This window comes from Pinus tabuliformis, chromosome 5_1 (genome assembly GCF_031772625.1).
Source record: "Pinus tabuliformis cultivar Carrire ecotype Pingquan chromosome 5_1, CPIR1, whole genome shotgun sequence".
NCBI lineage: Eukaryota > Viridiplantae > Streptophyta > Pinopsida > Pinales > Pinaceae > Pinus > Pinus tabuliformis.
This window is the reverse complement of record NC_142305.1, coordinates 87,308,348-87,452,526: the sequence shown is the minus strand read 5'-3', so window position 1 is coordinate 87,452,526 and position 144,179 is coordinate 87,308,348. Positions and strand designations below refer to the sequence as shown.

Below are 144,179 nucleotides of genomic sequence, written 5' to 3'. Positions count from 1 at the left end.
TATACACATAAAATTCAAAGCATGAAATAACCAAGATTAAATAGTCTGATTACCATGGATTGTGTCATGAATAAAAAGCTACACACAATCATTCTTATGCATAAAAGTAAATAGTAGTGGCATTTAGACTTGCACACTTTCATGGTCTCTTTTTGTTTTTGGGGTTTCTATATTTTCATTTTTTGACCTTCTCTTATTCTTTTTGTCCTTTGATATTTCTTTTAGGACATACCCTCTTTACATTTTTAAATTTTTTAATATGGAAAAAAATTGCATAAAGCAAAGGTATGTACAATATTACAAGGATTAGCCTTGGTCATTCAAAATTATGACTCCTATTGGTATAGGAACCTAACAGTGGCTCCACATGGTGATGGCATCTTCTAAAAATATGTCAAGAACTAATGAAGATCAGTAGCCTTTGAATTGTTGCTGATGTTATGTTGCAAAGTGTCCTTCTGTGAATCTGCATTATTGATACTTATGATAGTAAATTTTTTAAAGCTTAAGGCCTTCTCTTCGAGCTTCAAATTCAAAAATCGCCATCCAATCCAAACTAGACTTTGAAAATAAACTATGTACAAATGAGAAATGAAAATTAGTAACTTGGTTCAAAGTAATGTTTTAGCATTCGACCATTCACTGGCCCACCTTTTGCTTTTGTACCATTAATTTCTCTTAAGAAGAAGGCATTATTTCCTCTTTAAGCATAAATGACATAGGGACCTTTCCATAGGAAATCAAATTTCCCATGTTTGCCTTTGTCTTACCTCCTTGAATCCCACTTGTACACTTTGTTACCAATGTAGAAATCTTCAGCCTTGGTTCTCTTATCAAAAATATTTTTAATCTTTTCTTGCACAACTTGAGACCTGACATAGACCTCTTCTTTGGTTTGTTGTAGATGAATAGTTTGGTTGATTCTTCTTTGGATGCTATTTGGTTGAACCTGCAATTATTGAAGTATCTTCATTATTAGTATTCCCAAAAAGGATGGAAAGACAACTTCCATCCCATAAATTAGTTGATAGGGAGAAGTACCAATTGATTTCTTAGTAGTCAATATGTCTACCCATAAGGCATTGACTAGCTTTTTATTCCAAGTTTTCTTATTGTCCTCTAGTAACTTCTTGATGATGTTTACTAGGCTTTTGTTTGAAGATTCTGTCAATCCATTACCTTGAGGGTAATAGGCTATGGAATGGCCAAGGGTGATATGGTATTTGTTGCAGAAATATATCATTCTTTTGGATTTAAAGGTTTTTGCATTATCAATAATGAGCTTAGTTGGACATCCAAATCTTGATATAATATTGATTTCAAGGAAGGTTATGATAATAGCATCTGTGGCTTGCCTTGAAGGTATGGCCTCTATCCATTTTGTGAAGTAATATGTGGTTGTGAGGATCCATTTGTGCTGGGCAGAGGAGGGTGGGTGAATTTCACCAATGAAGTCTAAACCCCATTGTTGAAAAGGTATTTCTGCAGAGATTAGCTTCAGGGGTAAAGGTAAGATCTTTTTCTTCCCCTCAAAAATTTGGCATTTGTGATAGGAGGTCACATATTTTTTGACATCAGCAAACAAGGTAGGCTAGTAGAAACCAACTCTAAGGATTTTATCTGTAGTGGTATTCCAGTAAAGGTGTCCTCCACAATCACCAGCATGAAACCCTTGCAAAACCTTGTCAGATTCTTCTTTTAATAAGAAATTGAGAAGAATACCTTCATGATCTCTCCAAAATAGAGCATTGTCTAATATACAAAATTTCAAGGATTTCATCTTCAAAAACTTGCTTTTAGTCCTAGATAATTCTGGAGGAGCTTGTAAATTTAGTAAAACATAAATAATATCAGCGTACCAAGGTGATTCAATAAAGGCCTGGATGATTAGTGGAGTCGCCATCTCCTCTTCATTATTTATCGCTGCAATAAAGTTTATATCCAAGGCCTAACAGTTTGATTCAGCCATGAGTTTGGCTAAACCTTCACCCTTGATTAACTTAGTAGCTTTGATTTCTATATCATACTCTAAAATAGTAGCAATCCACTTTCCCCTAGTTCCATCAGGACCATCTTGAGTTAGGATGTCTTTAACTACTAAATTAGGAACGTAGGCTACTATATGAGAATATAAGATGTATACCCTAAAGTCCTTAATGGCTTCGGCTAAAGCCAAGGCTTGGTTTTCAATTATATTATATTTCAAGGGGGCATCTCTCATGGCTTTGTTGAAGAAAGCAATGGGTTGTTCATAGCCCTGGTCATTTTTCTTCAATAGAACTGCAGCAATTGTGTGCTCAGAGGCAAAGGAAAACAAGATGAAATCTCTGTCAAATTTAGGATTGATTAACACCGGTGTTTTAGTCAAGGCTAGCTTGATGTCTTCAAAGGATTTTTTAGCCTCAACGGTCCATTTTATGGTGGTGTCCTTTTTCAGTATGTTGTTTAGTGATCTAATTAACTCTACCAGATTAGATATAAATCTTCTAAGAAAATTAATTTTTCCTAAGAAAGCTTGTAACTCTTTAAGGTTCATAGGGTGTTTTATTTGCAGGATGGCTTCTATTCTAGCAGGGTCTATTCTTATACCATCTTTTGAAATTATGTGACCTAGCAACTTTCCTTCTTCTACCCAAACAAGGACATTTTGGGATTTAAGGAGTTTCCAAATTTCCTGCATTTAATAAAAACTTGCCTCGGATGATCTAAATGTTGATTGTTAAATTTTGAAAATACAGTAATATCATATAGATATATCACAAGGAAAACATGAATATCTTTTGCATATGCTATATCCATAACCCTCTGGAAAGTGGCTCCTGCATTCATTAGCCCAAAAGGCATTTTTACATACATAAATGTGCCCCAAGGAGTAGTAAAGGCAGTTTTGGGATAGTCATCTGGACGAACCAAGATTTTATTGTAACAAAAAAACCCATCCAACAATGAGATTTTGGTTGATCCAACTACTCTCTGTAAAATGTGGTCCATTTTGGGGAGAGGGTAATTGTCTTTTAGTGACACTTTATTGAGGTTTTTGAGATCCACACAGAGTCTGATCTCACCAGTTTTTTTTCTAGTTGGCACCAAGTTTGAGACCCAATCAGAAAATCTAATTGGTGCAATTATTTTTGCATCATACATCCTTTGAATTTCTTTTTCAATTGCAGGTAATAAGACAGGATTAATCCTTCGAATCTTTTGTTAGAAAGGATTTTGATTTTCTTTAATAAGAGTTGTGTGCTGGATGATGTTGGTGTCATAGGATTTGAGGTCCTCATAAATCCAAGCAAAGACATCCTAAAATTCTTTCAATAACTCAAAGTATTTCAATTTTCTAGTTGGGGGTAATGATTTTGAAAGTTTGATCAGTTTAGGATTTTCATCAGTGCCTATATTATATTCCTCTATATTAGACCTTGAAGGTTCCATTTTAGGTTTCCTAGGAACATCATTTGAATCAAATAAATCTTCTAGAGGGATTAATCCCTTTGGTACGAAATTATCCTTGAGATTAATTACTTCGTTTTCTTCACTGATTATTTCATCAATCTCAATTTGCTCTAAATTATCTACATCTAATTTGGTAAATTTAGTTGGGTTGAGTCTATCTATTTCATCACCATCTATCTCACTTATTTCCATTTCACCCTTAGTGTCAGGATCTATTGATGTATCAATATCTATATTGTTATTGGTAAACCCTTTTTCTAAAATTAAAAGTTATTTATCGGTTTATCATCAGAAAATATTTGCCAATTCTTCAAATTATCTAGAATTGCAGGTCTATGCCTAACTTCAGCAGTGTACTGATGGTTGTGCTGGAAGGGTAATTTTCAGGTGCTGGAAAACATTGCTAAACTATGGGCTTGCATGTTATGTTTTCTGGGAATTATTGCAAGCTTTGTTTCTAGGAAAGTGTTAAGTATTTCTACGATAGCTCCCCTATAACAACTTAATCTAGGGTCCTTTGTCATATATACACCATCAATATGCTTTACAATTAATTCAGAGTCTCCCATGAAAAAAACTCTTTTAGCTCCTAGATTCCTAACTAACCTAAGACCTAAAATTAATGCTTCATAATCGGCCATATAATTGGTACATTTAAAATTCAATCTATATGCATGGCCTTCTGAGTAATTATTTTCCAAATTATATATCCACACTTCTGCTCCTACTCCTAACCTATTGACTGATCCATCAAATTATAAATGCCATAATATCTCATGATCTATATTTACACTATATGGTGCAACAAACATTTCATCATTTATAGCAACTTGATCGTCTTGTTCATTGAACAGTTCTGTAGTCTGGTTAGTTTCATTTTCTATACAAATTGCAATTTCTTTCGGTTCTGTATTAGTTCTGTCTGAAATTTGGTCGTGTTTGATCAACATTATACAGGATAAAAGAATCGATATCTGAGTGTATGGAGTATATTGGAAAGTTTTGAGACTGATCTTGGCTACTTACCATATATTTCATTAAGGTTTCTCAGTATAGTTTCTTAGGTTGTCCAAAAACAGATATTGTTGCATATGACATATCTATTTGTAAGGATCCCTGAAGTTTGGCTCCCCATGATCTGGATAACATCATGCCATACTTTGGTGGGATGTCAGCAACTACAATATCCATAAGGATGCTTTTGGCAAGATACTGGACTAAAGTGACACAAAGGTCTTTAATCAATCCTAGACACTTTACCTAACTGGAGTCAAATGAGAATAAGTCTTTATAAGGCCTTGTAATGTCTAGGTTTAATTTCTACATAACTGATTTGGGCATTAAGTTGTGAGAGGCCCTAGAATCCAACATTACATTGTGTAGAATTTTTTCATGGATACTAAGGCTAATGTAAAAAGGTGGAACTCCTCCTTCTAATGGTTTTCCATTAACCTCTGGACCAAATATGTGTTCTGGTTGGTCATCAAACAAGTTGACTGAATCCTCATTTTCAGCAATGTTTAAGGTCTGGGTTATTTTGATTTATAATTTTCATTATTGATTAGTTCTGTTAAAGGAACTAAAACCTTAAGCTTTTCTATCTATGTTACCAAACTGAATGGCAAAAGGACCTTTTCTGTTTGAAATATTTGAATTTTTACAACAGGAATTTGTGTAGGCTTGTCTTCTTTTCCTTTATTGGGGACCTCCTTATGCGGATTTTCAAATCTGATGTTTTGAGCTTTTTCCATTGGATCCTTAGATGGAATTGAAGCAGATGGTTGATCAGCAGAAGGTTGATAAGAGGTTATGTCTACAATTGTGGGATTAGAAGGTTTTGGGTTTTCCCTAGGGAGAATTTGGAGGATTTTTGAAACAGGGGCTTATTTTATTTTCTTGGGTTGATTTTGTATTGTTTTCTTGTTTTGGTCAGGGACATCAACATTCTTTTTGCTTCTTAGATTATACTGTTTATTACCTCAAAGATGGTAGAATCATATCCTTGTTTATAATCAAATGATTCCCTAGACTGTATTTGTAATTGCTGCAGCATATACAATTCCTGCTCATCTTGGGTTAGAAAAATAGTGTCCTCATCATTATTCCCATTAGGTTAATTTGTGTATCTTGTTCTAGATCTTCCAGATGGGATGTCTCTACATATTTTTCTTAAAAAGGAGCCCTAATGTTCTGGTCTGGTCCATTTTTCCCAATGTTTTGAATTTTTCTAAAATTTGGGTTTCTAACTGGAGGTGTTTGTTGGTTATCCCATTGGGGTTTCCTTTCCATTTTCTCTATTATATCCTTTATTCTTTCCATAATTTGGGTTAAACTCTCTATTTTAATGTCAGATGGTGAGGTTTCATCCTTTGCAGTTCCTCTCCTTCTATTTCTAACCTAGCCCATTTAGCTAACAAATTAGCTTCTACACTAACAGATACACTTTGCATTTCTTCTCATGTTGGGAGTTTTATTTCCCTAAGTTGGTATCTCATATCAATGTTAAAACCATCAGGGAACTTTATTAATGCTAATTCAGGTGGGGGTCTAAGGTTAACTGGGATTGCATTATATATATTATTGAATCTAGTGCAGTAATGTTGAACAGTTTCATTAAGTCCTCTTCTAATATTCTCATATTCTGAAAGGATTTGTAAGGGAATATTTTTCTTTTCCCACCTATCAATGAACAACCTTTGGAAATTTTCTAGGTCTGCAATGTGGTTGGAAGGAAAGGCTTTAAACCACTTCTTGACATCACTAGTCAAAGTTTGGGCAAAGAGTCCCATCTGGACGTCTGCTTCATCTATTTCATGTAGTTCAAAAAATTCAGACATCTTGTTTACATGTTGTTGGGCAGTGTAATGACCAGTAGCATCAAATAGGAAAATCCTACTCTGATAATCTGCAGGCATAGCATAAATTTGGGCAGGTAAAACAATTGGAACATATTTGTTTGTCATTGCTATAAGTTGGGAGGGGATGTGATGTGGGGTTGAAGTACTTGGAGATGATGCAGTAGTGGATGAAGAATCAGGGCTAGTAGATGATGAATGAGTAACGATAGGTTGGTGAGGGAGTGTAGGTATAAATGGTGGTGAAGAATAGACTTCAGAAGGTATTATTGTTGAAGTTGAAGGGAACAATGGTGAACTCAAAGTAGTGGACAATTGTTCAGAAATCTGAGGGGTAGTGGCAGTATTAATGGATGATTGTGGAGATTTCATAATGTATTCATCAATTGATTTATTGGCCTGTTGAATTTCAAGGTCTGCAATAAAATTAGGATCTAGAATTGTTTCATCAATTTCATTTTCAAATTTTGTTCTAAATAATGAAAGATCCAATGGCAGACTCCTGATCATGCTCCTAACCTATTGACTGATCCATCAAATTATAAATGCCATAATATCTCATGATCTATATTTACACTATCTGGTGCAACACACATTTCATCATTTATAGCAATTTGACCATCTTGTTCATTGAACAGTTCTGTAGTCTGGTTAGCTTCATTTTGTGTAGAAACTGCAATTTCTTTCGGTTCTGTATTAGTACAGTCTGAAATTTGGTCTTGTGTTTGATCAGCGTTATACAAGATAAAAGGATCAATATCTGAGTGTATGGAGTAGATTGGAAAGTTTTGAGGCTGATCTTGGCTACTTACCATATATTTCATTAAGGTTTCTCAGTATAGTTTCTTAGGTTGTCCAAAAACAGAGATTGTTGCATATGACATATCTATTTGTAAGGATCCGTGAAGTTTGGCTCCCCGTGATTTGGATAACATCATGCCATACTTTGGTGGGATGTCAGCAACTACAACATCCATAAGGATGTTTTTGGCAGGATACTGGACTAAAGTGACACATAGGTCTTTAATCAATCTGTTAGCCTCCTGTTGCAACAGGGTTTCATTTTTCATGATTGACATTTTTACATGCCAAATATGTCATACTTTGCAGGCTGCAGTTTTCCATATTTCCACAACAGCCATGAAGTGTGCTAGTTCAAAGGCACTGTTGTATTCCAATTTTGATGAGTTGTTCCAGTTTTGAAGAGTTTTCATTTAAGGGAAGTCCAAACAGTCTAATCTTGGCCTCCCTAGGTTTCAATTTCCTGTTTTAGAATGTAGAGAATGATATCTGTCCAAACAGTTTAATCTTGGCAGATTTGTAGATAGGTAGAGAATCAAAGGGACCCAACTGCTTAATCTGGGCCCTGGCAGAAATAAGTGTAGATTTAGATAGGAAATCATTCAAAAGAAAAATTGTAAAGCTGGGTCTGCAAGTCTAAGTGCACCCAAATCAAAAGAAGAAAAAATGTTAGGTGAGTAGGCTGGGTAGGTAGCTGTGAGGTTGCAGAATGATGATTTATGATCAATTTTGTGTTACAAAGTGTTTTATCTCTTCAGAAAATAGTTACAGACAGTTTTTCATCTGGAGGAGCTCGAGCTAGACATAACTAACTTCCCCTTCTTCTCATTCCCCAAAACACTTACTAATTTCCCAAAGAGGTCAAGATCTTCTTGGTTCCTCTTAGTTCATCATTTTCCATGTCATTTGCCTTAGTGGAGATCTGCTTCGCTCAAGGATTTCATTTCTTTACAAATTCTTTTCCCCAAAATTAGCCTAAGGTCCCTTACCTTAGCGCTTTCTTATCATTTCCATATTAACTACTAACTCTAGTATATAACTCCCTATCAGTTTTCCCCCTTCCCCTACTAAAAGAATGTATATAAAACTCCCCTATGTAAATATCCCCTCCCTGGCAATATAGCCATATTTTTCCTAAGTTAGGGAAAGAACAGTCCATCAGGGGATGTTTTTAGCCCATCCGTGTCATAGCAGGAGTTAGATGACACCTGGTCATGCTAACAACCTCTCCCCTAGCCCTAAAACCCTCCAAAAAACCCACATTTTCGCCCTTATCTTAAGTTTTTGTGCATAAATCGTTAAAACCCCGCTCATAAACCCTCAAAGAACCCATGTTTTACCCCTTATGCCAAATTCCCAAGCACAAATACACTAACCAGCCCGTTTTTAACCCCCATAACCCACATAAACCAAAGTTTTACCCCCCCGCCGCACCATATTAAAATTGGAATATTTCTTGAATATTCCCGCCCCTTATCCCTCCGTTGCCTCGTCCCAGCCGCCAACCGTTAGATCGCCCGCCCCACAGATCTACGGTGGGTGGGCCTTCCTGTACCCCAACGTGCTCGAAGGTTAGCGTCCGGGAGATGGGCGGTATTGCCACCGTACTCCCGCCACGCGTCACCTTCTGGGCTGTGGCAGGGCCCCTCCCCCCAAAACCGCCTGGGCGCTAAGGCGGTGTGCCCAAAACCATTTACCACTCCTGCGCAATGACATCCCTGCCTGCCTCACCCCCCCTGCTCAGTCACCTGCCGCATCATCCGCCTGCGTGGCCCTCCTGCCACTGTACCGCCGAGTCACCTGCCACGTGTCCTGCCACATCATCAGACCTGCTGTACTGCCACGTCACCTCCGTACGTGATGATGTCATCATGCTGACGTCATCCCGCCACGTCATCATGCTGACGCCACTGCTGATTTCACCCGCCATACGAGGTCCCACCTGCTGACGTCATGCTGATGTCATCATCAGTTTTTGGCGCAAAAGGCAAAAATCACACTTCGGAGCCCCGGAATCAGTTTCTGAGGCAGTTTTTGATGAGCGATTTGCGCCTAGCTGGATAAAATAGGCCTGAATGGGGAACCTTTAGGGAATATTTTCGTTACGCAGCCCCCAGCAAGCCAGAAAGGTGCCGAATGACCCGTTTTCCTCTGCGAAGCATTCAGGAAGGAGCCGAAGACAGTTTTAAGGAAGACAGAGCCGAACAGCGGCCATTAAATGTTGATTTAACGCATAACACATCAGAACAACATCCCAATTTATTGTCAAAGAGTATCAGAGGAAGAAGAAGAGCCAAAGAGTATCAGTCAAGATTTTTTAGGGGCTTGAAGCACCTGAACATTGATGAGCCCCCCAGAAAGTCAAATCAAGAGGCGTAAGCCCATCCTTGCCCTCAAATCACAGTTAAAGCTTTAAATGCAGACGGACAACAAAAAAGCAGAAACCCATACACATTTATTTCAGAAAGCACTACACCAAGCCACCGAGGACAACACAATTTATTCGGTTTTGATACGGCCACCCTCAGCGCAGCCCGAGATATTTTCTGTTGGCATTATGGTTCTGGTATGGCTATATGTTACAGATGTTGTACTTGATGGAAACTCCTGTGGCAAGGCACTCAATATGTTGAAAATTAAGAAGTACGCAGGAGATCAGTTCAGAAAGTGCGTACCCGCAGGTACACCGTGAAGGTACCGCGACCTGATACGCAGATAAGCCATCCAGGAGGTGCGTACCCCAGTGCACACATTTCAAGGCAAAGAAAAGCACACGTGGGGTTTCTTATGTTTAACTAGCCGACGGTATTTGTGTTTCTATGGTTTTGGCTCGTGGTATTGATCCATGATTTTAGGAGGAGCTTGCCTATATAAAGCAAAGGAGATCACTTGGCTATGTATCTTTTGCAATTGAATATCTTAAGATCTGGAATATTGGGTTATGGTCTTAAAAGCTTGATCTATATGAAGTTGAAAGTGAATCTGTGAAGGGTGATCTCTCGAGCGCATGATCAAATCTGGGCATCTGAGCATCTGTGCCACTTTGGTGGATTGCCTATTTAGCCCTAATCAGAAGTACGCAGGTGTTTAACAGGAGAGCGGAATGGGTACGCAGAGCAGAAACAGAAGATCTGTGTGGGTACGCAGAGCAGAAACAGAAGATCTGCGTGGGTATGCAGAGAAGAAACAGGAGATCTGCGTGGGTACATAGAGCAGAAACAGGAGACCTGCGTGGGTGCGCAGAGCGACGAAGGTTCAGGTGCATATGTACAGTAACTGTACGCAGCGCGACAGTATCTTTGGGTGTGTACCTGTAGCAATAGCACGCGGTGTAATAGTGTCTCTGGGTGCGTACCTGCAGTAACAGTAAGCAGCGCGGTTGAAGAAACAGTGCGTAGATACGCAGTGCGGCAGAAGGGTTTCTGCGGGTATACGCAGGAGAGCAGAGGGTGAAGTGCATACACACATAGACCAGAGAAAGAAGAACTGCGTATCTGTCTTGAGACATTTTGTTTGGTTGTATTTTTCTGTTGATAAGGTGTTCTGGGTTTGGTTCTATTATTGTTGTTGATCTGGTTACTACAGTTGATTGGGTGATTTTCTTATACTTGATGATCATTTGATGCTTATGGATCCAGTTTGAAAATTTATGAAAAGTGGTCCTTGTAAGAAAAGAAGTAGGGGGTTGTAGCTCCCTTCCAGGAGATACTGGAAAACGAGAGAGAGAGTTGTAGCTCTCTGCAGGTTGCAGCCTGCGTACTGGTAAAGGACTGCACCAGTACAAAACCATTGTAAAAGGAGTTTCTAATTTGAAAGAAGATAGAGACATATTGCAGCAGGTGGTTTTCACCCACATTGGGTTTCCACCTTACATCTTGTGTTCTTTGGTGTGACTATCTGTTTTCTTTGTTCATGCTTATTATTTTATGGTACTGACATGCAAAAATAATTCAAAGAACAAATAAGGAAGATTTATTAAAAGAATTAGATAATACTGATTCACCCCCCCTCTCAGTATTATTTCCAACAATTGGTATCAGAGCAGGTCCTTCAGAGAAGCTTGATCGCTTGAAGGTAGATCGTTCATCATGAGCAACTACGAGAGAGAAGCATCAATCAGGCCACCAGTTTTTGATGGGACAAACTTCAATTATTGGAAGGTAAGAGTTACTACCTATCTTCAATCTCTTGGTACAGAAGTTTGGGACATCATAGAGACAGGCTACGCTTTTCCTTCAGCTACTCCTACAGATGCAGCCGAGAAAAAGAAGTATGAAACAAATGCGAAAGCAGTCAGTACCCTATTAGGATGTATATGCCAATCAGAATTCATGAAGGTAATGCACTATAAATCTGCAAAAGAGATATGGGACAAAATTGTCACGAGCTATGAGGGAGATGAACAGGTAAAGCGTGCTAAACTTCAAACTCTCAGGATTCAGTATGAGACTCTCAAGATGTATAATGATGAAAGTGTGGCTAACTATTTTCTTCGGGTAGATGAGATTGTTAATTGTATGAAAAATTTGGGTGAAGAAATAAAAGAGGCTATTGTGGTTGAAAAGGTTCTAAGATCATTGTCCCCCAAGTTCGAATCTAAAGTATCTGCAATAGAAGAAAAGGAAAATCTACGAATTCTTACTATGTCTCAGCTACATGGAATTCTAACTGCTTATGAAATGAGAAAGGGAGGTCCATCAGACAGAAGAGAAGCTGCTTTCAAGGCATCAGGCAAAGGAGATTATTATGAAGCAAGCCACGTCCCAGAAGAAGAGGAAGAAGAATCAAATTTTGTCAGAAATCTTCAAAGGGGTTCTGGAAGGTTCAGAGGTAAGTTACCTTTTAAATGCTTTGCTTGTGGAAGAGTAGGTCATTATGCTGCAAAATGTCCTTATAAGGATAAAGGAAAGGAACCTGCTAGATGGAACAAGAAATAGAGTGCAAATAAGAAAAGCTACTACACTCATGAAGATAGTGATGGTCTATCAAACAGTGATGAAGATGAACGAGGTAATGAATATAAATTGTTAATGGCATTTGAAGATGATGATTATATGGATGCTATAGATGTGGATAACCTTTATGACAAAATTACTAGACTCAAGAGATGTATAGAAGAAAAGAATATGATCATTGATACTCTACAATTTCAAATTGATGAAAAGGAAAAACATCTTGAAAAATTAGAAGGTGAAATTGTTGGTCTTAGAAAAGAGATTGTGAAAACAAAAGCTATTAATCTTAAGTTTGTCAAAGGATCTGAAACTTTGGATAAGATTATCAATGTGAAGCGGTCTCCACTAAACAAGACAGGTCTGGGCTATAATGGAGAAACTTCTCAAGTATCCACCTCAAAAAGTTATCTTGATGGAGCAAGAAGAAATGAGCAAAAGCACAATGAAGACCATTAGGTAAAGCAGGGACGAATTGCAAACATAAACTATCAAGGGCAATCCATCCTAAAGGTGAACAAAAGCTACAACCAGCCACAGGTAAAATCTTCTCAATTTGGTTCAAGAATAGATGACAATAGAAATTACAATCAATTGGCTAGTAGATTCGATAACCGCAGAAGTTTCTTCAATGGACAATGCTTTTCTTGCCATAACTTTGGTCACAAAGCAGCTCAATGTGTTGCATATAAAACGATCATGACTAGGGAAGCAAAAACAAAGAAGTATGACCGGAATTACAAAAAGGACCTATAACAACTTTTTGGTTCTTGAAAACGAAGTTGAATGTTCTATTTGCAATAACTTTGGTCATGAAGACTCTGAATGCAGGAGCAGGTTTCAGCAGAAAAAGGAACAAGCCTCAAGCACCAAAACATGGAGAATAAAGGAACCACAAACAGAAAGATGTGGGATAGCATTTTATGCAGAGGGACAGGAAAATCTATGGTACATTGACAGTGGATGTTCAAAGCATTTGACAGGTGATAAAGAAAAACTTGAGTCATATTCTGCTCTGGAAAAAGGAAAGAAAGTCTCTTTTGGAAATGATACTCCTGCAACTATAAAAGGAAAAGGCATTGCTCAGTTAAAAGAAAAGGTCAAGGCTGGAAACGTTTTGTATGTTGATGGATTGAAGCATAATCTTCTAAGTGTCAGTCAGATGTGTGATCAAAGAACCGAGGTTATATTCAGATCAAATGGATGTCTTGTTCGTGATCTTGATACAGGTAAAACAGTGATCAAAGGCAAAAGAACTCCAAATAATCTGTACATATTTGAAGAAGGAAAACAACAATGCTATCTGAGCAAGGATGATGAGCACTGGTTATGGCATCGGAGGTTGGGACATCTAAGCTTTTCACAAATAAGGAAAGCATGCAAATATCAGGCAGTTCGCGATCTTCCAGATATCAAAGTTCCTGACAACACCATATGCAAATCATGTCAGTTTGGAAAACAAACCAGAACTAACTTTCCAGAGAAAGAAGGATCAACTAGCATGCCTCTTGAGCTAGTACATACAGATACATGCGGTCCTTTCAGGAAAAGAACACCTCAAGGAGAAGAATACTTGATATTATTCGTTGACTATTTCTCCAGGTTTGTCTGGTTAGGACTTATGTAGCACAAAGATGAAGCATTCGAAAAATTCAAATCCTTCAAAGCCTTGGTTGAAAATGAATCAGGTCACAAAATTAAGTGCCTCAGATCCGACAGAGGTGGGGAATTTACTTCAAATGAATTTTTCGATTTCTGTGAAGAACATGGGATAAGAAGAGAATTCTCTACAGCAAGAACTCCTCAGCAAAATGGAGTTGTGGAAAGAATGAACAGAATAGTCCAACAAATGGCTCGTGCTATGCTTGATGAGTCAGGAACTCCCGCAACTTTCTGGGGTGAAGCTGCGCATGCTGCGGTTGTTATTCTCAACAAAACAAATGTCTGGGTGAACAGCACTCAAACTCCTCATGAGCTCTGGAGTGGTAGGACTCCTTCGGTAAAGCACTTCAAAATCTTTGGGAGCAAATGCTATATCAAGAATACTGATGAGCAGCTTGGCAAACTTGAACCTAGAGTAGATGAAGGCATTCTTCTTGGTTACTCTCCACATAGCAAAGCATACAAATGCTACAATAAAAGACTCGGCAGAATTGTTGACAGCATTGATGTAGTGGTTGATGAGAAGGGATACATTCCTAGGCAAGTACATCATGAAGACATCGAAGAAGATGAAGGCTACCCTCAATGACAGAATGATGAAGAAGAAGAACCTCAAGAAGAACCAGAGGAGCAAACAAGAATAGAAGAAAAGACTCCATCCAGATATGTTCAGAAGAATCATCCAGAATCTCAGATTATGGGGCAGAAAGAAGCAGGTGTACAAACAAGAAGAACAGTTGCAGAAGCTTCAAGCTATTTGGCATTACTCTCTTCTACTGAACCACAAAATGTGAAAGAGGCATGCAAAGATGAATGTTGGGTGAAAGCAATGGATGAAGAACTTGAGCAGATCGAAAAGAACAACACTTGGGAGCTGGTTCCTAGACCAAAGGATAAGAATGTTATCGGAACAAAATGGGTCTTCAAAAATAAATTGAATGAAAATGGAAAAGTAATTAGAAACAAGGCCAGAATTGTTTGTAAAGGGTATGCGCAGCAAGAAGGAATAGACTTTGAAGAGACCTTTGCTCCTGTTGCAAGACTTGAGGCCATCCGAATGTTCATTGCTCTCTCAAGTTTTCAAAACTTCAAATTATTTCAAATGGACGTGAAATCAGCCTTTCTGAATGGAGACTTGGAAGAAGAAGTATACATTGAACAGCCAGATGGGTTCATTCTTGGAAATGATCCAAATCTTGTATGCAGATTGAAAAGGCTCTCTATGGTCTCAAGCAAGCTCCAAGGGCTTGGTACTACCGTTTGGACAAATATCTTCATCAACAAGGCTTTTCAAAAGGATCAGCAGATAGCAATCTTTATATAAAAGTTGAAAATGACAAATTGCTAACACTTGTTGTGTATGTAGATGACATTATTTTTGGCAGCAATGAAGAAGTTATGAGTCAAAGCTTTGCCTTGGTCATGCAAAAGAATTTGAAATGCCCTTGCTAGGAGAACTGACATATTTCCTTGGTTTGCAAATCCAACAAAAAGAAGGAGGAATCTTCTTATCTCAAACCAAGTATCTCAAACAGATTTTGAAGAAATATGGCATGGAAGATGCAAAACCAGTATGTACACCCATGGTCACAGGATGTAGCCTCAGTACAAATGATGAATATGCAGCAGTACATCAACCAACCTACAGATCTATGATTGGAAGTTTACTTTATTTGACAGGTACCCGACCGGACATCATGCATGCAGTTGGAATAGTTGGAAGATTTCAGGCAAATCCGAAGGAGACTCATCTTCAGGCGGTGAAGAGAATTTTCAAATATCTTCAAGGGACTCAAAATTATGGCTTATGGTATCCTAGAGATACAGATCTTACACTTCATGCTTATACAAATGCAGATTGGGCTGGAAGCGTGGATGACAGGAAAAGCACAAGTGGTGGTGCGTTCTTTATGGGTTCCAGACTGGTATCTTGGTTCAGCAAGAAACAGAGTTCGATTGCCTTGTCTACAGCTGAAGCGGAATATGTTGCTGCTGCATCTTGTTGCACCCAACTCCTTTGGATGATGCAGACTTTGCAGGATTTTCAAATCACTTGTACTCCACCTATCCCCATCTTATGTGATAACACAAGTGCAATCATCATCTCAAAGAATCCCGTTATGCATTCAAAAACCAAGCACATACCAATCAAGTATCATTTTCTCCGGGAACAAGTTCTTGAACAGAAGGTCAAGTTGGAGTATGTTCCTTCTAAGGAACAAGTTGCTGATATACTCACCAAACCATTGCCCCAGGACACTTTTGAATACCTCAGGCAAAAGCTAGGGGTTGTTGATGAATCATCTTATTGTTGAACCTCTTCTGATTGATGGTTGTATATGCATACATGAGCTGGGTGGCTGATTGGTTGACGATTGATGGTACAGGTTCAGGGGGAGCATATAATGCATTGTTGGCATTATGGAGGATGTGCAGAAGGAGATCATGGAAGTAGCTGCAATATGTCTCTATCTCTTTCATGGTGGATTATGGTTTTTCGCTGCAGATCTGGTTCATATTCAGGGGGAACATGTTCTTAGGGGGAGCATAACCCTTTGCCCGTGATGTCAAAGGGGGAGAATGAAGCTGAAGTTTGTGAGGTTGCCATCAAGTCCAAAGGGGGAGATTGTTGGCATTATGGTTCTGGTATGGCTATATGTTACAGATGTTGTACTTGATGGCAACTTCCGTGGCAAGGCTCTCAATATGTTGAAAATTAAGAAGTACGCAGGAGATCAATTCAGAAAGTGCGTACCCGCAGGTACACCGTGAAGCGACCGCGGCCTGATACGCAGATAAGCCATCCAGGAGGTGCGTACCCTAGTGCACACATTTCAAGGCAAAGAAAAGCACACGTGGGGTTTCTTATGTTTAACTAGCCGACGGTATTTGTGTTTCTATGGTTTTGGCTCGTGGTATTGATCCATGATTTTAGGAGGAGCTTGCCTATATAAAGCAAAGGAGATCACTTGGCTATGTATCTTTTGCAATTGAATATCTTAAGATCTGGAATATTGGGTTTTGGTCTTAAAAGCTTGATCTATATGAAGTTGAAAGTGAATCTGTGAAGGGTGATCTCTCGAGCGCATGATCAGATCTGGGCATCTGAGCATCTGTGCCACTCTGGTGGACTGCCTATTCAGCCCTAATCAGAAGTACGCAGGTGTTTAACAGGAGAGCAGCGTGGGTACGCAGAGCAGAAACAGAAGATCTGCGTGGGTACGCAGAGCAGAAACAGAAGATTTGCGTGTGTACGCGGAGAAGAAACAGAAGATCTACGTGGGTACGCAGAGCAGAAATAGGAGACCTGCGTGGGTGCGCAGAGCGACGAAGGTTCAGGTGCATACGTACAGTAACTGTACGCAGCGCGACAGTATCTTTGGGTGCGTGCCTGCAGCAATAGCACGCGGCGTAATAGTGTCTCTGGGTGCGTACTTGCAGTAACAGTAAGCAACGCGGTTGAAGAAACAGTGCGTAGACACGCAGTGCGGCAGAAGGGTTTCTGCGGGTATACGCAGGAGAGCAAAGGGTGAAGTGCGTACGCACGCAGACCAGAGAAAGAAGAACTGCGTATCTGTCTTGAGACATTTTGTTTGGTTATATTTTTCTGTTGATAAGGTGTTCTGGGTTTGCTTCTATTATTGTTGTTGATCTGGTTACTACAGTTGACTGGGTGATTTTCTTATACTTGATGATCATTTGATGCTTATGGATCCAGTTTGAAAATTTATGAAAAGTGGTCCTTGTAAGAAAAGAAGTAGGGGGTTGTAGCTCCCTTCCAGGAGAGACTGGAAAACGAGAGAGAGAGTTGTAGCTCTCTGCAGGTTGCAGCCTGCGTACTGGTAAAGGACTGCACTAGTACAAAACCATTGTAAAAGGAGTTTCTAATTTGAAAGAAGATAGAGACATATTGCAGCAGGTGGTTTTCACCCACATTGGGTTTCCACCTTACATCTTGTGTTCTTTGGTGTGACTATCTGTTTTCTTTGTTCATGCTTATTATTTTATGGTACTGACATGCAAAAATAATTCAAAGAACAAATAAGGAAGATTTATTAAAAGAATTAGATCATACTGATTCACCCCCCCTCTCAGTATTATTTCCAACATTTTCATGCATTTATTTTCGATAGAGTTAGATCAATTAATTATTCTTTAGGACCTGATTAGGTCAAGTTGTAATAAAAGCAGTTGTAGAGAGTTTTTCCCTATATATACTGCCCTCTACATTGTTACAAGGGTTGGTCAATTGAGAATTTTCACTAGAGACTCGCATTGTATACCTGAGTTTTTTCTATAATCAAAGATTGTTGAAAGCTTGGAGAGCAAACTGCCTGTTGTAAATGAATGTTTTGATGATATGAAGATGGAATTATTGTGCTACAGCCCGAAACAATAAGTGCATCTTACCTCTGTTTTATTTTTTACCACTATCTAGATAGCAGAAAGAAAGCATAGCTTAAAATTTGTTTAAATACACTCTATGCTCAATTTCTGCTATTTTTTATGTTTTCCTCTGAATGAATTGGTTATGAATATGAATTCCTCCTGGCTCATATTTACCCCGATTCACCTGTGTTTGCCAATTATCTAGGGATTCTTCACTGCCCCTAGGTAGAGCTCTGTACCTCTATCTGTTAAGCTGATTGAGAGATTCTTAATTGCCTCTCATTACTTAGCATTCTTTCCATCATTTAAACCTGAAACATTGTTTCATGCACATCTACCTTGCTCCATTTCCCCTATGGTGACCAAGAAAACACACCAGCAGTCTCCCTCCTCGACTCCACGCCCAATGGTTTGAAACACTCAGACTGTGCTCTGCCTCTCTACCTGAAACATCAATTTTCCCGCCAAAACAAAACACAAAACCCCCTGAACTCAATAGCTAGCCTAAGATCATTTCAACAAAGCTAAATCCCAAAGAGAGAGCCCTCTCTGATTGCAGGTGGGCTAGAACCTGCAATCCAAAGTTGGTTTTTGGTTACCTGGGCCATATCCCTTACTCCAACTTGGGACAACCTGAGTGATAACATAATGGCGACTCCACTGGGGAGCATCCTCAGTTAAATTCATGAAGAAGGTTGGAAAGATCCCCTAAAAGGTCGATTTTCTAATTGCTGTATATTTCTTAAAACTACAGATGAAGCTTGAATGTCAGCCAGGAAGCCTTTGAAACTGTTTCTGTTCTACATTAGCAGAAGTAAATAAAAGCTGCTTCAATCGATCTTCATGCTAGTTTTAAGATATACACAGCCATTCCAAAATCTGATCTGTCCCTTGTTAATTACATAAATATTCCCATAAAAATACCCAAAAAAAACAATTCGGAAGCTATCGCCCAAGAAGAATCTGCAACACACAAGGTCAAATCCAGACCCGAATCCACCAGCTGTTTTTGAGAACCCTAACATAATCCCGAAGATCCTTAAGAAGCAAGAAAGACAGGAAAATTTTGCTGATTTGAGCCCTGAAACAGCTTACCCTAGCTGTATTCCAACTCCTGTCAAGGTTTTGTTTCGTTCAAACCCTATTTCCCCTAGTTCATCATCCACACCTCGAACTCCTCCTTCCACACCTTCATTCACTGCACATACTACCACTACTGTTGTTTCCACCATTCCAGTTATCCCTGTTATTCGAGTTGTTCCATTTATCCCCGTTGTTCCACCTATCCTTGCCAATATGGCTAATAGATATGCACCCCTGCAATTACCTGCTAATGCTGGGGCTTTACCTCAGGAGTACCAATCTAAGATCACATATTTTGATAGCACGGGTCCTTTTACTGCCATTCAACATACCAAAAAGATGCAAGACTATTTTGAAAACTACGAAATAGATGATGATAGCGTGAGAATGAGAATTTTTGTTCAGAGTCTGATAGGTGATGTAAGAACTTGGTTCAGATCACTTGCTTCAAATTCAATAACCACCCCAGATGAGCTTTACCAATCCTTTACCAATAGATGGGAGAAAAAGAAAGACCCCTTGCACATACTAGCAGAATATGATACGATTAAACGAGGTCCTCAAGAGACTGTTTTGGAGTACTGTGCAAGATTCAATAATGTTTACAATGTAATACCACAGAACCTAAGGCCTCCCCCTGATCTGGCCTTGTACAAATTTCCGGATTGTTTTGACCCTGATATGGCATATTAGTTAAAAGAAAGAGCTCCTCAGACCCTTGTAGACATGCAGAATGTTGCTGTCAGTGTTGAGGCTAACTTAATTACCAAGAGAAATAGAGCTAGAATGGAAAGAAGAACCACCTTTAAGGAAGAACCCTCAGCCTTTGATCAAAAGCTTGATGCTATTATCAATGGCCTACAGAGGCTAGGAGAAAGAGTAGAAAATGTTGAAAGAAAAGCATCATGGGAAGGACAACAGTCTAATACCATAAGGAACCCAAATTTTAGGAAAACACAGAACACAAATGCTGGTAGGTCTAACCAAGACCATGACATAAGACCCCCTTTTCAAGATAACTATGTTGAAGGATATACTTCTAGTGAACCCATAGAGGACACTCACATGAACCTGATGGATCTAAAGGGTGAGCACCAAACTGTCCTGTCCCAAGAAGACCAAAATGAACTCGATTACAATCAGTTTCAAACTAAATCTAGTGAGTCTTTTGATTTTAAACAAGGATATGATACTGCTGTGTATGAAGTACACAAACAATATAAGCTGAGAACTAGGACCATTGACATTTCGGAACCTAGTAAAACAAAGGATGGCAAACAGCCCAACAAGACCAAAGGCAAGGCTGTCATAACAGAACCCGCTGATATAAATGTTCCAAACCCGCATCAAGTGACCGTAGAAGACATAACATAAATACAGCCTTCCAAAGATCAGCCTTTGCCACCTTCTCCCTCGAAACAAAGCTTGAAAAGTGTTCCAAAAAACTTTCCTGAAACTAAAAAACCGCAAGCCATCAGTCCTCATAACGCTGATAAACAAGAGCAAATCGCAGATAATTTAAATGAAAAGGAAAAAACTGCCTTTATCAACAACAAGACTCCATTGGAAAAACCATTTAATTTAGAGGTAGAAATAGCTAAGTTGAAAATATCCATCCCCCTCTCAGAACTTGCCAAACATGATGTATATAGGAAACAAATTCAAAGGTCACTTCAAATTCCAGAAAACAAGGACGATGTAAATGTCTTGGATGATTCCCCTGAACTGCTGTTTGGACCAGAAGTCAATGGAAAGTCAACACATGGACCTGTCCCACCCTTTTATGTCAGTTTGCATATACATGACAAAGTTTTACACAATGCTATGTTTGAATCAGGGGCATCGCACAATCTTATGCCCAAAGCAGTTATGGATAAACTAAATCTTGATGTTACAAGACCCTACAAAGATTTATACTCATTTGACTCAAGTCAAGTGAAATGTCTAGGCCTCATCAAAGACTTGTGTGTCTCCTTAGTTCAATATCCAAATAAGACCATCCTCATGGATGTAGTGGTTGCTGGCATTCCACCAAAATACGGTATGCTCCTATCAAGATCATGGGGAGCAAAGCTTTAAGGATCCCTTCAATTAGACCTTTCCTATGCCACCATTTCAGTCTTTGGGCAACCAAAGAGACTGTATAGAGAAACGCTGATGAAATATGTGGTAATTAGTGAGAGCAAGCCTGAAAATTTTCCCATTTATTCAATCCATTCTGATATCGATTCCTTTATTTTGTTTAATGATGATACAAATTCTCCAACTGATAATGAGCCCTTGGCTCTGGAACAACAAGCACACATCAATGAAGAATCAGTTACACACACTAGTGAAACTGTCGCAACAATTATTGCGACCAGCATGCAAGAACAACATCCCCAAACAGAAATCGCAAATCTGCCCAATCCTAAGTTGACCGACACTTTAGGCATCAACCACAAGCAGGAAATCACATGGTATTTAGAATTTGATGGCTTTGTTAACAAGTTAGGAGCAGGGGCAGGTGTCTGGATTCACAATACATATAACAACCATGCATAAGGTCATGCCTACAGACTGAACTTTAAATGCACAAATAACATGGCAGAGTATGAGGCTCTGCTGTTAGGCCTTAAATTGCTCAAAGCTCTAGGAGCCGCAAAAGTGTCTATTTTAGGTGACTCTGATTTAATCATACAACAAATGAAAGGTAATTTTGTTACCAATGACAACAGAATGAGAGCCTATAGGACTGCTGCCACTAATATACTCAATGCATTCACTGAATTCAAGCTTGACAAGATTTCCAGAAATCATAACATTCATGCACACATCCTAGCCACCTTTTCTAGAACATGAAAGCTTCCTTTTGACCCAAACCATCACTTCACAGCTGAAATAAAACATAGGCCCGCTGTCCCAAATAACATCATAGATTGGCAAGTGTTCGAAAATGATGTCCAGATTAATAATTTCCTTACCCTTGAGCATGAATTTTCAAGTATCAACATTGACATGGACGCTATGAACGACTCCCAACAGCAAACAAATGAAAATCAGCAAGATGTAACAGCTGCAACAGCCAAACAGATCCTGAAACCAACTACTTTTGACAAAGAAAATATAGGACAGCTGAAACAAATGCATTTGGAAGAAATTGACAAAGCAGAGGCAGAGATCATTGACTTAAAGGATAACTTTCTGCCTGCTGGCCTAACCCCATTAGAAGACATGTTTGACGCCAATGATGTGCCCAGAAAGCCAAAATTGCAACCCATTAACACTGATATAGAAGAACACAACATTGGAACAAAAGAGAATCCAAAAATGATCAAACTGTCCAAAAATTTACCACCTGATCAAAAGCCCAAATATATTGACTTGTTCAAAGAGTTCCAAGATGTCTTTGCTTGGAGCTATGAGGATTTGAAATCCTATGACACCTTGGTGATCCAACACACAATCCCCTTAAAACCGAACCAGAAACCCTTCAAACATAAACTTAGAAGAATCAACCCTATTTTTCTTCCCCCAATTGAAAAAGAAGTAAAGAGGATGTTTGAAGCAGGCATCATAGCACCCATCAGATTTTATGAATGGGTATCCAATCTTGTTCCTATGAGAAAAAAGACAGGTGAAATCAGACTTTGTGTAGATCTCAGAAATTTAAATCAATTCTCCCTAAAAGACCATTACCCTTTGCCTAAAATGGACCACATCTTGCAGAGAGTAGTGGGGTCATCTAGAATTTCTTTGCTAGATGGTTTTTCAGGTTTCAACCAAATACTTGTTCACCCAGATGACCAAGACAAGACAGACTTTACCACACCGTGGGGAACATTTAAGTATGTAAAGATGCCATTCGGACTTAAAAACGCTGGTGCAACTTTTCAGAGAGCAATGGATATTGCTTTTGCCGAAGAAATACACGACTTTCTAGCTGTTTATCTTGATGACTTGACCCCATTTTCCAAATCTGATGAAGAACACCTCAAGCACCTCAGGCAAATATTCATGACATGTAGGAAATATGGCATTTCCTTGAACCCCAAAAAGTCTTTCTTTGGTCTAGAAGAAGGCAAGTTACTTGGCCATATCATATCAAAAGATGGGATCAGAATTGACCCTGAAAGAATCCAAGCCATCCTCCAAATTCCATATCCAAGAAACATAAAAGAGCTGCAAGCATTCCTTGGGAAAATCAACTTCTTAAGAAGGTTTATCCCAAATCTAGCTGAATTAATAAGACTGTTAAGAAACATGTTAAAAAAGGATGCCAAGGTAAGATGGTCCCTGGAAACCAAGCAAGCATTTGAAAGTATCAAAGCTGCATTAACCCAAACCCCTGTACTCACCAGCCCGCAGTTTGAGAAAGATTTTATCATATTTTCGTTTGCATCTGATCACACAATAGCCGTTGTCCTTTTGCAAAAGGATGAACAAGGAGCTGAAAAACCAATTGCTTTCTTCAGCCGAGCCTTAAGAGACGCCCCTTTGAAATACCCAATCATGGAAAAGCAGGCCTATGCACTTGTTAAGGCCATCAAGGATTTCAGAGTGTACATTTTATATTCACACGTGATTGCCTATGTACCACACGCTGCTGTAAAAGACATATTGACCCAAGAGGGATTAGAAGGCAAAAGAGGCAAGTGGATTGCAAGCATCCTTGAATATGACATAGAAATAAAACCAACCAAGCTAATAAAGGGACAAGGTTTAGCCAAACTGATGTCCGAAACAAATTTTCAAGCCTTAGACATAAACCAGCTGGACAATGAACCGGAGCTGGCGGCTCCATAGATCAGTGAAATATTTCTGCAATGCCCTTAGTACAATGATATTTGCTTTGTATTGTTAAACCTGTGTGCTCCCCCAGGATTGTCCAGGACCAAGAAAAGATTTTTAAAAATGAAGGCTTTGAAGTTTTGTGTTATAGATGGTGCATTATTTTGGAAAAATCATGAAGGTATATTGCTTAATTGTTTAACCATGAATGAAACTAACAATGTCATGAAAGAATTCCATGCAGGTGATTGTGGAGGACATCTATATTGGAAGTCCACTGCTGATAAAATTCTAAGGGCTGGTTTCTATTGGCCCTCTCTTTTTACAGATGTAAAGAAGTTTTCCATGTCATGTCACAAATGCCAAATCTTTGAGGGCAAGAGAAAGTTGCTACCCCTACCCCTTAAACCTATCTCAACAGAAAAACATTTTCAACAATGGGGTCTTCACTTGATTGGAGAAATCCATCCCTCTTCCTCAGGCCAACACAAATGGATCCTAACAGCCACTGACTATTTCACCAAGTGGGTTGAAGCCATTCCCTGCAGACAAGCCAATGACACCATCATTATCCAATTCCTTGAGTGCAATATCCTTTCTAGATTTGGCTGCCCTGAGAAAATCATCACTGGCAATGCCGCTGCCTTTAAGTCCAAAAAGATGATCAATTTTTTCCACAGATTTAATATTACTTTGGGCCACTCTACACCTTATTACCCTCAAGGTAATGGTTTGGCCGAATCATCTAACAAAAGCCTCATCAACATCATAAAGAAAGTGCTGGAAGAGAACAAGAAGAACTGGCACAAAAAGCTGGTGAATGCCCTATGGGCAGACAGACTCTCGAGCAAGAAATCCATTGGGATGAGCCCTTATGAGCTAGTATATGGCATGGAGGCAAGATTTCCTTCATCCCTGGGCATTCCTGCTATCAAATTGTTACAAGAAATTCAGGCTGAACCAAATGACATTCAAAGAAGAATCAATCAGACCATTCATCTTCAGCAAACCAGAGAACAAGTTTATGACAGAGCTCAAATTTTGCAAGAAAAGCTCAAAAAGATGTTTGATAAGAGAGCTAAGGCTGAGGATTTCAATGTTGGTGACAAAGTTCTAAGATGGGACTCAAGAAGAGAAGACAAGGGTAAACATGCAAAGTTTGATTTTTTATGGAAAGGTCCATTTGTTGTTTCTGTTGTTCAAGGAAATAACACATATTTTCTCAGATCTATAGAGGACAGTACTGCTGAAGAAGGCCCTATCAATGGCCGTATGCTGAAGCATTACCATGACCTCTTTTAAGGGACACAATGTAGTATTGTATATATCTTTGTACAGTCTTATTTGTATATATCAGCACTTTGTATTCATTTTTATAAGCAGTCCGATCGTCTAAGGAAAAGCAGTAAATTTGTGAAAGACACAATTTTTAAAAGCTCTGTTTCTACACCAGTTTTCAGCAAAGTATCAAGATAAAAAACTGTCACACTAAAAGCTATTCACGGTAGAAGAGAACTATTTGCAGTCATGGTGCATAATTATCAAGCATGCAGAAGAAAGCAGGCGATGCGGCACAGTTCACAGTAATTCAGTTGAGGGGGAGGTTGTGCATAGTTCAAAGTTTTACATTTTTAGCAGCTAGAACGAAGAAGTGTTTCCAGTCTACAGCAACCATAGAAGATCAAGGCAGTCTAACCTGTTATTCTTGACTTTTCACAAGGAAAAGCCATCCCCAAGTGGAGCCACTGTTAGCCTCCTGTTGCAACAGGGTTTCATTTTTCATGATTGACATTTTTACATGCCAAATATGTCATACTTTGCAGGCTGCAGTTTTCCATATTTCCACAAAAGCCATGAAGTGTGCTAGTTCAAAGGCACTGTTGTATTCCAATTTTGATGAGTTGTTCCAGTTTTGAAGAGTTTTCATTTAAGGGAAGTCCAAACAATCTAATCTTGGCCTCCCTAGGTTTCAATTTCCTGTTTTAGAATGTAGAGAATGATATCTGTCCAAACAGTTTAATCTTGGCAAATTTGTAGATAGGTAGAGAATCAAAGGGACCCAACTGCTTAATCTGGGCCCTGGCAGAAATAAGTGTAGATTTAGATAGGAAATCATTCAAAAGAAAAATTGTAAAGCTGGGTCTACAAGTCTAAGTGCACCCAAATCAAAAGAAGAAAAAATGTTAGGTGAGTAGGCTGGGTAGGTAGCTGTGAGGTTGCAGAATGATGATTTATGATCAATTTTGTGTTACAAAGTGTTTTATCTCTTCAGATCACAGTTACAGGCAATTTTTCATCTGGAGGAGCTCGAGCTAGACATAACTAACTTCCCCTTCTTCTCATTCCCCAAAACACTTACTAATTTCCCAAAGAGGTCAAGATCTTCTTGGTTCCTCTTAATTCATCATTTTCCATGTCATTTGCCTTAGTGGAGATCTGCTTCGCTCAAGGATTTCATTTCCTTACAAATTATTTTCCCCAAAATTAGACTAAGGTCCCTTACCTTAGCGCTTGCTTATCATTTCCATATTAACTACTAACTCTAGTATATAACTCCCTATAAGTTTTCCCCCTTCCCCTACTAAAAGAATGTATATAAAACTCCCCTATGTAAATATCCCCTCCCTGGCAATATAGCCATATTTTTCCCAAGTCAGGGAAAGAACAGTCCATCAGGGGCTGTTTTTAGCCCATCCGTGTCATAGCAGGAGTTAGATGACACCTGGTCATGCTAACAACCTCTCCCCTAGCCCTAAAACCATCCAAAAAACCCACATTTTCTCCCTTATCCTAAGTTTTTGTGCATAAATCATTAAAACCCCGCTCATAAACCCTCAAAGAACCCATGTTCTACCCCTTATGCCAAAGTCCCAAGCGCAAATACACTAACCCGCCCATTTTTAACCCTCATAACCCACATAAACCAAAGTTTTACCCCCCCCCCCGCCGCGCCATATTAAAATTGGAATATTCCTTGAATATTCCTGCCCCTTATCCCTCTATTGCCTCGTCCCAGCCGCCAACCGTTAGATCGCCCGCCCCACAGATCTACGGTGGGCGGGCCTTCCTGTCCCCCGATGCACACGAAGGTTAGCGTCCGGGAGATGGGCGGTATTGCCGCCGTACTCCCGCCATGCGTCACCTTCTAGGCTGTGGCAGAGCCCCTCCCCCCAAAACTGCCCAGGCGCTAAGGCGGTGCGCCCAAAACCATTTACCACTCCTGCGCAATGACATCACCTGCCTGCGTCACCCCCTTGCTCAGTCACCTGCCGCGTCATCCGCCTGCGTGGCCCTCCTGCCACTGTATCGCTGAGTCACCTGCCACGTGTCCTGCCACATCATCAGACCTGCTGTACTGCCACATCACCTCTGTACGTGATGACATCATCATGATGACGTCATCCCACCACGTCATCATGTTGACGTCACCCACCGTACGAGGTCCCACCTGCTGACGTCATCATCAGTTTTTGGCACAAAAGGCGAAAATTGCACTTCGGAGCCCCGGAATCAGTTTCTGAGGCAGTTTTTGATGAGCGATTTGCGCTAGGCACAAATCGCTCATCGCTGGATAAAATAGGCCTGAATGGGGAATTTTTAGGGAATATTTTTGTTACGCAGCCCCCAGCAAGCCAGAAAGAAGCCGAATGACCTGTTTTCCTCCGCGAAGCATTCAAGGAGCCGAAGATATTTTTAAGGAAGACAGAGCCAGAACAGCAGCCATTAAATGTTGATTTAATGCATAGCACATCAGAACAGCATCCCAATTGATTGTCAAAGAGTATCAGAGGAAGAAGAAGAGCCAAAGAGTATCAGTCAAGATTTTTTAGGGGCTCGAAGCACCTGCACATTGATGAGCCCCCCAGAAAGTCAAATCAAGAGGCGTAAGCCCATCCTTGCCCTCAAATCACAGTTAAAGCTTTAAATGTAGACGGACAGCAAAAAAGAAGAAACCCATACACATTTATTTCAGAAAGCACTGCACCAAACCATCGAGGACAACACAATTTATTTAGTTTTGATACGGCTGCCCTCAGCGCAGCCCGAGATATTTTCATGCATTTATTTCTGATATAGTTAGGTCAATTAATTATTCTTTAGGACCTGATTAGGTCAAGTTGTAATAAAAGCAGTTGTAGATATTTTTTCCCTATATATACCGCCCTCTACATTGTTACAAGGGTTGGTCAATTGAGAATTTTCACTAGAGACTCGCATTGTATACCTGAGTTTTTTCTATAATCAAAGATTGCTGAAAGCTTGGAGAGCAAACTGCCTGTTGTAAATGAATGTTTTGATGATATGAAGATGGAATTCTTGTGCTGCAGCCCGAAACAATAAGTGCATCTTACCTCTGTTTTATTGTTTACCACTATCTAGATAGCAGAAAGAAAGAATAGCTTAGAATTTGTTTAAATACACTCTATGCTCAATTTCTGCTATTTTTTATGTTTTCCTCTGAATGAATTGGTTATGAATATGAATTCCTCCTGGCTCATATTTACCCCGATTCACCTGTGTTTGCCAATTATCTAGGGATTCTTCACTGCCCCTAGGTAGAGCTCTGTTACCTCTATCTGTTAAGCTGATTGAGAGATTCTTAATTGCCTCTCATTACTTAGCATTCTTTCCATCATTTAAACCTGAAACATTGTTTCATGCGCAGCTACCTTGCTCCATTTTCCCTATGGTGACCAAGAAAACACACCAGCAGTCCTCCTCCTCGACTCCACGCCCAATGGTTTGAAACACTCAGACTGTGCTCTGCCTCTCTACCTGAAACATCAATTTTCCCGCCAAAACAAAACAAAAAACCCCCTGAACTCAATAGCTAGCCTAAGATCATTTCAACAAAGCTAAATCCCAAAGAGAGAGCCCTCTCTGATTGCAGGTGGGCTAGAACCTTCAATCCAAAGTTGGTTTGTGGTTACCTCGGCCGTATCCCTTACTCCAACTTGGGGACAACCTGAGTGATAACACAATCCTAGACACTTTACCTGACTGGAGTCAAATGAGAATAAGTATTTATAAGGCCTTGTAATGTCTAGGCTTAATTTCTCCATCACTGATTTGGGCATTAAGTTGTGAGAGGCCCCAGAATCCAACATTGCATTGTGTAGAATTTTGTCATGGATACTAAGGCTAATGTAAAAAGGTGGAACTCCTCCTGTAGGAATTTATAGGGTAAGTTCCTCAGAAAGAACACCAAAAGGACACCGCTCACAACCATATCACAGATCAATACACCAATATTTTTGACGTGGTTAAAACCCTCAAAGAGGGAAACAGTCCACGGCCTGAGCCAACGCGGCCACTTCAGGCAATTTATTAATCAAAGAATGAAAATTTACATAAGCTTCTCTCATGCACGGATTACCCTACAAATGACCCTCCATGCGCTTTAAATAGAATTCATGGACCAATCGGGTGTCAAGCCACGGATCAAGTGTTGGTAATACCGAGGAGAGAATCAACCGTCGGATCACTAGATATCGTGACCGTCGGATTGTAAGTTACAAAATGTACAGCAGTAAAGAAACACACTTTACCTAACTCTACACTAGACCAAGTTGAACTTAACTATATCCTATGTGTCGGAATATCCTAACATCCTCCCTTAAGAAAAACTTGGGATAGGATTGAAGGATTTACAAATATGACACAATAGGAGAAGGAAGGAGGCACTAGAGCCTATCCCCCCTTAGTGAAAACTTCCTGAATGCCAACCATAAATCGAAGTTTAGTGAACTTCGCCTCTGTGAGAGCCTTTGTGAAGATGTCTGCAACTTGATCATCTGTTGAACAATATTGCACTTCAAGAACATGGTCGTGAATGAGCTTTCTGATGAAGTGCATGTGCAGTTCAATGTGTTTGCTGCGCTAATGTTGAACTGGATCTTTGCATAGCTGAATGGCACTTTGATTATCACACCAAAGTGTAGTCGGATGTTGCTGCTGAAAGCCAAATTCTGACAGGATCTGACGAAGCCACAAGGCTTCCTTACTAGCTTCTACGGCACCACGATACTCTGCTTCTGCTGATGAAAGAGAAATGGCAGCTTGTTTCTTACAAGCCCATGTAATAGGTCCTGAACCAAGAGTGAACACATAACCGGCAGTAGACTTCCGATCATCAGGGTCACCAGCCCAATCAGAATTAGTGAAACCAACCAATAGAGGAGTTGCTTCGGCACTGTAATGAATCCCAAACTGAACTGTACCTCGAACATAACGAAGTATTCTTTTAGCTGCTTTCCAATGACTTTCATGGGGGTTTTGCATGAACCGAGCAACAAGGCCAACAGCAAAGGAAAGGTCAGCACGAGTATGGGTTAAATACAAGAGTTTTCCTACAAGTTGACGGTATAATGTAGCATCAACTTCAGGAGAAGTACAAGTGACTGAAAGTTTGACTCCAGACTGAAAGGGAGAAGGGGCTGGCTTACAGTCTTCCATGTGAAAATGACGTAGAATATCACAAGCATACTTGGACTGGGAAAGGGAAATACCCTCCTTGGATTGCAAGACTTGAAGACCGAGAAAATAGTGTAAGTGTCCTAAGTCTTTCATTTCAAATTTCCTTTTGAGGCTAGACTTCACATGGTTTATAAGGTTGGGACCAATACCAGTAAGGATAAGATCATCAACATAAAGAACAAGGATGATAAGAGAGTTTCCCACTTTCTTGGTGTAGACAGTATTGTCAGAATGACACCTAGAAAAGCCAGACTCTAAAAGAAAGCTATCCATTTTGGCATACCAAGCCCGAGGAGCTTGCTTGAGACCATAAAGGGATTTCTTAAGTCGACAAACAAGGCTGGAGTCTGTTTGTATGAAGCCAATGGGTTGTTCCATATAGATTTCTTCATGCAAGAAGGCAGATTTAACATCCATCTGATGGACTTCCCATTTGAAAGAGGCAGCAAGGGAAAGAACAAGGCGGATAGAGTTCATTTTGGCAACAGGGGAGAAGGTTTCAGTGTAGTCAATGCCTTCAACCTGTGAAAAGCCCTTAGCAACAAGATGAGCTTTATGTTTATCAACTTTCCAATCTGGTCCATACTTGGTTCTGTAAACCCATTTGCATCTAACAAGTTTTCGTCCCTTTGGTAAAGGAACAAGATCCCATGTATCATTTGCCAATAATGAATGATATTCTTCATTCATAGCTGCTTCCTAATCTGGATGGCCTGAAGCTTCTGCAAAGGTGTCAGGATCATAATTTACTGGAGCTTGAGCCAGTAAATAAGAGGCTCTCTCGAACTGAGAACGTGTGCGTCGCTGATCTGTAGGATCACCGACAAGATCACCTGCTGCATCTCGGGTAGCACGAACCCATTTTGGAAGCTCAGGAGCTGAAGGAGGATCCTGAGATGGAGGGGGAGGATTGTCATCCTCACTTTCATCATCTGAAGAAGAAATGTTTTCGAAGGTAGAAGAGATAGGGAGAGGTGGCACATCCGCCGGACTAGGCTCGCAGGCCGATATATTTTCATCAAATTTTACATCTCTTCTAATGATAACATTTTTGGACTTAAATGGAATAAGTCTATAGCCTTTGACATCTTCAGAATATCCAACAAAAGTACATTTTTCACTCTTAGGTTCTAAAGCTTTATGCTTTTCATCTAGAATATGGGCCCATGCTTCACTTCCAAAAACATGAAAGTGACTTACATCTGGTTTGATTGAGCTCCATGCTTCTTCTGGAGTGATATTCTTTAAAGCCTTAGTAGGAGTGCGATTTATTATGTAATTTCCACAGTTAATTGCTTCTGCCCAAAAACTAAGACCAAGTCCTTTAGATTGTAGCATACAATTAGCCATTTCCTTTAAGGTGCGATTCTTCCTTTCAGCTACACCATTTTGTTGTGGAGTATATGGAACAGTATGTTGCATTTGAATTCCATTCTCAGTGCAATAGTTGATGAATGTTTTTTTAACATATTCTCTGCCATTATCAGATCTTAACTTAAGAATTTGATGTCCAGATTGTTTTCCAACAAAGGCCTTGAAGGCCAAAAAAGTGTTAAATACTTCACTCTTGAGTTTTAAGAAGTATACCCAAGTGCGTCTGGAGAAATCATCAATGAAGGTTAAGAAATACTTGCAACCAGAGAATGACACAACTGGAAGTGGACCACATAAATCACTATGCACAAGCTGTAAAGGGGCTGAGGCGTGCCAAGAGGCACGTTTTTCAAAATTGTCCCGATGATGTTTTCCTAGTACACATCCGGAACAAACACCATCTCTGCAAGATACCATAGGAAGACCTGTCACCATATTTTCTTTACATAGATGCTGAAGGGAGCGATAGCTTAAGTGACTAAATTGCTCATGCCAAAGTTTGCTCACTTCATCGTTATGAGCAACAAATACTGAGGGAAGATTTGATGACCCAAAGTTGTGAAACTTATACAACCTTGTAGAGTCATCAGCAATGCCAGTAGCCAAAATCTGTTTAGGATCTTTTAAGTCCTTGATTACAACATCATGAGGTGAAAATTCAACGATTTTACCTTCACCTGAATGAGTTATCTGATATACAGATAGAAGGTTGCAGGATAAGGTTGGAACACATAATACATCATTAAACTGACCATTGTCTAGATGAACAGTTCCAGTCCCTACAACATTAAGAGATCTATCATCACCAACATAGATATTTTTGGTGTTACAATCATTTAAAGAAGAAAACATGGCTTTGTTTTTGGCCATGTGATAAGAAGCTCCAGAATCAATGAGCCACTCATGAGAATGAGAAGAAGAAGATACATTTAATGCATAGCCAGACCGAGATGCTTGACAACCACATGCAGAAAGTGCCATTCCTGAAGATGAAGTTGAAGTTGAAGATTGTCCCAAATGGATGTTATGCTTCTTCATTGCTGCTTCCAAGGCTTCCATCTTTTTAAAGCATTTTGATTCTAAGTGGCCATCTCGATTACAAAAGTTGCAATGTCTATCAGTCTTCTTCCCTTTGTTTTTATTTGTCTTATCATATTGTTGAAATGATTTTTCATTTTGGGGCTAAAATTGCTTAGGACCCTTGTTTGGTTTAGGACCATTCTTTTTAGGATATGACTTCTTAGGATTCTTTAAATTTGGTTGCTGCTGGGCGGCTAACGCTTTCTTGGAAGAGTTTCCAAGATTAAGAAGACCAAGGTGTAAGAGTTTTTCTTGTTCTCTTATTAAAGAATCACAAAAAGAGTCAAAGGAAGGGGGCTTGTAGTCTTTTCCTTGAGAAATGAAGGCTTCTCTTGTAGAATGGAAGGTGGAAACAAATACAGAGTAGGTTGGTCCCAACTTAGTAAGGATGGAATAAATAAGGTTACTATCTTCTTTCTTAACCTTAACACCTTCCAAAAGATATCTAAGGGTCTTGAACTTAGACAAGAAATCTTCAATGCAAGAAAAATTATTAGGGTCCAATGTAAGCAACTCATTTTCAAGTTGATGGGCTCTAATTTCATTTTTAATCCCAAAAACTTTATTGATTTGTTCCATTGCTTCATGAGGAGTTTCAAGTTCTGCAATATGGAATCTAAGATCTGGAGAAATAGACATCCCTATCAAACCACGTGCTTGATCTTGTCTATTTTCCCATTTAGCAGCCTTTTCTTCATCTTTCAGTTTATTTTCTTGGCCTGTGGCTATTCGGTAAAGACCTTTACTTCTAAGTAAATCCTCCATGTAGGACAACCATTGGAAGTAGTTGGTGCTGTCAAGGGTAACTTGGTATTGACTTTCCATTTCAACAGAAACTGAAGATGAAGATGCTGAAAATAAGTGTTCCAATGGATAGATCTCGAAAAATTAGGCTGGTTTAAAAAAAACGGCTCTGAAAAAGGCTTCCGGATGAAGAAGTTATGGCTTTTTAAAAAAAAGTTGTTGAAGTTGTCAACGAAGTGCGGGAATGTGCAGAAATGAAAAAGTCCGCCCCCACAAAATGGAGACTTGAACCCAAGACCTCTACTCTCTTAAAATAGCTTTGAATCAATTGATCTATACAAAAAATTTGAGAGAGAGAGAGAGAGAGAGGGGGGGGGGGCTTTGGGTTGCGTGCTTGCTTTGAGAGAGCTCTTTTCCCCTACAAAACAAAAAACACAAAACCCAACACGGACATGCAAAGAAAACGAACCTTTCAGCTTGAAGTTAGCTTTACCCAAAAAACTAAATATTTTCAAAAATTTAACCTTGCGGCTCAAAGTTAGCTTTAGCCGAAAAACTAAATATTTTTCTCAATGTTTCTGATTTTCCGAGATCACACTAAGGTGCAGGGAAAAGAGCATACGCATGAGAAAAATCCTTCCTTTCTGTTTCTGATTTGCCCAGATCGCACAAAGTCGCAGGGAAAAGAGCATATGTAGAAATGAAAGGTATAGATCCAGTTAAAAAAAGGTAAATAAACCGAAACCGAGATAAGCAGAGAGAAAATAACAGTAAACTGCAAATAAAGACTGTATACCTCCAGATCTTAAAAATGACGCAGCTAGGGCTACCGGAAACCTTTTTGCGTGAAATGAAAGGGGTTCCTCACTGGAACAGATGCTCCGAACACAACAGAGCACTCCTCTCGGCCCGAAAGCAGTCAGAAACAGCAGATCTAAGAAACGGCAGTCGGATGCAGTTCTACCGGCTTCAGATTTGGATCACCAACGGACGCGGCCCTCAAATAGCTCTGATACCATGTAGGAATTTGCAGGGTAAGTTCCTCAGAAAGAACACCAAAAGGACACCGCTCACAACCAGATCACAGATCAATACACCAGTATTTTTGACGTGGTTAAAACCCTCAAAGAGGGAAACGTCCACGGCCTGAGCCAACGCGGCCACTTCAGGCAATTTATTAATCAAAGAATGAAAATTTACATAAGCTTCTCTCATGCACGGATTACCCTACAAATGACCCTCCATGCGCTTTAAATAGAATTCATGGACCAATCGGGTGTCAAGCCACGGATCAAGTGTCGGTAATACCGAGGAGAGAATGAACCGTCGGATCACTACATATCGTGACTGTCGGATTGTAAGTTACAAAATGCACAACGGTAAAGAAACACACTTTACCTAACTCTACACTAGACCAAGTTGAACTTAACTATATCCTATGTGTCGGAATATCCTAACACCTCCTTCTAATGGTTTTCCATTAACATTTGGACCAAATATGAGTTCTAGTTGGTCATCAAACAAGTTGACTGAATCCTCAATTTCAGCAATGTTTAAGGTCTGGATTATTTTTTATTATAATTTTCATTCTTGATTAGTTCTGTTAAAGGAACTAAAACCTTAAGCTTTTCTATCTCTGTTCCCAAATTGAATGGCAAAGAAACCTTTTCTATTTGAAAGATTTAAATTTTTGCAGCAGGGATTTGTGTAGGCTTGTCTTCTTTTCCTTTATTGGGGACCTCCTTATGCAGATTTTCAAATCTGATGTTTTGAGCTTTGTCCACTGGTTCCTTAGATGGAATTGAGGCGGATGGTTGATCAACAAAAGGTTGATCAGAGGTTATGTCTACAATTGTGGGACTAGAAGGTTTTGGGTTTTCCCTAGGGAGAATTTGGAGGATTTCTGAAACAAGGGCTTATTTTATTTTCTTGGGTTGATTTTGTAATGTTTTCTTGGTTTCGTCAGGGACATCAACATTCTTTTTGCTTCGTAGATTATACTGTTTATGAACTTCAAAGATGGCATAATCATATCCTTGTTTATAATCAAATGATTCCCCGAACTGTATTTGTAATTGCTACAGCATATACAGTTCCTGCTCATCTTGGGTTAGAAAAATAGTGTCCTCATCATTTACTCCCAATAGGTTAATTTGTGTATCTTGTTCTGGATCTTCCAGATGGGATGTCTCTACATAATTTCCTTAAAAAGGAGGCCTAATGTTATGATCTAGTCCATTTTTCCCAATGTTTTGGTTTTTTCTAAAATTTGGGTTTCTAACTGGAGGTGCTTGTTGGTTATCCCATTTGGGTTTCCTTTCCATGTTCTCTATTCTATCCATTATTCTTTCCATAATTTTGGTTAAAATTTATATTTTAATGTCAGATGGTGAGGTTTCATCCTTTTCAGTTCCTCTCCTTCCATTTCTAACCCTAGCCCATTTAGCTAACAAATTAGCTTCTACACTAACATCTACACTTTGCATTTCTTCTCATGTTGAGGGGTTTATTTCCCTAAGTTGGTATGTCATATCTGTGTCAAAACCATCAGGGAACTTTATTAATGCTAAGTCAGGTGTGGGTCTAAGGTTAACTGGGCTTGCGTTATATATATTATTGAATCTAGTGCAGTAATGTTGAACAATTTCACTAGGTCCTCTTCTAATATTCTCATATTCTAAAAGGATTTGTAAGGGATTATTTTTCTTTTCCCACCTATCAATAAACAACCTTTGGAAATTTTATAGGTTTGCAATGTGGTTGGAAGGAAAGGCTTTAAACCGCTTCTTGACATCACTAGTCAAAGTTTGGGAAAAGAGTCTCATCTGGACGTCTACTTCATCTATTTCATGTAGTTCAAAAAATTCAGACATCTTGTTTACATGTTGCTGGGCAGTGTAACGACTAGTAGCATCAAACAGGAAAATCTTACTCTGATAATCTGTAGGCATAGCATGAAGTTGGGCAGGTAAAACAAGAGGAACATATCTGTTCGCCATTGCTGTAAGTTGGGAGGGGATGAGATGTGGGGTTGAATTACTTGGAGATGATGCAACACTGGATGAAGAATCAAGGCTAGTATATGATGAATGAGTAACGATAGGTTGGTGAGGGAGTGTAGGTATAAATGGTGGTGAAGAATAGACTTCAGAAGGTATTATTTTTGAAGTTGAAGGGAACAATGGTGAACTCAAAGTAGTGGACAATTGTTCAGAAATCTCAGGGATAGTGGCAGTATTAATGGATGATTGTGGAGATTTCAGAATGTATTCATCAATTGATTTGTTGGCCTGTTGAATTTCAAGGTCTGCATTAGGATCTAGAACTATTTCATCAATTGCATTTTCAAATTTTGTTCTAAATACTGAAAGATCCAATGGAACATCAAAGGGAAGTTCTTCTAAAAATAACCACTCATCAGGACATGAATTAGCTTTAACTAATGGTATTTGGCTAGCCGAACTTTCTTATTTTTTAGATTTTCTTGAAATTAGGTTGGGATTATCAACTACTCGGCCAGGGTTTGGATCTAGATTAGCCCTAGTAAAATGAGACTTCCTAGAAGCCAGAATTTCAAATTTCTAAATTATTTTTGTGATATTTTTTCAAAATAACTTCTAACAAATGACTTTAAGAGGCTCAAAATGTAGATTTAGGACTTTCTTAAAGCTTTATTAGTACTAAGGATTCGCTGGTCCCCAGTATGGTTGCCACTATGTTATCACTTAGAAATTTATCTAAAAGTTATTAGAAGAAAGAAAATGACCGACGTAACCACAAACCAACTTTGGAGCATAGGCTCTGGCCAACCTAGGCTCAAAGAGGGCTCTCTCTATATGATTTAGCTCTGTTTGTTGGGATTTCAAGCTAGTTGTGAATGTTCAAGGGGATTTTGATTTGTATTCAAGATTGGATGGTGGGATCGTTGAAAAAGATGGATAGAATGATGTCTTTAGACCACTGGGCTATGGAGTCAACAGAAGGGCAGCAGAACTAGATCAACCCACTAAACGGAATGTTCAAAGGGCAAGCTAGCAGAGTAAAGTGCAGGTCTTTGGGACAGCGGGGTGGACTGGTTTTAATCAGGGTGAGAGAGAAATTAAGGGTTCTCAAACCGGGATATAAATGAGGAATAAAGGGTAATCGAAAGCAAAGGGAAATTAAGAATCCTTTGCTTTGGATTAGCAAGAAACAACCTAAACAAAGGAGAAATTAAGAATTCCTTAACTTAGATATCAGTAGAAAACATTTATATGAATAACTGTTAAAACAGAGTGTAATTAAACAAATTCTGAGATATTGTTCTAGTTATAGCATTCAGGTTCAGAAATACATTAAAGATTGTGGAAAAACATTAAGAAAGATAATGATAACATAAGAAAATACTTGTCTGCACTCCGCTCAACACATGAATGCTGTGAAATATCTTGTCTTTATTCATCAATCTGGCTTGTTGGCTCAGTCAGTGATACAATAGCTTTATAGTTTTTTTATCGAGAAGTCTATATAAATGTCTAAGAATCCACCCTACATACTTCCAATTGTGAATTATTTATACAAAAATTATTAAAAATATCTCAAACTAACTTGAGATTTAATCTAGGAAATAAAAATATCTTCTTGCAAGAAGATAGAGACAGCCATTGAACTACTTTCATGCTGTCTCATTTATTTTGATACTGCTAGTCTCTATGGCTTGGTTTTAGCCCTTTATGCTCTTTGTTGTTTGAACTTTCATGCTGGAGGCTTTAGCCACTTTAGGCTTTCATCTGATACACTTTGACACTGATACTCTTTGACCCTACTGATCTATCTTCGTCTTTTTACCTGACTATTTTACTTTTACCCTTTTACTGCATTTTTCTGACATTAAATCAATCAATTTTTCCCACATTTCAGCATCAGCTAATTGGATTTTCAGCATCCTTCTGTATATCTCATCTGCCTCAGTGCACTTGGAAAAAGTAGGCTTATTGATGAACAAGTGTTTTACCTCATGCTGGAGGTAAAACAAATTTTCAGATGTTTGGTATAGTACTTTACATGTTGGCAATGCTTTAATTGAGGATGTACTAGCCTGTTCTTTTGCTAGCTCTCTGAGTTTGTTGTTGTAATCTTTTTGTGTCTTGAGCTTTTCATTTATGACTAAGGGACTCAGTAACCCTTTTTCTCTCAAAATATAAAACTTAGCCATAAATCTATCAATGGCTACCTGCATATTTTGGCACTTGTCCTCCAAGTTTAACATCAAGTTTATCTTGGAAAGGACCTTCCTTACCTCCAAAATTGTTTCTGTTCTATCCTCTATATCCAATTCCTGAAGCTCATACCTATTTTTAGTGTTAAGGAATTGGATGATTCTAGTGGCATCTTCGGGCATCTCTCCCAATTCCTCTTTTACCTTTTGGATGGCTTCTATAGCCATATTTATTAGATCTATCTGCACAAAAATTACCTAAATAGATGGCCAAATATCATTGACAGAGTCAATGATATTGGCCCATAATAGTTCCTTAGCTTGCCCAAGAGGTTCTTTGAGTGTTAGGTCCTTTTAAATGGATTTTATTCTCTCATTCATTCTGGCAGCTTTTTGCACTTCTTCCTTGTGCATGATTTTGGCAAGCTTGTAATCAATTTCCAAGCTTGACACCTTTTCTTTTAGCTTATTCATTTATGTAGCTTATATGGACATTTCCTTCATAGCTCTAACCAATTTCGTTCCTTCATCTGATGTACATGCTGCTGATGTAGACTGTGTTGAAACCTGTTCTGTTGTGGCCATAGGAGCTATTGGAGCTAATGAGGCTGCCATTGTAGAAGGAATGGTTGTTGAGACTGTTGAGATGGCACTCACTGAGGTAGTGGGAATATCAGTCTACATCAATTGGATTAAAGTTTCCAATTCCTTCTCTGTTTCCGCTAATTAGTCATTGAGTTTCAGGACTAGGTCCATCAATTCTTCATCTCTAGTATGGCTTCCCAAGACTTCCAGTGCCTGGGGATGTTATAGCTGAGGTATCTTCAATTGTTTTTTAAGTGCTGCAATGTCATCAATCTTCTTCTTAATTAGTTGTTCAGCAGCTTTAATGTCTTTGGGATCATGTCCCAATTCAATCACTAAGTCTTCCAAAGACTTAATTCTAGTATCCTTGGCCTGTCAGGAGGCCTTCTCCAACTAATATTGAGCTAAGATATTGGTCAATGAATTTTCCAATTGATGGGTGGCTATGGTTTTTCCAGTCAAGGTGGAGTAAATTATTTCTCCAGCCTATTTATGAAATTCAATTTGGTCAATGGGATGAATATCCCTTGCCAACACCTCAAAATCAATCTTTTTATATTCGGTTGATGTCCTTGGTGGTTACACAGTTGGCTTTATGAAAGACATTTGCATCTTTCCCTCCTTGATTTCAAAAGCCGACATCAACCTGGCTTGATTGGTAGGTGTAATATTTAAATACTTTGCATAAGATTGGGCCTTTAGTTTTTCATTTCTCATCTTGATTTCTTTAAACCTGTCCTTTATTTCCTTATCTTTGTCAGCAATCCTGCTAAAGGATGAAACTTCTACACTGAGTTTTCTTTCCAACATCTGAGTCTGAGATGTGGATGGCTCCTGTGTTTCCTCAGATGGAGTTGTGCCTTTACTTATGTCTAGCTCAGTATCAGTTACTTGTACTGAGTCCTCTGTGTCTTCCTATTTTGAAACAGGATTGAGCCTTGGTCTCGTACTCTGATTGGCTTCATACTGCACATTTGAAGTGTCCATACGTGAAGTAGAGGCTTCCTCTCTGCTCCTTTTAGGATTCTTTTCCTCATTTTGAGGATTTTTTATAATAGGAGGGGTGCTCATGGTTCTTTCTTGTTGTTTAGGTACCTATAGAAACGAGCTTTCATCAAGTTATCTTTCTAGATCAATCAAGGCATTCTCAACATCTACCTTTGTGCTATCCCTGTCTACAAGAGTGTTCTCCAATCACTCAAATTGATTTGCATATCTTTTAGTCTCTGGTATGGGATGATGAATATAAGGCCCTAATTTGACCTTTTGTCTAAGTCTAGTCATAAACCCTTGAGGGTCATATCTCCACATGAAACTCTTTGGAAATTTCATTTGTTGCAGAATCAGAACTGCCTACTGCCCTGCTTCTCTAGAGTTGCAAATGAAGGGGCCTAACTGGTTTTTGACTTTGAATTGAGCTATTTTCTTGGCTGAGACAAAATTGATCTCATCAGAGTTCATTATCTGTCTATAGTATTCTAGAGAAAATAACCTCAGAGGGAGGTATTTGGGGAGCTTACATGGGGCAAGTTAGCACCCATAGATTCTTATTTCTGTGTGGTTTTGGTAAAGGTACCAATCTCCCACCTTACTTTTCTTAGACAATTGAAGGAACCTTTTGATATCTTGGCTTATTCTAGGTGGAGGGCCTGCCAACATGGTCATGACTGGATGGAAAAAAGAGTTAATGAAATCTGTATAAGTATATGGTGTGGAATACTTGTGGAAAAGTGGTGTTCAAAATATGGCAGACCTGGGCTGGCCTCTGGTATCAAGCTTTTGGAGGGTGAAAGGGAACCTGTCTGACTGATAATATAGAAAGATATGGTAAAGTAAATATGAGTACTTGAACAGTCTCTCATTATGCATTCTAGTAAATTGTCATCCATCTTCTCAGCTATGAACTGGGCATAATTGTATATAGTATAAGGAGGCTTTCCTGGGGTAAAAATGGACATGAAGGCCACGATAAGTTCATTGACAAGTTCATCAGTGGTGCAACCCAAAATACATGATATCATAGTCACAATGTGCTTTCCCCTTTCAGAGAAAATGGCAGAAACATATGGAGGGGCATCCTTGGGAATGCGTTTATCTTCAACAATGAAATTTGAAACAATTGGGCTAGTTTTGATGGACTCAACTTGGTATACTGGTTTAGAAAATCTCCAACTGAGAGTGGGGTTAGGTTTGGACCTGGTTGGAGCTATAACATCTCATTGATTGATTCAGCTATGATGGTAAACAGGATTTTCTGGTGATGGGTCATTATTGCTCTTTGGCTGGGAATGTAACAGGCATGGGACATATGGACAATTTCAGGGAAAACATGTACTTGGGGAAATTTGTATTTAGGAAATTTGGATTCCCAAAGACCAATGTCATAAGAATGGTTCAAATATATGCTCGTACTCAAACAATGAAGTTTGAGGAGGACCTCATATGCACTGGTATCTCTGATTTGGAAATCCCTGTTTGACAGGGGAAGGTGGTCTAGATCCAAATGGGGGGATATGATAGCTCAGACATCCATGGCGGTAGGGGCAGCCATAATTTAGTCCTTTTGGATTTGAATTTGGCAATTTAGGGTTGTATCAAAGTTTTTCACAGAAACTGGTAGTTTTGAGAAGGGTTTGGGCATCAAACTTTCAAATTTGAAGAAATTTTAATTACTTTTACTTAATTAAAATGCTTTACAGGCTGAACATTTTCCAATTTTAAAGGGTGAGTGGTAATTGATGGTAAAATACTTGGAAATGAGTGAATTACCTTCAAATTTGGAGTTCACGGTAGCTTCAGAAGTTCGAATGGCTCTGGTACGGACTGAGAGGTTGATTGGGGTCTCTACAGGTTCTTCAGGAGTGAATTTGGAGTTCAATTGGTGAATTTAGTGTTTGTACGTGTCGCACTAGTTTGTATAGATTCACATAGAAAACGAGTGAAAAGGGTGAAAAAGGGCTTCTTGGCCTTTTTATGGAGCAACGGTCATTTTTTGATGGGTAATTTCTAAATGAACAGTGGGTGGTTTATCGAGTTGAGCGGGGAGGCGGTTTTCTAGGCCATCGCACCACTTATGGGGATCGGGCCGTATTTTGGAGGGGTCACCCGATCTACCTCTGTGCTTGACACATAGCATTCAGAGGGTCAGGGAAAACCACTTTATCGGGTTGGTAAATGTCGGTCGTCGGGTGCAACTGATATGGCTGTGGACTGGTGGATGAGGGGGATGGTGATCAGACGGTAGTCGGGCGAGGGAAGTGCGCGGGTGATAATAGCATGGGTATCAAGGGGGGTAATGCTTTAAACTTTGGCGTTTTCAGGTTAATTATAGGTCAATGACGAGTTAAAACGATCGGGTGGGGCTTAATGATGGGATTAATTGGTTTTCTCGGATATGGGATAATTTATAGTTTATATATAAAACTAAGGGTTGGGATATTTATTTAGGGGATTTAATTAATATATGGGAAAAGGTATATGGGGATTTATATAATAAAGTTAAAATTAATATGAAATGAGTGGAGTGAGCATACCCTTAGCATAATGTAAAATTTTTGCATTTTATTCCCACACATTTCACACGTAGGATAAAGCAATTTTGTGGGTTGTTTGAATGAAATTCAACATGGGGGTTTTTTTACTTTTCCTAGGAAAATGATGTTTAACCTTAGGAAAAGGGGTTTTATTAGGGTAATGAGGGGGAAATGAGTTTTATGAATGGAATTCTAACACTTGATGTCCATAAGTCATTAAGCTGAGGGTTCGGTCCCACTAAAAGTTAGAGAAATTCTTTGAGCCTCTTTGACTTGAAGGATTTAAAGTGCTAGAACATACTTGTGAATAGGAAATTAGTAAGGGGAAAAATGAATGAGGGGGTAGTTAATCATATTAACTTGAAAAACTTTGTTTTTGCTTCCATAATTTGATCATACATATAGAAATATGTGTCTAAGCATAATGCATGTGTTTGATCCAATCACCTTTATACTTCAGCAACCTTTCTTCTACTTACCCATCACTTACCCTACCATTTTTTCTTCATTTTATTTGGGTGCATTTAGACTAGAAAACCCTTATCATCCATTTTTCTTTTGAAAGTAATCTATCTAATTCTAACCTTATATCATCCAAGGGCTCAGATTAAACTGATGAGCTCCTTTATCTTCTCTACCTATCTAATGATCTGCCAAGATTAAACTATTTGGTCAGATTTTTTTCTATAACTATACACATAAAATTCAAAGCGTGAAATAACCAATATTAAATAGTTTGATTACCATGGGTTGTGGCATGAATAACAAGTTGCACACAATCATTATTATGCATAAAATTAAATAACAGTGGCATTTAGACTTGTACACTGTCATGGTCTCTTTTTTTGTGGGGGTTCATATATTTTCTTTTTTTGACCTTCTCTTATTCTTTTTGTCATTTGATATTTCTTTTAGGACATACCTTCTTTACATTTTTTAATCTTTTAATATGGAAAACATTTACAGAAAGAAAACGTATGTACAATATTACAAGGCTTAACCTTAGTCATTCAAAACTATGACTCCTATTGGCATAGGAACCTAACACTTCCAATCAAAGGAGATTGAGACCTTACAGATCCAACTTAAAGCTATGAAAGTCCAGAAGGCCAAAGATGAAGCTACTCGAGCTATTGAACTAGACAAAAATCAGAGACTTCTGGAAAAGCTGCGCCAGGTAGAGAGAGACACTTCTATTGGCCAGTTCTTTGCCCAAGCCAAGGAAACAATCTAGATCAACATACATGACTCAATAAATGAGATTTGGCCTTCTATTCAAATTATATTTGGATAGAAAGAGTTAATAGAGAAGGCCACTGAGACCATTGTACAAGGAAGGCAAAATATGGGAGAAATGCCAACTGAAGCTGCAAATATTATCAGGTTCTTAAATTCAAAATCCAGAATGGAGGAAGTAGGAGTCAGTGACAGAACTGCCACCATTTTGCAGGTCAAGAAGGTCTTGACTAAGAGAAATATTATTGACCGATTGGAGGAAAGATGTGAGACCTTGGAGTTGTAAGTAAACATATTCACAAATAGGATTGAGGCCTTAATGCATATGGGACTACCCAACATCTATGTCATCAATGATAAGTCGATCACTCAGGAGGACTACATCCGGAAAATGAAAGAGGTAGCCAAAAGTTGCATCATGTTCAGTGGAATCAAAGGGAGTATGGTAGCAAAAGCTTTTCTGGAGATCATGTCAAATTAATTCCATGTGTAAAATGAAGTAAAACACATTTTTACTCTGAAGCCACCTTTTGCTAAGTATACAAAGGTGGATGAAATCTATCGTAGGGTGACAAATTTAACAGTGCCAGATGAAAAGAGATGGGAAGAGTTACTTGGTTTACTGGACTAAGTAGTAACTCAGGAGTAGCAAAATTTTTCACCAGCACAGCAACCAATGCAATTTTTAGTTCAACATCGCATTCTATTTTGAATGACTTAGAAACAAAAACCACCCAAATAGGGCCACAGGTTTCCTCAATAGCCTACATGGCCTATTCTTTTGCCAAGATTAGATGATATTAGTTTGTAATTAGGCTAATAATACACTGTCGATCTGACAACTATTTTTGTAAAGCATTATTGTAATTTTTATTATAAATACTTCATCGTTCGAAGTATTAATGTTGATTTCCAAATGTAATTTCTACTACATATTGTAATCTTGAAGTACTGGAGCATCAATAATATAGGGACTTTTTACCGGATTCATGTGGTGTCCTAAATGGTGCTGTGTTTCCTGTCTTTATCTATTTAAACGTTGTTATCTCTTTCCTCTGTTTTTCTAAATTTGAATTAATCAATAGAAATTGTGATAAATAGGATTCATTTTCAAGAGCGCCCCATTTTGGATTTTGTTAATTTTAATGTTTTCTACTGAATTCAGGATAAATAATTCTTGATTTCTATTTGTTCTCTATTGAATCTTACATTTCTACTTTTCCACCACCCATTTAAACTCTGAAAAGATCCATTTACTGTAACCTAGCTTTCTCTGTGAGAACTCCTTTAAAAAATGATGAACAAACTCCAATTTTAGTTTATAGACTCCATAGCCCAATGGAATTATAACACTCAAATCAGCCAAACCAATCAATCAAAACAACAAGCACAATCATAGCTAGCCTAAAATTCACATTAAAAACAAAGATAAATTTTATAGAGAGATCCCTCTCTGAAGCTGGCAAAGCTAGATTCCAGCTTCCAAAGTGGTTTTGATGTTGTCCTATGCGTTTACTCTCTCAACCTTAAAAATATAGAATGAAAACATAGTGGCGACCATACTAGTGACGAATGCATTTTAATCCAAAACATTATTATTCCCTCATTTTAACTCAATGTTTTTATAAGCAATTGTTGTATCAGTATGAAATACATGATCTGAGGTTGTTATTTTGTATACATTTACTGTATCATTGATTCTAATTTTAATTTTGATTTTTGTGTGATGATTTTTCATAACCCTAGCTCCCAAAATAATTTACACTAGATATCACCCTGATCCTAACCCCGCTGAAATTGTAGATAACCCTAAGAAACTAGTGAGAGAGAAAATATTTACTGAGAGTCAAGGTAGTAATAGTCCTCTATCTAGATTCAATTCTCTCCCTGAGAATATTCCTTTGTCAAGTTCTAATTCTCTCCGAGAGAAATTTGAAACTTTACAAGATATATAATTTGATATACCTTTCCAACAAAGTTTGTTTAGATCAAAGTATGAGACGTTTGTAGATCAAACTATATTAAATAAATCCATAATGCAACCATATATACCCCAATCCCAACTCCTTGAAATCGATCCTGATTTTGAATCTTTACAACAATTTGACAAACTTCAAGGCCTAGTTTCTGTGTTGTACCAAGCTATTGAAGAAGCCTTTATTCAACAATCTGTTGAATTTTCTGCTCTAAAAGTTGCAGCAGCCTCTTTATCTAGTTAATCCTCCAAGTCAGTTTATCTACAACCTCCCAACCCTACTCACTCCATAATATCAACTGGTGGGCTCTAGTATTGTAGCAATAATGCTACAACTCCTGGAGCTTCCTATCTCTAATTTTATCAACCCGGTAGTTCGTACAAACTTGGAAGCGACGGTGCTGTATGCACAAGTACTAGCTCTTGTCGCAGCTGTCACTTGGTCAGCTGGCACAAGTCCGCTAGGGCTCAACCCAACTTCTATAGGCTCACAGAAGAAGCTTTATGAGTGATGGACGAAAGCTATCTTAAAGGAAGCTAACCTACTTTGCAAAAAGGAAATGGAAAGCTAACAAAGCATAGAAACCCTAATAAACCCTAATTTAACTAGCTTGACCCTTACAATGCAAAAACGTGAATGAACCTTCTACCAATGATGCTATTACATGCAGTGAGTTGAAATACATGAATCTAAGCTACTTGCACTTGAAAAGACATGTTTTTGTATTTTGTCATTAAGTGGTTGGATTTATTGTGATGATGCTTTTGATTAGGGTTTGGTGGTGCAGGAGCGGTTGGAATGGAAGGAGAGCATGGGCAAGGTCAGGATGGCTAGGGGAGGTCCCAAGGGATCCTTAGCATCAGTCCACAGAGGTTCCTCACGTTCAGATGCTCAGCAACCGAGTGTGTGGGCTCCTACAGGATGTCTGCAGGGGATCCTACAGGAAACTCAGGAATTTCTACAGGAAGGTCTGCAATTCTTCTACAGGATGTTCTGAAATGGGATGTTTGAGGATGGATGGTTGATGGAAGATGCATGGATGGTTATGGAGGTAGGATGGGGGTCTGAAGTGACCCAGGAACTGATGGATGGAGTGGTGAGGTGATGTGGAAAGCTGACTTGGCTTGAAGGTGGTTGAGACAACAATGGGGAAGAAGGTAAGGTTACTTGGCAAAAGAGAAGATGGGAGATGAGGGAACAGACTTGCTGATGGAGGAGCTGATCTGAACGAGGCTCAAATGAACGAGGAGGTGATGAAGATGCCCTGCATAGTGGTTATTTGATCAAACCAACTACATCTTGCATGCAATCGAAATATCATGTGATCTATCTAACAAGTTAATGAAATTGGTGGACAGCAACCTTATTCATGAAAATAATCACGTACAACCTGTGAACAAAACATTATCAAAGAGATATAAATGCATGAATAACTCCTACCAATCTATCTTAAACATAAGAAACTACTTTAACCATCAAAAGCAACCTAAGTAACACAGCATGAATTAAATCTAAAGAGCAGATTTTTTTCTCAAGAACGCAGCAAACACACATAAAGAGAAACAAGGGAGGTACTGGGCGCTTGAGATGGGCCCAACCCCAAGAGCTACAGCCTCCCATGAAAGATTTAGAGCTGGTGCAAAGCTGGATCCATCTTTATTAATCAAGAAATGAAAAGTACATCAAAACTGTCCACAAGGAGAACTTGAACATGAGCTGAAAGCAAAGCTAATCTATTGCATAAAAATCGAACTACAAACTAGCTAACTAATGGCTAAAACAAAATGACTAACTAGCTACAAAATGACTACCCACTAGCTAACCAAAATGAGGCCCTAAGCCTTCTTATTTATACAATTTGAGGACCCAACAGTCCTCCTAAAATTTAGGGACTTGGCTGCCCAAGACTTGTAGTTAACAGCAGTCCTACTTGACTTGCTTGGCTGCCCTTGTGCTCATTGATTTGGTGGCCTTTGAACTCTGAGCTGATGGTGGAGAATTCAAGGTAAGGGCCCATAAATGAGGGGGACGCCTTCCTACAAATCCTCTAGCTTGTTCTCCCACGAATTTGGCTGCCAAGTGCTCATTAAGACCTTCAATTTTGTCTCCAAGTTGACCAAAAAGGCTACACAAAGCACCCATTAGACTTGTTGGCATAATGACTAACCAAATTCACTCTATTAACATAAAAATAATCAAAAACATGCAATAAACAAATGAGAATGGTGGACTAAGCCAAATTAGGAGGTTGAATGAGCCCAAATAATTGTACATTTTTGGGGCTCATCATCACCCCCCTACTGAAAGTGTTGCTCATCCTCTGAGCAACCAAATCTCTCCCCTTGTCTTTGATGGCCTTGGTGACTTCCTTGGCTAGCATCTCGGCCGATTTCTCCTTTGGCTTCCCGCTTTTCAGACTTTCCTGTAGAAACTGTTCGCTGGCTTCCTGTAGAAACAGTCTTTGTCTTCCTGTAGAAGTAGTCTGCTAACTTCCTGTAGAACCAATTTCACTGATTTTACTTGCTTGGCCGGGGGTTCCTTCTCCTTGAACTGTGCTGCTTGAAAGCTGACGAATCCAACATGAATGGCAAGTCTAATGTATTATAAAAGCACACAAGTACAATGAGCTGCCCGAGAATAGATAGTGCATGCCAAATCTGGATGGGAAAGAGTGTTCCCAGGCCTTTAACTGAATCGAATGGCATTCTTATTGAACTCTACTAAGAATTGATAACAGAAGCAGAACAGAACATAAGATAGGTCAAGTTGTCCTTGCCTCAACAGCTACTGGTACACAACAAATGGCATGGAATGCTCGAACAATGCTTCCATGTATTGAAGGTGGTGTCCAATTTATTAAAGATAATAGCTGGTATATGATCTCATCAGATCCCAATAATGCAGCTGCTGTGTCATTTGTTCTTTGGGGCAATGCTGTAGACATAGCAAGGTTTGCATAGGTATTAGCAGCTTTTTCTCTCAAAGTAAATATAGTTGACAGTGGTGTGCATAGAAGGTCCAAGATGGGTCAGACCACCCCATCTTTGATCATTTGTAACGCATTCTCAGGTAAACTTGAAAGATTTTGAAGTGCCCCAATGGCTGCTAACTTTGACTTCAAATTAACATTTGAAATCATTTCAAGAAGTGGAAATACAACTCCCTCTTTGAGCAATGCAGCGTTGTTTTCATCTGTTGAACCTATCTCTCACAACTTACTTGCTATAACAATCTTCATTGTGTCAGACCCTTCTCTCAGGTTCTGTATCAGGGGCTTGAAATAGTTCACCTGTGCCATTTGCACTACATTATGCTCACTGTATGGGAGATTCTCCAGAACTCTGTTTGCATCCTTAGCAGCTTTAGGATTGTCGCTATTTGACATTGTTACAAGGAGGGGGATACAACCTTGTACCTTGCCAATCTGTTCACACACAGCCATATCCTTTGAAAGCTCTAAAAGCAATTCCACGGCTTTCATACCCTCTGCAATATCACGTGCAAGTGAACGAACAATAAAATAGCATGATCCACCTCAGCTATTTTCACCTTTCTTCAAGCTCCAAACTTGATGAAGAGAAACTCAGGCTTCGCTGCTTTGCTGCACTTTCCTGTAGAAGACCCCACCCGTTTCCTGTAGAACGTGATTCTGCCTTTGAGTGAGCCCGATGCACGAGTGAAATTTGAACCAGGTAGGAAACTCAGTGGAGGACGATAGGTTAAGTCGACTGTGGAGGCAGAGGATGTATACTCCGAGTTAACCATGATGCAAGTGCAAGTTGGCAACCATCTGTGAGTTTCAGCTGAGCGTTGATTAATGTTTGCGTGATTTGTGGTGAAGGAGTGCAGTGGCCAAGCGTGCGTGGCTTTTTAGAACTGCAGTAATGTCATGAACTGCTATTGTTATTTATTTGTTCTCTACTTGTATTCAATTCCATTAGTTGCACTTAGAGTTTAGAATATCCCCAACTGACTGTGTTTTGCTTTTGAACTTCACGTGAATGGCTGATCCATGCATGCGTGATTTTTGCCTTGCTGAGTGCAATTGAACGTGGCTCCCTTCTTGGTTGAATCCACTTATCTCATTCATTCATGCATTGCTTTAGATTAGATCTATGCAAATAGATGAACAAGGTTAAGTCACGTACCTGCAAGTTAAACGGCTGATTGTGAAGCGTGTTGCTGCATGCATGTGTTGATCTTCATTTGCTGCATGTATGGTGGCTTGACTGATGATTTATGGCTGTTTTTTCTTGTGCAGGTGCCCTCTGGACGGATCTAAGCTGCACGAGTTCATTTCCATGTTCAACTCTGCCCGTTCAAGCTGCTGCTGCTGCATGGTCACAACCAGAACTTCTTTTTGCCATTTCTCCCAAACGGTAGATCGGTTTGATCTAAAACTCGGTGAGCATGTTCCTACCATCCTTATGCATCTCCCATAGCAAATTCGTGATCAATGGATGCACGGATTTCGAGATAAATGGAAAATGGCTGAAGATTTCAGAGCTCAATTTCTCGGAAACCGTGCATCGGAATCGGCTGAAACTGCTTGGGTAGGCTACTATCACCCATGTGCATCTCCCCATGAAACAGGTTTTAATATGGATACACGAATATGGAGAAAACGCAAAAATGGCTGATGGTGATGGAGGCTGATTTCTTGGAAACCGTGCACCGGAATTGCATGAAACTGCTCAGGCATGTTGTCATCGACCTTGTACAATTCCCCACAAAACGGTTTGTCAAATGGATGCATGGTTTTCAAGTTATGGCAAAAACAAATTTCGTTCTATGTCTTTTTGCTTCAAGGCTTCTTGCAAATTTTTGCATGGGATGACAAAATGAATTTTGGCTGTGATGCAGGTATGGAGATGATGGAGGAGGAGTTGGAAGATTGCATGAGGGCTTCTGAACCCTTGAGGAAGCTACCATGCTCGCCAAACCACTTTTTGAAATGCATGCCTAGTTTCCCACAATTTCTACAGGAAGTTCCTGTAGAAGCACAATGAGAAGCACAAGGAGGTGGAAAAAATGATGGATGAAGGCAAGGGATGGACACACAAGTGCTTGTAGGCCTAGTCAACAGATTCCCACCATTAGATTCACTTTTGAAATTGGATTTGGCTCGTCCAAAGGTTCTACAGGATGTTTCCTATAGAAATACAGAGCTTCCTGTAGAAGGCACAAGAAATTCCTTTGACCTTGATTTGAGTGCTCCTCCTGTCATGAAACGTCCTTCTTGCAACCTGCAATGTCATTGCTGCAACATGAACTTATTCAATGGAGATTAGCTTTATTTTTCTTTTTCTTTTTTCTCTTTTTTTTTTTTGAGAAAACAACTAGGGCGCCTCATGGAGGTTTTCACCCTAATTGCCTGCCTTGGGCGCCTCCAAGGGAGGTTTTCACCCAAAGATCTTGTTCTCTTTTCTCTTTTTTTTCCAACCCATTGACCGCCTCATGGAGGTTTTCAATCAATGAGCCAATCTAAGGCGCCTCCAAGGAGGTTTTCACCTCAGATTTCTATTTTCCTCTCTTTTCATTTTTTCTTTTTCTTTTTTCTCTTTTTTTTTCTTTTTTTTTTCTTTTTTCCTACCCTACCCTACTTGAAAGACAAAATCATTTTCAAGTATAAGAATACTTCCAATGGAGCCATGTGCACATCGATATTAGAGAAAAAATGATGTGAAGGCTCGAAATGCATGCTTTGACAACTATCCAACTTTCAGAGACAACATGATCTGACTTTGAAAGTACAAAACATAGCTGAGGAGGAGAGTACTGCTGCAAATTAGTGACCTTCTGAAACCATATCTCAATATAGCTTTGATATCCTTGGTCATCTTGCTGATTTGGATCATTCTTCATGTCACCTTCTATCATGACCTTCTAATCTTCCTCTTTTTGTTGATCTTTCTCTTGAGTACATGGAGGATTTGATGATAACCATGGGGGAACTCTCTCGATCTCTGATTTAGATCTCTTCTCTTCATCAAGTGCAGCCCATGGTTCTTTGATTTCTTCTTTGGAACCTTCTTTTTCCTTTGGTCCTTCAATGTTGTCAATATATTCTCTCTTTTGCAACACTCTTCCTGAGCTCTGGTGAAGATCATTGAGCTCAAGAGGAGTCATTTGGATATGTTGTGCCTCAGATTTGCAATGGGGTTGAGCTGCTCCATTGTGTGGATTTGGAAATGGTACGGGTAGTTGAGTGGAGGTGTGAAATTGATATGGAGATGGATGGCATTGTGGTTGGGTAGGCATTTGGGGTTGCCTTGGTGGAGGAGGAGGCGATGGTTGTGGATGAGCAGGTGGTGGAGGAAACGAAGTGGGATGGGAGTTGTACTGGGGCCTCCACTCCTCATAAGGTGCATTCCACTGAGGCTGTGGTTGAGCATAAGAGTGAAATGAATGAGCAACTGGTTGGGCATAATATGGATCTGTGAAGGAACAAGGAGAATATGACCAAGGAGGAGGTGTAGACCAGGAAGGATGAGCAGGGGGATCCCAAGAAGGCATGAAAGTGGCTTGATAAGGGTCATAATAGGTCTCAGGTATCCCTTGCAGTTCCTGCTGGTAAGATCTAGGTCCATGTGGCCTCCTTTGGTTCATATAATAGAGTGATTCAGTGGCTCCCTTGGCTCTTTGATATGCAGCTTTGATTCTGGGCAAGGAAGGGCACTAATCTGTAGGATGGTATTCTTCACATACAAAACACACTTCTAGGGAGTGCATTGGACATTCGTTCCTAGGATGCTTTTTAAGGCACCTAGGACAAAAGATGACCAAAGCCCTCTTGGCTTCCTCTTGCTTCTTTTGGATCCGCAAGGTATCCAGTTGTATGGCAAGAAACTGCCTCATATCACTCTTGAAATCTTTGATCTGATTTTCAAATTCATCTTTGGACAAGATGTTGCTCCCAACATCTCTACTTGTAGCCATTTGCTTCAGAGGAATGTTTCTTCTTCTTCTCCCCTAGAGGTTCTTCAGATATGTCTTGATGTCCACCCAGGGGTTCTTTCATCACAGCCATCGAAGAAGAACGTTGGCTGTGTGAAGCAGTGGGGGTGTTCTGCAATCATTTTTCTAACTTATCTCTACTACTACAAAGCATTAAATGAAATCTTTTTGGTTGATTTTTTTTGGTTTTTTCTATTTCTACCTGCAAAACTGAAATAAATTGAATTGCAACTAACTATCTTGCTAAAATGAACATGCGGAATTGAAATGAAAGCAGGAAAGGACTAATCTATTTTGCTCAAATGAAATTGCAGGAATGAAATGCTAGGCTACGCTTGCAGAAACGAAATTGCGAAATTGAAATGCTAATCTATGAAAGCAAGAAATGCTAATCTACTTTTGCATAAATGAAATTGCATAATGGAAATGAAATAAACTACTTAGCAGAAGGTTGTAGTAGAAAATAGAAGAATAGCAACAATCACCAATACTCTGCCGCTTCCCCGGCAACGGCGCCAAAAAGATGGTGGGTTCCAGTATTGTAGAAATAATGCTACAACTCCTGGAGCTTCCTATCTCTAATTTTATCAACCCGGTAGTTCGTACAAACTTGGAAGCGACGGTGTTGTATGCACAAGTACTAGCTCTTGTCGCAGCTGTCACTTGGTCAACTGGCACAAGTCCGCTAGGGCTCAAGCCAACTTCTATAGGCTCACAGAAGAAGCTTTATGAGTGATGGACGAAAGCTATCTTAAAGGAAGCTAACCTACTTTGCAAAAAGGAAATGGAAAGCTAACAAAGCATAGAAACCCTAATAAACCCTAATTTAACTAGCTTGACCCTTACAATGCAAAAACGTGAATGAACCTTCTACCAATGATGCTATTACATGCAGTGAGTTGAAATACATGAATCTAAGCTACTTGCACTTGAAAATACATGTTTTTGTATTTTGTCATTAAGTGGTTGGATTTATTGTGATGATGCTTTTGATTAGGGTTTGGTGGTGCAGGAGCGGTTGGAATGGAAGGAGAGCATGGGCAAGGTCAGGATGGCTAGGGGAGGTCCCAAGGGATCCTTAGCATCAGTCCACAGAGGTTCCTCACGTTCATATGCTCAGCAACCGAGTGTGTGGGCTCCTACAGGATGTCTGCAGGGGATCCTACAGGAAACTCAGGAATTTCTACAGGAAGGTCTGCAATTCTTCTACAGGATGTTCTGAAATGGGATGTTTGAGGATGGATGGTTGATGGAAGATGCATGGATGGTTATGGAGGTAGGATGGGGGTCTGAAGTGACCCAGGAACTGATGGATGGAGTGGTGAGGTGACGTGGAAAGATGACTTGGCTTGAAGGTGGTTGAGACAACAATGGGGAAGAAGGTAAGGTTACTTGGCAAAAGAGAAGATGGGAGATGAGGGAACAGACTTGGTGATGGAGGAGCTGATCTGAACGAGGCTCAAATGAACGAGGAGGTGATGAAGATGCCCTGCATAGTGGTTATTTGATCAAACCAACTACATCTTGCATGCAATCGAAATATCATGTGATCTATCTAACAAGTTAATGAAATCGGTGGACAACAACCTTATTCATGAAAAGAATCACGTACAACCTGTGAACAAAACATTATCAAAGAGATATAAACGCATGAATAACTCCTACCAATCTATCTTAAACATAAGAAACTACTTTAACCATCAAAAGCAACCTAAGTAACACAGCATGAATTAAATCTAAAGAGCAGATTTTTTTCTCAAGAACGCAGCAAACACACATAAAGAGAAACAAGGGAGGTACTGGGCGCTTGAGATGGGCCCAACCCCAAGAGCTACAGCCTCCCATGAAAGATTTAGAGCTGGTACAAAGCTGGATCCATATTTATTAATCAAGAAATGAAAAGTACATCAAAACTGTCCACAAGGAGAACTTGAACATGAGCTGAAAGCAAAGCTAATCTATTGCATAAAAATCGAACTACAAACTAGCTAACTAATGGCTAAAACAAAATGACTAACTAGCTACAAAATGACTACCCACTAGCTAACCAAAATGAGGCCCTAAGCCTTCTTATTTATACAATTTGAGGACCCAACAGTCCTCCTAAAATTTAGGGACTTGGCTGCCCAAGACTTGTAGTTAACAGCAGTCCTACTTGACTTGCTTGGCTGCCCTTGTGCTCATTGATTTGGTGGCCTTTGAACTCCGAGCTGATGGTGGAGAATTCGAGGTAAGGGCCCATAAATGAGGGGGAAACCTTCCTACAAATCCTCTAGCTTGTTCTCCCACGAATTTGGCTGCCAAGTGCTCATTAAGACCTTCAATTTTGTCTCCAAGTTGACCAAAAAGGCTACACAAAGCACCCATTAGACTTGTTGGCATAATGACTAACTAAATTCACTCTATTAACATAAAAATAATCAAAAACATGCAATAAACAAATGAGAATGGTGGACTAAGCCAAATTAGGAGGTTGAATGAGCCCAAATAATTGTACATTTTTGGGGCTCATCGTCAACCTCTTCACCTTTGGTTTCCCAAACTGTTGTGCCTACTATCCCTATATTTATCAAAGCTACACCTACATTAGATCCATCTACAAGTCCATCTTCCATAACAATTATTGCAAGAAGGTATGCACCTTTGCTGTTGCCAATCCAACTGAATTCTAAGCCTAGAGATTATTAATAAAAAATTGTGACCTTTGATAACATTGGTGCTTATACTCCTCAGTAGCATGTAGATAGGATGAACGATGTGTTTGACCTCCAAGAAGTAGATAAAGATGATGTTAAAATGAGATTGTTTGCCCAGAGTTTAGGAGGTGGTGTTAAGAAATGGTTTAGGGGTTTACCTGTAGGAAGTATAGCCAACCTTGATGCTTTCCATAAAACTTTCTTAGCTAGATGGGAGATCAAGAAGAATCCACTTCAACTCCTAAATGAATATAAAAGACTAAAAACAAAACCAAATGAAAGTGTGGAAGAATATTGTGAACAATTTAATATTGTTTACAATGACATTACACAAGACATCAAGCCCTCCCTTGGTACAACTCTGATTGATTTTCCAGATCGGTTCGATGTACATATGGAATATCAACTTAGAGAGAGAGACCTGACAACTTTGGAAGAAATGCAAATAAATGCAATTAAAGTTGAAGCTAACATCTTGGCCAAAAATGCCAAACTAAAGTTTGAACATAGAGTTACCATAAAAGAAGAACCTTCTACTTTTGTTGTGGATCATAAGATTGATAACTTAGTCAGAGTAGTGAATCAAGTGATGCAAAGAGTGAACATTAATGACCAAACGCAAGAAAGAGAAAACCAAAATGTCCCTCAAACTAGAAACCAAAACTTTAGGAGGAATGTTCCCCAAATTAAAAAAAGAGAACAAAAAGGTTCAGGCTAGCAGGTTTGGCCTCCTTTTCAGGAAAATTACACAGATGATGACGGGAATATTGTGGAAGATTTGGATGATAATGAAATAAATTTGTTGGGGATAAATGATGATGAAACAATTTTCCTCACTCAAGAGGAGCAGGAACTTTTTCTCATCGCTCAGACTGAATTGGATTCTGAAGAGTCAGATGAATACAAACAAGGGTTTGAAAATGCCATAATGGAAGTCCATAGGCAATACAACCTTAGAAGAAAAAAGAATGCAGACACTCCTAATGTCAAAAATATCGGAACAACTTGCTAAGAAGTTATCTGAAAATGAACCTAGGAAAACCACAAATAGTCTTCCTAAGAAAACTGTGGACAATTCTAGGAAGAAAAAGGTAGAAATCCCTATAAAAAAGATTACTAACAGCGTTTCTAAAACTACTCAAACAAATGCCCCAACCACTATTCAACAAAAAGTTCCTATCAAAAAACAATGTACAGAGCAAGCTGAACTCCCTAACTTAAGTAAGAATCAAACATCTTTCAATATTAAGAATGAATTGGCAAAATTGAAAATCCCTGTTCCTCTCACAGAGTTAATGAACAAAATCATGTACATGCCCCAAGTGATGAAAGCCTTAAATAGTGGGGAAAACACCAACTCTATAAATTTGAAAGATGATTAGCTTGAACTCTTATTTGGGCTAGAAGTTGAAGGCAAACCAAAAGAAGGAGGAGTCCCTCCATTCTATGTCAGTTTGAATATTCATGATAAAATTCTCCATAATGCTATGCTAGATTCTGGTGCATCCCATAATTTAATGCCTAAGGTTGTGATGGAGAAACTAGGACTTTACATTACTAGACCCTACAAAGACTTGTACTCCTTTGATTCTAGCAAAGTTAGAGGCCTAGGTCTTATCAAAGACCTATGTGTTACTTTAGCTCAAACCCCTGCTAAAAGTCTGGTGATGGATATAGTGGTTGTAGACATTCCCCCTAAGTATGGCATGTTGTTGTCACGCTCATGGGGAGAAAAATTATAAGGAACCCTACAAATGGACATGACCTTTTCCACCATACCCATTTTTGGGCAGAAAAGGAAACTGTATAGGGAGACCTTAATGAAATTTATAGTAAGTACTCAAGACAGACCTCAAAATTATCCACTTTATTCTATTCATTCAGATTTAGATTCATTCATTCTTTACAAAGATGGGGATATCAACAATCAAGTACTCACTGCTAAGAATGAGGTTCCTAAAGTAGACCTAGCCCAAACTCAAATAACAGAAATGAAAACTCCTCCTGAACCTCTTTGGAACATGAGTTTTGATGGCTCCTGTAGCAAATATGGTGTTGGGGCAGGAATTTGGGTGGTTAATACTAGAAATAATATGTTGAGGGTCACTCATATAAGCCAAATTTTCAATGCACTAATAACATAGATGAGTATGAAGCCCTCATTCTAGGTTTGTGTTGAAAATAGCAACAAGAAATGATAAAAATAGAATCCAGAAACTCCAATTTAATTTGACCTTGAATTAAATTGTGAATTAAAATTGAATTTAGTCTGAACAGCTACTTAGAAATAATTAATTAAGTTATTTTGACTTAATTAGTTGGAGAAATTCAAGTTAGAAGTCTTTCTGAAGTCATGGAAGAGTTATCCCTTAAATTAAGGAGATAAGCCTTCAATTAAGGAGATAAGATTGAGTTATATTTGAGTTGTAATTAGTTAGCTTAGTTTACTAAGTTAAGTCTAGTTAAATTAGTTCCAAACTGTTTGAGGAACTAATAGAGAGTTAACAGTCAGTTGATGCATACATGCACTCAACTAGTGTACTCTAGTTAACTAAAGATTCCCTCATTAGTAACTCATGCATGTCTATTCTGAGAAAGACACAATTGAGCTAAATGTCAAGGAAAGTGTACTATCAATTGCATGTGTTTCCTATAAAGAAAAGTCATTCATGCAGAAGGATAAATTCCTTGAGGATTGCGGAGTTCTGATAGTGTGTGAGATCAGGAGATCATCCACTTGGTAAATCGAGTTTTTCCACTTGGTTGAAGGAGATCATCCCAGAGGAACTACGCAAGGAAATAGGAGCTTGGAGGGCAGAGAGGAGGGCTTGTGAGAAGACAGGATTTCCTATGAGCATTTGTGAGGATTGTACTAAGAGATGGCTAGCTATGAGAGCTAAGGATTTGTATAATTCCTATGTATTTCCACCTTGTGTGATAATACAGATAGTGGGGTTTTTAGCTAAGGCTTTCCCCAAAGTATTTTCATGTGTATTGTGCAGTGATTCTTGTTCTTCTGGTTATATGTGTTCGGCTTGATCTTTAAGCTTCCACAAAGCAAATTGAGAGTAGAAGTATGTTATAGTATTCTGCTTTGGTTATATTGCATTATCAAGTTAATCTACAGTCAAATTTTCTACATGGTCTTAGAGCGAGATTTGTATAGAATTTGCAGAATTTCTACATGGTATCAGAGCCAAGGATATCAGAGTTGTGAATGGTATACTAAGAAGAGAATTCAAAGTTTGAAGTTTGGGGTTGCAAGTGCAAATCGAATTCATATCATACTTCAATTGAGATGGGACATTATGCGACTAATTGCCCATCGAAGAAGTCCAAGAAGGGATCCTTGGAAGGATCGGAAGGTGAGGCATTAGCCTCTTAGTTCGAAATGGACTTTACCCTCATTGTATGCATGGTGTCATCGATGATGGGTTTTGTTTGGTATCTTGAAAGTGGAGCCTCATTCCACATGAATGGTGATAAAAGTTTATTCAATACCTTGGAGGAGAAACACCTCAAGATGCACATAGAGATGGGTGACGACGAAAAGTATAGTGTTTTAGGAGTGCGCACATTTGCTATTCAGAGGGAGCTTGGACCTCCTATCACCTTAACAGATGTGATGTATGTGCCTGGACTGAATAAGAACTTGGTATCGGTCACGATGTTGGAGGATAAAGGATACGATGTTGTCTTTAGTAAGGGAAAGGTTTTCCTTAGACACATCACCATGGGACGGGTGAAACAGATTGATTAACAAGTTAAGAACCTGTGTGCCCTTGAGGTCAAGATGCATGCAAAGCCTTGGGGAGAAAGGAAAATGTTAGAGACTCGGTTGTTGAGAGGGAGAGTAAATTACCTCTCAACATGCAGCCCTAGAAGAAGTCTCAGACAATTGTGGAGGAGCCACAATTGGAGAAGCAGAGAGGAGACTGAGTGAAGAGATCCACTCATGCAGATACCTCCATTAGGGAGGAATTTCGATCCATGTGGGCAGAGGAATCACATGCAGCCATGCCTATAGGTGTGAGGTGGGGTGATGTGAAGTGATAGTCCCAAGAAGACTGAAATTGGGTAGGGTCCATTGAGAGGTTTTATCTCATGGATCGTACCTTGCTATGGGAGCCAAAAGTACATAGTAGCAAGAGGAATCAGTGGGATTGATGTAGTTAGAGATCAAAGTGACAGAGGCTAGAGTAGTTAGATACTGAAGAGTGCAGAGAAGGATTGACAATAGTGCAGAAAGGTAGAGTCAGCAGAAGCGCAAAGTTTTCAGTTGACAGAGGCAATAACAGTCAAAGACTTTGATGACAAATGCATCATACTAATTTAGGTTGGATGTTTTTTTGTTTTTGGAGTTGTTGGAGAAACAACACTAGAGAGAAGTGTTGCATGCATAACATTCCAAAGTTTCACGATCAAGATCGAGTTGAATTCCTTTCCATTTGAGGGGGAGTGTTGAAAATAGCAACAAGAAATGATAAAAATAGAATCTAGAAATTCCAATTTAATTTTTCCTTGAATTAAATTGTGAATTAAAATCGAATTTAGTCTTAACAGCTACTTGGAAATAATTAATTAAGTTACTTTGACTTAATTAGTTGGAGAAATTCAAGTCAGAATTCTTTCTGAAGTCATGCAAGAGTTATCCCTTAAATTAAGGAGATAAGCCTTAAATTAAGGAGATAAGATTGAGTTATATTTAAGTTGTAATTAGTTAGTTCAATTTACTAAGTTAAGTCCAGTTAAATCAGTTCCAAACTATTTGAGGAACTAATAGAGAGTTAACAGTCAACTGATGCATGCATGCACTCAACTAGTGTACTCCAGTTAACTGAAGATTCCCCCATTAGTAACTCATGCATGTCTATTCTAAGAAAGACATAGTTGAGCTAAATGTTAAGGACAGTGTACTATTAGTTGCATGTGTTTTCCTATAAAGAAAACTCATGCATGCACAAGGATAAATTCCTTGAGGATTGCACAGTCCTGACAGTATGTGAGATCAGGAGATCATCCACTTGGTAAATTGAGTTTTTCCACTTGGTTGAAGGAGATCATCCCAGAGGAACTGCGCAAGGAAATAGGCACTTGGAGGGTAGAGAGGAAGGCTTGTGAGAAGCCAAGATTTCCTGTGAGCATTTGTGAGGATTGTACTGAGAGTTGGCTAGTTGTGAGAGCTAAGAATTTGTATAATTCCTATGTATTTCCACCTTGTATAATAATAGAAATAGTGGGGTTTTTAGTTGAGGCTTTCCCTAAAGTATTTTCATGTGTATTGTGCATTGATTCTTCTTCTGGTTATATGTGTTCAGCTCAATCTTTAAGCTTCCGTAAAGAAAATTGATAGTAGAAGTAGGTTATATTATTCTGCTTTGGTTATATTACATTATCGGGTTAATCTACAGTCAAATTTTCTACATGGTCTTAGAGTGAGATTTGTAGAGAATTTGCAAAATTTCTACAGTTTGCAATTGTTAAAAAGTTTAGGTGCTAAAAGAATTTCTATTCAAGGGGATGTCGAATTAATTATTAAACAAATTAAAAGAGAATATTTGACCAAACATCCTAGGATGAGAGAATATAGAAATGTTGTGCTAGACTTCCTAGAAAGTTTCCTTGAATATGATCTTTCTGCAATTACTAGGAAACAAAACATCATTCCAAACAATCTGGTTTTTTCAGCTAGCTCTTGTAAAATTCCTTATCCAAATCAAGAATATGTATTGGAGGTAAAACATAGACCAGTTGTACCTGATAACCTAAGATATTGGCAGGTATTTGGAAATGATAAGCAGATTGAAAATTTCCTACAATACAAAGATGAATTTCAAGATTACAGCATTGATTTTGAATCTGAAGAACATAGTCAAATTATTTAACATTTTGATCCAAAAAGGCAACCAAATAATTTAGATATAAATAGTCCCTTAGATAAAGTTGGAAATAAACCAGAATTGCTTGAAATTAACCCAGAAAAGGAAGATTTTGAAACGCTCTAGCTTAAAGATAATATTTTTCCTAGGGGTTTAGCTCCATTAGAAGAAGTATTTGATTTCTATGATGTGGCTAAAAGGCCTAATATTGAGCCCTCAGGAACAACAGTTGAAGATTTCAATTTAGGTACTGGAAAAGACCCAAACATCATAAAACTGTCTAAATCAATCCCAACAGCTGAAAATGAAAAGTAAATTTCTTTATTCAAAGGATTTAATGATGTTTTTGCCTGGAGCTATGAATATATTAAAACATATGACATTGAAATCATACAACATAAAATTCCAATCAAGGAAGATCAAAAACCTTTTAAACAAAAACTTTGTAGGATAAATCTCGTTCTGATGCCTTTAATTGAGAAAGAAATCAAAAGGATGTATGATTCCGAAATCATAGTTCTTCTTATGTACTCTAAGTGGGTTTCCAACATTGTACCAACTAGAAATAAAACGGGTGAAATTAGATTGTGTATAGATTTCAGAAACCTTAACAAAGTTTCCCTAAAATACAACTATCCCTTACCTAAAATGGATCATATTTTGCAAAAGGTAGTTGGGTATTCTAGGATTTCCTTATTAGACGGATTCTCAGGTTATAATAATGTATTAGTTCATCTACGGGATTAAGAAAAAACAACCTTTACTACTCCTTGGGGTACCTTCATGCACATGAAGATGCCTTTTGGATTAATGAATGTTGGAGCCACATTTCAGAGATCAATGGATATTGCTTTTGCTGAACAAATTGGCAGATTTATTGTGATCTATCTAGATGACATAATTGTATATTCCAAATCTGATGAAGAACATCTTATGCACCTTAGAAGAGTTTTTGAAATGTGAAAAAAGTTTGGGATCTCATTAAATCCTAAGAAAACAGTGTTTGGTCTTGAAGAAGGAAAACTTCTTGGTCACATTAAATCTAAGGAAGGAATCAGAATTGATCCCAAAAGGATTGAAGTTATCCTAAAAATAAATCATCCAAGGAATATTAAAGATCTTCAATCATTTATTGGGAGAATAAACTTCCTGAGAAGATTTATCCCTAACCTTGCTGAACTTCTCAGAAATATCATAAACATGCTAAAACAAGACTCTGAAATTGGGTGGAACATCAAAGCTAGGCAATCGTTTGACCAGGTTAAATAGGCATTAACAAAAGCACCAGTCCTTATTAGTCCTGATTTTACAAAAGATTTTATAATTTTTTCCTTTGCTTCTGAACATACTATTGCAACTATCCTTTTGCAGAATCCAATTTTTTCCTTTGCTTCTGGACAAATTGATGATTGAATCCAATTTTAATGCTTTAGATATAAACTTTGTAGCTGAATTAGATGATCAAGAGGAATAGGTGACTCCACAACTTGATGAAGCTTTCATGACCTCACCCTGGTATGCAGACCTTATTTATTTTTATTTAATTTAAATTCTCCTCCTGGTCTAAAAAAAACAAAGGCTAGATTTCTGAAACTAAAAGTAGTTATATTTTTCACCTTAGAGAATGTTTTATCTTGGAAAGATGCTAGTGGTCTTCTGCTAAAATGTCTTTTGAGTGATGATGCAGAAAGAATGATGTAGGAATTCCATGAAGGTGACTATGGTGGCCATCTCTATTGGAAAACCACTACCAATAAGATCCTTAGAGCTGATTTTTACTGGCCTACACTTTTTCCAGATGTCCATAAAAAGGTAACCTCTTGTCACAAGTGTCAAATCTTTGAGGGAAAAAGAAAACTTTTACCTTTACCTTTGAAGCCCATATCTGTTGCAATCCCTTTCCAATAGTGGGGATTGGATTTCATTGGAGAAATCCATGCTCCATTCTCTGCTCAACATAAATGGATCCTTACTGCTACTCACTACTTTACCAAATGGATTGAGGCCATTCCTTCAAGACTAGCCACAAATGTCGGTATTATCAAATTCTTAGAAACCAACATCCTATCTAGATTTGGTTGCCCAAAACAAACTTATTACAGACAATGCAACAACCTTTAGGTCTAGGAAAATAACAGATGTCTGCAATAAATACCATATTACCTTGGGGCATTCAACTGCTTATTTCCCACAAGGTAATGGGTTGTCTGAATCTTCAAACAAAATTCTGGTGAATATTATCAAGAAGTTGCTAGTAGAAAACAAGAAGTCATGGCACAACAAACTTATAAATGCACTTTGGGCTGATAGCCTCACTACAAAGAAATCAATTGGCATGTCACCATACCAATTGGTTTATGGAATGGATGTTGTTTTTTCATCCTCTTTGGGAGTCCCAATCATGAATTTGATTGAGGAATTATAGGCTGAGGCCAATGACATTGAAAGAATGGTTAATCAAATGATCCAATTGCAGTAATCCAGAGAAGAAGTTTATAACAAGGCTCAAGTCATTCAAGAGAATATTAAAAATGTTTTTTATAGAAGGACAAATGTGGATGATTTCACCATTAGTGACAAAGTTTTAAAGTTGGATTCAAGAAGGGAGGATAAATGGAAGCATGGAAAGTTTGATTATCTATTAATGGGCCCTTTTGTCATTTATGCTATGAGAGGGAATAATGAATTTCTTATTAGAATTTTGGATGGGACAAGAATTACCTGATGGACCTGTAAATGGCAGGATGCTCAAACATCATTTTTCTGAGCATTAAACATTTTCTTATCATTTATCATTATATATATCATTGTCTTTATTATGTGGATTGGATAACTTGTTAGCAAAAGTTGAAGCCTGCAGAGACGACCTTGAGCTTCTATTTGATGAGTTACCATAAATACTTCCACAAACAAATCAGAGGTGGATATTACTAAAATAAAAACTCAAGGCTACTGATCATATGTTATTGGAACCACACAAGGAGAGTGCCATTCCCAGCTACAGCCACTATTAGGGTCTTATAATTTATAGGATCTCAAGGTAATTGAGTGATGTATCTCATAAATATTATTTTGTAAATACTTGTCATCTTCCAATGATTTCCAAATAAAAATAAAAATATAATAAAAAATGAAAAGAGGGTATAAATAAGAAGAATAAAGAGAAAAATAAAAACACTAAAAAAAAGAGAAGAGATTAAACCCCACCAGAAAAGAAAGAAAATAAAAAAGAGAATAAAACTAAAAGTGTGCAAGTCTAAATGCCACTAATCATACAATTTTTTGCTTCATTTCTGTAAAATAAAGTTGTGTGCATCAGTTGTTCAAAATGCCATAATCACAAGCTCGTGCAATCTATGCTGAAATCAATGCATCTAGAGCAAGGAATTAAATAGGATTAGAAACCAACATCTACACTGAAATAAATGCATCTAGTGCAAGCAATTGAATAGATTTCTAAGAAAACATCATCTACACTAAAATCAATGCATCTAGTGCAAGAAATATTCTTCTCTCTCTCTCCCCTCCATCTAATCTTGAATTTTTTTTAATAATTTATAGTCTCAAGCTTAACAACATCCAATCCATGATACGAGCAATCAAATAGGATTAGGAAACATCTACACTGAAATTAATGCATCTAATGTAAACAATCAAATAAGATTAGAAATAAACATCTACACTGAAATCAATGCATCTAGTGCAAGAAATCAAATGTAATTAGAAATCAACATCTACACTGAAATCAATGCATCTAGTGCAAGCAATCAAATAGGATTATAAATCACCATCTGCTTTGAAATCAATGCATATACACTAAAATCAATGCATCTAGAGCAAACAATAAAATATAATTGGAAATCAACATCTACACTGAAATCAATGCATCTAGTGCAATAAATCAAATAGGATTGTAAATCATCATATACATTGAAATCAATGCATCGTGTCCAATAAATTGTCTTCCCTTTCTCCCCCCTCCATCTATATCTATATCTCCCTTCATCTCTCCTTATTTGTCTCTGTCTCCCATATATATCTCTATCTCCCTCTGTCTCTCCTTTCTCTCTCTATATCACTCCCAAAGCATACACATTCTTTATCCATATCTATCTATCTCTCCATCCCCCTTCCTCTCCCTCTCGCTCTCTCCCCCTTCAATTTCTCTTCCCTCCTGCTCTCCTCTCTCCATCTCATTCTCTACCTTATCACTCCCTCTCTCTATCCACCTTTCTTTCTATGTATCTTTCTTCTTACCTACCTCTCTCTCCCCCTCCAAATCCCTCTCTCTCCCTCCCTTTCTCCTCTCTCTCATGTCCTCTCTCTCTTCCTTCCTCATTGTACGTTTCTCTCCCACCTCACTCTAATTATCTATCTCCCCTCCCCCCTCTCTCTTCGTCCTCCAACTCTATCACTATCTCCCTCCCTCTCTCCTATATTTTTCTCTTCCCCCTTCCTTCCATCTCTCCTTCTTTAAGAAAATCATATAGATTCACAAGCTCGTGCAATGTACTAAAGCATAGGATGAGAATCTACTTCTACTTTCAAGCAGTGGAAGCCAATAGACCAATGAAAACATCGTGAACAAGAAGAAGATAAATCAATGACACATAACACAATATGTATATGGGGAAATCCACTGCTCAAAACCCTATTATCTCTATTGCATATATGAGAAATATGAGTGAATATACAAAGCTTGTTCTCACTAGAACAATTTCACACAAGTATTCTCAACTCTCTCAACTCACAAGCTAGCTTAAGCCAAATCCTTAGCCTATTCAGAATCTCTCCAAGCCCCTAATATCTTGCTTAATTCCTAGGATGAATAGACCATATTTAAAAGGAATTCATGCTTCAAAAACTGTGCAATCGAAACATAGGATCAATCTAAACATAGGATCAATCTCTTATGCATGCATGATATTTACACTCCAGTAAATAATACCACTGATAGTACATTGTCTCTGCACTCTAGTCTAAATTGGGTCTTTCTCTAAATTGACATGCATGAGTTTATCATGAGAGAATATTCAGTTAACGGAAGTAGCACTAGTGCACCAACTGACTGTTAGTCCTCTATTAGTTCCAAAAATAATTTAGAACTAATTTAATTGAACTTAACTCAGTAAACTGGGTGATCTAATTTCCAACTCAATTTAAACTCATATTGCACCCCCAAAACTCAAGAAGAACATATACATGACTACGAAAAGACTTCCAACTCGAAATTCCTAAGCTAATTAAGTTAATTAAATTTAATTAACTATTTACAAGTTTGTATGAGAATATAATTTGATTTTAATTGTCAGTTTAATTCAAGAACAAATTAAACTAGAATTTCTTGTTTCCATTTCTCAACATTCTTTATCTCTCCATCTCCCCCAAAAACATACACACTCTCTTTTCATATCTCCCTTCTCTCTCTCTCTCTCTCTCTCTCTCTCTCTCTCTCTCTCTCACTTTTCTCTCTCTATGCCTGTCTTCTTCACTCCCTCTCTCCCACTCCAACTCCATTTCTCTATCCCTCCCTCTCTCCTCCTCTCTCTCAAGTCCTCTCTCTAGTCCTTCCCCTCTCTACCTATCTCTCCTACCTCCCTCCCTCTCCCCCCATCTCTATCTCTCTCTCTCTCTCTTCCCTCCAACCTTGTCACTATCACTTCCCCCCTCTCTCTATCTTTCTCTCTCTGCCCTCCAACCTTGTCACTATCTTCTACCTCCTCCATCTTTGTGTCTCCCCATATCTCTCTCTTACCCTTCTCTCCCTCTCTCAATCCTCTCTTTCTCTCTCTCTTAATTCCTCATCTTCCCTCTCCTTCATTGTATCTCCTCATCTCCTTTGTCACTTCCCCTATCTCTCCACCTCTATCACTCTATGTCTTTGTTCTTCCCTCCGTATATATAGAGAGTTAATATATATCATGATATATTAATATATATTATAATATAAAAAATTTAATATTATATTAAATTTAATATTACATTAATCCAAAGTTATTAAATTTAATTATATTAATGTTAATTATAATATTAATATTAGATTTAAAGATGTTTTTTACATAGCATGATAACAAAATTTATAATAAAACTACATCAAATTAATATTTTCAAATATTACAATTTTGATATGGAAATATTATGTCTTTAAAGATTTTAATATATACCTAGGGTATGGCTTTTCCTTTTAAAAATTTATTTTACTAATGTCTAGTTAAAAGAAATATTAAAAGATTTTGGAGAAAGATTTTCCATTCTTTGTGTTGAATTAAGTTTTTTCCTTTGATTTAAGAAATGTCATTGGCTTTAGTAAAGAGTAAAGATGTCTAAATTTTACTTAATTTGGAATTTTAATGTGGTAAAAAAAAATTGTTAAAGTTAAATTTATGATCCATTCAAATTCACATATATGATAAAGGAATTATTAAACACATGAGATAATTTGCTATCCATTCAAATACATAGTTATATTTTAATAATTAATCTTAGTCTACTAATAAGATTAAAAAGTTATATATAATTTAAGATCGGCCAAAACTATTTTTATTATTTTTTGAGAACATGATATACTTACACTAGGTTGTAGAATACGCCTCTTAGCACAATAATATAATTTTTCAAATTATTTTTTAATCAAATTATATATATACATATATATATATATATATATATATATATATATATATATATATATATATATATATATATATATATATATATATATATATATATATATATATATATTCACCTAGGAAAAATCGTAATTTCTATTAAAAGGAAATTACATTTTGTAAATGCATTTAAGCATATTCAAATAGAGAGGCACTACCTATCTTCAACAAAATTATGTTCAGGGACATATGTGATCAAAACATTGATACCTTGTGTCCACGCAGGGAGGTATCAATGGCTGTAAATATACTGAATAGGAGTTTTATATATTAATCTGGCACTGTGTGTAGATAAAATGTCAAAAAAGAAACTATGTATATTTACAAATGACATATATATGAAGTCTATTCTTCCTGTGAGATCAGCAGAAATTAAATTTATACAGCGATATCCATAAATGGCCGATGGTAAAATTGGTAATGTGCACCATCACATTGTTCTCAGATCAAATAGTTGACTGGATCCCTGTTCACATCCTCTTTGGACAACCTGTCAGTAGCTGTGTTTCGCTCCTTGTAAATATGATGGCATGTAAAAGAGTCAAATGATGTAATCAATCTCAGTGCCTTGTCTAGAATATGACTCGAAGTATAAGCATCACATCTAGAATATTTATTTAGCCAATCACAAACAACTTTTGAATCCCCAAATATTTGTAGATCTCTATAGTTTTTCTCCAATGCAAATTGAATGAGGAATTTTGTTGCAAATAATTTGGCACAGTTATTAATGCCTCTGCCGAATCCCATAATAATATTGTATGAGTGATGTTCATTAATATGAAGGATGGTGCCCCCTCCACACCCATTCTCCTGTGCAGCGCCGTCAAAGTAAGCCCACAACCTCTAATAATCAATTGTTTCAGGTATAATGTTGTGCCATAGAGGGGGTGGTGCATCTTCGGGGATGAGGGAATAATCAGCCAGCACGCTAGCAGCAATGGAGGGCCAATGAGGGGAGTCATTCCGGAAGGTGAGTCTATTCTGGGTGATCCAAAGGGCCCAACAGACAAAAAGAGGGATATTATGTAGCCTCGTAGGGGAGACAGAGGTGCACCATTTCGTCCATGCCTTAAGGATAGATGCACCCTCCCAAGTATTGTGAGGAGTAGTCGAAGGTAAAATAGTATTCCAGAGATTCTTTGCTGCGGAACATTCCAAAAAAAATGTGAGATAGATTCATTGCAGCACTTGTAGAGATAACACTAGAATGGGTTGTGCTGAGATTGCTTGAGGAGGTTGTCTCCCATGGGTATTTTGTTTCTTAGAATGGTCCACATGAGAAGCCTACTTCTTAGTGGGGATTTGAGCTTCTAGAGACTTTTTCACCAAGCTTCAGGTGCATGCAATCTTCGGTCAGAAAAAGATATCCTTCTTTAGGAGTGTATCTCCTGGATTTTGAGAAAGCCTAGATAGTCTCATCTTCTCCCTTGATTATTCGGTTGTGAACTTCAGTAAGAGCTCGAATATAGTCGTTCTAATATTGAATCCATTGATTTGAAATGGCCAGACTGTGGGCCAATTTCCAAACCTATTGGAGGAAGGTAGTATGGTCGGCATCCACAATATGGTTCAAATGGGATATGCTTGCTGCATGAAGATGATTTATGAGATCATTTGGTAGCCTATGCATATTCCTATAGCCAATTCAAGGGTCAATGCCCACCCTTACTACCGAGCGTGATTGAATTTTCCAGGTAAGACCAGCTCTAATGGGATCCAATGCTTTAATCACAGCCTTCCATATGATCGATATCCCTGTAGTGAGTCTTTGGGGCCTTCTAATCCAGTCCATAATCTGTAACGGGGCAATGTATTTAGAGACAATCACCTTAGTCCAGAGACTAGATGAAGTAATGAGCTGCCATCTGAGTTTTGCAGCCATAGCGGAGGAGAAGTCCTTTAGCTTCTTAGTGCCCCAGCCCCCCATTGTTTTGGTAGATTTCGATCATCCCATTTTAACTAGGTGAAAATCTTTCCCGACTGACTGCCCTTCCAAAGGAATTTGCAGGAAAGAGCTTGTATCCTAGCTAGGATGCCTCTAGGGATCCAAGCCAGTGACATCTAGTAGACCAGAGTGGCCTCCAGTACGCTTTTTATGAGCATAAGTCTGCCAACCCTGGAAAGATATTTGAAGTACCAGGTGTTAAGTCTCTTCTCCATTTTAGCAATGAGCCAAGTCCAGTGAACAATTCTGTAATCCAAGGGTTTTATCTTGTATCCCAGGTATTTTAGACCCTCCTCCAGTCTCAGGGGGGTAAAACGAAATCTTTGCAATGCAAAATGGGTCTCATGTTGTGTGCATCCTGCTGCTGTCAAAGTATATTTTGAATCATTGATAGTCATCCTTGTAGCCACTTGAAATAATGAGAAAGTAGCTTTCATGATTGACAAATCCCTAATGCCTTCATTTAGAAAAATCAAGACATCATCCACAAAAAGTAGATGTGTGAGAGTACAATCTTCAATTATTTTAATTCCCTGTAATCTGCCCCTTCTGTGTTCTTCTTTGATAAGTCTACTGAGTCCTTCCATGACTAGGAGAAATAGTAATGGTGACAGAGGGCAGCCCTGTCGAAGACCTCTTTTTGAATAAAAGAAGGGAGATGCGCTTCCATTAACCAGGACAGTAAAGGGTATGTTAGTAATGCAACTCATGATCCATTTAATAAACATGAATGGGAAACCCAAATGAGATAACAACATTCTAATATATAACCAGTTTACTCTATCGAAAGCCTTTGAGGCATCAACTTTAAGGATCATACCTTTGCATTTATTGATATGCAGAGTGTGTAATACCACCTATGCAATTCCCACTGCCTCATGAATTTGATGGTCTTGTAGGAAGGCAAATTGTTTAGGTGAAAATGCTTGGAAAGTATGGGCCTCATCCGATTTGCAATAATCTTCGCTATGATCTTGTATATGGAGTTACACAACGAAATAGGCCTATATTCATCATATGAGGTCAGGTTGTCTAATTTGGGGATGAGTACAATAAAAGTAGAGGTGAGAGAAGCAACCAACTTTCCATTTATCCTGGTATCCTCTATGACTTTTAGGAGGTCTGGGCCAAGAGTCTCAAAGAAAACCAGGAAGAACTCAATTGTCCATCCATCTGGCCCAAGGCTTCTGTCTTTTTTGAAACACTTGAGAGTGGCTTTCAGCTCTCCTAGAGAGTCTTCCTTCGTCAGTTCCCTTTCCTCCTCTTGATCCACAAATCATGGGAAGAGCTGTGCCACTTGAATAATTTTAGCCAGGTTTACTTCCCAAGGAGCACTGTAGATTTTTTTGAAATATGAGGTTGCTAGTGATGCCAAATGCGAGAAGGTGTTGACAGAATGGCCATGATCATCCTTTAGCTGTTAGATTGTGTTAATAGCCTTCCTCCCATTGGCATATTTGTGATAGAACTTAGTATTATCATCCCCTTCCTGCATCCAAATCGCCCTACTTCTTAGTCTCCAGACTTCTTCGCAGTCCTTAAGAATTTTTCCTCTGGCTGTGTAAAGTGAGGAGATCCTATCCTTGTGTTCATTTGATCTGTATATCCCCCCATGATTATTTTCAAATGCTGCTATGTCAGCTTCGATCTGCCTCAGGGATTGATCATCCAAGATTCTTTTATTGTGTGCCCAAATTTTGGACAGCTTCTTCAGCTCCGAGAGATTGTGCACGAAACTGTTTATAATGTTCCCCCCAGCCCCAGGTGGGTTGGACATCCAAAAGTCTGTGACCATACGAATGTAAGAGGCTTCCTTCAACCAAGCTGAGCAAAATTTATATGGACCTTTGAGTTTAGCCCGACCCCCATCTATTTCCATTTATATTGGTAGGTGATAGGAGATACCTTCCATCCCACCCATTGTCTAGTATTGTAGCCATATTCCAATAAATTCTCCTTTACCAGAAAACGATCTAGTCTGCGAGCCAGGTTATCATCCCCTGTCCTATTGTTCCTCCAGGTTGCTTAGATATTTGTAGAGGGGATGTCTATCAGATGTTGGGATTCCAAAGTAGTTTCAAAGTATTCCAAAAGAGGATCTCTTTGTGCTTGATGACCCTAGGATTCAGAGTGGTCGATTGAGAAGTTAAGATCTCCACCCAAAATGATATTGTCCATTTGTAAAATGTCAGATCCCAGTAATTTGTCCCAGAAATCGGACCTATTGTGACACGGTCCTTAAATGTTCAAGATTCGAAAATCCATACCTAGATCTGCTGAGTATATATCTACTCCGATGTGCCCTAACCCTCCCCAACAGTTGAGTAGTTTTATGGAGCAGGAATTGTATCCCATTGCTACACCCCCAAATCTACCATGGGCATCAAGACAAGTAAACACCCATCTAGGTAGCATTGTTCCAAGGGTGTGAGATGTGGCATGATTAGGTCCAAGAGTTTCCTGTAAGAATATGATATTTAAAGGGTTGGCAAGAAGTAACCGATGAAGTGCTAATTTTTTATCGGGCCTAGCTAGCCCTCTACAGTTAAATGAGACAATCTTCATGGGGTGGGCACTATGGGGGCGTCTATTTCTCTAAGTACCCCGAGGATGGTAGCCTATCTACCAGATGCAATCTCATCTCCAGCCAGGCTTTGTGCTTTCGTAAGAGAGGAAGGTCGACCACGCGGGATCTTAAGCGAAAGAGGGGAGGGGACGAGGTCAAGCTCGACGTGGTCTGATGCCCGACGCTTAGTATTAGATCGGGTCATATACCCAATGGAGGGGAGACCAGAGATAGATGCAGGTGGAAGAAGTGAAAGTGATGTAGAAAGGGTGGGAGGGGTGGGGGCAAAAGAGAAAAGGGGAGAACCAAGAGGGCAAGACAAAGGGATAGAGGATGAGGGGAGGGTAGTTGATCCCAAACCAATGCCAGGGGTTGAAATAATAAAATCAAGAATAGAAGAGCTTAAATGTGAGGAAACAGATGTGGAAATGCACTTACCCAAAGTGTCCACATCCCCGACAGCCACCTTGGATCTAGTGTGTGGAGGAGAAGGTGGTCTATGCAGAGGTTTGCCTCGCTTTTTTGGGATAGGCTATGAGGGGACCGCTTCCTTGGCTGAAGGTTCCGCTTGGACTTCTGAATCAGCATGTTGGGGTTGTTCCCCATGCTTCGGCGATGCCTGAACCAGTGTTTCCTTTCCAGGTGCCTTCCTGTTTGCTTACTCATTAAGAGCACAATCCTTGAATAAATGCCCAACTTTGTGGCATCTCCTGCACTTAAAAGGGAATCCCTCATAGTCAAGAGTCTCTCTCCTGGTGCAATTTCTCCACTGAATGTTGATATGCTCTAGCAGACCATCTGTAGTATCCATATACACCAATATCCTTGAGTATGCCATACACCTAGTGGTGTGGTGGGATTTATGAAATGTTAAGAAGGTACCCAAGGCATTTCCAATTCGCCTAAAAACATCCTCCGTCCAGAAATGTAACGGTAAACCAGGGAAGTGGACCTAGAGGGGGGCAGCATCCACCCGTTCTTGTTCTAGATTGAACAAGGGAGTACATATTCATAGAAGAACCAACGCCTGATCAATATGCCATATCGTGGAGAGAACCCAATTGGTGTGTTCCAACCTGTCAAAACGTAGAGAAAACTAACCTTTTACAAAGTTCTATACTAAAGGAGGGTTGTTCAAGTGATGGTCGCAAACCTCAAATTCCCATTGCTGTAGCCTCTCTACACTGTAATGTCTACCTCGGACTCGACCGACTAAAACCTTCTCAATTGTATCCATGGAGTCAAGTAATTGCGTGTCATCAATCAGTTTGAGGAAGACCTCGCAGAATTTTATATTGAGGAACTTCTTCTTCTGAGATGCCCTTGTTCTCTTTGCTTTGGTGTGCTCTACTTCGGTGTGTTGCTATGCTACCGTCGAGTGTAGGGGAACCCTAGATCTAGGCAGAGTCGTCAATGGCACAGAGGAAAAAATGCCAAAAATGGGGGAAATTCCTTTGAGGTTACCTAGTGGAGGAGTGATCTGATAATGAGATCTTAAACAATTATTAAGGTATTATAGACTCATGTGCATGGATTTGCCTATGTTATATTGTGTAATGGATCAATAAGATTGTGAAATACATAGACAATGAAGCAGTTAAATAACATAATAGGCAACACACATAAACACAACAAGTTTAATAAGGAGTTCACCCAACACTCCTGGGCTATGTCTCCTGGTCCAGCCTCCAATGGTGACCTCTCTATTATGTCTTCAAAAACAGAGTTTTACAACAGTGAGCTCAATTTGAGCCTCACACAATAGATACAAAACAATAAGGCTTTACTTGGATTCCCCCAAGTTTCTTTTGAGTACACAGACTCTCCTCACTGACTCTCTATCTCTGATACTCTATCTCAGCACTGCTTATCTCTGATTGCTCTCTATTTGTGGCTTTAAAGCCAATCTGCACTGTCCGTTCATTTCACCTTCTTGGGCTCTCTAACTTCCTGACCTCTGTCCGCTCAGATCCCTTTCTGAGCATTAGCAATCATTGCTAAACACTTCCAGGGATGGTGGCCACCTGTACTATAAAGTAATGGGTCATTGGGCCATTGAAATCCCAAAATTGGTCATTTTCTGTTTACACAGAGAAATGCGTTCAAACACAGTAAAAGTACACCAAACACTATCTATCGGACTTCAAATATCCATAAATCGACCTTGTACTCCTATCGGGTTCGCCTATATACCGGCATCGCATCTCCACCGTTGATCTGGGAGATCCAGATCCAACGGCTATGGTTCATTTCAGGCGGCCCTTTCGTACAGGGGTTAACCACCAGATGAGGGTGGTTTTATCTCTCCTCAGCCTGGACACGTGGCAGCCATTGTATGGGATCAGGCCGAGCTCGGCCCAAACCACTTACTGCCCTTGGCCCGCCCGAAATCCCGCTCATATCATGATTTCCCTTTGTATTGAGAATAAAATAAAAACATTGAAAAACCCTGAAAAATGGCTTTATCGGACTTGAAATCATATATAACAACATTGATAAGCCCTTTTGGGTCCATAATATCGCATCAGCGCCTTTTCCTTTACATTTCCTTTAGTTAACGAAAATGAAAAATACAAAGGAAAACCCTATTTCCCGAACTTGAAATGTTATCAAATATCATTCATAATATTTATCGAGTCTGGCTATCGTAGTCATAGTTATTATCGGCCCTGCTCCATTGAAATGTTCCGATGTGATATTGCGATGCGATCGATCGCAATCACATATTGCACATGCCCTGGGCCGATTGTAATTTCTCCACTATGGTTTGCCGATGTGATATTGCGATGCAACGTGGGTCGTCGATTTGCACACTTGATCAACGATCCTCGTTTACCTCGCTGATCGTTGTCGCATATTTATAGTGGTCTTTTCCGATATCCTCCCTTTTCCACTGCTGATTGCGATTCGCCGATCGGATCTGGACCGTTGATCGGCCAGATCCGAAGGCTCCTATGCAAAGTTGCTTTAAACCATCGATACTCTGTTTTTCAATGATTTCTCTATGTTTTTGCCTCCCAATATTGTTATCCACCTTTTTAAGAGTATATCCTTATGCGATAGTTTTGATCTTTTGAAAGATTTTGAAGACTTAGAGGGTTTTTGGATCCATTTTGGATCACGCCTTCCCACTGAAAAGGCTTTTAGACCACCAAAAGTTGGTTTTTAAGCATCAATCAAGTGAGGATACAACTTCCTCACTTGTCCAATCTCTATCCATCTTGCACTGCTTAGTTTTGAACGTTTGAGTCCAATTCTCAGGTACTCAACATCCCCTCTGTGCGTAGTTCTCACCTTCTTGTCTAGAACTGTATCTTCCTGTAATTCATTGAGATATTCAGGCAACAGATCATCAATAGAAGGCAACTGACTTTGCTCTTCAGGATATTCAATCAATGAAGGGTCAAATAGTCTCAAGTTCTCTGCATTAACTACTGAATAGATGTGCATGTAAGCTGTCAAATCAAGGCGAAAAGCATTCTCACCAATTTTCTCAAGTATCTTGAAAGGCCCATACCTTATTGGCTTCAGCTTCTTACCTTCACCTTACATTTTTTCCTTGCTGATGTACAATCAAACTTGATCACCAACTTAGAAGCTATGCTCAATTCGATGCTTATCATGAATTGCCTTATACTTGGCTTGGCTCTTTTCTAGTTGTTCCTGCACTACCTGGTGAATTTCTTGGATCTATTCAATGAACTTGGTTTCTTTGTCCACATCGTTGTGTCCATCAACTGCTATGTCTTTACTAAAGACAAAATCCAAGGGAGACCTTGGTATAAAACCAAAACACGTCTCAAAAGGAGATCTTTGTGTAGAAGAATGTTTAGCACGATTGTAAGCATGTTGCACATAACATAAATGTTCATCCCAAATCTTGGGATGCTTGTTGCAATAGCCTCTGAGAAACTGGATCACTGTCTTATTGACCACCTCTGTTTCACCATATGTTTGTGGATGGAATGTTGTGCTCTTCTTCAATCTGGTGTCCATTAACTCCCATAGACTTGACCAAAACTTCCCAAAAAATCGAGAATCTTGATCAAAGACAATAGAAGTGGGTAACCCAAAATGATCCCATTGAAAGAAAAACTTTGTTGTTTGTTCAACTGTAATATTCTTGTTACAAGGTATTAAAATACTCATTTTACTAAACCTGTCCACAATAACATATAAATAGTCATGACCTTTTCTAGACTTTGGCAGTCCCCCAACAAAGTCCATGGAAACACTTTCCCAAGGATGAGAAGGAACTGGAAGTGGAGTGTACAAGCCTAGTTTTCTATTGCTGGGCTTGCTTTTAGCACACATGGTACACCCTCTAATATATCTAGAAACTGTTTCATGCATTCTTGGCCAATAACATAATCTTTGCAGTTGTGCAACTATTTTACATACACCAAAATGACCTGATATTAGAGAAGTGTGTGCTTCTTGGATTATATTAACTCTTTCAGTTTGAGGAATGCATAACTTTCCTGAATGATATAAAAGTTGCTCCTTAACATGATAATACAATTCTTCTACTTGTTTGCCATGACTTAAAGTTGCATATACATCCTTAAAATCTACATCTTCAGCATATTGTTCAATGTAGCTTTCATGCAATACTGAATTATGCTTAAGTATAGTAGATGCATTTATAATTGGTCTGGATAACATATATGCAACCTTATTGTGTATGTATTTCTTATATCTGATGACAAGATGAAAATGTTGTAGAAAACCCATCCACCTATAGTGTCTTGATTGCTACAATTTAAGTTGTGAGTGTAAATATTGAAGTGGTTGATGATCAATATGTATAACTGTTTCTTTGCCCATTAGGTAATGCTTCCACTTTTTCACACTCTGTACTAATGCATACAATTCTTTATCATATGTGGGATAATTAACTACTGCAGAATTAAATGTCTCAGAATGATAACATATGAGTTTACCATGTTGCATTAACACTAATCCCATGGCATAGTCACTGGCATCTATTTCAATCTCAAATGGTCTTTGAAGATCTGGAAATGCTAGTACTGGTGTTGTACTAATCTTTTCTTTCAAGGTGTCGAAGGCTTTCTGCGATTTGCCTCCCCACTGAAACACCTTGTTCAATCTTGTTAAAGCTTGTAAGGGAGCTGCAATCAAGGAAAAGTTAGCAATAAACTTTCTCCAATATTGTGTTGCTCCTAGGAAGCTTCTAACTTCTGTAACAGATTTGGGTTTAGCCCAGTTCACAATGACTTCAACCTTATAGGGATCTATCTTCAATTCACCACCCACTACAATATGACCCAAATAATTCAAAGATGTTTTTCCAAATTCACATTTTTATAATTTAACATAGATATTTTCTCTTTTCAAAACATCTAGAGTCTGCTTTACATGCTTCAAATGTTCTTCCCATGTTTTACTGAAAACAAGAATTTCATCTAAATATACAATTACAAAATCATCAATAAAAGGCCTGAGTACATCATTCATTACTCTCATGAAAGTGGCAGGAGAATTAGTTAAGCCAAAAGGCATAACTAGCCATTCATACAGCCCTTGCTTTGTTTTGAAAGTAGTCTTCCATGCACCTTGCTCTGCTACTCTGACCTGATGATAGCCACTACGCAAGTCCAACTTGGATAAGTATACAGCCTCTTTCAACTGATCTAATAGATCATCTATGTGAGGAAGAGGATAACGATTCTTGATCATTATTTTATTCAGTGCTCTGTAGTCAATGCACATCCTCCACGAACCATCTTTCTTTCTCACCAATACGATTAGAGATCCACATGGCGATGTGCTTGGCCTTATGAACCATTTCTCGAGCAGCTCCTATACCTACTTCTTGATCTCTTCATTCTCTAAAGCGAATAACCTATACATTCTGATGTTAGGCAATGGAACATCTTGTTGCAAATGAATATCATGTACAATTTCCCTTTTGGGTGGCAGACCTTTAGGTTCTTGAAATAGGATATCATATTCTGAAAAAAAAAAAAAATTCTAAATCAGCTTTATGTTTAGCATCACATCCCTCAAATACATTGGTTTTATCAAGAGTCTTTTCCTTTACAACCATTAGTAAAAATTGCTTGCATGAATTTACAATTCTTTTCATCTGCCCTGAGTTAATGAGAGTGTAGTTATTTTTGAGCTGGTGAGCTCTTACAATATATTCTATTCCATCTTTTGTGAGTTGATACTTATTTTCAGTTCTATATAAAATGGCTTTTCTATCATACAAGTAAGAACTTCCTAAAACAATACCACATATATCCAAAGGAACTATATATAACTCAACCTCATCTACAAAAGCTAACCCAAAAGCAAACCTAAGTTTACATTGTCTAGTCACTTGTAGCTTTGCTTTATCACATACCCAACCTAATGGATATGGCTTCTTGTGAGGTGTGGTTAGTAGTCCCAACTTCTTTACAGTTGCTTCAGAAATCATATTTACTTGTGAACCACTATCAAATAAAGTATCAATCTTTTGATTCTTGGAAATAACTCTAATATGAAAAAGCTCATGTCTTTTCCTCTCATTTTCTTCATTATCAATAGATTGTGCAGAATTACCAGTAGATGCTTCAGAATTTTTACCTTTTATACCTGCAACTGCGACTATTGTTTCATCACTTGAGTCTGACCCCAAATCTTTCTGAATAGCAGCAGCAATCTTCTTCTTCTTGCCATCGAACTTTTTGGCTTTCAGCTTTGGATGTAAAGACCAGCAATGTTCATCATCATGTCCATACTTCTTGTAGTGAGTGCATGAAGTTTTCTCTTTCTGTACAGTGTTTTCCTTCCTCTCTTTCCATTTCTGCTTCCTCTTTTCCTTGTTCTTACTTGCAGTGGGTTTTGATGATCCCCCAATCTCTAGGTTCACATTCTTGCCTCTAGCCTCTAGATGTGTAGCCTGAACGGATAGCTCATCTATGCTAGTGGGGTTAATCATGAGAATGGTGTGCCTCAAATAGTTGTGTAGACCACCTATATACTTCAGCAAAGTTTCAGCTGAGTCTAGAGAAATACATAGAATTAAAGCACTTTATCTAAATTCTTGGGTATAGCTTTGTACACCTTGCCCTTTTAGTTGGCGAAGAGTTTGCCAACCCATCATTGCTTTCTACATATAATCTAGTGGATACAATTGTTTTTTGTTATGCTCTTAACCTGCAAAGCAATACCCAAGCGAAGAAAAGATACCGAGAACACAAAATATGCGAAGAAAATATACCCAGAACACAGAAGAGCAATGATTTTATTATTCAGAGAGAAATGTTCACAGGCCTCTTCGAGGGGGCAACCTCCAATAGAGCAGAGCTCGATTACAAAACAAGACACAATGCTCCTCGCAGGGAGTCTCTATCCTTTATATATGACTCATACATGCAATACCACGAGCCAATATCGTGGGTTTTATTAATACCATCTATCTAATACTACCGCCTATTTACCATCTATCTAATACTTCCGCCCATTTGCAACTAACTGTGGTCCCGTCATTAATTGCGGGTTAACCACTTACAAATATTAATATGGGCTTTATTGACTCTTGACTATGACGTGATCCCAAGACATAAATAAGGGGGTTAGGGTGGGACCCTAACATGCCCTCCCCCTTAAGACTAGCCTTGTCCTCAAGGTTGAAGCTGCGGAAACTGCTGAAGAATAGTGGCTGGTTCCCAAGTTGCATCTTCTGGAGAGGTGTCTTTCCATTTGATGAGGACCTCCTTAATCATGCGGCCACGCAGGTGCTTGTCTCGTGTGTCTAGAACCTATTCAGGTTGAAGGCAGATTGACCCTTCTTCGTCCAATTCAGGTAGACTGGTTTGAACTCTGCAATTGTTCCCAATCACTTTCTTGAGGCACGATACATGGAAAACTGGGTGGATTTTTGCTGTAGGTGGCAAAGCCAACTTGTAAGCCACTTCTCCAATGCGCTGAAGTACTTGGTATGGTCCATAGAATTTTGGGGAGAGCTTTTGACAACCCTTGTCTTTGAGTGATGTTTGCTTATATGGTTGCAGCCTCAAAAAGACCTGATCCCCTTCTTGAAATTGGCGCTCTGAGCGATGTTGGTCAGCCTGTTGCTTCATATGGTTCTGAGCTTGATGAAGATTCTCGCGTAGATGGGCAAGCATGGTTGCGCGGTGTTGTAGGAGTTGATCCACGGCTTGCACTTTGGAGCACCCCGTGAGATAAGAAGTAGGGGAAGGCGGAAGTTGTCCATAGACTGCTTCATAGGGAGTCATTTTGGTGGTGGCATGATAGTTGGTGTTATACCACCACTCCGCTAGAGGTAACCACTGTACCCAAAGGTGTTGCTTTTCTGAAGTGAAACACCTAAGGTATGTTTCTAGACATTTGTTGACGGCTTCGGTTTGACCATCTGTTTGCGGATGATATGAAGTACTGAGTTTGAGTTGAGTGCCTTGTATTCTGAAGAGCTCCTGCCAAAAATTACTGGTGAAGATTGGGTCACGGTCGGATACAATAGAAGTGGGCATGCCATGCAATTTGAAGATCTGATCCATGAAAGTTTGAGCAACCAAGGTTGGTGTAAATGGGTGGGGTAGGGCACAGAAATGAGCATACTTCGACAGTCGGTCCACAACCACCATGATGACTGACTTGTTCCCAGACTTTGGAAGACCTGTAATGAAATCCATGGAAACCTCTGTCCAAATTGATGCCGGAATGGGCAATGGTTGTAATGTGCCTGGTGTGTTGACGGTTTCCCCTTTGTGGCGTTGACAGACATCACATTCTGCTATGAAAGTAAGGATGTCCTGTTTCATGCCGGTCCAAAAAAATGATCTTCTGGTGCGAGCATACGTCTTCTGAAAGCCCGAATGTCCTGCAATGGGAGATGAGTGCAATTCTGCCAAAATTTGACTTTTGAGGGTGGACGTTGGCAATATTACGACTCTGTCCTTGTAGCGAAGAATATCATTCTGCCACGAGTAGCCCTTGCTGGAATTTGGTTCTACTTGCAATTGAGAAATGAGTTGGGAGAGCCCTGGATGTGAAAACCATTCCCTGCGAGCCTCTTCAATCCAGTCTGGAATGGGGAGGGAAATTGCGAGCAGAGTACTTTCCTCCTCAAATTGGCGCGACAATGCATCTGCTACCCTGTTGTCTTTCCCTTTCTTGTAAATGATCTCATAATCATATCCCAGCATTTTGGCTAACCATTTATTTTGTTGAGGGGAAGATAGGTGTTGCTCCAAAAAATATTTAAGACTGTGATGATCTGTGTGGATTTGATAACGTCGCCCCAACAAGTAAGGTCTCCAGGTCTCGACTGCATGTAAGATGGCCATCATTTCCTTCTCGTAGGTAGATTGGCCCAGATTCTTCCCACTTAGTTGTTGGCTGGTGAAGGCCAACGGTCGCCCTTCCTGCATTAAGACCGCTCCAATACCTGTTCCCGAAGCATCACATTCAATGACAAATGATTTGGTGAAGTCCGGTAGTGCTAAGACAGAAGTGGAACACATGGCGGTTTTTAGAGCGGTAAATGCCTGTTGTGCTTCCTCATTCCAGAAGAAGGAATTTTTCTTTAGGAGTTGCGTTAGGGGCTTCGCTATGCGGCCATAGTTGCGGACAAATTTATGATAATAGCCTGTGAGACCCAAAAATCCTCTCAAGCTTTTCAAGGTCTTAGGTTGAGGCCATTCTTGCATTTCCTGGATCTTTTTGGGGTCCACCTTGACACCTTCGCGCCCCACAATGTGGCCCAAATACTCAACTTCTTCCATGCCAAACGAACACTTAGACATCTTAACAAATAATTTATGTGTTCTGAGCAGTTGCAAGAGTAGATCTACATGTTGAAGATGTGCCGCCCAAGTGCCACTATAGATGAGGATGTCATCGAAGAAGACAAGGACAAATTTTTTGAGATATGGTTTGAGGAGGTGATTCATAAGGCTCTGAAAAGTAGAGGGGGCATTACAGAGACCAAATGGCATGACGAGGAACTCATAATGGCCTTCATGAGTTCTGAAAGCTGTCTTGGGAATGTCGACTTCCTTCATGCGAATTTGGTGATAGCCTAAGCGAAGATCCAACTTAGTGAAGAATTGAGCCCCATTGAGTTCGTCCAGTAAATCGTCAACCACTGGGATGGGAAATTTATCTTTGACTGTTAACTTATTGAGGGCCCTAAAGTCGGGACACATCTGCCACTCCCCATCTTTCTTGAGGACCATGACCACTGGGGATGAATAAGGACTAATGCTGGGACGAATGACACCTGCTTCCAACAATTCCTTGATGATTTTTTCTATTTCATTCTTTTGGGTGAACGGATATCTGTATGGCCGCACATTTGGGGGTTGGGCCCTTGGAACCAATGTGATGCTATGATCATGTTCCCCTCGCGAGGGTGGAAGCTCATGAGGCTTGTCAAAGACCGTCCGATGTTTATTTAAAATCTGTTGCATCTCAGGATGAACTGGCGGAGACATGGTGTCTACTACCTGGATGGCATTAAATTGAGCTACCACTCCATGATGGCCCTTTTTTAACAATTTTTCCATCCTATGCGAGCTGATGATAGAGGGGGCTCCTGCCTGAAGTCCACGGAGGGTATGTGTGGAGTTGTTATGCTTAAAACTCATATATAACTCCTGGAAATCCATTTTGATTGGCCCAAGGGTGCGGAGCCATTCAGCACCTAGGACAATGTCGCATCCCCCCATGTGTATGGCAAACATGTGGGTTTTCAACTGATAATCCCCCATTTGAAGTTTGACATTTTCACAGCGGCCTTCACATTTCATTGTGCCCCCATCTGCAATTTGGACCTGGAAGTTAGAGACTGCCCTTACATTACAATGCGCTGCTTCGGCGATTTTTTGATGGATGAAATTATGGGTACTTCCACTATCAATCAAGACTATTATTGGGCGATGTTTAAGAAAACCCCTGATTTTGAGAGTTTGAGGGGAAGAGATTCCTGCCAACGCATTGAGCGAAATAACTGGGTCATCAGGTACAATCTCCTTTTGGTTGTCTTCTTCGATCGCCTCCGGTTCCTCAAGAGGTGGATCTTCCTCGGTGGAGCTGTAGTCAGTGGCATCTATTTGAAAAAACTTGGGCTCCTTGCATTTATGCACAGAGGAATATTTTTCATCACAGTAGTAACATAGTCCTTGCTTCCTTCTCTCGGCCATTTCCTGAGGTGACACCTTTTGGACCTTAAGTGTCTGAGTCGTGGTATGAGCTTGTGGGGGACGCCCTTTAGTGGGGAAATTGGGGCGGCTGTATTGGGCTATTATGGCACGCTCCACCTTATGGGCTACCTGGCAAGCCTCCGTCCATGTGGGAGGGTGGTGGAGTAGAACTTGAGCTTTGATGGCTTCTTTAAGACCACTGATAAAACATTCCGTGTAGAACTCATCTGAGAGATGGTCAGTGCGGAAGGCCAAGGCTTCAAAAGCAGTGATATATTCATCCACTGTACCCGTCTGTCGGAGCTTAGTGAGACGGCCCAAAAAGGAGTCTCCCTGTTCAAAGCGATCTTGAAGAGCTTTGGCAAATTGGGCCCAACTCGAAAAAGGTGCATTGCAACGTTGATGCCATTCTGCCCATTGCCATCGTTCATTGTCCAAGTACATGGTCCCCACTCCAATCTTTGTCCAATCATCTTGGAGATGATTCAATTTGAAATACTGTTCCATTTCTGCTAGCCATGCGGACGGGTTAGAACCATCAAATTTCTGCATATCCAACTTGGGAGGTCGCTGACTATCCAACTTGGGAGGTGGTGGATGGGTGTGCCAGACGTGAGGAGAGTGGCTAGACGCACCCTCATGGTGTATATGGTCATTATATGGTACCTCAAGAGCTAGCTCCTTGCCCTTAGCGAGTGCTTTCCTTACCATGCTTGATAGGTCATCAAGCGAATTTTTGAGCTCGTTCATATCTGTTTCAAGTTTGTCTAGTCTTTCATTGGCCATTGCTTGAGCTCTAGTTTCTACCATACACCAACTTGATGAAAAATTGGGACCGCCAAAATTTTTTTTCTAAGAAATTGAATGGTACCACCGTGCTCAGCTTGTTGTCCTGATGCTGATGGGCTAGGTCACAAATAAGCACTTCGGAAGATCTCAGACTTTTTTTTTTTTTTTGGAAAACTCCTAACGGAGTTTTACTCCTTCCTGATCAATACTACAGTCGCCAAATCCTCAAACTGTCAATGCCGCCAAAAGTCCTGCGAAAATTATATCCAGGTACAGGAACCCTTCACAACTACTCCGATCTGGTGGATCTGAGATATCTGAATGGTGGAACAACTGCTGCTGCTGATCTGGAATATCCGATCTGGTGGATCTGAGAGATCTGAATGGTGGTACAACTGCTGCTGCTAATCTGGAATATCCGATCTAGTGGATCTGAGAGATCTGAATGGTGGAACAATTGTTGTTGCTGATCTGGAATAGATGATGTGTGATCCCCCCGATAGAAAGGGAACTATGGTCTTGGGGAGTGTCAGGTGCTACAGATCGCAATATACATAAGGGTCTGACAGTAGTACTCGGCCCAATGTTTCAGGGCTCTAACTAAGGAGGATCGACCGTACCCTTAGCCGTACAACCCGACTACCCTATCGTATGGGCGAGTAATCTCTCCGAGTGTTGTTCTCGGTGTACTGTAACAACAAGACGGCCGAAGGTTTATCTATGGCGAGGTTTCAAGGGAGCTAGGGGGCTTCCTATATACCCAGAGGGTACGTGGAAGATAGTCCGTGCGCGGTTCTGTCTAATGCGCTACTACTCGAAGGGGTACCCACAGGGGTTACAAGGGAGTCCAACAGACGTGACCACCTCTTGTATTTCCTACGTGCATGCCTCCCCAAATCCGCAGGTTTATGCGCTTAACGACAGATCCCGTGGTTTAAAGACGCCGGAACACGTCTCTAGCCAAAAAAAAATTTGCTAAAATTTGGAGATCCCACCGAGCCCTAGAAAGTGCTCTGATACCACTTGTTATGCTCTTAACGTGCAAAGCAATACCCAAGCGAAGAAAAGATACCGAGAACACAAAATATGCAAAGAAAATATACCCAGAACACAGAAGAGCAATGATTTTATTATTCAGAGAGAAATGTTCACAGGCCTCTTCGAGGGGGCAACCTCCAATAGAGCAGAGCTCGATTACAAAACAAGACACAATGCTCCTCACAGGGAGTCTCTATCCTTTATATATGACTCATACATGCAATACCACGAGCCAATATCGTGGGTTTTATTAATAACATCTATCTAATACTACCGCCTATTTACCATCTATCTAATACTTCCGCCCATTTGCAACTAACTGTGGTCCCGTCATTAATTGTGGGTTAACCACTTACAAATATTAATATGGGCTTTATTGACTCTTGACTATGATGTGATCCCAAGACATAAATAAGGGGGTTAGGGTGAGACCCTAACATTTTTTAATGGCATAAACAAATTCACTCCAGGTAGAAAGAATTTTACCATGCTTCTTCAAATTAGCTTGTGTCCTACCTTCCCACCACACTAGGGCAGTTCCTCCAAGGTGAAGGCTAGCCAGCTGAACGTTTCTCCTTTATGAATTGATGTTCTGCACCCTGCAATACACATCAATCTGTCTAATCCAGTTATCTATCTTTTCTGCATTTAACTCTCCATCATATATTGGCAAATGAAATTTTACATCTAATTTAATCAAAGGGCTAGAATGAGGTGTTGATAAAGGAGGCTCTTTTCCTTTCCATTTTCCTTCTAAATGACCATCTAGAAGAGTTTCCTTTATTCCTTTGTCTTGTTTGGAGGTTGAAGTATCTTCACTTCGACCTTTCTTAAATTATCAATACATATTTTCTACCATGGTTGTCATGGTCATGAAACTGTCCATGAACTAAGAGTCTAATTCCAAGGGAATTTCTTCTACCATTTTCCTCCTAAGATAGACTCTTCCAATTTCAGGGTTAGTCTCAACTAGTTCTCCTTCTCCTAATTTGAGCTTTGACCTAGTTAGCATTCAACAATCCAGCACAAGCTTGTCTAACCTTAGCAAACCTAAAGCTCTGATACCACTTGATCTGACAATGAGATCTTAAACAATTATTACGGTATTACAAACTCAAGTGCATGGATTTGCCTATGTTACTTTTTGCAATGGATCGATAAGATTGCAAAATACATAGACAATGAAGCAGTTAAAGAACATAATAGACAACACACATAAAAACAACAAGTTTAATAAGGAGTTCACCCAACACTCTTGGGCTATGTCTCCTGGTCCAGCCTTTAGAGGTGACCTCTCTATTATGTCTTCAAAAACAAATTTTTAAAACAGTGAGCTCAATTTGAGCCTCACACAATAGATACAAAACAATAAGGCTTTACTTGGATCCCCCAAGTTTCTTCTAAGTACACAGACTCTCCTCACTGACTCTCTGTCTCTATTACTCTATCTCAGCACTGCTAGTCTCTATTTGCTCTGTGTCTGTGGCTTTAAAGCCAATCTGCGTTGTCTATTCATTTCACCTTCTCGGGCTCTCTGGCTTCCCGACCTCTACTCGTTCAGATCTCTTTCTAAGCATTAGCAATCATTGCTAAATTCTTCTTGTTAACACCCAGGTTGTTCCCTATGACTCCCAAGGGAATACGGCCGGGGTAACCACTAACCAATCTTTGGATTACAGTGCCTAGCCACACTGTAATCAGAGAGGGCTCTCTCTTTATGATTTATCTCTGTTTGTAATGATTTTAGGCTAGCTATAAGTTTAGGTCTGTTTTGAGTTTTTGCTAGGATGATAATTTCAATCAAGGTGCTTTTGTGTTTTTCAAAGAGTTCTAGTCCATTGGGCTAAGGAGTCAGTGGTCCTTAAGATGCTTGATGTGCTGCTGTGATACTGTAGTGATGCTGCAGAGCCAAATTAGTGTCTGAGAAATAACGTTTGTAATAGTGATGGAATGGAGTGTATCCAGTTAGTGCAAGGCAATTAAGAATCTTACGGTTTAACTGTTTGAGTAAGACAGTGAGAATATTGACCTAGGAGCATTTAAGAATTTCTAGGTGATATTCATACATATAGAATTAACAGACACATGAGCAATTAAGAATTCATGTACATATTTAACCCTGAGGACAAACATTTACAGCAGCAAAAATTGAGCACAAGGTGTAATAAAACAAATCTTGTACTATTCTTTCTTTCTTACTGCTAGCTTAGTGTGAGATAAGTATGATTTGATAAGCATAAGAAAACAAGAACAGAGTTTTGAAGAAAACTTGTTATCTCGTCAGACAGCATAGGAATTCTGCATCAACACATGGAGCATCCTCCAGACATCAAATAATTTCCGGAAATCACTGAGCTCATCCATCCCTTTGTATTAGATAATTGAAAGTGTACAATACAAGTGTTCTCATAGAGAAAATTACCAACCCCTTATGAGTTACTCAGGGGAGTTTATATACAAAATTTACATCAAAAATATCAACGAAATGAGTTAATATCTCATTTATGATATGCTAATCTCTGAAATGCAGTAGCTGAAGGAGTGAATGCAGCCGAAATTCCTTTATGCTTCAGCTGTCAAATAGTCAGAAGATATTTGGTCTTTATAGCTGTTAGAGTCGGTTGGAGATGCGCTGTTCAAAACTTGGCTAGCTGTCATTGTCTCATGTGAAGAGTCATTACTCAGCTGCTTTTAATGCTGACTTTATCATGCTGTCTGTCTTTAAAGTGACCTGGAGCTGGCAGTGGCCGAATGACTGAATCTATCGTGGCAAAATCTGAAGCATGAATTGCCACCAATCCTCCTTAGGCATTTGATGCCTGCGTATTTTTATCAATGTTTCCTCTGCCTCTGTATGTTTGTAAAGATTGCGAGGGGTCTCAAACAGGTGGTTCACCTCATTCTCAATGAAGAACAGGCCTTCAAGTTTTTCATATATGCTCTGTCCTGTAGGAGGCCCTGCTGGTTCAGATGTACTGCCAGATGCAATAATATGATTTTCAATAGTGGTTGCCATTCTATTGGCCATTTGATCTAGGGAGATCAGCTTTCCTGCACCACTTAGCAAGCTGGGCAGGCCTTTTTCTTGCAGCACTCCCATTTTGGCCTTATATTCCTCCACATCTGCTTGCATTTCAAAAAATTTCCTCTCTACTATTTGTATATAGTTTCTTAGAGTTAGTGCTTTCTTGGTAGAGAGGATAGCTTCTATTCTGTTGGGAATGCCTATGGCTGCTAATTCTTCCCTTTCCTGTCTATTCAGGAAGTCTATCATCCTGTTGGCCTGTTCTGTTTTGTTACCTAGTACTGTCTTGGCCTTCTGAATTTCCGCTTGTGCTTGGCCCATCAAATCCATCTGCTCATGTATTATTTTTATTGACCTCCACTGCTGTTTGATGGATTGGCCAATTTCAGCCCATAGGATTCTCTTTATGTCAGCCATAGCTGTCTCTAGATTCAGCTCCTTTTCTAAGGCCTTTATCTTGTCTCTTTGGGCCTTTATTTCTCTGCCCTGCTCTGCTACAGTCATTTTGGAGTTGGTATACTTGGAGTCCAGTTCTGCCAATTTTTCCTTGGCCTTCTTTATTTCATCTGCTTGGAGCTCCATTGCTTTGACGGCCTTGGTCAGTTCTTCTACACTTGGACTAGCATCTGGGGCTGCTGCTGTTCCTGCTGCTTCTGTTGTAGGGGGCACTGCTGCCCCTGAAGTTACTGTTGTTGTTGATGTAGTTGGAGGAGCTTGGGAAGTGGAATCTGCTTGTTTTTCCTGTAATATTCCTTCCAGCTCTTTCTCCAGTTCCCTAATCCTTTGGTCTTGCTACATTAGGAGGTCTAGCTGGTCCTCAGCCCGTTTTTGCTTTTGGAGTTCTGCTGTTTGAGGGTGCTCTGTGGGCTGCAGCTTCAACCTCTTCTTCATTGCGTTCAAGTCATCATCTTTTTTCTTCAGGAGGGCCTTTACACCCGTTGGATCACTAGGATCATGTCCTAGATCGATGATGATCTCCTCCAGGGACTTTATCCTGTTGTCTTTGGCTTGGGATGACAATCTCTCAAAATCCAACTGGGTGTTGGTGTTTTTGAGGGACTCCTTCAGCTCATGGGCCAAGGTGGCCTTCTCTATTAGGGTCGTATAGACCATCTCTCCAGTTTTCCTGTGGAGTTCAATCTGGTCCATGGGATGTATATCCCTGGCTAGGACCTCCACCCTTGTCTTTATGAAATCTGCAGGTGTCTTAGGCTCTGGCCCCATTGGCTTGAAGTGGCTCAAGAGCAGTCTCTCCTCCTGAATGTCAAATACCGACAATAGTCTCTCTTGCTGGGCTGGTGTTGCATCAACGAATTGCTTGTAGACTTCGGCCCTTAGCAGCTCATTCTGAGCTTTTATCTGTTTGAAAGAAGCCTTGGTGCTTTTGGGCTTCTTGGCCAGCTGGGAAGAGGAGGACACCTCTAAGCCATGTTGTAAAGTTTGCTCCTGCTGAAAGGAGCTTGTACCTGTGTGTTGACTGCCCTCCTTGTCTTTTCTTTCACTCTCTAAGACATCATCAGTAATGTCTTCTACCTCTGGGGAGTCTGCTCTTTGCCTTTTGGCTTCTGGCTGGTGGGAGGATCCACTGAGAGGAGTGGACTCTTCTCTATCTCTTTTAGTTCCCCTGTCCTCATGTGCTGGGGTCTGTAAGATTGGGGCAGTTACTGGCTCTTTTTGTGGAGGTGGAATTTGCAGTGTTGGAGCTGCTGGTAGCTGAGTCTGTGGAGGGACATTTTGCCCTTGCTGCTGTTCTTGTTGCTGCCCTGTTTGCTGCTCTGCTTCAGGGGCAGGCTTTTCTTTTGTTACCTCCTCTTCTGTGCCCATTATACCCTTGTCTTTATCTAACACTGGTGCTGATGTAGAAGGTGCCTGTGGTGTAGTCTTTGTAGCCGAGGTCCCTTCTCCTATTGAATAAGGCGGTCTGAAAGGTACCTGCTGCACATAGTCCAGGTCAATAGTCTTTTCAAGCTCCCTCCTACTCTTTAGCATTCTCTCTTCCTCAGTTAGATTTTCAACTAGAGTGTCCATCTGCCATTCTTGCAGGTTGGCATATTTTTCAATGTGAGGGTAATGGCAATGTTTAATGCCTATCAGCCTATACTTGTTTCTTCTGGCAGTGATGAAACCTTGAGGGTCATAATGGACCCACCGAAAGCTATAGGATAACTTGTATTTATCCTTGAGGATTAGGTCTGCCTCTTCCCACCCTTCTTTTTTGTTCATGATGAAGGGGCCTAACTCGTGTTTGAACTTGAGGTGGGCCTTCTTTTTGGCGCTGTGGAAATGGGTGAGGTCTGACTGAATCAACTGCCTGTAATATTCTAAGGCAAATAACCTCATAGGTACATATTTTGGGAGCCTGTATGGACAGAGCTCACAGCCATAGATCCTAATGACAGTATGGTTCTCATATAGGTACCAGTCACCTATTTTATATTTTCTAGAAAGCTGCAGGGCTTTCTTTATCTCATTTGATACCTTGGGAGGAGGGGACTTCATCAACAGGCAGGAGACTGGGTATACAAATTGGTCAACAAATTCACAGTAAGTATAGGGTGAGTTTGTGACCTTATGAAAGACAGAGGTCCAGAAGATAACAGATCTTCTTTCCCCTTTGTGATCCAGCCTTCTGATGTAGCATGGGAAGGCTTCAGAGTGGTAGTACATGAATAAGTGGTAAATATATGCTGAGTACCTGAAGACCCTCTGCCTGTCCACCTTGCTCAGCTGATCATGAATCTTATTGGCAATGAAATTAGCAAAGTTATATTTCCTGGCAGGGGGTTGCCGTGGGCTATATGCAGATAGCAATACCAGCATCGTTCTGTCCACATGCTCACTGTTTTTGTATCCCAGCACATAGGCAATCATGTCCAGTAAAAGCCTGCCTATGTCATTGAAATGGATACCCAGGTAGGGAGGTGGCTCTGTAGGCTGGCACTCAGGTCTCATGAAATCTCTGGTGACCTTTTGAATCTCCTCACTGGTCATCTTTTCACCAGTCTCTATCAAATAGCTCAAGGAAAACGGGATTAGCAATTCTGTCTGATCAAAGTGTAACATTTTGTTGATAGACTCAGCATTGATGTAGAAAAGGATTCTTCCAGATGGAGTGCTAACAGTTCTGTGCTGCCCATTATAGTTTTCAGCACATAGGTGAATGATCTCAGGGAAGATATTTACAGCTGGGACACAATAATATGGTAGGTTTGACTCCCATATCCCATGTGTGCCATGACCATCCTTATAGTCCTCTCTCAACTGACTGAAAGTTTGTAAGAAATCCTTGTTGCCCTCAAAGTCTTCAATAAGACAGTCCTTGTCAACCAATGGCAAGGCCTCCAGCTCTCTATTTGTTGGATTCAATGGAGCTACACTGAGGGATGAGGATGCAGAAGCAGCCATTATAAAGCTTGATTTGAAATAAGGTGATGGCAATTGTTAGACCAAGTCTGAAGCGTTTTTTCTCAATGAAAATGCAAGCTGGTCTGTGCAGTTTGCTGCAACCTCTCAGGGATGTGAACTGCCAGGGGTAAGTTGCAGAGGTAATGAGGTTTCTTTTGGTAAGAATGCAGGTGGCCTGTACTCAGCAAAAGGGAACAATGCCGAGCACCTCGAGGACAATTTTACGGTTTCAGCCCGTGGAATGACCACTCTAATGTTGAATTATAGTTCAGGGGTGGTGCAGGTTGCTTGGGCTTACTTTAGGTAACCAGCAGAGTTGAATTTAGGATTTTTACCAGTCTTTAATGGTGAATTTACAGAGAATTGGAATGCATGGGAAAAAGTGGAGAAAAACTGGTGAAATACCTGGAACACTAGCTTGGAAGCCTGCGGGCCGGGCTGTGGAGGTTAAATGCCGTCGAATTCTGGACTTGCAGCGGTCGAAATGTTGAATTTGATGGCTGGGGACAAATTTCGCGGCAGCTGGTCGACAACGGCTACTTCTTTTGCGCGTGAAAATGACCGAAAACGACTCATTTGGTCGTTTATAACGTTAAATTTGGAAAAAGTATGCATTTGGCGCTTTTCCGCCGATGACGTCAGCATGACGTCATGGCGGGGCCCGAGTACGGAGGTGACGTGGCTGCTGAGGTGTGAGCCAGGGTGGCAGGACGCGGTGGCAGGTGAATAAGGTGGCAGGGGTACGTGGAGGATCACATGGCGTGGGGTGGGCGAAAGGTACTACGTCAGGATGACGCAATGATGACATAAGGGATGGCGGTATCGGAATAGTGGTAAGCGGGTTCCCCGCACCGCTTTTGCTGGTGAGTGGTATTGGGGAGGGGGGCTCCGAACAACCCCGGCGATTGACACGCGTCCAGGGTACGGAGCGGGAAACCACTTTCCCCGGACGCTAAAGGTCGGCAGGTCGGGGGACGAAAGTGACCGCCCACCGTTAGATCTGGGCGGCGGAGATCGGACAGCTGGCGGGTCCTCCGACGGATCGTGCAGGTTGGGGGGGGGGGGGCGCCGGCCCATTATAATATTCAATTTAATATTTCGGGCGGAGAACTATAGGAAAGTGGGTTTGTCATGTGTTTTGGGATTTTTTTGGGTTTTCAAGGGTTTTTTGAGGGTTTTTATAAGAAAAAGTGGTTTATAGGGACGATTCTAGCAAGGGAAAAAGGGGTTTTTTGTGTTTTTGAGCAAAGGGACGGTGAGGGCTGAGGGAAGAGGTTACTGCTCATAACCAGGGGTTAGAGCAGCTCCAAGATAGGGTTGAACACAGTCCCAGATGGACTAAAGTCTCCCTTGACCATTTATTTGGCTATAGTGCCAAGAGGAGAATATGTACATAGTGCTGGGATTTATACACCTTAGTGTTATTTATAGTAGGGAAAGGGGGACATAGGGGATTTAGATAGTAGTGTTAGTGGTTAAGATTTATGAGAGGGTAAATGAAGGGGAAACCACTAAGTTTATTTGAAATTTACTTAGTTTAGGGAGTAGATCAAAATGAAAAGAATTTTACACAGGAAATGTGGCTTTTAAATGAACAAGAACCATCATAAAACCTTAGAAATTTCTCATCAATCTCCATGGATGAAGGGATATTAGTAATAAGAGTGGAAGGGGAATTCGGGGAATTAGACATGCTCCTTTGCCTTGCTTTTCTTATTTAACCAGCAAGATTCAATCTGGAATGAGTACCACTTCTGCAACCCCATCTACTTACCCAGCTACTGTGCCTCGCATTTTTTATTTCTTCTTGGAGGGTGCACTTGGACTTGCAGACCCTTACTTGCATTTTCTTTTATTTGGCTGTTTCTTTTGTTTTTTCTATCTACTTCTACCCTTATTTCTTCCAAGGTCCCAGATTAAGCTGTTGGGAGCCTTTTCTTCTCTACCTGAACTACTTGTCTGCCAAGATTAAACAGTTTGGACAGACTTCCTTCTCTAATCTACAACTGCAAATTTAAACCATGGAATGATCCAGATTAGACTGTTGGACCATCCATCAAAATTTTAAGTCCATACCAAGCTATAAGCACAGATTGGATTCTCTTGGAAATATGTGATCTTTGAATCATCAAAGTAGAGCATATTTGGACCTCTCATAGCCAATCATGAAATATGAAACCTATTGGTATAGGTAGCTAACACTTCCAGAGATGGTGGCCACCTGTACTGTAACAAAATGGGTCATCGAGTCGTTGAAATCCTAAAATTGGTCATTTTTTGTTTACATAGAGAAACGTGTTAAAACACAGGAAAAGTCTGCCAAACACTGTCTATCGAACTTCAAATATCCATAAATCTGCTTTGTAATCCTATCGGTTCTGCCTGTATACTGGCATCGCATATCCACCATTGCTCTGGGAGATCCGGATCTAATGGCTGTGGTTTGTTTCGGGCGACCCATTCGTATGGGGGTTAACCGCCCAATGAGGATGGTTTTCTCTCTCCTCAGCCTGGACACGTGGCAGCCATTATATGGGATCAGGCAGAGCCCAGCCCAAACCACATACCGCCCTTAGCCCACTTGAAATCCTGCTCATATCGTGATTTCCCTTTTTATTGAGAATACATTAAAAACATTGAAAAACCCTGAAAAATAGCTTTATCGGACTTGAAATGATAAACCCTTTCAAGTCCATAATATCGCATCGACGCCTTTTCCTTTGCATTTCGTTTATTTAACGAAAATGTAAAATACAAAGGAAGACCCTGTTTCCCGGACTTGAAATGTTATCAAATATCATTCCTAATCTTTATCGGGTCTAGCTATCGCAGTCATAGTTATTATCGGCCCCGCTCCATTGAAATGTTTTGATGCAATCGATCGCAATCGCATATCGCACTTACCCCGGGCCAATTGTAATTGCTCCACTATGGTTTGCCGATGCGGTATTGCGATGCATCGTGGGCCGTCGATTTGAACGCTTGATCGATGGTCCTCATTCACCCCGCTGATCGCTGTCGCATATTTCTGGTGGTCTCTTTCGATAGCCTTCTTTTGCCACCGCTAATTGCGATTCGCCTATCGGATCTAGACCGTTGATCAGCTAGATCTGACGGCTCCTATGTAAAGTTGCTTTAAACCACCGATACTCTGTTTTTCAATGATTTCTCTATGCTTTTGCCTCCCGATAGTGTTATCAACCTTTTTAAGAGTTTATCCTTATGCAATAGTTTTGATCTTTTGAAAGATTTTGAAGACTTATAGGGTTTTTGGATCCATTTTCGATCAAGGAGCGGATGAGGTCAGCGGAGTGATTGGGGCAGACACAAGAGTTTTTGAAGCTGAGAGGTGGTCCTCTGAAGGGTTGCATGAATTATTCAATGGCAAATTCGAAACCATGACCTTCGAGAGGGTTTGATCACTAGGGTTTGGTGGGAGTTCCACGAAACTGAGCAAGGAAGGCAATAAGGGCTGAGAGATGAGGTCCGGCAAAGATGGGGCATCTTCCGAGAGGGTTACAGATGATACCTTGGTGTCAGAGATGGAGGGAAAGGCATCGACGACTTCGGAAAGTTCATTGTCGAAGGAAAAAAAAACAGTCGGAGAAGAATGTGGTTGTGTCCAGATAGGCATGTCCTCCAACAAATCCGCCAAATAATCTATTAATTCTTCCATAACTGTCACAACCGATTTACACCAGCTGCCTACAGGGGTGATGGGGCTCCTGTAGCTGTAAATGTAATGGCGATGGTGGTGGGCATAACACAACTTAGCTAAAAAACAAACCCTTCTACAAGAAAATGTCACATGTGATCGTGCCCGTCAGAGAATCTGAGGTGGGTTATGGGCTGTGCAGCGGAAGCGGGTTCGTTATGGTGGGAAAAGTTGGAACTGTACTGCATTTTCTGAGCTTGACCGTAGACAGTCCCAGCCTGAAAACCCTCCCATCTTCAATTAGCCACTCTATTTTGGCAGATTCTATTCTGACTATATATTTTGTTATGTGAGTGAGGTGTAAGTTTTGTCAAATTATTAATGCTCTGAAGGAAAGGGGCCTATATATATAATTTATTTTTTTCATATTTTTAATATTTATTATTTATTTATAATAATTTGTTATTACTTCATGTTAATTAAAAAAAAATTACAATTTTCCCATAATCTTCATTTAGTAAAAATGAAACTTCACATATGGAATCTTCCAAACTTTAGACAGGGTAGCCAAGAAAACAATGTTAAAGTTATATGTTTCACTTAACTTCCTCATAATTGTTTTTAGTGATTATAACACTTCAAGAAAGTGACATTGTTTTTTAGTGATTATAACATTTCAAGAAAGCGAAAAATTAAGATGGCTTGATTATTATTATTATTGCATGAATAATATTTAACGTCTATGAGATTAAAAAATAGTTTATAAGATCACTTTAAAATAATTAATACATGAACGATATTTAAAAAAAAAAAACTAATTACATTTTTTATAATTTTCCCATACTGTTCATTAGTGAAAATGAAACATCACATATGGAATCCTACAAACTTTAGACACAATAGCGAAGGAAACAATGTGAAAGTTATATGTTTCACTTAACTTCCCTATAATTGTTTTTAGCGATTATAACACTTCAAGAAAGTGAAGGATCAAGATGGCTCTATTATTATTATTAGTGCATGAATAATATTTTAACATTTATCAGATTAAAAAATAGTTTATGAAATCACTTACAAATAATTAATGCATTTACAATTAATTAATACATGAACATATTTAAAAAAAAACTAAGTACATTTTTTTAATAATTTTCCCATAATATTTATTTAGTGAAAATGAAACTTCACACATGGAATTCTACAAACTTTAAATACAATATTTAAAGAGACAATGAGAAAGTTATATGTTTCACTTAACTTATTTATAATCGCTTTTTGTGATTATAACACTTCAAGAAAGTGAAAGATTAAGATGACTCTATTATTATTAGTAGTACATGAATAACATATTAAGGTTTACAAATGGATTAAAAAATAAATTATTAGATCACCTAAAAATAATGAACGATATTTTACAGTCCGCAGGATTAAAAAATAATCTATAAGACCACCTAAAAATAGTCTATTATTGCAATAACCTAACCTTAAATAAATATATAATTAGAAATTTTAATTAACCTTAAAAGACATGAATTCTTGATCAAAGGGTATGGGTCTTGACCATCCATACATAAAACGATTTCATTGCAACTTCCTCGTCGCTTAAATTCGGTTGTACAACTAATTTGGTTTATATAAGACTTTTGAGATCCATATTGTAGATAAATTTCTTTCGGATTAATGAAATCATTAAGATTTGGTCGACGTTTTGAACCAACTAATGTGGTTCATCCTCAGGACAAGGTGAAAAAATCATACAATCTTTAAGAATAAATAGCAGGGATGCATCATAGCCTAGGGTTAGTTTCCAAGGTGAATTCTATGAGAAAACATGCGGTGTTGTGATGGGTTCCCCTCTTTCCCCTATTGTTGCTAACTTATTTATGGAAGATTTTGAGTCCAAGGCTTTCTCTTCAACTCAATTTCGCCCTAAGAAGTGGAAGAGGTTTGTTGATGACACTTGCGTCATCTGGGCCCATGGTCATGAGAAGTTGGATCTGTTTCTGAACCACCTTAATTCCCAATTTGAATCCATCAAGTTCATGATGGAAGTTGAGGTGGATGGATGCTTTCCTTTCCTTGACATTCTCCTCTCTAGAATGAATGATGGTTTCATTTCTCACCAAGTTTTTCACAAAAAAACTCACACGGAACAATACCTTCATGCTAACTCTCATCATTTTCCTACTCAAAAATTTGGTGTTCTCAGCACTTTGGCTACCTGGGCTCTGAGAATCTCTGATGAAAACCACCTAGAGCAGGAGAAATCTCATCTCCTTGAAGTTTTTAAAAATAATGTGTACAACAAAACTCATAGCCTCAAGACCTTTCAAAGAGCCTGTAAAGGGCCTTTTGTTGATCCTATCTCGAAGGTTCATCTCTTGTTTATTCAAGGGACCACAGATAGGATTACCCATATCCTTAGAAGGAATAATGTGTCCTCTTTGTTCAAACCTCTTAGGACCATTAGAAATTCTCTTGGTTCGGTTAAGGACCCTATCGACCCGAACGACATGAAAGGAGTTTACCTGGTTCCATGCTCCTGCGGTATTCCTTATATTGGAGAAACGGGTCAATGAATTAACCAGAGGATCCATGAGCACACTGCATACATAAGACACAATCGTTCCCGCTCTTCAGCTTTGGCTGAGCATGCAGAGAAATCGAAACACCATGTTTGTATTGAGGATTCCAGAATCATTGCTAGAGTTGATCATTTCCACCATAGGAAGCTTCAGGAGGTGATCGAAATTGACAGGAATGCCAGAAATCTCAACAGAGATGATGGTTGTAAATTGAGTAAGAGTTGGATTCCAGCCCTCTCCTTATGATCCTCTTGTCTCTGTCTTCCTTGTATTTTTTGTCCCTCCTCCCCCCCCTTTTCTTTATATATTTTATCTTATTATTATTTAGCATAATTATAACAATTCTCAGTCTCTAAGTACTTTATTTTAAAGTAAATTCCCCCTCTCATTTTCTTTATATATTGATAACAAATATTATCCCTTATCTTTATTCATTTTCTGACCCTATTTGAACATAATTAATACTATTGAACTCTTAACTGCTTCATTAACATATAATATTTTGAATCTAACTCTTAATTCCTCATTGCTTCATTAACATATAATACTTTAAATCCTACTCTTAACCTTATAGACTAATCATTAATTAAAATTATATAACAACTATTTTTATTTTATTATTATATAATCTCCCATCCTCTTTTTTTTAAGGAATTTATTCTAACTTTCTTAACAAGTTATTACAATTATTTATCATAACTAATTTATAACTATATTTAAAATAACTAAAATATTAAATAATACCATTCTAACTTTTTAGAATTTCTATTTACCTATTTAACTATCTCCAACAACTAGTTTTTCAATGGCTACGACTATGATGCCGGCTAGGGTTATGATGCATCGCTACTATTCATTCTTAAACAACTAACCTTGAGCTATGTGCATCTTTGCTATTTATTCTTAAAGATTGTATGATTTTTTCACTTTGCCCTAAAGATAAATCACATTAGTTGGTTCGAAACGTCCACCAAATCTTAATAATGTGATTAATCTGAAAAAAATTGATCTACATTTAATTCGGTTCTTACAAGGTTGCACCAAAACAAAAATGGAAAGGGAAGCTGTTGTTTTTGACTGGAACAATTTTCCTGAAGATTTGGAAAGGAATATATTTGCATGGTTACCCGCGGAATGTGTCTACAGGTATCGGAGAGTGTGCCAAAAATGGAACGCTATCATTTCATCTAAATACTTCTTAACCAGTATATGGGCAGAGACACCCATCAACAAGCAGCCATGTTTGCTACTCCGCTCTTCGAGTGCGGAAATTCCTTGTTTGGCTTTCAACTTCTACAAATGGACATGGAAATCCTGCTTCTCTCTTGGTTTCCTAACAGAGGAACTAGGGCCCCGCGTCGGCGCTGTTGAAGTCACCTGTAGATCATCAGCGGCAGGCTTACTCTTGGTGAACTTCAAGATCCTTCTACGAACGTATGTGCACCCCGATATTCGCATTTGCAATCCCTATACGGGGACTTTTATCGAGCTTGCCTCCATGTCATTGATAACGACCATTACCGATAAGTCAATCGTGGTTGATGGCGATGAGCAACTGGAAAGCATTTTTAAAGTGGTGGGTTTGGGGCAAGCCGGCAGGGCGGCAGGATGTTTAATGGAACTCTACGATTCCAGTGAAATGACATGGAATATCGCGGGACGTCTTCTGCCTGACTTTGATATTCTTCGAGGTACAGAATTTTACAGTCAAACGCCGTATGGTTTATTGCGATGGTGCGTTCTACATTTTAGGGCACCTTTCTCAGGAACCATTGGGTATTGTGGGTTTCAGCATGCCGTCAAATGTTACTAGAGACGCAGAAACGCCGGTGCCCCTACTTCTTGCGCCCTTCCCTAAAGAGCTGCTTAATGATCGGCTCTCCTCACCTCGGCTTGTCACATGCGGGTCGCGGCTACTCGTCGTTGCAGCGATGAGAGAAGGGATTCATATTTGGGAGTTTGAGAGTGACCACCGCCGCGCCCCAATCCGTTCATCGCCCTGGACGTGGAAGGAGATTGCAAGGGTGCCTAAATCGTGTTGAAATCTAATTTCAACTGCGTACGTACAATAGCAAAACCGCTCCTCCAATCCACTTGACATTTCGGACCGCTTTTGCGGTGAAAGCAGTTTACAGACAGTCGAGTCCGATCCAACAAATTTCCTCCACGCGTCCAGCACTTTTTGCAAAACCACCTGCCATATCGGAACGTAATGTTCGGTAACAAGGGGCCTTCCGATATTCATTCCAGCCATCCGATTGTCTTCATCGTTATCCACCGTCCATCAATCAAAGTTGCATACAAGCCTGCATTAAATACATTGCGTGGATTAAAATTTTGGTTGACCGCCGATAATAATTTAATGTATTAATTGTGCCCGTAGAAAGTAGATAAGAGTTTTTAGTTTTAATTTTTTTTTATGCACGAAGGTATGGTGAATATTAATGACAGGTATGGTCATCATGTCATATTTTTATACGCAATGTAATATCCATATAGATGTAGAGCTCGTGTGTTATTTTTTTCATGCAGTTGACCATTGTGAAAGTGTGAACTCGCGGCAGCGAAAGAAAACAGGGGAAGCACAACGGTGTATATGATATCCATTTTGTGTGTGCAATGTAAAAAAGATGAACGCACAACAGTGCGAAATATAAAAACCAGAGTTTTGTTGGTTGCTCAAACAAAGGGAAGAGCAAATGAAGATTTGTATGGTGTGAGCAAAGAATTTTTTTTGTGAATGTAATGTAAAAATTTACTGCATATGTAAAATTATTTTTACAGCAGTATATGTAAAAAAAAATTCACAGCAGTGAATGTAAAATGAGAATTTTACCCAGCAGTGTAAAATCTCAGAAAGAGACAGAGTTTTATTTTTGTTGGCTGAATGTATTTTTGGTAAATCCCTCTGAGTGAAAGAGGAATAAATATGTATTAGGCATTTTCATTTTAATGAATACAAATCTTTTTATGGTGGTGTAATACTCTGTTCTCAGACAAAAAAAAATTAAAGCTTCCCTGTGCAAAGGATCCTGTGGAGAGAAGGAAACAGAGCATTGCATCTGTGTGTTCAGTTTGTTTGTTTTTGGGATTTTACCAGAAAAATCCCCAACAGTGGTATCAGAGCAGGTTCAGGCTCTTTGAAGTTGTTCAAGACGCTGAAGAAAGGAGTTCTTTTGCTGCAACAGCTTCTCCAGCAGAGTGAAGACTCAATCAACAAAAGAATCCAGGTATTCCTCAAAGTTTTCTTTGTGTTACTGCTGAAGAAACAATCAGTGTTTTAAATACACAGTCAAGGATTTGGAAGCATAGTTTAGAATGAAAGGAATGGCAAGCACCAGCAATAGCATGGGTATGAAGCTCCCACTATTTGATGGCAAAAACTATGATTATTGGGCAATAACCATGAAAGCCTTGTTTGCCTCACAAGATTTATGGGAAATATTAGAAGATGGTTTTAGAGAACCAGCAGATGAAAATGAGTTCAATGCATTAACTCAGGGAGAGAAAGATATGTTAAAGAGCTACAAGAAGAAGGATTCAAAATCCCTCTTCTTCTTGTATCAAGCAGTGCATGGAAGCGTGTTTCCAAGGTTAGCAGTAGCTAAGACATCCAAAGAAGCATGGAAAACCCTCAAGACAGCCTATCAAGGCATGGAGAAAGTGAAGACAACGAAACTACAGTTGCTGAGGAAAGATTTTGAGAATCTGAGCATGAAGGAGTCAGACACCATTGACTCATTCTTTACACATGTGATTGGTCTGGTCACACAGATAATGACTCATGGATAAACCCTTGAAGAAAGGAGGATTGTGGAGAAAATATTGATAGTTCTACCCTCAAAGTTTGATGTGATTGTCACCACCATAGAGGAGACAAAGGATCTCTCAAACTTTTCAGTTGATGAGCTTCATGCATCACTGATAACACATGAGCAGAGGTTGAGTAGAAATGAAAACTCATCTCTAGAGCAAGCCTTCAAGACCCAGATGTCTTTTGGAAGAGGAAGAGGTCAAGGCAGAGAAAACAAGAGATGAAGAGGCAGAAGTCAAAACAGAGGTGGAAGGAACAGCCCAGCAAATGCTCAAGGAAGAGGCAGCAATCCAAATCAGAACCAAGGCCAAGGCAGCAGCCAACAAAGAGGACAACATCATGCTCAAGGAAAAAGGTATGAAAAATCCAATGTCCAATGTTATTACTGTAAAAAATATGGGCATTATGCCAGTGAATGTAAGAAAAAGCAGCATGATATAAGTAATAGACCAAATGCAAATGTCACTAGAGAAAACATCAGCCAAGATAATGTGTTGTTAGCTTGTAACATGGCTGAAACAAACAGTGAGGACATATGGTTTTTAGACTCAGGTTGCAGCAACCATATGACAGGAAACATAGCCCTCTTTTCTGCCCTAGATAAAAATGTGAAATCAGAAGTCATACTAGGAACTGATAGCAAAATTTCTATTATGGGAAAAGGAGAGGTAAAAATATTTACAAAGAAAGGTGAAAAGAAAACCATAGCAGATGTCTACTATGTCCTTGGAATGAGATGTAACCTCTTGAGTATTGGACAACTTTTCCATAAGGGGTACAATGTTTTCTTTGAGAATGATGTATGCACCATCATGGATATAGCACCCAGCAAAAGATGCATTGCTGAAGTGAAGATGAAAAGGAACAGGATGTTCCCTCTTAGAATAAGGGCAGATTTGAAAAACAAAGGAGAAATTGCAGCAGTTACCCAAGAGGCTTTCCAAAGCGTGCCAAAGGATGAAAATTGGTTGTGGCACTTGAGATTTGGACATCTCAACTTTGGAGGTCTTAATTTGTTGAGTAGAAAAGGAATGGTAAGAGGATTACCACTGATAGAAAAATCGGACAGCCTTTGTGAAGGTTGTATCTTGGGGAAACAACATAGAGAAAGTTTTCCATCAGGCAAAAGCATAAGGGCAAAAGCACCCTTAGAGATTATCGACTCAGATTTATGTGGACCAATGCAAGCTCCATCATTAGCAGGAAACCAATATTTCCTAACATTCGTTGATGATTTTACAAGAAAAACTTGGGTATATTTCCTTAAGAACAAAAGTGAAGTGTTTGAAAAATTCCGAAATTTCAAAGCACTTGTGGAAAACCAAAGCAGGCTGCATATCAAAGTTTTGAGAACTGACAGAGGAGGTGAGTATATCTCCAAGGAGTTCCTACGGTTTTGTAGAGAAAATGGAATTCACAAGCAATTCACAGCTAGGTACACCCCACAGCAAAATGGAGTTGCTGAAAGGAAGAACAGGACCATCATGGATATGGCGAGGAGCATGTTGAAGGCAAAGAATTTGCCAAATGATTATTGGGCTGAAGCTATAAATTGTGCAGTTTACATTTTGAACAGGTGTCCTACAAAAGCAATCATGAACAAAGTGCCGGAAGAAGCATGGAGTGGGAGAAAGCAAGGAGTCACCCACATGAGAGTTTTTGGATGTGTGGCCTATGCCCACATTCCAGATCAGCTAAGGAGGAAGTTGGACAGCAAAGGGGAGAAATGTCTTTTCATTGGATACAGTGAGGAATCCAAAGCTTACAGGATGTATATCCCATCTACTAAGAAGTTTTTTGTCAGCAGAGATGTTCAATTCATTGAGGAGGAAGCTTGGGATGGAAGCATAGAGAAAACAGTGAATGTTAAAAACTATTTGTCTCATGATGAAGATGATGAGGAGATGGCTGAAATGCATCCCCAAACAGCAGCGCCAACACAAGGATAGCAAGGGACACCATTGAGGATAAATGAAAGTGCTTCATCAAGCACACCACAAGGAGGAAATTCAAGTGCATCTTCAAGCACTTGCACACCAAATGAAAGAGGTAAGAAATTTAGAAATCTAAGCGACATTTATGATGAAGGAATGAATTCCTTATTTGCCTTGTATTTTCATGTTGATGATCCTATTCATTTCGAAGATGCAATTAAAGATAGGAAATGGATAGAAGCTATGGATGAGGAGATCAATGCCATAGAGAGAAACAAAACATGGGATTTGGTTGAGCTACCAAAAGGTAAAGAAGTCATTGGAGTCAAATGGGTTTACAAGACCAAGAGCAATGCTGAAGGCAAAATAGAAAGGCACAAGGCAAGGCTGGTTGTCAAAGGATACAAGCAGCAGTATGGGAGAGATTATGAGGAGACTTTCGCATCGGTTGCAAGAATGGAAACCGTGAGAGCAGTGTTGTCCATAACAGCACAAAACAAGTGGAAAGTTTATGAAATGGACATGAAGTCAGCATTCCTAAATGGAGTATTAATGGAAGAGGTTTACGTTGAACAACCTCTAGGCTATGAGAAGAAAGGTGAAGAGCACAAAGTGTGCAGATTGAAGAAGGCTCTTTATGGGCTGAAGCAAGCGCCAAGAGCATGGTACAGCAGGATAGATTCATATCTATTGGAGAAAGAATTTGAGAAGTGTGAGGGAGAACCCACTCTCTACATCAAAGAAAAGGATGGTAAAATTTTGATTGTTGTCTTATATGTTGATGATGTTATTTTCACAGGTAATGATGATCATCTCATTGAGAATTTCAAATCAGTCATGAAAGAGGAATTTGAAATGACTGACATGGGTTTGCTGAGATACTTCTTAGGCATAGAAGTAGATCAAAATGAAAAAGGAATTTTCATCTCATAGGCAAGATATGTAAATGAAGTATTGAGCAGATTTAACATGCAAGAGTGCAAGGCAGCAATCACTCCCATAGTAATGGGATTAAAACTCAGCAGAGAGGACAGCAGCAAGGATTTTGATCCTAGTTTGTACAAGAGTATTGTTGGCAGCCTTATGTATTTAACAGCTACTAGGCCTGACATTATGTTTGCTGTTAGTTTAATTTCCAGATTCATGGAGAGGCCAAAGGAGGCACATTGGCAGGCAGCAAAAAGAATTTTAAGGTATGTCAAAGGTACCAAAAGGTTTGGAATTTTATATACTACTTCAGAATGTTCAGATTTAGTTGGATACACTGATAGTGATTGGGCTGGAAGTGTAGATGATCAGAAAAGCACTTCCGGTTACACTTTTCATATGGGTTCAGGAGCCATTTCATGGGCTTCTAAGAAGCAGTCCATTGTAGCATTGTCTACAGCAGAGGCTGAATATATGGCAGCTACAGCAGTAGCATGTCAAGCAGTTTGGATGAGAATAATGTTGAGGAGCTTAGGCCAAGAGCAGGCAAAAGCAACAGTGATTTTTTGTGACAATAGCTCAGCTATTGCATTGTCAAAGAATTCAGTGTTTCATAAGAGAACAAAACACATTGATACAAGGTTTCACTACATCAGAGAATTGGTGAACAATGGAGAAATTGTCTTAGAACATTGCAGGACTCAGGAATAGGTTGCAGACATTTTGACAAAGCCATTGGATCAGAAAAGCTTTGAATTTTTGAGAAAGTGTTTGGGTATGATCGAATGCCCAGCAGTTGAAATTAAAGGGGAGTGTTGAAATCTAATTTCAACTGCGTACGTACAATGCCAAAACCGCTCCTCCAATCCACTTGACATTTCAGACCGCTTTTGCGGTGAAAGCAGTTTCCGGACAGTCGAGTCCAATCCAACAAATTTCCTCCACGCGTCCAACACTTTTTGCAAAACCACCTGCCATATCGGAACGTAATGTTCGGTAACAAGGGGCCTTCCGATATTCATTACAGCCATCCGATTGTCTTCATCGTTCTCCGCCATCCATCAATCAAAGTTGCATACAAGCCTGCATTAAATACATTGCGTGGATTAAAATTTTGGTTGATCGTCGATAATAATTTAATGTATTAATTGTGCCCGTAGAAAGTAGATAAGAGTTTTTAGTTTTAATGTTTTTTTATGCACGAAAGTATGGTGAATATTAATGACAGGTATGGTCATCATGTCATATTGTTATACGCAATGTAATATCCATATAGATGTAGAGCTCGTGTGTTATTTTTTTCATGCAGTTGACCATTGTGAAAGTGTGAGCTCGCGGCAGCGAAAGAAAACAGGGGAAGCACAACGGTGTATATGATATCCATTTTGTGTATGCAATGTAAAAAAGATGAACGCACAGCAGTGCAAAATATAAAAACCAGAGTTTTGTTGGTTTCTCAAACAAAGGGAAGAGCGAATGAAGATTTGTATGGTGTGAGCAAAGAATTTTTTTTGTGAATGTAATGTAAAAATTTACTGCATATGTAAAATTATTTTTACAGCAGTATATGTAAAATGTTTTTCACAGCAGTGAATGTAAAATGAGAATTTTACCCAGCAGTGTAAAATCTCAGAAAGAGACAGAGTTTTATTTTTGTTGGCTGAATGTATTTTTGGTAAATCCCTCTGAGTGAAAGAGGAAGAAATATGTATCAGGAATTTTCATTTTAATGAATACAAATCTTTTTATGGTGGTGTAATACTCTGTTCTCAGACAAATTTTTTTTAAAGCTTCCGTGTGCAAAGGATCCGGTGGAGAGAAGGAAACAGAGCATTTCCTCTGTGTGTTCAGTTTGTTTGTTTTTGGGATTTTACCAGAAAAATCCCCAATAAATCGATATGGGAGGACTTTAAGATTATGAGGTTGGAGGAGAGTAGGAGACCATCGTGGGAGGATTTTAGGATTAACGTTTTGCCCAACATGCAGGAATGCTTTGATTGCATAGGGGTAGGGGATCACCTCTGCCTCTTACCATGGTGGAACTGTTACATTGCCAAACTAGAACCAGAAGTAGCGCTTGTTTATAATTTAAGGACAGGTTCATGGAGGTGGACTCCTCCATCTCCAACGGACGACAGGCATCCATTCACGGCTTGGTCCCACGTCCTCTATGGCATGGCCTTTAAACCGTTTTGATTTGTGAAAAAGTCTATGTTACCTTTTTGAATTGTGATTCATATTCAATTTTTTAAAGCCTTAGTTTAATAAGGTTTCTAATTTGTCTTTAAAATTAAAATTATATAATTTTTAGCAAGATTTTAATAAAATTAGGCAGTTTCAAGATTTTGGGTGATTTGTGAGTTTTTGATGGTGCTAATTAATCTATTTCAACAAAGAAAAATAGTATTGAAACACTGCTACTGCCAGATTTTTTGAAAAAAAATGACTAGATTTTTAGCATTTTTTTGTTGTTGAGCAGAATAAGCATTTTTTAATTTCATGTAATATTTTGTTTTGTTTGATTTTTTTTCAAATCTAATAAAATTTCATAGAATAATAAATTTGGATTTTGCAATTTATTTATTTTGAATATTTCAAAAAAGTCTACATGCATTGCATTAAAATATATGTTAAATATAAAAATTATACAATTTCATGCAAATTTTTATAATTAAATTCAGTAGAAAAAATATACTTAATAATTAAATGCATTAAAATATATTTTAAATACAAAAACCATACAATCTCATGCAAATTTTTATGATTAAATTCAGTAGAAAAAAATATCTAATAATTAAATCTATATATAGCTAAAAAACAATCCCTTTCTCCATTTCTTAAATTTCTCACTTTAATTATTTATTTCAACATATATTTTTTAATTTAATATCTAATAGTTAAATTGTTCCAATGTAACTAAAGAAACAACCCCTCTATATATTTATTGTTTTCTTTAACCATAGTGGGAGGACAAATCTGAAAGAACATAAGGACAGATCTAAAAGACCATATGGATATGCCTTATGGTGTACCATAATAGTGTTGTTGGATCAAAATTCCATGAAATTCCAAGATAAAAAGGTTTATTATTTATTTCAACATGTACTTTAAGATATAAGATATGATATTTCAAGATAAAAAGGTTTATTATTTATTTCCACATGTATTTTAAGATTAGATTTAATAACATGAAAATCCGAGTTGCATTTCTTCTCGATACATAGGTTTTTTTGGAGCTCTGCAACCCTAATGGTCATGCGGCCATGAGGTAGGTGGCATGGAAAACCGCAAATCACAGTCAGAAAGTGGCACCGAAACCAAGAGATTGTAGCAATGACAGAGGAAGATAGGAGGGGACAGATCCCCTCCTATAGAGACGCAGTGGCAGGAGAAGGACAGAGCAACAACAATCCGGATGAGGAGATGAAGACACGGGGACCCGTTCTCGGAGCAAGATGGCAGGCAGGCAGCAGAGGCAAGTTCTTACCGTGCGCAGTGGAAAAACCGAGATTCATTATTCCAATGAATAAACTGGAGCACTATAGAAGCTACATGAAGGACCATGCACTAATATGCAAGTTTATTAGAGTTTGGTCGTCGGAAAAGGACCTCCCCAGATGGATCCACCAAAAATAGCAACCCTGAGGCCACATAGAGCTAAAGCTAGGAGCAAGAGGCTACTTTACGGTAATTTTCTCAAACCTGTAAGATAAAGAGAGAGTGTTTGAAAATGGTCCCTATTCAACCCTCCCTCCATATCTCCCTTCAAATATCTATCTCTATCTCTCTCGACATTCTCTCTCCAGCAAGAAGGCAAGCGTGCCTTACCTTACGATGCCCTTTGGGCATCCTATCTATACTATAAGGGAAAGTACCTTCACCTTCCTGGCTAGCATAATCGCCTATATAACAAAACTCTCTGATAGAAATAGTCAGTCCTTCCTTCCCCAATCTCAAGACAAAATCCTCTCCCGTTGGTCGAGCCCTCTCCTTAACAGCCGAGCGTTCGTACCTCACCCTGCCAGGGGCATCCTCTCCCGTTGGTCAAGTCATGCTTACGCATCCTCTCCTTAATAGTCGAGCCGATGGCGGCCTTATTAGTCGAGCGTGCTATGCACCCTGCCGGTCCTCACCATATGACTAGTGAGTCCCTACCGGGCCTTGCCTTTCACCCTTCCGCAAAGGTAGGATCAGTAGTTGGTAGAGAGGGTGTTGCCGAAGCCCTTAACCCTTCCGCAAAGGATAGGTCTTTCCTTCCCATCCCTTACCAATTTCAATCACTCTCTCATCCATTCATTCAAATTCAATCAACAGATTCATATCCAAGATTCCCGTCCCTTCATCACCCGACATTCCCGGACCCATGATCAGGACCCAGGATTGTTCATGAGGTATTGGGAGGAATGCTATAACCCTGATAAAGAAAAAAATCCTAGCAGCCCCGGTTTGGGTAAGCCTGTTCGGATTACCAATGGGTTTCTGGGATCTGGAGATCCTAGAGGGAACAGGAAATACCATAAGAAACTTTGTTAAAATAGCTGAATCAACAAAGAAGGGAAGATACATTCATATGCAAGAATCTATGTTTATATGAACATAGCCGACCTGATCCAAGGGTCAGTCGAGCTAGAATACCATGAGGAGGTATGGCAACAAACGTTGGACTACGAGCATATCCCTTTCAGATGCAGAAGGTGTCATGAATATGGACATATTTTCAAGAAATGTCCTCTTAACAAAGAAGAGGAAGAACAAAGAAACAAGCAACAGAGGAGAAATCAAGAAGATAAAGAAGGGTTCTAGGATATAAAAAACAAAAAAGACTTACAAAGGAAAACCCTAAGGAAGGAAGAAAGGGACAACAAACCAAACCAAATAAGTCAAACAGATTTGAAGTTCTACAAGAAAAAGAAGAAGATAAGGAAATTCGAATAAAGGACTATCAGGAGGAGAAAGGGCAAGGGGGAAATACAAGCCAAGGCATAAAACATACTAAGAGAAAAACCCAAAGTGAATCAATGGAAAAGGAAGGAAAGGAAAAGGGAGAGAAAATGGAAAATGAAGTAATGGAAATCGATATCAGCAGAGGGGAAGATCCAATGTCAGAAGAAGAAATCCTGAAGAAACTTCTATATGAATGGAGACATTTGGATGAAAGATTCATCCCAGAAGAGGAAAAAAAATATACAGAGAAACCTTTCAAAAATACAAAGAAAAACAAGATCATGGAAAGACAGAAATGGTTGAACAACTAGGCATCAAACCAAGTAATAATCAAGACCAACAAAGTAAAGTGAAAGGAGGAAAAAAAAGAGGCAGGTGGAATATTCAGGAATCGATACAGATTATGAGGGAAATGTTAGTGAACACTGGAAGAGTAGTTCTGCTTTCAATGGTATTCCATCAAACAAACCCAACCACCCAATGATAATTACATCCTGGAATATACGAGGACTTAACAGCAAAGGTAAACAAAGATACCTAGCAGAAAGGATAAAAAGAGAAAGACCCCAAATAATACTATTACAGGAAACAAAAATAGCAGGGAGGAAAATGGAGGAAATCTTAAACAAAATCAAACCTACATATGAATGTATGACAATTGATGCAAAAGGCAGCGCAGGGGAATTGCAATTTTATGGAACCCTGCAGAAGTCACAGTAGATTACTGGATAGGAATGAAAAGGATACTCATAGGGAGGTTCTAGGTTATAGGCCACAGAGAATGGTTCTTGGTTTCTACAATATATGGACCCCACATACCAGTGGAAAGAGGAAGTTTCCTCCTTCAACTACAATAGCTAGGAAACCTGCACAAAGAAAAGTTGTGGCTGATAGCCGGAGACTTTAATATGAAAACCTCAAAGGGAGAAAAGAAAGGCAGACTGCAAAGAGAAGAACCGGACATGGAAAGATTTAGGGACATACAATCAAAACTGAAAATGTTAGAAATCCACACCATTAATGGCAAATACACTTGGAACAACCGTAGAGGAGGAAGCAAGCAAATAGCTTCCAGGCTTGACAAGTTCCTTGCAACAGAACATTTCATAGGGAAGGACATTTTCTACGAAGCAACAATCCTACCTTGTCAAGGGTCCGATCATTGGCCCATAAAATTAAAAATTGCCATGAACCAACAAAATTAGAATAGACCCTTCAGGTTCGAGGCATTCTAGTTGAGAGATCCAACCTTCATAGAAAAAATAAAAAATTGGTGGAAGGAGAATGAAACTGGAATGAACGGAAGAAACAAAATGCACACTCTACAGCTAAGATTAAAAGATCTCAAAGGTAAAATAAAGAAGTGGAATAGAGAGGAATTTGGAAATATTCAAAAATACCAAGAAAATATTCAGATAGAAATGAAAAGAATTCAATAGAAAATCATAGAAGATGGGAGAACTGAAGAATTAGCAGAGGAAGAAGGAATGGTACTAAACAGGTTGGAGGAAAGAAGAAAACAAGAGGAAATCTTATGGAGACAAAAATCGAGAATACAATGGTTGAAAGAGAGGGAGAGAAATACGAAATTCTTCCATAAGGCTATGCAACAGCATAGACAGCAAAACAAAATATTCTCTCTAAAAGATAGCCAAGGCAACAGGTTAACTCAGAAAGAGGAAATGGAGAACCTGCTGGTACAACACTTCAAAGGAATCTTTACCGAAACACAAAACAATAGAGAGGAAGATATAGCTAAAATAAGCCAATATATACACAAAATGGTGAATATAGAACAGAACATGGCACTCCTAAGGGTTATAAAAGAAACAGGTGTAGAAGAGACAGTGAATGCAATGGCAAAGAACAAAGCACCAGGACCGAATGGATATATCTCAGAATTCTTCCAAGCCACATGGAGCTTCATGAGTCAAGATATTTTAAATTCAGTTGAAGAATCCAGATGCACGAAAAGAATGCACTCAGCTTTGAATGCTACCTTCCTCACCCTAATTCCGAAGACGGAAAAGGCTGAGGAACCACAAGGATTCAAACCGATAACACTATGTAATGTAACTTACAAAATCCTAGCTACTATAATGGTGAATAGACTAAAACCTATACTACCAGAGTTGATTTCACAGGAACAGATGGGGATTGTCAAAGGGAGAAAAATAGTGGACAGAATTATAGTAGCTCAAGAAGCAATCCATTCAATGAAGAACTCAAAACACAAGGGGATGATGATCAAACTAGACTTAGCTAAAGAATATGATAGGCTAAGCTAGGAATATCTCTAGAAAATCCTCAAAGCTTATGGCTTTGATGCCAGATGGATAGATTGGGTAATGTCCATGATAACTATGCAAGTCATGTCCATACTACTAAACGGGACACCTTCAGAAGCATTTAACCCGTCGAAAGGACTCAGGCAGGGTGATGTTCTAGGAAGACTGATAAAAGCTAAAGTGAATAGCAGACAACTAAAAGGACTCAGACTGTGGGGAGATGAACTACCCCTAACCCATCAACAATTTGTGGATGATGTCATGTTGTATGGACAGGCCAACCTCAAAGAAGCAAAGTAATTAATGGAAATCCTCGGCAAATTTACAAGAGCAACAGGTATTGAGATAAACAAAGAAAAATCAGAAATTTACTTCTTCAACACTCAAATGACTTCCCAATCATTCCTGGCAAGAACCATGGGATTTAGAGCAGGGAAATTCCCCACTAAATATCTAGGCATTCAACTATGTGATAAGAAAAATAGAATTGCTAACTGGGGAGGCCTGATGGGAAAGATACAAAAATGAATGGACAACTGGACTTTCAGGGCTCTGAACACCCCAAGCCGCATCATCCTCCTCAAATCGGTTCTCCAATCCATTCCAATTTATCAAATGACTAACCAAGCTATACCAAAAACAATATGTCAAAAAATGGGGGAGATTTTCAAAAAATTCCTATGGCAAGAGATGAGAAAAGCTAAAAAGTGGGCGCTGTTATCCTGGAAATGGCTAAGTAAAACATTAACAAAAGGAGGACTAGGGGTGTGAGACCCATATATCCTAAACCAGGTAATGGGGGAAAAATTGTGGTGGAGATGGATACAAGGAGGAGAAGACTTGTGGAAAACGTTGTGGGAGAAAAATACGAGATGGCCAAATCTTCAGAAGGAAAACTAAGAAGCCAATCAGAAAATAAAGGCTTTGTAATATGGAACTTGGAAAGATCAAATAGGGACCTGATAAGAGAACATAGCTTCTGGGAAATAAGGGAGGGGGATAGCGAACTTCTAGGATGAGGCATGGCAACAAAAAGAAAAACTTCATCAGCATCCTCAACTCCAATAAATTCACTAGTTCACCACCCAATCAGAGGAAGACGTAGTCTGGAACTACTGGCTCCCTGAAATGGATGGATACTGGAGAAGAAGGAAAAAAAAAAAATGAAGACTCGCAAGAAGCACCAAAAACAGAACAATGGGCAAACTATGAAAAGGAGATGGTGACAAGAAGAATAGCGGTCAAAGAAGGGATGAACATCATAAGATGGGGAAAAATAATTAAAGGGATGTTCACGATAGCAGAAACATACTACATAAAAGCAGGAAATACTAGCAACCCTGAAACAAAAAAATGGGACAGAATTTGGAAAATGAAAACCTGGCCGAAGGTAGCATTGTTTACCTGGATTATGACCCATGGGTGAGCTTTAACTTGGGACCAGTTGCGAAGGAAGGGGACGCAAGGCCCCTCGTGCTGCGTGCTATGTCAAGAACAAGAAGAAACAATGGAACACCTGACTAACACCTGCCAAGTCAGCAACATCCTGTGGCGACACCACCAGCAACTCTTCGAAATTAGTGACAGAGACATAAACAGTATGAAATTAATGGTAGAAAAATGGAGGAGTAAACTGTACCAAAATGTAGTCCTAAATAGAGCTTGGAATCTTTTCATAGGGTTCATCTTGTGGAACATATGGAAAGAAAGGAACTGGTTGTTTTTTAAGGAAGATGGAAGAGCAACGAATGATATATGGAACCAAATAGTCCAGAACATAAGAGAGGCCATAATTATAGAGAAGTGGAACGACGAAGACTGGAAAGCAGACCAAACAAAGACACAAATTCTGAACCGTCTGCAACTAAAAATAAGCAAAATAGATATGGCTGCAAGGAAACACCAGGCCAAAGAAGTAGAGGACAACAATTACTACAGGAATCCTCAGTAGGGATTCATAAAGTTGAATTTCAATGGAGCTGCAAAAGGAAACCCAGGGGAGGCAGGCATTGGGGGAATATTCAAAGATGACAGGGGAAGGATGCTAAGGGTATATGTGATGGACTGTGGCAATGCATCAAACAACGAAGCAGAATTCCATGTGCTGAAAAGGGGGATAGAAATAGCCATACGAGAGGGGTACCAGAAACTCCAGGTAGAAGGAGATTCGAAGCTAGCTATAGACATATTTAAATAGCTACAAAGTGGAACACCAGCAGAAACGCTGAGTTGCAGCTGGCGGACCGCATGGATAGTCAAGGAGATAAGAAAATTGTTGAGAAAGATAGCATACACACTACCAACCCATGTGAAAAGAAGAGGTAATGAACTAGCAGACTGCCTAGCGAATTGGGGATGCAGGAATGGAGACCAAAAGTTGGAGGTAAGTGGGGAAGAGCTAAACCAGAAGGAGGAAATGGCACACCTAATAAAACTCATAGAAAAATATATGAATACGAGTGAAAATCTAGAGAAATCGAAGAGAGATGACTAAAGCAGAGAGGGAAAAGGACAGACGCAGGAAAGGATAGGGGAGGAACAAGACAGGAGTAGACAGGTGATCAGAAGGATGACAGAGTAGGGCAGAGGAGGTACACCTCCCAAGAGTATGGGGGAGGAGCCAGAAAGAAATGTCAAAGGAAAGGGCAGGACAGAGAAAATGAAGGTGGGTAGAGGAATAAAGACAAGTGGAAAAACAGAGCCAGAATTACTACGGCAAGAGCAGCCGGGAGAGGAAAGGAATTAATGAAAGACAACGGTAGACAGGATAGGAGGGAAACATCCCAAGACAGGAAGGAAGGGATCTGTGCGAGGAACAAAATAGGACAGCTGGCGGTAAAGATAAAAGTTGGGAACAAAAAAGAGATAAATCTCAAGGAAAATAAGAAAGAGGCATTATTCATGCAGACGAAGATGAGGAAAGGTGACGAGAAAGAAAGTGGCAGAAGCGAGAAGACGCAGAAGGCAGAAGAAAGGCGAAGCTTGGCAAGTCGGTATGTAATACCCCTGGCTCTAACTTCTGAAAGCTTTGTATGTTTTAGAAGTAGGACTTTAAGAAATTGGTTTTGCAATCAACTCTGGCATCTTCATATCAATTCCTCTAGCAGTTCCAATGGAATGGGGAAAATCAGTCCCGAAGAGATTACGTCTACCCAAGAAAGAGAGAGCGAGAGGAAAGGCATAGAAACCTATGAGAACGAGGGCCACCCTGAGCAAAAATTCAGCAATTCCCCCCAAGAATCTAGGTCATAGCTAGCCCCATAGGTATGAAAGGCAGAGTGCCTGAAGACCTGAGAGAAGGAAGCTGGGAAAGGAAATTCCCAATTTCCAGTGTGGAGGCATTGCAATCTAAGGGGAGGGGTGTGAGTGTAGCCAGGAGAAACCTTGTAAAAAAGCCTGAGAAACCCAGGTCCACGGGATACCTCTTTCACCTACCATTAACTAAGGGTGAGTCCCTGGGAGTGAGGAGAAAAAAATGGTAGGAGTTGAACTTCTGCGTGGGATGGGATAAGAGAAGAACCTATCGATACCTTCTGACCCTGGGAATAAAAAGAGATGGAGCCAAACCCAGACTGGTGGGAAACTAGAAGGTAGGAAGCTCAAGAAGGAGGAAGGAGAAAGAAACTAGGGAAAATGTTTTAAACCAAAACAATATGTTTGACATATGCTTTGATTCTGTGCTAGGTTCAGTATCAGATCAGGGAAGGCACTTAGAACAGGTCAGAGAGCACAAGACTATAGGTAACAACCGCCAAGCTGCAAGTAGAATGGCACCCAGGAGAGGAAAGAGGGTAGCTAAGAAGGAAGAAGGAACAAGTGGTCAGATAAAGAAAAGAGGCAGGAAGACAGATGGAGACCAAATGAAGACAATTATCGACTCCTACATGGAAGGAAACCCGAAGGAAGTCAGAGAATGAATATCAAGCTGGGAGAGAGACCTAAGAGATAATCTTAGGTACCAAGATATACCTATGGACGAATGGGAAAGAATGGTTCTAGACCCTAGGACTACCAATGGAAGACAATCCCTGTTCAGAAAAACCTTGCACCAGTATTGGGTCATGAAAAATGTAGTGGCATAGGCCATGACCCTCCACTGCGAGCACATGGCAAAGGAAGAAGTTGAAAAACAAGAAGAAAAAAAGGAGAAGGACCCAGTCTGAACTGAACTTCTAAGGGAAATAGCGACCATACAGATCCAGACATACCAAAACAATCTTGCCTTAGGAAGGATTGAATAGACCCTGAAAGAAATAAAGTGGAAAATGAAACAGAGAAGTGAGATGCCAGGATCGAGCGCCAAGGCATCGGCTCCGGTAATATCCTCAGACGAGGAATGACCAAGAAAACCAGAATGCTTTGAATTTTGACTATGATGAAGAATACAAACATGTTTATTTTGATCTTTAGAGATAGCAGTAGAGACAGTCAACATAGAAATAGTGGATGGATTGCTATGAACTTATTTAAATTTTGGACAGGATTTAAAGTTGACCAGTGGTAACCTGGTTTCCTCAGCGCGGGTGACTACCCAGAAGAAATGGATGTAAAAAGTTTTGGGAAATAGATGATAAATAGAGATCTGCCAAGTTTATAAAAAAAAAAAAGAAAAAAGATTAATAATGATAAGGTTTTATTTTTATTCATTTATTAGCTAAATATATGATAAATGTTTATTGTGACGAAAAGTGTTTTAGTCTAATATGCAAGAGATGTTGTAATGTCTTGTATTGTAAACATTTTGACTTGTTTAAAAAAAATCTATGTTAAATTAAAAAATCTAGATTAGTATTTTTTTATATCAATTTGTGTTGGGTGTAAAGTTTGGAATAAAAATAAAAATAACCCTATGTTAAAATAATAATTGTATATTAAAATCCAGATCTACCATTCTCCTAGAGGGATCAAATCTCTAGAAATACAAATATTTTAAAATATATATAGATTGATAATTATTTGCGATAGATATTGATGTATTCAAAAAATATTATTAAAATATATTAATGTTCTGTAAGTTGAAATAGTATATATCAAGTAATTAAAATATATATAAATTCTAATTAAAATAGGTGAACTAAATTATTTAATGGAGTTGGTCTCTAATTCACATTGATGGTAAAAGAACAGTAAAAAGAATGTTAAGATTTTTCAAAACCTCCATTCATCCTTAAACCCCTAAATAAAAGTCAAACAAATGTCAAAGAATAAGGTTAAAGTCACAATCCAAACTAAACTAAGGTTAATTCCATCCTCCAATATGAACTTGAACTCACCATCAAATGTTTAAAAGTACACCAAACATAAAATCATGACAAAATCTATTTAATCATGTAAATGTGAAGTACTCTAAGATATGTGTCTCTCTTTGTTTTTGTACATTTCCAATTTAAAATCGATTCCCATGCCTAACAATCATATCACCATATCATTGGAAAACTGATTTGCATGTTTAAAAACATGCCAAATATAGAATCATGCACAAAATCTATTTAATTATGTAGATGTGAAGTACTCCAAGATATGTGTCTCTCTTTGTCATGTCAAACAATCATATCATTTGAAAACTGATTTACATGTTTAAAAACATGTCAAACATGCAATCATGCACAAAATCTATTTAGTTATGTAGATGTGAAGTACTCTAAGATATGTGTCTCTCTTTGTATCACCATATCATTGGAAATACTGATTTGCATGTTTAAAAACATACCAAACATAAAATCATGCACAAAATCTATTTAATTATGTAGATGTGAAACACTCTAAGATATGTGTCTCTCTTTGTTTTTGTACATTTCCAATTTAAAAATACATTTCAAATATAAGAATTATATAATTTCATAAAAAAAGTTATAATTAAATTTAACAAAAAAAAAAAAGGTTTAATAATTAAACTGCTCCAATTTCATATGTGACTAAAAGAACAATTTCTCTTTCTCCATTTCTAAAAATTCAGACTTCAATTATTTATTTTATTTTATTTTATTTATTTCAACATATGTTTTTAGATTTATTATATCATACTTAAATTGTTCCAATTTCATATTCAAAATTGGAAACAACTCCTTTCTCTCCATTTCTAAAAACTCTCACTTCATTTATCTATTTTATTTCTTTGAACATATAATTTAGGATTTAATAATGATAAAGTTCTATTTATATTATTTAAATATTTTGATTTGGTTAAAATAAAAATAACCCTATGTTAAAATAAAAATTATACATTGTCTAGGAGGTCTTGGATAGACTTAGATCACCAGTTCAATTCTACATTATTATTATTATTTTTACTATTTTTTGTTGGGTAGTTAAGGTAAACTTGACTTGGTCAAGTTACCATTGGTTTTTGAGCTCCTGCTTTATGAGAACCCATGGTATTACCCATAGTATTAATGTGGAAGTTACCACTGGTTTTTGAGCTCCTGGTTTATGAGAACCCATGGTATTGCCCATTGTATTGATGTGGAATATAGCCTATTTAAAGGGGAATTAAACCAACCTAGATCCATGTTAACTCTAGATCTATCAAGGATTGAGAGGGATCAAACCTCTTAAAATACAAATATCTTAAAATGCAAATAGACTTGATCTCTCGGTACTTCGTAAATCTAAAATTAACATAGATCTAAACTGAGATTTATTTACCATAAATATTGATATATTAAAAAATATATATTAAAATATTTTAATATTCAATAAATTAAAATATAAATAAATTCCCAACAAAAATATCCCAACAATTTTTTTTACTAAGTTATTTAATGTAATTGGTCTCAAATGTAATGAAAAGAAAGTAAAGATTTTCCAAAATCTCCATTCCTTTTCAAACTCTGGAATAAACAAATATCAAAAAATAAAGTTAAAGTCACAATCCCAACTAAATTAAAACCATTATCCAACATGAACTTGAACTCACCCACCATTAAAGATTTACAACAGGACACATAAAAGCACACACAAAATCTATGAAAAAATAAAGTTAAAGTCACAATCCCAACTAAAGTTAAAACCATTATCCAATATGAACTTAAACTCACCCACCATCAAAGGTTTAAAAGCCCACCACACATAAAAACATACACAAAAATCTATTAAATTATGTAGACGTAAAGTACTATACGTGCCAACCTCTCTTTTTGTACATTTCCAATTTAAAAGTGATTTGCATGTCGAACAATCATATCACCATATTTGCGAGACAGGGAGGAATGCTTTGATTGCCTAGGAGTAGGGAATCATGGTGCAACGGTTGCATTCCCATAAGGGCTTGGTCACACGTACTCCATGGCGTGGCATTTAAAAGTCTCTATTTTTATTTTGAATTGTGATTCATATTCAATTTTTCATTTATATGTTATATTTTTGGGTATTTTTTGGAAAGCCATGGCGTGGCATTTAAAAGTCTCTATTCTCATTTTGAATTGTGATTCATATTCAATTTTTTATTTACATGTTATATTTTTGGGTATTTTTCTGTAGGGGTAAATTTGGGTTTTGTAGTTTATATATTTTTAATATTTCAATTTTTTAAATATATTTTAAATATAAAAATTATACAATTTTATTTAAATTTTATAATTAAGTTTAAAGTTAAAAAAATTATTTAAAAATTTGATTGTTCCATTTTATATGTAACTAAAAAACAACTTTTTTTTATTTCTAAAAATTCTCACTTCATTTTTTTCCAATGTGTATTTTTAGATTTAATATCAAATAATTAAGCTACTTCAATTCAAATAATTAAACTACAATTTCATATACAACTAAAGAAACAACTTTTCTCTCAATTTCTAACAATTCTCACTTCATTTATTCGTTTTAGTAATTTCAACATGTAATTTAAGAATGGAAAATGATAAAGTTATATTTTTACTTATTTATCATTTAAATATATGTTTTAAATAAATCTTTATATTTATTTATAATTAATAAGATGATGATGGTGGTGGTGGTTAATGTCCACTGAGACCAAATTGGTCTATCAGACATATAATTTTCTTAGGCTTAATTGTTTGGCTTCTAGTCATTCTTGGCGAGATTGGTGTTGTAGATTTTTTTTTTTTTTTTCTCTACGGTCTTCCAACTTTCTTTATCTTGCATCTCCTTCATCTCTTCTAGTTCTTGGGACATTGGTCTCTTAGCTTTGCGATTTGTTGTGTTTGTCCTTTTGAAGATAGTCGGAGAAGAAGCTTGGTCTGGGAGACTTGGTCTGGGAGATTTGCTTCGCTGTTAAATGAAGATTTATTTTGTGCAGTATGCGAATCCTCATAGTTGTTGATGCTTGAGGGGTTGTCGAGTTCACTTTTTTGCTGTTGGGCGGGGCTTTCCCCGTGCTTGTCTTGAGAGTTGTTTCTTTCTTGCCCGATTTCCTGCGATTCAGAGTTTTCTGGAGAGTGTTCCTACTTGATGACAGTGTAATGTTCTTTTTGTGCTTCTTCCCACCATGTAGATTTGTGGTGATTCTTTCTAGCATAATTTTTCTGGGAGGCTTTTGGGAAATTTTTGGTTAGATGGCTTGTCTCAAAGCACGATCGACATCTGAAGAAGACACTTTCATAATCGAGTTTCTAGTTCCACACATATTCTTTACTTGTTAGGTTTATTTCAGCTGGGAATCCAGCGCTGAAGTCCATTTCCACACAGATGCATGCATAGGTGGTTCTGGCATATTCCTTTGTTTTTGGGCACCTGCAGTAAAATTTCCCAATTACATTTCCAATGGCTTTTAGCGAGGAGAAATTCCAGAGATGCAAGGGTAGGTTTGGCAATCTCACCCAAACTGGTGTTGAGGTTATGACTGTTGTTGAGGGATCGAATGATGGGTTCCATGGCTTCATGAATAGGCATGAATTTTCCCAAAACCAAGCGCCGGAATCTAGAATACATTGCCTTCTTTTAGGGTTTTCAAAATCCACTATAAAGAAACCCCTAGCACACGGTAGATATTAATTTCATCAAAAATGACAGGCTTCCATACCTCCGAGACCCAACTGTGGAGAGTTGTTAGCCACGGCCAAAAACCATTGAACCTAAAGATTAGGGCACTTTTAGAAAACTTCAAAGCTTCATCGAGTGAGGCCTGGACCATCTGGACAGTGGGAGTTGGGGCTTCACTGATGATATGGGCAGGAGCTTGCCCCCAGAGGCAGACAAAGCTGATCTAGCAGCTATCTTCGCAAAGCTGGGAGCCATTTGGAATCAGAGTCAAAGTGTTTCTTACAATGTTGTCCCTCTGTCATTTAATGAAGTCCAGATCGCCAAGCAGAGAGCTCAGGAGATCATGGTGAGACTCGTTATTGGGCAGATCGTGGCCCAATAGAGACCCAAATGCAAAACTAGAATCAGATCACGACAAAAGTCAATAGATACCCACATGCAAAAAGTTATCAGATCTCACGGCAGAAATCAATAGATACCCAAATGCAAAAAGTTATCAGGTCTCGCGATAGAACGGTTTGCCAGGTTGCTAGATTACGCAACAATATCCAATATTCTAGAACCCGTATAGATCGCAGTAGATCGTGGCAGAACGGAAGAATGGAAGATCGCAGCAGATCGTGACCCAATAGAGACCCAAATGCAAAACTAGAATCAGATCACGACAGAAATCAATAGAGACCCAAATGTAAAAAGTTATCAGATCTCGCGACAGAACGGTTTGCCAGGTTGCTAGATTATGCAACAATATCCAATATTCTAGAACCCATATAGATCGCAGTAGATCACGGTAGAACGGAAGAACCCAGTAGATCGTAGTAGAGTGTGACAATAGATCGTGACAATAATAATAGTTTAATGGGAAAAAACAAAACGACTGTAGCAATAGCACCTCTCGAGAATAAAATGGACGGCAGTAGACTGCAGTAGATCATACCTTAGATCGCAGTGGACCACAGTAGATCGCAGTCTTTAATTAGGTCTTTTAATATATATATAATTTTGATATAAATATTTTATAAATTAAAATATATTAAAATATTATATATTAAGTGATTAAAATATACATCAATTCTAATCATATATAAACAAGTTGCATACACTAAGCTAGGTTACGTAATGGAGTTGGTCCATAATTTTAAACCTGAAAATTAAACAAATTTTTATAATTAAATTTAAGTTAAAAAAAAATATCTAATAATTAATTTGTCCCAATTTCATAGGCATATTAAGAAACACTCATTTTTTTCTCTTTTTCTAAAAAATCTAGCTTCATTTATTTATTTTATCAAGTTCAACTTCTTGTTTAAGATTTAATAATGAAAAGGTTCGATTTTTTATCATTTATATGTATTAAATAAATGTTTATATTTATTGGCAATGGATTTTGATATATTAAAAAAATATTAAAATATTTTAATATTTTATAAATTAATTTATTATATATTAAATAATTAAAATATAAATATTTTTTAATTATATATAAAATAGGTTGGATACACCATGTAAATTAGGTTATTTAATGGAGTTTTGTAATTTGTATATTTTAAATATTTTAAAAGTGTTTGAAGTTATTGTATTCAAAAATATATTTCAAACATAAAAAATATATAATCTTATGTGAATCTTTGTAGTTAAAATGAGGTAAAAAAAAATATCTCATAATTTAACTACTCCAATTTCATATGCAATTGAAGAAACAACTCTCTTTATTTCTAAAAATTCTCATTTGATTTATTTATTTTAACATGTATTTTTAAATTTAATAATGATAAGCTTCATATTTACATATTAATCATTTTGGAGTTCGTTGGTTTCTTTCACTTCAGTTTGGATTTTTTTTTCCTTTTTGTTATTTGTTATTGTTTGATTTTGGGTGATATCATCAAGATTTATGTGGAAGTAATTTATTTTTCTCACCCAATATTGGTTGGCATACATGGGAGATTTCTACTTTGTCTACTTCAATGAGTGTATCTTTATGGAATCATAAAGCCCTCTTTCTTTAAATCTTTTCCATGGAGGAACATGCATCATTTCTAAGTGATATAGTTCATCTTTTCAAGAAAAGAAATGACCTGATTTTAACTTGATGGATCCCTCTTATCCCTCCACTTTATTAAAAACAAAGCCTCCATATTGATATTCGTGGGGAAGGATATGGAGTCAATGTTATGGAATCATTATATCCATTAGCATAAGTTTATGTTACCATCCCACCTTTATAACTCAAGCACATCATAAACTAAGCTCGCAAATGTGCTTATCAAAAGTGTGATCAAAAGGGGAAGCATGGGAAATACAAGTAAACCTGTTGGGGCTATGGACGCTCACTGGCATTGGGGCCATGCTTGTATGGAATTAAGGACAACTTTATCGGGGTACTGTTCAGGCTCACTGGCATTGAAGCGATGTTAGAGACCATTGATAACGATGAATATATGCTTTATAAAAAAACTCTTATCTGTACCTTCTTCTATTCTTCATGCGAGGTAATCTTAAAGTAAAATATTTCCCAAAATTCGGATTCATTACTTTAGACTCACTCAATTTGATTACTTATCCTTTTGAACTTATATTGATTAATTCATCTAATGTGTGACCCATGCGAAATGTTTTACTATTTGACGGTTTGATGAATTCCTCACTTTTAACCTTTGGGTAAATTGTAGTTCATTATTTTAACCAAAAATAACTAGTTCTTCCCTGTCTGTCACCATTGTAATCCACCTCCATTAGTTTTTTGAAATAGATAACATTTTTCAATTGATCTAACAAATCATCAATGTGAGGGAGAGGGTACAGATTCTTCACCATTATTCTGTTGACTATTGTATAATCCACGCACATCCTCAATGTGTCATCCTTTTTAGGCACCAACACAACAGGTGAGTCACATGAAGAAGAAATTGATCTTATGGCTCCTTGATTCAACAATTCTTGTACCTTATTCTTTATCTCCTCCATCTCAATGGCTAACAACCTATACATACCAATGTTGGGTAAAGAAGCATCCTGCTGCAAGTGAATCTCATGTTGGATCTCACACTTTGGAGGCAACCCACTTGGTTCTGGAAAAAGGCCATCATAGTTAGAAACAATTTCATATAATTCCTTTTAATGAGTGGGATCACAACCTTGGAAAGCTTCAGATGTCTCGACATCTTTTGCTCTCACAACCATGAGTGTTATAGGGCATTTGACACATTCGATCAGTGAGCCTCCTAATGGGATCAATCAACATCCCATTTTCCCCTTGTCACCATCTTGCACAAATCCCTAAGCATGTTCCCTTCATCCCCTAGAATTTCAGCCCTAAACTGCATCATCTTAGGTAGTTTTAGGACCAACACTCCCTGTATGCCTACTGGGGTGCGATTACTTACAGGTTGCTCCACTTTGGCCCATCTTGGTCACCAACAGGTTTCTCCCCTCTGCACCTGTGTTGGTTTAGAAATCCAAGATAATGAGCGGGATTCCAGAAGCTTCCCCTTCTAGGAGTTTCTAGAAGTTGTTTTAACTACTTGCCTTTGATAAAACATTTAGATCCTATCCTACCCTAGCTTGGAGTTTTCACCACTTATCCTTTGATATTATCCCTCCATCAAAGGTGGATCTCAAACCTTAGATTGGTAATTGGATAAGAACTCCCAACTTACCCTACTTCTCTAAATATTCTCAGCCTTCAATGTGGTTGGGGGTTGGCTTTTGGAGAGTGATTATGCCCTTATGTTGTTGCAGTGAGTGGTTATTATCGCATGCATTTAGGGTGATTGGAGGTGCATATTGTGACAAGGAAAGGACAAGTAAACCACTTGGAGGAGCTTTTCTACAAGATCAACTGCTACTTATGGTTGTAATCTCCTTCCATTTATGTTAATGCAAATAATTCATTGTTTTCCTATATGTGATGTTATTATTTCATATATTTCAATACCATGTTGATCTATTGAATGAAGTATTTAGATGATACAACATATATCTCGTAGTTTCTTGGCTTGTGTTATCTCACTGTGAAGGTTCTAATTTTGGCATTTAGATCTGGAATTGGAGCTTCCAAGCTAAAGAAGGAGTGAAGTGTGTGAACGATTCCAGGTACGCCTCACTCCGTTATCTATTTACTTTAAGGAAAAGCATTGTGTTCCTTGTCTCTTTGTTGTTCTAGGTTAGCCACCGACCTAGGGGACATACTTTTGTCTGCAATCATAAATCTCGTATAACAATGAGCAAGCACCCTTTGTTGGAATTAATCAATCTCTTCATTTGATCTGCACTTACAAGATTGGCACTGACTTTGGCACGATGAGATCTAAAAATGTATTCGACCTCATATTTCGTGAGATGATACTTGTTTTCATGAAAAAAGAAAATTCTTTCCTATCATAAAAAAATTGATTCCCTAATACAATACCACAGATATCCAAGGGTACAACGTCAAGATCAACCTCATCTACTAGTTTGGATGCAATCACAAATCTAGCTCTACATTGCTTGGTTACATGTAATTTTTCTTTATCACACACCCAACCAAGAGGGTGAGGTTTCATATGAGGCTTGGTATCTAATCCCAACTTTTAAACCAAGGATTCTGAAATCAAATTTTCTTGTGAGCTCGGATCAAACAAGGTTCCCACTTTAGTATGTTTCATTATGACTCTAATGTGGAAAAATTCAATTCTCTTTGGTTTATTAACAAGAGACTCATTTTAAGAACTTGTACTTTCATACGATTAAAATTTTCATTAGCATGAAGAGAAAGAGTACCTTGTGTGCCCATTGTTGTGATCAATGTCTCATCACCAAAATAAGATCCAAGGTCCTGCTGCATGGTTACCACCATCGTTTTCTTGTTCTTCCCATGAAATATCTTTGGTTTCAACTCTAGATGCAACTTCCAACAATGTTCATCATCATGGCCTTCCTTCTTGAAATGTGTGCAAGATGGCTTTGCTCCTTCCTCATTCTTAGTTGTAGCTACCTTCTTGTCCTTTCCCTTTCCTTTTCCCTTGAACTTTCCATTATGAGGATTGAAAGATGACTTATTTGGTTTCTCTTCTTTATCATTATTACCCCTGATTTCAAGGTGAATGGCCTTCACACTGGTTGCATCAATAGTAGTAGGCTCAAATAATAACAAAGAATGTCTGATGTAACTATGTAAAGCACCAATATACTTCGTTACGGTTTTTAGTGAATCAAGTGAAATTCCCAAATCCAGTGTTTGTTTTCTAAACTCTTATGTGAAGCTTTCTACATTTTGATCCTTTCATTGCCTTAAATATTGCCATTACATTAAAGCCTTTTGTTGATAACCCAAGGGATAAAATTGATCTTTTAATGCAGAAAAAAAATTGGACCAAGAAGAAAGGAGATTACCCACATTTTTTCTGCCTTTTGCAACTTGTTCTCCGACTAGGCAAGAGCATTGCCACTCAACCAAAGAGATGATAATTGGATCTTTGTCTCATCTTCCTCGATCTGCTAAATTTGGAAATAAACCTCAATGTTTCTAATCCAACTGTTTAGTCTCTCTGCATTACATTCTCCATTATATGTGGGAAAAGCAAACTTTACATCTAGCTTTAAAAATGGCTTCTTAAATGTATTCCTATGATGCCTGTTAGAATGATGAGAAGAAGAAGAAGAAGAACTGTCACTAGAGGATGGAGAGGGTAGTTTAGGAGGATCTCCTCTTCCACCTTCATGATTTATCGATGCATGGTCATTGATCCAATTCTTCTCAGGCTTGATGGTCTTCTCATACTCTGCAAACAACTTGTCAACTTTCTCTAATATGGTGAAAAAGATCTTGTGATAATTTCGCTCTTCCTCCATTCGAGCTTCCTCATCTGCCATGTTTCATCTTCATGGTGCACACCCTGCTTTGGGATCAAAAGATTTTTGTTTTCTTTCTCCTCTTTGGATCTTGTTCCTGTTTAGCATTCACTCATGCAAATCGAATCAAGAAGACCTGGTTTGATACCAAACTTGATCCAAATATTTTAACTTCAAGGATGCATATAGAATTACATATAAAAGAGCATATTAACCAAGTAAGTTAATACATGAAAAAGAAGTGGAAATCATAAAGCAACCATGGGATCAAAGGCACACGAAATATTTGATTACGGAGTTCACCCAATGTGGTCTATGTCTCTAGGCCCTACTCAAAGTGTGGGAGGCGTTCTTTTATTAAGTGGAAGCAAAGAAATTAGTTACAAGAAACGTTACAAAAATGACCCTTATACCTCCAATTCGGATGAGGGCCTGAAAATGGCGACCTCGGCTAGAAAAAAAGATTGCACGGTTGGATTCCTAGTGAGAAAACTTGCAAAATCGATTATAAACTTGTCAAATTCTGACACTGGCACCTCTAGCCCTCTAAATGAATCTTTTCAGCATCTTGGAGATTCCCTTGCTGATGGTTTCACTCCCCTGGTCGCTCCTGGTTCTGTCGTTCGCCCTTCTTCGGTCTAATTCAAATGAATTTGATTGAGTTTAAATACATGTTGGCCTGGTGTAGTTAACAAGGCAGGAGCCTTAGCTCATTGGTAACAGCCGACAAGATTGGAATTCAGTTGGGGCAAGACCCGATTCAAAACCTGTCATTTCTCATTTTGGCTTGGACGTGTTATAAACATAGCGCACCGTTTTTCGTTGTAAGGTAATGTGGTTCAAATGGAATGCAAGACTGCCCGATTGGTGGGCTGGCCCATCTGGGTCAGGCCAGTTTGATCCTTGCCAATCCCATTACACATATGTTGGCAACAGGTGTCGAATCGGGCGGATTGATGGTCGGCAGCCCGCCCACCCATTACGACGTTATATATATATATATATATATATATATATATATATATATATATATATATATATATATATATATATATATATATATATATATATATATATATATAGATATATATATATATATATATTGAACCATATAGGTAATTTTTTTCCACCATAAAAAAAGGGATATTAGACAAATTAAATAGGCGACAAATTATCCCATTCCAACGACCGTTTTCCGTGCACCGTGACTCTACCAAATTGTTGCATCATTAGTGACTACCACTTGGCCAAGTTTGACCATAACTTTGACCAGCTATAACTTGAGCATATGAAATCAGATTTTAGTGTCATTTGCACCATTGGAATCAGGGCAATAAGAGCTATGATTGGGTCTTAGTTTCCCTTCCATTTGAGGACTTTGATTTTTGAGCTATTTTCAAGGCCACTTCTATTTATGGATCCATCTGGATCATCCATAGTTCTAGGTAGCAGTCTGTAATCAAAAGTTGTTGTCCTTAGGTAGATATTTCTAGCAAGGTATCATACACATTAAATGGAGATCGTATTTCAAAGTTACGAGCATAAGAAGTTTATGTACCGACTAATCCCAACGAGGCCCACAAATGTTTGGTGCTTCATCACCTATAGTTAGTTTTTTGGATGTTTAGGGTTTCCCATTATTTCTCAATAATAAAAATACATCTGAGTCTCATTGCAACATGGTTCAAAAGGCATGTAGCCGCAACGTCTCTTCTCATAGGTAAGCTACCATCACCCGAGCTAGTTTATTTCCATTCTGCATGTAAATATTTTTCATTACTTTGTTATTAATTAATTGCAGTTTTGTTTCATTATAACCCTCTATTGCTGTTTATATCTATATTTAATTTTGTTCCTTCACAAATCAAGATTAGTGGTATCAGAGTGGTCTAATCTTTCTTCATTTTTGGTGCATGTCCCCAACGAGGTTGGGGTACAAGGAGTTGGGATATGAACTGGTTGAGCCTTCGGAAGACCGTCCCCACCGACACTAATGACATCCCATAGTAGAAAAAAGAAATATAAGAGAGAAACATTTCCTAGATCCTTCGACGGAAGCCCATCGATGACACATATTCATCCAACAGTCACTTCGGAGGTGCCACCCCCTTCAAGGTATAATTTAACTTTGACATCCCTATATTTAAAGGTCGAATAGATGCAGATATTGTAGATAAATGGTTGGATCTGCTAGAAGGTTATTTTTTGGTCTATAGTTCCTCTGATAGGGAGAGGATTACTTTTGCAATGCTTAAGGCTTCCCCCCATGTCAACTAATGGTGGGAAACTTATTGCAAGAATAGGGCTTAGGAACCCTCTCTATTTATAACCACATCCTCTTAAATCTCTTTCAAGATACTTCCAAGGAATAGTAATACCCTGTGGGAAGATATGAGGAAAAGTGTATACAATGGACAACACTATGACATAAAAGGGACCTAGATGTGCATGATTTCACAAATATTTTGCATACATGGGTATCAAAGACTTTGAGCGACATATGGTGCTCAAGTATCATAGTTGTCTGCACAAATACATTAAGGAAGAAATGGAGTTCCTGGACATCTCCTCCCTTGATGCAATATACCGATATGCTACTAATATTGAACAAAAAATTAAACAAAGGTGTGACTTTCGATCTGCGAATCAAAAGTAGGGAAAGAGTACCTCCAAACCACAAAACAAAGGATAGAGCTAAGGTGGATCAACCTAGGACAACCCATCGAATCTGCAAGAAAATAATGGCACCACGAATGTGAAGAAAGACATAGGAAAGTGGTGTGACTTCCACAAGAGTCCCACTCACAACACAAATGAGTGTCGCGCAAAGCAGTCATTGGTGATCGAGTTAAAATCTTTAGAGTCTTATGCATGTTCCAATTCTAAGCCAAAACCTGATAAGGGGAATGATCCGGATTTAAGTAGGAACGCAATAGATTACAGAGATAACCATAAATACAGAGATGCGATAACCATAAAAACAGAGATGCAGCGGAAATAATACTTCATTTCATTAATGGAGAATACTGAAATATGCTTACAAATAGAAATAACCCAGCTAGGGCGATGGTAGCTTATCTCTGAGAAGAGATGTGTCGGCTACATGCCTATGAATTGTTTTGAACTGTGTTACAATGAGGCTCGAGGGCCTATTTATTGTTGAGAAACAATGGAAAACCCTTCACATTCCAAAACCTAACCCTAGAAGATGAAACGCCAAATTGTGGGCCCCGTTTTTGGGTAAGTTGGTACATCAACTTCCCGGGGTCGCGAATTGGTCGTACTATCTCCGTTTGACGCGCATGATAGCCCGTTGGAAAGATCTCTCCGAGGACTACAACGGAAAAGACGATTTTTAAACAGAAAAATCGCTGGGCGGTGGATTTCCCAAAAAACTTCGTTTAGGGCCTCAAAACAGCTCCGGAAGTTTAGGACCCGAAAAACTGCTAAAAATAGTAAATTGTGCTAAAATTAAGGAAACTGAGAAACTGAAAGAGACAGTTGTGGGGGTCCAAATGGGATAGGTGGGTGGCCACCAACATCCACCTGGATCAGGGAAGCAAATTTGTTATAGATCTGATCTGAAAATATATGAGAATAAAAATATACCCAGAAATAACAAGATAGAAATGCTTCTTTATTGATCAAACCCTTAAGGTAGGGCAACACCATATATTCACTCCTTAAGCAAGGAGAACACTCCACAAGCCATATGCTTGTTCATACAATATTCCTTGACATCTCTCAATGGGGAGTCTCTAGCCTTTATATAGGCCTCATACATACAATATCATGGGTCATTACCATGGTTCCCTCAATACCATCTATCTAATACAATGGGCTTATTACATTATTGCTAACTACTTGTGGTCCCTTACATTATACAAGTTAACCACTTTATTTATTACTATGGCCCATCCCATTATTACATTATTCCCTTGGGTACCTCCCTCTGTACCCCATACTATCCCCCCTAGGTATACTACATTCCACCCCCCTTAAACATGTTTCATCCCCGAAACATAAGAAGAACACAAATAATAAGATCTACTCAAAAGAGTAGTCCACTAGTACCATGCACGTGCATCTAGCCATCCAAGAGAAAGGTGAAACCTCGATCTAGTTGGTTCCTCGCTCGCTTGAGTTGAAAGTTGACCCTTGCGGCTCTTCTGTGTTGATGTGTAGTAGGTGGATCGTCACCCCTCTCTATCTATCATGCGGGGGTTGTTGTCCTTGTGGCTAATTTTATTGCCATCATTTTGGTTGTTTTCTTGCAGGGTGATGTGGATGGTGATATGCTAAAGTTTTAACCAACGGTGTATCTTTCTTTAATTCACCACCTAATGGAGCTTGATTGGTATCTGGTACATGTTGTGGCATCTGTTGTTGTTGCTTATCTTCCAATATTACTTCAACCATGGATTCCTCATCTGACGTATCTGTACCTGTAACATTTTTTGCTTCAACCTCCTTGGACTCTACTTGTTTTTCTCGTACCTGGTTTCATGTTTTTGTTTGGTTTTCGACCATCAAGGGCTCATCATCTAGTGTGTCAGTCCCTAGAACACCTTCTGCTTCAGCTTCCTTGGACTCTACCTATTTATTGATGGAAATATCCTGTAGTGTAATTTTCTTCTTTTTATACCAGAGCTTCAGGAATTTCTTATGCACATTAATATTGATAGTACCCACATATTCCATCCAAGGGTATCCCAAAACAACATCCACATTAGCCATATCTGAAGCATAAAAATCAGAATGCAATACATACTTGTCCATAGAAATCCTCAAATATTTATAAAGTTGCACCTCCTCATTATTAACCTGTGTGTGCTCCATATGTTTTGCTGGAATTTGCAATCTTTTTGCCAAATTAACATTTATAAAATTTTGCTTGCAACTAGGATTTATAGACACAATGATCTTCTCCTTCTGAATATATCCATGAACCTGTAATAAGGAGATACCAGTAGAAAATAACCTCTTACATGTCTCATTCCCCTATTTTCTAATATGAGACCATTTGTTCAAAAGGACTTTTTCAAATTCTTCATCTGAAAATTTGAATTGCTGGGTGCCAAGTGAGTAATACCATATGGTAGAAAGATTTCCTGAAACCTCCCATTTGAACACGAGGGTTTCAGGTTTGAGGACGCGGAAGAAGAGCTAGGGTTTCAAGTTTCTGGGCTCCATGGAGGTGCGCAAAGGGGGGAGCTCCACTCCCTCCTACAGGCAGGCAGTGGCCAGCCGAGGTAAGAAACCAATAGAATTTGTCAGAGGTCCTTCAGGAGAAGGGAAAAGGAACATGGAAGAGGATCAAGATTTTACCAAACCAAGGGAGGAAAACAGCACAAAAGAAAATGAGGAAGAAGACAAGAAATAAGGAGCAGAAAACAAGGTGCAAAAGGGACCATGTAAACCCAAGGCTGAGGTCACTCCCAGAGTATTTTTAAATTATCGTGTTCTGCAGGTGCACAGGGACCACATGCAGACCTATGCTATCATTTGTAAATTCATGGGATTATGGCCCACTGAAAAGGCATTGCAAGCGTGGATTAAATACCACTGGAAACCAAAAGGAAGCATAGACCTACATCTTGGGTCAAAAGGTTTCTTCATTGTGGTCTTTACAAATATTGAGGATAAAGACAGGGTGTTTGAAGGAGGACCCTACTTCTACGTTGTAGCAAGCCTCTACATGCGGCCGTGGATGATGAATTTTGTCTCGGAGCGAGAGACTTTCACTTTGGTCCCGGTCTGGGTAAGACTCTACTTCCTACCTCTTGATTACTGGCAAACAGAATCGTTATCTGCCATAGGAAATAAACTAGGGCGATTTTTCAAAGCCTCTGAGGCCACCAGAAGGGGAAAATACACTTCCTTCGCATGAATATGTGTGGAGATGGATCTCTCTGGATCTCTACTGGATGAGGTCATCTTGGAAGTTTTTGATGAAGAATGAGTGCAAACAGTATATTATGAACATATTCCCTTCAAATGTCCTAGGTGCCATGATCATGGGCACCAATTTAGAGACTACCCTCTCAGTAAAATAGAGAATAGAAGTAAAGCAACCACAATGAAATATACTGAAAACTTTCACAAAGTGGGATATAGAGGAAAAGGGGGCAAAAGGGGGAAAAAGCAACAGCAAACAGGAGGGCAACAGGTCAGTCTGAACAGGTTGCAAGTTCTTGAAGAAGAGGAAGAGATAAAAAAAGTAGATCAGGTAATGGAAGGAAGCCCAGGTGAGAAGGAGAAAGAAGAAGATAGGGAACAAACACAGGATAGTAATAAACATAAAGAGACTATGCTGAGTGATGGAGAACTTGAGATGGACCAAGAAATGACCCAGAGTGAGATGGAAAAGGAGGATCATGAACTGCAGGAGATTCTTGATAGAGAAAACCTAGATTTGGAAGGGTTCTTGAAACAGGGAACCATGGGAGAGGTAGACTCAATCCCTCAAGAAGAGTTCAACAGAGTACAATAGCTGTTCCTATGGAAAACGCAGGCTAAAGGGTTGGAAAGGCAAAGAAACAATGAAAAGCAAGACAACGAAGCTGTGAAAACTATGAAAACCACACCAGGATTAGCTCCTAGAAACCCAGGAAAGAAAAGAGGCAGAAAAAAGCAGAACGAGTTATTGATGGAATGTGGAAAGCCGATCGATAGATTTAGGTAAGATGAAAGACCTAGCCAATTACTCCTTTACAAATCTTTAATAATGAAATTCACATCTTGGTATATCAGAGGTCTAGGTAGTAAAAGAAAACAAAGAATACTTAGAAATAGAATGAAACAAGAAGCTCTGGATATGATCTTTATCCAGGAAACTAAATGTTCCATTCAAAAAATAAAAGAGATTCACAGCAAATGGCTCAATAGATTTGATTTTTTAGAAGTTAAAGCAGATAATACAACAAGAGGCACACTCACTCTTTGGAACCCCCAAAAGCTTGGCATAATAGATGCTGAGGCATCTAGGAATTATTTATCAGTGGTTGTTCAACCTATGGGAGATAAGGAGACTTATCTAGTCACAGATGTTTATGGCCCTCAAAGAATGGATGATAAACTCAAGTTTCTAAATTCTCTTGTGGATCTAGGAGTTAGACATGTAGGAGTACCATGGATCATGGGTGGGGACTTCGACATGATCAAATCACTCTCGGAGAAAAAAGGAGGAACCAGGACTTTAAGCAAAGACTCCATAGCATTTCAAACTTTTATAGATAATATGAAGCTAGTTGACACGGATATGAGTAATGGCCTCTTTACTTGGAACAATAAAAGAGGAGGAGAGTCTCAAGTAGCCTCAAAGTTAGACAGATTCACAATATCAGAGGACCTTATGCTCACCGACAAGGAAATGATAGCGAGAATTCTCCCCTTTGGAGGCTCGGACCATTGGCTTGTACAACTTGAGGTTTAGGGCATTGGCACCCCCAAGAACAGACCTTTTATATTTGAGAACATCTGGCTCACCCACCCAGATTTCAATTGAAACATTGCAAAATGGTGGACAGAAGATCTGCATATTCAGGTTACAAGAATGTTTCTACTACACAAAAGACTAGAGCACATCAAGCTCAGACTTAAACACTTGAACAAGAATGAATTTTGAAATATTTTTGAAGTGAAAAAAGCTGTTGAAGACAAAATGCAGGAACTCAATCAAGCCCTTATCAAGGATGGCTTTGACAAAATCAGAAATGATCAAGTTACCAAACATCATCAATACTGGGAGAATTTATGTAAACAAGAGGAAATATTTTGGAGACAAAAATCTAGAGTTCAATGGCTAAAAGAAGGGGAGCGAAACACTAGATTTTTCCACAGATCCACCATGGCGAACAGATCTCATAATAGGATCTCTTCGATCAAGGACGAGGGAGGTCATCTTCTTAATTCTCATGAAGAAATAGAAATTATGTTAGTCCAACACTTTCAAGGTATAGCAAAGGAAACCATTTCAGACATAGATCATTATATCAGGGACTTAACAAGGCATATACCTAGGCTTGTAACAAGAGATGATAACTTCAATCTTAATAGCCGAGTGACGAAGAGGAGGTTAGTGAGGTCATCAAAGAAATGTAGAATGGTAAAGTGCTAGGCCCTGATGGTTTCAATGTGGATTTCTTTAAATCTTGCTAGAACATTGTTAAACAAGACATTATGAATGTGGTGGAGGATTCCAAAATGAATAGAACCATTTTGAAGGTGCTCAATACTTCCTTCATCTCCTTGATCCCCAAACATGACAATGCTCAGACTCCAGATAGGTTTAGACCCATAGCTTTGTGCAATGTGGTGTACAAGATAATTTCTAAGGTTGTTGCCAATAGACTCAAACCACTTCTTCCTACTCTAGTTTCTATGGAGCAATCTGGTTATGTGGAGGGAAGACAAATTCTCAATAACATCATTCAAGCGCATGAGGTGGTGCACTATTTGTTAAGCAACAGGAAGGCTGGCATGATCATGCAATTGGACCTAGCCAAAGCTTACGATAAGTTGAATTGGACCTATATCAGGAAGGTCCTTATAGCTTTTGGGTTTGATTATAACTGGGTAAGATGGGTCATGGCACTGGTGACTTCTTCTAGCTTTTCAATTCTGGTTAATGGTTCTCCCTCCAAGACTTTTACTCATTCAAGAGGCCTTAGGCAGGGAGATCCAATCTCTCCCTTTCTCTTCATCCTCATGATGGAAGGACTTGGTCGGTCAATCAAGCATGTGAAAGAAGTTGGCAACATCAAGGGGCTCCAACTTTCTGAGACTGGACAGGCTTTGTCCCATCAGCAATTTGTTGATGATACCATGCTGCAAGGAATCCCCACAGTCAAAGAAGATCTAGCTTATAAACAAATCCTGTGTGGCTTTTCCATGGCTACAAGTATGGAAGTTAATCTCTCCAATCTAATATTTTTTTCTTTAATACCAATATTGCTATTCATAGAAATATCTCTAGAATTCTAGGCTTTCAAAGGGATGTCCTTCCCTCAAAATACTTGGGAGTTCCTCTAACTGATAAACCTTTGCACAAGAGCATTTGGGAGCCAGTGATTAACAAGATGCAGGATAAAATCAGGAAATGGACTACTAGATCTTTAAACTTGGCTGGTCGGTTAGTGCTTACAAAAGCTGTTCTTCAATCTATCCCCGTCTTCATGCTATCAACCCTTCCAGCTCCAAAAGGAGTTTTGCAACAATTTAGAACCATTCAAAGAGACTTTCTTTGGGGTAAGGGGGAGCAGAGAAAGAAATGGGCCTTGGTAGCCTGGGATAAGATTTGCAAACCTAAAAATCATGGGGGTCTTGGATTGGATGATCCGGAAGTACTAAGCAAAGTCTTAGGGGCCAAATTATGGTGGTGTTGGGTAAAAGATCCAAAGGCTCAGTGGGCTAGTATCTGGAAAGAAAAATATGCCAGCACTTGGCAAGATAATGATCACATAAGGATGAATGGCATCATAAAAGGCTCACACATATGGAATAAGGCCTGGGAGAATAGAAGTTTAGTACAAAAAATTGTTTCTAGGAAATCAGAGAGGGAGATCTTGCTCTGTTTTGGGAGGATAAATGGCAACAAGAACCTACACTGTTAAGAGAGGAATTTCTAGACCTCAAGAAAGAAATTGATACCAAAGGGTTTCTTAGGGTAAAACATTTTTGGTATCAAACCAATAGTGAAGGGAAATGGAGAACCTGGAAGAATATAGATTACAGGGATGATAGCCCCTTGAAAGAAAAAGCTAAGGCACTTCTGAAAATGTTGGACCAAAGGAAAATTTTAGTGACAGGTGGGCATGACCAACTTAGATGGGGTAACAATAATGAAGGTACCTTCAATATTAAGGAGGAAAAATGAAAACTCCTTGAGTTGGACTACAATGTACCAGACAGGGTTTGGTAGAACCTATGGAGGCATCAAGGGTGGATGAAGATCAAACTCTTCATGTGGCTGGTTCATCATAAGAAAATTATGACTTGGGAAAACATTCGGAAGAGGAGTGTTCTGGGCCCTTCCAGATGCCAACTCTGTGAGGCCCAAGAGTAAACAATGGAGCACCTTCTCAATAATTTTATTTTCACCTCCAGTTTGTGGGATACTTTTGCCACTATTTTCTGACAGACAGACAGGGACAAAGGAAGCATTATCAACACCCTAAATAACTGGAGACGAAACTTCTCTGATTATGAATTTCTTTGCTCAGCTTGGGCTTTAACGCCAAGCTTCATAATATGGAATATCTGAAAAGAAAGGAACAACAGAATCTTCAAAAATGAAAAAATCTCCTCCCAATGCATTTTTGAGCAGATCTTAAGACAACTTAAGGAGACGATTGGTACTATTGTGAAAACTTCCCCAAAGAATCCACCTTCAGAAGCTGAAATGTAGATACTTCTTCAGTTAGGTATGCAGGGGCTTATACCACAAGGCTTGGATAGGAAGGTAATGAAACTAGACACTAAGTAGGATTACTAGCATCCCCCCTAAAATACAATATTGATGGGGCCTCAAAAGGCAACCCGGGTATTGCTGGCTTTGGAGGGGTGTTAAGGGATGAGAATGGCTGTATCCTTTTTATTTTCCATTTCCATTTGGGAAGAGCCATGAATAATATGGCGGAATTAATGGCTCTTGAGCATTGTTTAGAATTCCTGAAGCAGAATAATCTCCAGAATATAATAGTTGAAGCTGATTCTGAGTTAATCATTAACTCGGTCAAGAGAATCAGCTATGGCACGGAGCCAGAAAAAGTCTCAAAACACTGGAGGTTGCTTCAGGTCTTTCAACGGATTCAGCTTCACCTCCTGGGCTTACGTACCGTGAGTTTTACCCATGTGCTAAGGACGGCAAATAAATTGGTGGACATCTTGGCCAATCAAGGGGTGCTCTGCACCAAAAGCAGGGTCGAGCTGAGTTGGCAAGAGATGCCTCAGAATAGATTAAAGGCACTGTGTCAAGATCAGGCGGATGAGGACAGAATGGTGTTTCGCAATAGAGCCACAGAGATGGGGTCTAATTGATTTGGTCTATTGATGAAATGTTTTGGTTTATTTATGAAGTGTTATTTCCGAAGTGAGGTCATTTTTGGGATGCAGGTCACTGTCGGCCTCCTCAACCCTGGCAAGAACAAACATAGAAGTCTCTGGAGGAGGTTGCTTGACAAAAACTGTTTCTTGGATAGACGGCTGGACGGAGGAATTTTCAGCTTCCTTTGGTTCAATCGCCCGAGGAGATGGGTTGGTGCGAGGGGCCAAATTCCTGGCTTTCTCAGCAGACTCAAACCCCCAGTTTTTCTTTCTGTGGTGGCAATACCGCTCGCGGGGTGGTTTCTAGATTATTGTAGGGCCTTCAAACTGAAAGTGGTTTTTCGGAGTTGGGAGCGATTCCACTCACAAAGCAACACGTGGCCAAGGGACGCAAAGGAATACCGCCTCATCGCGCGGTAATTCTCAGTGCTTTTGGTGCATGCGATATGTTCCACAGCCGTTGGATCAAGCATGATGAATCTACGGTCAAGATTAAGCGAGCATGTTGGTGGGTCCAGGGCATTTATCGCGTAGACTCAAAAACCCCAGTTTTTCTTTCTGTGGTGGCAAGACCGCTCGCTGGGTGGTTTCTGGTTTATCGCAGGGCCTTCAAGCTGAAAGTGGTTTTCAGAGTTGGGAGCGATTCCACTCACAAAGCAACACGTGGCCAAGGGATGGGAAGGAATACCGCCCTCATCGCGCGGTAATTCTCAGTGCTTTTGGCACGTGCGATATGTCCCACAGCCGTTGGATCAAGCACGATGAATCCACGGTCAAGATTAAGCATGCATGTTGGTGGGTCTAGGGCGTTTATCGCGCGGTCATTTTCTGTGCTTTTAGGTCTTGCGATATTATCCTCCGTCGTTGGATCTGGCGAGGAGATTCGATGATCGAGGTAAAGTATGCAGGTCCGGGTGTGCATTATCTTCTGTGCTTGTTGCGCTTCATGATGGGTATCGGTGGATTTCAGGCAGACTACATGCTCGAGGATTATCCCCCTATTCGGACGCGAAATCCTTTTAGAACAGTCCCTATTTCCTCATCGGGTCCGTTTCTAATTTTAAAGTGGTTGCATGTTCTCGCCCTGATTTAAGCCTCGGCTGTCTGATCTCTAAGGGGGGATCGAACGGTCTCGACTTTTGTTTGTATTTCGTGGGTTTTGTAGTTTTGTTTGTGGGACCTTGGCTTGGCTTTTAAGCCTTTAGCTCGGTGACCTAGGCTTTAAGTGGTTTGATATTTCTTTGGCCCACAATTCCTTTGGAACTGTTGTATTTTATGTAATTTGTTTTCCAATTTAATGAAATAGAAGGTACGACTCTTGCTTTAGAAAAAAAACAAAAAAAAAGAATAATACCATATGGCAACCTCTTCTTTCAAAGTAAGCCATAGGAAACTTGTCCAATTTTTTGGATGGTTTTTCTTAATATCTTTTATGAATTATTCAATAGTAGGACCATTATCTCTCCCTGTAAAAACAAGATCTTTGCTAGGTTTTTTGGTTTTCTTCTTTCCAGGATGAGACCATTTGTCCAACAATAGTTTTTCAATTTCATCAGCACTACATAACTTTAGAAACTCACTGTCAAGTCACTATTCTTCTCTCATATAAATTTTTCAATAGTCAGCCCATAATTTTTTTTTCCTGAAAACATATTGCTAGAAGCCAAGAAGAGGGTTTAAAAAAAATCACTTACTTGGCGAAAATTTAAAATGGCCATAGTTTGGTCAATATTGCTCAGAATCCTTATTATGACTTGTTTTTGGAAATGGAATGACCATTCTGCATCTACCCATGTGATAGAAATCCCAATCAAAGAACTGGAATTTCCGATTTGCGCTGCAACTGTCCCGCTGTCACAAAAATTCTAAAAAATGAGCTGATTTTAAATCAGCGATATATCCCTCATCTAGACTCCAATTTGACTGATTTTTTTTTGAAATTGGGTATTTTTGTGCAAAGAACCCAGATCTGTAATTAGATTCTACAAAATTTGCACCAGAACTTACAGATATGATCTTCAAACTTGCCGCTCCAAAAAAATGTCTGCAACACAGCTGATTTTTAAATCAATGATATCTCCCTCATCCGGACTCCGATTCGGCCGTTTTTTTTTTTCAAATTGGGTACTTTTTCGTAAAAAACCCAGATCTACAATTAGATTTTGCAATTTTTTCACCAGAACATACAGATCTGATCTGCAAACTCATCACCCCGAAAAATGTCTACAACATAGCTGATTTTTAAATCAGCGATATCTCCCTCATTCGGACTTCGATTCGGGTGAATTTTTTTTCAAATTGGGTATTTTTTCACAAAAAACCCAGATCTATAATTAGATTTTGCAAATTTTGCACCAGAATGTACAAATATGATCTGCAAACTCACCACCCTGAAAAATTTTCTACAACAGAGTTGATTTTTAAATCAACGATATCTCCCTCATCCAGACTTCGATTCGGCCTATTGTTTTTCAAATTCGGTTTTTTTTGCAAGAAACCTAGATCTGCAATTAGATTCTACAAATTTTGCACCAAAACATACATATCTGATTTGCAAACTCACCACCCCAAAAAGTTCCTACAAAAATAAAAAATAAAATCCGCTTTGCCCAATAAAGTGCTCTGATACCACTTGTTATAGATCTAATCTGAAAATATATGAGAATACAAATATACCCAAAAATAACCAGATAGAAATATATATAAATTCTTCTTTATTGATTAAACCCTTAAGGTAGGGAAACACCATACATTCACTCCTTAAGGAAGGAAAACTCTCCACAAGCCATATGCTTGTTCATACAATATTCCTTGACATCTCTCAATGTGGAGTCTCTAGCCTTTATATAGGCCTCACACATACAATACCATGGGTCATTACCATGGTTCCCTCAATACCATCTATATAATACAATGAGATTATTACATTATTGCTAACTACTTGTGGTCCCTTACATGATACGGGTTAACCACTTTATTTATTAATATGGCCCATCCCATTATTACATTATTCCCTTGGGTACCTCCCTCTGTACCCCATACTATCCCCCCTAGGTATACTACAAAATTATTGACGCAAAACCCAGTGCCATTGTTGCCACCACCAAGGTCTAGAACATTGAACCCAAAGACCTAGAGTAGGGTGGACGTCTCTTACACTCACAGATGTGGGTGAAGGGTTCTTTGCTGGAGTTCATTATAGTGGAAGCCAAAAGAACCTCATTTCAAAAGAGTTCATTGAGCGGTTGGGCCTACCAACCACACCACACCCTCAGCCATACACCATTGGGTGGCTCCACCAAGGACAAGATCTTCACGTCAACCAACATTGTTGGCTTCCCTGGAACATCAAGCCCTTCACAGATGAGGTATTGTTTGATGTTGCTCATCTTGAATTTTGTGATGCACTATTAGGCCAACTATACTTGTGGAAGCATCATGTTGTGTATGAGTGGAGGCCTCACACTATTATTATTACTTTGGGCAATAAAGTATATAAGATATTGGAGGTAACCCTGGCTACCACCATCTCTTTGATCTCTGTTGAGAAATGTACTAAGATCATCTCCCAGACTGAGAATTTTTTTTTCTTTCTGATTCACTCTGAAAGTAAGGGGAAGATAGTGGCCACTTCCATGGCCCTTGGGAAGGGTTCCCCCACGCAGTAGAAGCAGGTAGGTAAGGTCATGGAAGAATATAATGACATCTTCTCCTCACCCACAGGGTTATCCTTGCATTGTCAATTCAAGCATTCAATCAATCTGACTCTAGAAGCACCTCTACCTAATAGGTTGATATACCATTGCTCCATTCTAGAAAATGAAGAAATCAAGTGGAAGATCCAGGAGTTGTTGAAAAGATGGCACATCTGACCAAGTTCCTCACATTGTGAGAGCCTGATTGTACTTGTATATAAGAATGATGGAACCTGGAGGACTTGCATTGATTATTGGGTACTAAACAAAATCACTGTTATGAACAAGTATGCAATCCCACATATTGATGACCTTCTTGACCATCTCAAGGGGGAGCAGTATTTTAGCAATATTTATTTGAAGTCTAGCTATCACTAGGCTGCAATAGAACCCACAAACGTATGTAAGATCTCCTTGAAATCTAAGGAGGGCCTTTTTAAGTGGTTGGTCATGCCTTTTAGGTTCACAAACACCCTTGCAAATTTTAGGAGGCTGATGGATGACATCTTGCTATCTTTCACCAACTCATTCATGGTTGTATATTTGGATCACATCGTTATCTTCAATAAGAGTTAGGAAGAGCACCTACAAGACATTCGACAAGTACTTAAAACCATGTGGTAGCATAAACTATGTGCCAACTTGGAGAAATGAACATTTGGCCTGAGATGGGTCCAATATATTGGATACATCATTGATGAGCAAGGTGTGCATGTGGATCTAGCTAATATCCAAGTCATTCAGGATTGTTTAGCCCTAACCACTCTAACAGAGCTTCACTTTTTTTACCTTGCCAGTTTCTATCAGAAGCTTGTGTTGGGATTCTCTCATATCACTTGGCCTTTGAGCTAGGTTACCAAGGGTGGATCGAAAGCAAAGTTTTTTTAGTTTGCATCACAATAGAAGGCATTCATTGAACTAAATCATCGCCTCTACTCTACACCTGTACTCACATTTCCAGACCTGCAACAACCATTTTAAATTGAGATAGATACCTCCACCTATGCTATTGGTGCAATCCTTACCCAACAAGGGCATCCAATGGCCTATCATAGTGAGACAATTTCCGATACAATTCGGAAATACCCCACCTATGATAAAGAGATGTATTTTATCATGCAGACATGCCAACAATGGAAACATTACATTCTAGGGAAGGAGATGGTCATCCACAAAAATCGTTGATCTCCTAAGTTTATACAGGCACAAGGGAAGTTCATAATGATTAGCATTATAAGTGGTCTACATATACGAAACAATTTCGCTTGAACATTAGAAACAAGCAGGGAAACACCAATCGTGTTGCAAATTTCCTCAATTGTCCCCCAATTGCAGCACTGACTATGGTTCTCAACTCTTGTGGCCACGACACTTCTAGATGCCTGCAATTATACAAAAATGATATAGATTTAGCCGCCACATACCAAATTCTAGTGGATGGAAATAAAGTCCCAGATTTCCACATCCATGACACACTCTTATGCTAACTAGGACACCTTTTTGTTCCTTCAAGTGAGTGTGCGAAGATGATTTCAGAGGCACACTATAGTCAGGTCACATGAAAATTTGGTGTGGAAAAAAATGTGGCCATACTACAAAAGCATTTTTATTAGCCAAAACTCTGATATGATGTTGGAAAATATATTATATCCTACACTACTTGTGCCATCACCAAAACAACCATCAAGAAACAAGGCCTATACACTCCTCTGCCTACTCTCGTCCAGCCTTGGGCATCCATCTCCATGGACTATCTGTGGGGCATCCCTTCTACCAAGCATGGTAATGACGATGTATTTGTGGTCGTGGAAATTTTTTCTAAAATGGATATATTGGTGGCTGGCAAGAAGAGTACCACAATAGAGGACACTTCTGAACTCTTCTTTGAATGAGTATGGGTATATTTTGGGATCCCACAAACCAATAGATCATATCTGGATAGTAGGTTCCTAAGCACATTCTGGTTGAGTCTCTACACATTATTGGACACCAAGGTTACCAAGTCGACTACATTACATCTCTAGACTGATGGTCAGACAAAGGTGGTCAACAAGATATTATTACACACACTACAGATGTACAACTCCAAGCATCCATGAACCTAGAATTATAGCTTTCCTTTTGTGCAACATAGTTATAATAGATCTCGCTGTAGCTCGACTAGTTGCAGTCCTTTTTAAGCAGTTCTGGGATTTCAACCATTA

At 38.9% G+C, this 144,179-nt stretch overlaps 2 protein-coding genes across 2 annotated transcripts; one reads left to right on the top strand and one right to left on the bottom strand.

Moving 5' to 3' along the window:
- Positions 1-48,928: 48,928 nt before the first annotated feature.
- On the bottom strand, positions 48,929-99,443 carry LOC149163582 (U-box domain-containing protein 44-like). The gene is made up of 3 exons (XM_089429182.1): positions 99,428-99,443; positions 49,387-49,653; positions 48,929-49,101 (listed from the first exon to the last, which is right to left on the bottom strand). Exons 1-3 carry the CDS (start codon positions 99,441-99,443, stop codon positions 48,929-48,931), a joined length of 456 nt encoding a protein of 151 aa, XP_089285308.1.
- A 163-nt stretch (positions 99,444-99,606) lies between these two features.
- LOC149163581 (F-box only protein 6-like) lies at positions 99,607-100,368 on the top strand. The gene has a single exon (XM_089429181.1). It carries the CDS (start codon positions 99,607-99,609, stop codon positions 100,366-100,368), a length of 762 nt encoding a protein of 253 aa, XP_089285307.1.
- Positions 100,369-144,179: the final 43,811 nt, after the last annotated feature.

Bases quoted from the DNA above. Each gene is read 5' to 3' on its own strand.
- LOC149163582 (XM_089429182.1), bottom strand. The intron at 49,102-49,386 runs GTAAGTTGTGAG...CTATGTCTACAG, and splicing joins AATGAAGATTGTTATAGCAA to CATTGCCCCAAAGAACAAAT.
- LOC149163581 (XM_089429181.1), top strand. From the start codon at position 99,607: ATGGAAAGGGAAGCTGTTGTTTTTGACTGGAACAATTTTCCTGAAGAT.